Source organism: Eublepharis macularius, chromosome 3 (assembly GCF_028583425.1).
Source record: "Eublepharis macularius isolate TG4126 chromosome 3, MPM_Emac_v1.0, whole genome shotgun sequence".
NCBI lineage: Eukaryota > Metazoa > Chordata > Lepidosauria > Squamata > Eublepharidae > Eublepharis > Eublepharis macularius.
In genome coordinates, this window is record NC_072792.1 from 136,530,462 (window position 1) to 136,674,640 (window position 144,179).

Genomic DNA, 144,179 nt, shown 5'->3' on the forward strand with positions numbered 1-144,179 from the left:
AATGCCCCCAGGCTGGTTGATGATTTTAGTGTGCTGATATCTCACATGATCTATCATTTCAACATGATTTTCTCATTTCAGGAGGTTAAAGGAAATGCTCTATCAACTTGACCAATACCTACATCAAAGAGTATTAAAAAAGTACTTCCCCAAGGAGTAGTTTTTTTTTCTGACATGGGAGAAATTCTACTTGGCCCCATCTTGCTACTTACATGTGTTCCTTGCTCAGATTCTGGCTCTTTTTGACTCTTCCTCCCCATAACTTTTGGCTTTTTATAATCTTTTTAATTTTTCAGAAATAATCTGTCCATTTAAAACTTTATTCAGTACCTTTTCTCAGTTTTAAAAAAATAAACTTGAAACATTGCTTTATGTGGAGAGGAAGGAGGCAGAATGTTGCTCCTCCTGGAGCTATCTGCTGCCTTTGATACACTAGACCATGCCATCTTGTTGACGTGCCTGGAAGCAGAAGTAGGTATCAAGGGATGTGCCTTAGAGTGGTTTAAATCATTTCTCATGGAACAGACTCAAAGGGTAGCTGTTGGGGCCCAACTATCTGCAGAACAGGAATTAACTTGTGGGGTTCCATAGGGTGCAGTCTTATTCTCCATGTTATTCAACCTCTGTAAAAAGCCTTTAGGAGAACTCATTTGTAGCTATGGAATTAGATGCCATCAATATACAGATGACACCCAGCTCTATATCTCACTACCCAAATCACCATGGGATGCAGTAGAGATCTTAGGTTGCTGTTTGACAGCTGTGGTTAAATGGCTGAAGGATAAGAAATTGAAACTGAACCCAGACAAGACGGAAGTGATGCCAGTTGGGAAGGCAGAGATCTTGAAGGACATTGTACTCCCCACTTTCGATAGAGTTCGTCTGACTTTTGTAGACACAGTTAAGAGCCTAGGTGTTATACTGGATCCAGTGCTTCTGCTAAAAAGTCTTTCCACAAAGTCAACCTAGCGTGGAAGATGGCCCCTACCTCAACACGGCCAATCTGGCCAAGACTCAGCTACTGTAATGCACTGTACATTGGTCTCCTCTTTCAGTTAACTTGGAGATTCCAGAACACTGCAGCTCAGCTGCTATCGGGAGTAGAAATGAGCACAAATTGAAATATGAATCAAATTTCATGACAAATCAAGCCAATTCATGTATTGCGAAAATGTGTTTCGTGGGGCTGTTTTTCAGAAAATCAACGACATTTTGGGCTGATTTATTCGATTTGTGAATGCTTCATGATGCCAGACAGGCTGGCGCTGATCCATTGATTCCCTAGGCAACATAGGCCCGGAATGTCTACGGACCTTTTATTGCCGTGGAAACCCCAGTTGTAGCCCACATAACCTTGATAGGCAGTTCTCTCTGCCAACCTGAGGTCTCCCATTCTGTTCTATGTGAGCAATGAGCAGGGGGAAGATGGGCCTTCTGTAGCCATGGGAACACCAATCTCATCTTTCCAAACCCTATTAGGCAGGTCTGTCTGCCAACCAGAGAGCTCCTGTTCTGCTCTGTGTGAGTGTTTCTTATGTAAGGCACAACTCTGTGCCTCCTGCTTTCAGTTCCAGTAGACAGAGGGAGAGGGATGAGCTGTTGCTGGGATTTGGAGTGAGCGAGTGGATTTGTCTGGATTTGCTGCTGCTTCAAAAGAGACGGAAAAGCCTCTGTCTTATTTTCTGCTCTTATCCTTGCTGGGAAGGTTGTTGGATGAGGGTGCCTTTTTTCCTCCACTCCACCCCACGCTAGTCTCAGGGCATTGCCTGGCTCTAGGGCCTAGCTTGACTCCCTGAGAGTTTAGCATCTCTGGGTATGAAGGGGGCTGTTGTAGAGCCCCGGGATCTGACGAATCATGAACCTAACAAATCATTTCATGAAACGGGACAATTTTGTGAAAGTTTGTGGTTCGTAGTTCGTAGAATGCAACAAACCACGAAACTCAGGGTTCATTTTCCCCCCATTTTGTGCCCATCTCTGATCAGGAGCTAGGAGAACCATGAATATTACTTCAATTTTATAGTCACTCCATTGGCTTCCAATTAGTTACCAAGCCCAATTCAAGGTATTGGCTATCACCCACAAAGCTCTTCATGGTCTTGGTCCGTTATCTCTACAGGACCACCTCTCTCCCTATATTCCACCACAGCAACACCTGCTCATGGCAGGTGCCACCCTTCACATGGGCAAAATCAGTGACTGCCCATTCAAAGGCATTCTAAGTGGTGGCTCCCACTTTATGGAATGGTCTACCTGAAGAGGTTAGGAAAGCTCCCACTCTCCTGGTCTTCTGTAAATGATACAAAACTGAATTGTTCAAGAGGAATTTTTGATCAGGTGGAAGGGCTGTTCTGTAAGGAAGAGATCTCAAAAGATCCAGTAAAGGGGTAGAGGACCCATCAGTAAAGGGTTACCCCTTCCTTCCTCCCTCTCTCCCTCGCAAAATTGCATGTACTTATATCATTACATATATATTGTCTTTGATATTTATTGTACTGACTCACACTGTGTAATCTGCCTTAAGTCTCAGTGTAAAAGCCTGTAAATGAAGTAAATAAATAAATAATATAAGGGCCAGCCAATTGGCCCGTTGCATAGCCTAGTGGAATTGGGAAGAAGTAGTTGTTCTTGAGCTGAACTCATTTGGGAATTTTGTCCAAATGGGAGTAGTATGGATTTATAGTCACTTGTCATTCATACAAACATGTGGACCAACTGAGCATATCAATGCTGATGTGCACACATGAGAAATTTTACAAGGCCCTCCTTCCCCCTACCACTACAGTCAACATCACAGTCACGGCATCACTCAGGTGACAAACCGCAGCTATAGCCTCTTCATATTTAAAAGGATTACACTGTAATTGCTGTGCATATTTTTTAAAAATGTGATGCAGTGGCACTTAGAAAAATGGGACAACAGCAGGGAAAATATAAGATTGTGGTGGTGTGTAGTCTGTACAAATGCATGTTAGACATACGTCCTATGTGAATAAGCCTTTCAAACCTAACCGAGATTAATACAAAATAGGAAAGAGAAACCCTTCTGTGCTGAACCTCAGTCCTGTCCTGGCAGGGGTTGCTCAGGAATGTGTCCAAATGTGGATTTATGCTACCACACAAATACCACACATATATGATAATTCAAGAATTGTACAAGCATGGCCATTCATCTGCAGTGTTTAGGTTGCTCACTGTAGCTGCCCACCTGGTGAATAAGAGCCTAAGGGCTGACAGAGATTAGAAACTGATGAATGGTTGTGTTTGACGAAGGTAGCTCTTCACATTCCCCATACTGATCTGAGGGTTACATTTTCTGTGAGTCTTCAAAGCACCACAGAAAAGTCTGAGCCTTTCTGCTGTGTGGGGACAGCTGTCCCTAGCAAATGGGATGAAAATCTCTCTCTCTCTCTCTCTCTCTCTCTCTCCTTTTTTGAAGTGATCTCCCCCCTGTTTTCTGAAAGCACTGAAGTTCAATTTGAAATTTGTCTTCATTGCACACCATATCACTGTCTTTGTGGTGAGCTCTTTGTTACACTTTACTAATAACCTAGGAGATTCACGTTACATGGAACTTGTATATGTTATTGATGCCATTAATATTAACTATACCACAAAGGTAGTTTTTAAATTAAGCCAAAAGCATACTACATTCCAGTTTCCACATATGAATATATCTTGCCTCTCACATTGTATACTGATGTTTGAACAACAGCAAAAAGTGTAGCTGTGTCTGGGCATATGTGCAGGTGCAGTATTAATGTTCCTGAATTGTCCATCTGGCACCATTCAACAGTATTTCCATAAAATGGAAACTTCCAGTGTGCTATTCATTTTTGGCTGTTCCACCAGCATAGTAAATTTCCTTTAAAATGATTCTTTTCAGGAATTTAATGTTTGTGCAGCACTTTCATATCGCCGAGTGCTGTAAAAATACAGTTATTAAATACCGTTCAAAAGGTTCATCTACTGTAAAGAGGTTATTCTGTGCCAGCTGGTAGAAAAAAAGCATCCCAAAACTACACAGGAATCCCTGCCAGCAATAGGCTAAATCTTACATTACACATCCATACCTGGACAAAATTCTAATTTATTTCAATGGCAGTCTTGCTCAAATGCCTATTAATGGTTTTGGATTAATACAGTGCTGTGTATAAGTGGTAGTCACTCCAAATCCATTTCCGAGGCCTAGCGTTTCCCCCCTTCCCTCAGAAAGGGATAGTAAACAGAAAGGCCCATGCCAGTGGTCTTGCCAACTCACCCTTTCTACAGGATTCTTTCAGTTGCACTTTAGTCACTCCTGTGTGGGTCTCCCCTCCATTTTCTGCCTTTTTGATATGAAATTGGCAAAGAGAAGAGGAAAGAATATTTCAAAACTGGACACAAGATAGTAAGGTTTATGTGCTATGACGGAGAGCTGCAGCTGTAGGGGTAATAAAGATACATATATATGAGTGAGTTGTCCTGCAAAGACAGACTCTTTGAGGATCAAGGGCTTCCCACATGTTTGAGGAACCAGGGCTTCAGGACCAGTTCCAAATTTGGGGGACACCTAACCAGGATGCCCTCTGACGTACCCCTATTAAACATGCCACCATCCTCCTGCATACAAACAAACTTCACCTGTCTTCTAGAGGAAGAATAATTCTGACACTGCTTTAAGCAATATTCCAGGAGCCTCTAGAATAATCTCCAATTTTCTGAGGAAGGAGTGTCAGGGAGGAAGCAGAGTGCAGCTCTTTCATGCCTTTTAGATCCATCGGCCCTCACAGGGCTCAAGAGTGTGAGAGAATCATAGCTGGAGTTGCCAACCTCCAGGTGGGATCCAGAGTTCTCCTGGAGTTACAATTGATCTCCAGACTAAAGAGATCAGTTCCCGTGCAGGAAATGGCAGCTTTGGAGGATGGTAGAGTCTAGAAGTGGAAGTCCTATAGTGTCATACCTCTGCTGAGTTTCCTCCCCAAACTCTGCCTTCCCCAGGCACTGTCCCCAAATCTCCAGGAATTTCCTAAGACAGAGTAGGGAACCCTAGACATGTCTATACTCCATCATCCAAGTGTCTCTGCCAGCAGAAATTGGAAGTTTCACCAGTCCTTGAGGTGAGGCTAACTGGAGCAATCTTCCATTTCCTGCTTAAAGAAGCATAGGATGGCAAATGAAAGAGAGGCTGGAAGTAGGATAGAGCAACAACATGCACACCCAGATGCTGCCACCCAGGATAGGTGTGAGCTGCTGTTTCTTGCCACTGGCATACTCACTTTCCTGGCAGGTGGCAGCAGCTAGGAGCAACCCTTGCTGCTTCTGCCTCCCCAATTCCCCCCTGGGAAGCACTACTCTGTTTATTGACAAGTGATTAAGTGAGTAGCAGGTGTTAAGGAGCAGCAGCTGTTGCTCACTTGGAATGCCCTCTTGCCCTTGGAGATTGAGAAGGGAGAAAAGGGTATAGAGAGAGATGCCAGGAGGGGGCAGGCATTCATGAACAGAACATTCATGAACAGAAGTGTTGCCAAGTAGGCCCCCTCCCCTGCTTTAAAGCCTGCTATGAACTGTGTTAAAGTTTCCTGCATTACTGTTTCACTGCTGCACCAAAGACTGCCCTGCATGTGTGTGTTCTGGTACACGTGTCAGTTTCCTGCCTGCGTGTTAATTACCTTGCTGCCGCAATAGACTGTGTAGTTTACTGACTCCATGTTTGGGTAACTGCACAAAGGACTCTCTTTCTGGGCAGCCCTGCCCTGACCTGTATCTGGACTTCCTAGTGTGCGTTTGGACTGTGTTACAAGTGTGCCCCGTGCCTGCATTGCCATCTGCCACGGACCGTGCCTGTTCCCTGCTTTGGACTGTGTTTTACGTGCTGTTCCCCCTGCCTCCATGGAAGCCTGCCTCATATGGGCCCAAGCCGCTGCTAGCAGCCGGGCGCCTGCCGGGGAAACCTCCAGCGAGCCTGGCTAGGCGCTCCCTGGTCAGTTCCCGCCTGGAGCCTCCCGCGAGCCGGTCGCCAAGCTTGCCCTTGCTACCGGGCAGCCTGCTATCCAGCCCCTGCTATGCCCAGCCGGCATCCATGTTCCTAGGCAGCCAGAAGACCCTGGGAAGAAGACTGCTTTGGGAAGCCATTTCGGCGAAGTGGGCACACCACGTCCGCAGCGAGAGCACCTCGCCCCGCTCTGCATATCTTAGGAGCCGCCCAGGAGAAGGAACTAAGTGCCGACCATCCCAAGCACTTAGAGAATGCATCTCAAAGAAACCTCCGCATTCCAGAGCTGATGACATCAGGACAAGCCCTGTCCGCTGGAACATCCTTTCAGCCCACTTGGATTTCCCCCTCCCTCTTTTGTCCCCTCTTCCTGAGGTGTCACTTATCACAATCTGATTACTAAAGTGGCCCATCCAAGCCATTCAGTAACCCATTAGAACCTTTGTTTTAATCTGTGAGAACCACCAAGTACAGCACCAGCCCCAGGGTACGTTTTGGGGTATTTAAGCTGGTCTCCCAGACCACTCGGTGCTTAGGCCATTCCTATCCAGACTTCCTTGCTGTCCGTCTGTGGTCCCAGTGCTGGCATTGGGCCACCCTCGCTGCTGTGTCTCTGCTTCGCTCCAGGATAAGTGAGTATTCCCCCTATCATCGTTGGGAACCAGCTAATGCGAACGTCTCTGTATTTCATACTCTGTATTTCCTAGATCTTGTGTGTTTCTTGTATGATTGTGCAAGTTAGGCTTACGCCACACTGAATACACGTGTTTGGAACCTATTTGTTGTCTGCCTCTTTTTCACTAGAGTGTCTGGGATCGGGACCTCCGTATACATAGGTTATGATCTGCGCTTAATTTTAAGTTACAGACTGCTACAGCTAATTCCCCATTATAATAAAGAGCAGTTCTGGTAACAGTTTACTGGTGGAGAATGCGGGCATAACCCAGTTCGTGTGAATGCACGTGAGTCGACACGCGTGTCTTCAGCGAACTGACTTAGAGGAAAATTTTCCAGACCTCTGTGTAAAGAGCGCAATTTAGCTTAGGGAATTAAAAGTGTGAGTGTGTGTGGCTCTAGTGAGCATTTCTATCTTGTGGGTTGGCTTTTCCCCATTTCCTCCTTCAGCCAGCTTTGGACTACTTGCCTTTTGTGGTGCACCGCGAGGCCCTCCAGCCGTTATAACCGGTGTACTGTGGGTGAGGACCTCTGAACTGGTGAAGTTCCTGGCCACTTTCCGGGCCGCCTAAACGCGTCTATGTGGGTGGGATCCCAGAAGTAGGCTCTATATATATACATCCTGAAGCAGCACATATAAAATTCTCTTCCGCCCTCCCCCGTCTCTCCTAAGTCCGTCCAAACCCCCGTTCCTGCCAGCACTTAGACTTCAATCCCCGCTCCGGAGAAAACGTGAAGGGATCGTTAGTCTGTTCGTTTTAGTTTAGCTTTGGGAATCTAAAGCCAGGTTCCTGAAGCCCCGCGGCAGCCGGCCGCACCGTGCTTAAGAGTTTTAAGATAGACTCTTGGGCGCACCTCGCTTGAGAGTTTTAAGGAAGACTCTTGGGCGCACCTTGCTTGAGAGTTAATTGAACTCTTGAGCGCTTTTCCGCTTGGGAGTACAGTAGTTTTACTCCTGGGCCCTTTTGCTTGGGGACTTGCAGAGGCAGTCCTTGAGCGCATCCAGTCTTTTGGTCTTGGCTTGGAGACAGTTTAACCATTTGTCTCTGAGCACGAGGCCTGGGGACTTTTTGAGTTTAGTTCTTGGGCAGAGAGCTTGAGAGCATTTGTAGCTTCTGAGCAGAGGCTTAGGAGACCCCTTAATTGCAGTTTCTGAGCAGAGGCTTGGGAACACTTTCTGGTTTTCTGAGCGCATAGGCTTGGGAGACCCCCTGAGCTTTGGTTTTCCGAGTATAGGCTTGGGAGACCCCTGAGCTTTGGCTTCTGAGCAGAGGCTTGGGAGCACTGAGCGTTTTTGTTCTTGGGCTTAGAGAAGCTTGAGAGCACCGTCTGTGCCAGTAAACTTTTCCTGGTCCCATGGCTTGTAGGCAAGCTTGAAACGGGAATAGGAATTTTCCTTCTTCCCCGGTGGAGAAGAGCAGAGTGTAGGAACCTTAAAAATACCCTTGTGAACCTAAAAGTAGGACCTTAAAACCCCCTGGTAAAAAAAACCCTTGAGGACCTGAGGGAAGGATAAACCTCCCAAAAGGAACATAGAAAGGAAGAAGTTGTTAAAACCCCTGAGCAGCTTTAATTGCCCCACCCCTGGTGTCGCTGATCCACTCTTTAACCGTCCCGAGATCAGCCCTAAACGAAAGAAAAAATGTACCGGGCAAACCCCACCGTGCCCCGCCTGGAGAAGTGGCTAGTTAAGAAGGGAGATTGCCCCTGGGAAGCCGGTTCCTTCAAGGGACCCGACCCACTCCAGATAGTTAGAAGTGCCTTCCAAGATTTTTGTGACAAGGAGAAACCTAGATCGAGCAAAAAGGACAGATATGGAGCCTGGGCACTTTTCACTGCCCTACAGGACAGCGTGTCCCTCATTAGTAAGTTGCACACAGCGCAGGAGGAGTTAGAGGAAAGGTCAGAGCGAGAGCAGGACGCCTTGCGTCTAGAAATCCAGACTCTCAGGACCAAGCTAACCGAACAGGAAAAAGAGTACGAGAGAAGAGCAGTTGAGTGGCGCGCCGAACGCGTTAATTTCATATTAGAGAAGCAAGGACTAACCACTGCCCTCCAGGACGCTCAGCACAAGGCTGAAGCAGCCACCGCTCGTGCCGATATAGCTGAGCACGCACTAACTGAGGGACAAGAGGAGATTACTAAGCTCACCCATGCCGCCCGGTTCATGGCGGACCACAACCAGTCTAAAACCGCAGCCGCGGACCATTCAGCTTGTAAGAGGGAGCTAGAGGCCCTGAAGCGACATTTGGGGATGCAACAGGCCGTAATTTCCGCCGTGCACCCCTCAGCCCTCTTGGCCCTCCCAGAAGACAGTAAGGATAGCTGGGCATCTCAGTCGCCCCAGCCCGAGGAAGCCCCACAGCCCCTCCACCCAATAGCCACTAAAGAAATAGTATCCATGGACGAGGATGGCAGAAAGACAGACCAGGTCGTTAAGGAAACCCGCAATTGGAGGCCCGACGAGCTCCAAGCCATAGCAGATCGCATGGGACCCCTAAACCGAGACACGGCTATCCAGTGGTTCACCCACGTAACCACCTCTCAGCCCTCCGCTAGTGGTTCCGATGTAGCCCAACTGGCCCGCCACTGCGCCAGCCCCGAAATAGTCACAGCCCTTACTGCCTACGTTTCTAATCGAAAGTTAGCCACCCGCAGTCAGTATGGGTCCATCAAAGAACTGTGCGCATTCCTATGGCCCACCAAAAGCTTGAAAGCCCTGTATATTGCAGAGTCCCAAAAGCCCGGAGAGGACCCAGAGGCATATCTAGCTAGGAAGCAGCTTCTCGCTGAGCTAGCAGACGAAGTGGACTTAGATGCCAGCGATGTACCCGACTTTGACGAGTTAGAGTTCAGGAGGGCAGTTATAGATGGACTCAACAGCACCACTCGCCTAGCCCTGGCAGGAGTAGAGCCCGGGAGCATCTCATGGGTAGACCTGGAAGCTCGCATCAGGAGCATTGCTGGCCTGTTGCGAGAAACCGGCGCCATTCGCCATGTGAAGTCCCCGGCCTCTCGTAGAAAGGAGAGCGAGCCGATAAGTGCAGTCACTTACGCCAATCATGGCCCCCACTCTCAGTACCGACCGCAGGGACGCAGCTCGTACTCGGAGGCAAGGGGAGGAATCCTGAGGGGAAGGAGCAGCAGTTTCAACCGGGGAAGAGGACCAAGGGACTACCGCCCGGGAGTCTCCTTTGCGCCCACCCCGAGTTACGGCTCCTCCTCCCAGCAGGGACCCCACGAGCCCCGATCACAGGATGCGCCCCTAGCCCCTTCCCATTCTCGAGCATCGCACCCGTACAACCATCAGGTCTACCCGCCTCCAGATCAGTCTAATGCTTGGGGAGCATCACAGGGCGACCACGAGGGCCCAGTCCAGGGACCCCCTCCGTTGGGAACTTTGGATGCGCCTCAAAAACATTGGAGCGAACATGGAACTATTCGATGGAAAGCCCACGTCCGTTCTAATGAAGGCGATCATGGAGTGGGAAGACCAGCAGCAGCCCCCAGTACCCCCGTCGGCGCCCCCTTTGCCGCCAGACCCTCCCTTCTCAAGTCCCCCGATAGCTGCGGTCCGGGAACGCCCGAGCCCCAATAACCCCTTCAGAGGGAGCTCCACGTCTACCGACCAGTGTGCAGGATCAGAATAGGGTTGCCCCGAGTCCCAGTCTCCTTCCGTGGGCATAGTTGCCAAACTAAAGCCGGACACATGGGGGAGACCGACAGTAAAGGCAGGGATCGGGACTCCCAGGGAAAAGAAGAAGCCTGCCACCCTCCTCATAGATACCGGAGCTTCACTTAATATACTCCGGCCCACCTTAGTCACAAAGGGAACTCAGACCCCCACCACCATGCAGCTCGCCGGTTTCGGAGGCGGCATGCAGGAATCCCAGGTCTGGCAGGATATCCCCCTCTCCGTTGGGAACCTGGCCACCCGGATTTCGGCATGCGCAAACCGGGGAGAAGATGATGGACTTTTGGGCATGCCATTCTTCCGAGCCGAGGGACTGACCATTGACCTAGCGAATGGACTCCTGTGGCGCATCCCAGGAGGCCCAGACTTTGTCAATGCAGTCCATCGATGTGCAGCCCTTAAGGCCCCCCTTCCTCTCGCCCCCATCACAGGAGACCCCTGGGTTCAGGACTTTCCCGAAGTGTGGGTGACAGACAAGGCCGAGTGTGGGATAGTGAAGGGCGCCTGCGTCCTGATTGAAGGAAAGGACCCCCCTCCCCAAAGGCAGTATAAGTACCCAGCGGAAGCTGAGGCAGGGATAGCCAAGACTATAGAAGGACTCCTTGAGTGGGACGTCATACTCCCGATGCAGTCCATCTGCAACGCCCCATTGTGGCCAGTTCTAAAAGCAGATGGAGTGACCTGGAGAATGACGGTCGACTTCCGTGCCCTGAATGCCACCACCCCTCCAGTTGCCCCGGTTGTGGCCAAGTACAACGAGATCCTGACGGCCATTGCCGCTGGGTCCCAGTTCTACTCGGTCATAGACCTGGCCAACGCTTTCCACTCCATCCGGTTGCATGAGTCTTGCTGGTACAAGTTCGCGTTCACCTTCCGCGGCCAGCAATACGCATTCAAGCGGACACCCCAGGGATTCCACTCCAGCCCCAGTATTTGTCATGCCCATGTAGTTCAGATGTGGGAACACCTCCAACCCTCCTCGAGGCCCCACGTACTGAGCTACGTGGATGACATTTTAGTCCACGCCCCTACGGAAGAATTAGCCCGCCAAATCACCAGGGAAGTCCTGGAACTCCTCCGCGAGACTGGGTTCAAGGCAAGCAGGGAAAAGGCCCAATTGGTTCAGACCAGCGTCAAGTACCTGGGTCTGACCCTGGGACCCGAGGGTCGCACCCCGGATGCCCAGCGAATGGAGGTCATTTCCAAGCTGCCTGCACCCACCGATGTCCCCTCCCTCAGAGCCCTTCTAGGAACTTTTAACTTTTCCCGAGACTTCATCGAGTCCTTTGCAGACAAGGCTCGCCCCCTTTATGCTCTCCTCAAGAAGAACACTCCCTGGGAGTGGGGACCGGATCAACAGACAGCCTTAGCCGAGCTGAAGCGCAGCCTGGCCGCAGCCCCGGCCCTAGCCCATCCAGATGTTACCCAGCCATTCTTTATTCAGCTAGCCGTGTCAGACAAGAGCATAGGAGCCACGCTCACCCAGCAGCAAGCGGGAACCGCTAGAGTAGTAGCCTATGCCTCTCGCAACCTAACTGCAGTAGAGACCAAGTTCAGCCCATGCGAGAAGACGTGCCTTGCTCTAGTTTGGAGTCTGACCCATTGGGAATTTATCATAGGAGGCTCACGCACAATAGTTCAAACCACTCACACGCCCCTCAAATATATTCTGTCTGGCAAGATACAAGATGGACAAGTCTCAAACGCCCGCATAGCACAATGGACCCTGGCCCTGGTCAACCGCGGAGTAGAGTTTAAAAAGGAAACCACTGAGCCACCAGCTCCCTATGGCCTATTAGTAACCGGGACCGAGCACGAGTGCCCCCTGGACCCGCCACCGCAGGTTGTTTGGCCAGTCACTTGGGGAGTCCCGCTAGAGGAAGCCCGACTGAACGGCTTCACATGCTGGTTCTGCGACGGCTCCTCCTTTCACGTTGGAGGCTCCCCTCGGACAGGCTACGGCGCCGTGCGAGTGAGCGACGCATGCACTCTAAAGGGTCCAGCCCGCCCCCATTCCAGCCAAGCGGCTGAGGTGCAAGCGCTTCTGGCAGTGCTTGAGTTTGAGCCCCCAGAAAGCCCACTTGCCATTTACACAGACTCGGATTGGACGGCCAAAGCCGCCACGGTCTGGCTACCGGTATGGCAGAATCAGGGGTGGAGAGCTAGTGATGGGAAACCCGTAGCCCACCTGCAGCTATGGCAGCAAGTAGCCGCGCTCCTTCAGTCCCGCACAGGCCCAACACAGGTTACCCATGTTAAAGGGCATCAAAAGACAAACTCAGAGACCGCTTATTGGAATGACCAGGCAGACCTCGCAGCCAAGGCAGCCGCCACAGAAAATGCTCCCTTACCGGAACCAGCCACCGATTGTCCTCTCCACCCTGTCACCACCCGAGCACAAGCCCGCAGCCAGGCTCAGGGAATCGCAGGAACACTAGACCTAGCACAACTGCAGATATCTGACCCAGAAGTAGCTGACCTCCTAGCCGCAGGAAGAGATCAGACAGGAAGACTAATGATCCGAGAAGAGGAAGGCATAGTTTGGGCAGTAGATGCAGCCGGTGAACGCCACTGGGTAGTGCCATTGGAAGTTAGGGCCGACTTAATTCAGTTTGTCCACGAGCAGGGACACCGAGGCAAGGACCTGACTCTGGAAAGGGTAAAAGAGGTTGGATGGTGGCCTGGCATGCGCACCGAAGTAGCGCAATGGGTAGACAACTGTCTGTCCTGCGCCATGGTCAATGCAGACCCCACCGGACCTAGAGCTCCCCTCCAGCATCAGAGAATTGACGGACCCTGGGCTCGCATACAGATTGACTTCATCGGCCCCCTTCCCCCCACTCCTCGCGGCAATCGCTACTGTCTCACTGTCATAGACCCCTTTAGCAAATGGGTCGAAGCGTTTCCTTGTAAGCGCAACAATGCAGCCACCACAGCCAAACTACTGTTCAACAATGTTTTTTCGAGATGGGGCATTGTGAGAGTCATGGACTCTGATTTAGGCTCACACTTCATCGGAGAAGTCACACAGGAGCTTTGCAAGGCGCTAGGCATCCAGCAACGCTTCCACATAGCCGGCCACCCTCAAGCTTCAGGCGCCATAGAAAGAACCAACCGGACCCTCAAGGAGGCTCTCCGCAAGATGGTTTGCTCCTCCGGGAGAGACTGGGATGAAAAACTCCCCATAATCCTAATGGCCATCAGAGGCACCACCGCAGTTCATGGGCTCACACCCCATATGGTAATGACAGGGCGAAGAATGCAGCTCCCGGAGGCCTTCTGGCTAGATACGCAGCTCCCTTCTGATATGCAGCCCGTAGTGATTAATGACGCTTGGGTCCAGGACCTGCTCTCATCCATACACGCCGTCCACATGCAAGTGGCCCAGAAGTTGGGCACAGCTCAGAAAGATATGGACCGCAAACTAGGATGGGTCAGGAACCCCAGGCAGTGGAAGGAAGGACAGCTCGTTCTGTACAGGAAGTTCTCGCAAAAGGCGCATTCACTAGCAGCCAAATGGCAAGGCCCAGTCCCCATCACGAAAAGAGTCTCTCCAGCCGTCTATCAGGTAGCTATCCAGAGGAAGACGGGAGGCACTTGGCTAAAATACTTTCACGCCTCTCAATTAAAGGAATGGAAAGGGAAGCCGCTCCAAACCGCCCCTCCTGTGTATGACCCTGGGGGAGCCGCCACCAGCCCAGCCCCCCTCTGCCCAGTGATTCGCCAGATATCCCTCCACCCTGGGCCAGAGATACCCTGTGTCCCCTTAGACCAGACCTTTGTAGCCTTAGTATAAAAGAAACAGTAGGATATGTAGAAATAGGTGTGAATGTCAAGAGTTTTTCCAATTCTATTCTTTAACTTCATTAGGCGGGCCCCACAGTTGGGACCCTTGGGGAAGACACGGCAACCAAAGCCAAATAGGACCACCACCGAAAGTGATTCTTAATTGGATTGTTCGGGAAAAAATTGCACAGGCAAAAGAGATTTGCTGTGTGTGAAAGTGTTTGGAGAGGCTTTAGCCCAAAAGTGAATGCAGTCTTCCAACGTTGAAACCACCAAAAAAGGTGATTTCTTTGTTTGAAAACATTTCACCCGCCGTGCTGGTGAAGATCCCGCATCTACGTAGATTCGGGGTCTCACCTGCCAGACCCACGCTTTCGCATGATGGTCGGCTTTGGCTTTGAGGGCCGTGCCTCCCCTGGAAAAGGACCCCCAGATCGCCCAACATCCCTCTTTTACTAATGTTCATATTCGTCATGGTGAGTTGCTATACGGCGCCACCATCTAGTACGCTTTAGTGCAAAGGTAAAAGACCCGCCAGTATTTTGTAAATATGTTACCTCTGGAATGTGTTATTGGGGTGCGTTCGCCACGCACAAGGGGCAGCGTGCCTCATTTACATAGCCAGGATCCCCCGCGCCAAGATGACCCCCGAATAACCCAGACCCAGTGGCGCCGGCAGATCTCGGCCGTCTTCGCCGCTTTTCGATAAACGCTGCTGAGCGCCCTCGGCTCCACTTCGGCCCTTTCCGCCAGCAGCCGCTCGCCCCACGTACTAATATCTTTTCCCTTGCCCGTACCGTATAAGGGAAAAGAAGGGGGGGAGACATATTGAAGATATAATGAAGCCCTGCCAGGCACCCCAAGTAAGGGCAACCTAAAAGTACCCCAGACCCGTATGCTTCTTGCTCCGTGTGTTTTTCTTTTTGCTCAGTGCATTTTTCTTCTTGCTCAGTGTATTTTTCTTCTTTTTGCCCGATGTATCTTTTTTTTTTAACCAGAAAACGGGGCCTCCCGAGGGAGTCCCTCCAAAAATTGGTTGTCCTGCAAATATATGACGAAGGCCTATTTTTGGAAAATTAAAGCGAGGGCCCCCGTCTGCAGCAACCCTTATAGTTAATGGAAACCGCTCTCTAGTTTTTTTTCCTTTTAAAACGGCAAGGCCAGGCCGAGCCGGACCGATAGCTCTCAGCCCGCAAAATAAGAGCAGCCCGCCACCGAGCAAGGGGCACCTGAAGGCCACATAGTCTAGGCACCCAGGGACCCCTGGGGCGAGTTTGCATAATCCCGCCTAACGCACAGCCGACCCTTGCTCGACGTAAAGACGTCCCCCCTGAAATATACATGCTATAGGAAGAAGCCCCCGCACAGGAGTTCCCCAGAGCAACAAGCTGGAAGGCTCGCTTAGTGCTCCGGGACTTCTCGTTCGAGCCCCACCTAATAGACAGTGCTGGCAGAAAAACGCTCTCCCTTTTCTTTTTCCCTGCTTCACTTCATTTATTTTGCTGCAACAAACTCAGGGAACCTGTACTTATACCCGCAGGTCTCCCCAGGATATTTTCACTACAGAAAGGAAAAGAAGGCCAGGAGATGAGGCACCTGGCTACTCTGTGTTTGCTCGTGCTGGCAGGCACCCTAATAGAGGGACGCCCGTCCAAATTAATGCCCTACCCCCACTGGAGATGTATCAACACCCTAGCAGGAAATGAAATGATGGTCTGCAAAGTTGTGCAGCAGAGTAATATGACCACCCCCACGGATCGCACTAACTTCCGCAGTTGCGAAGAGCAGTGGATCCGACCCCCTGAGCTTGTTATTTTATGTGTGGGAGTCAAAATTCTGTCCCAAGAATTAGTATGTTACTCGCCTACTGATACAGTTTCACCACTTGCTCCGATTCCTTGTATGTTCCTTCCCCGTATCAGGCCAGCCCCCACCGCAGTCCCGGTGGTAGACAAATATACCACCCCTGCCAACTTCGAAACCTCGCCGTTTGTCACTGAGGCTTTCGGACCATACTGTGAAGTTATTCTAGTGTCGGCCGCAGTATGGAAGACAGGAGACCCCTTTAGAATGACCATCCTACTAGGCACCACTACCACTGAATTTGCATCAGTCACTATCACGCCCCCTTCAGGCGCAGTTCTCTCCTTTGCTATAGAGCGCTGGGAGAACTTGACCTGGATCGTAAAGGAGGAAGACCTAGCCAAACATGGCCCACCCGATTGGATACTGGTTCAACAGACGCCCAAATGCCAAACCAAGCCCCTAGTAGGGAAATTTCACCGGCTTGGGCTGCTCTTTGTAAATTTGACTCATGAACCAGGCAATTATTCCCTGCTGATCCGGACCCAGGAGACCCACACCATCCAAATTGACCCTTTGATTGCTAGCAATGAACAATTAAGCCAAGGCGGCACGCATATAGTGGGCTCCCATGTTTTGAAAACTGACATTCGAGAGAGAGTTCTAGTCCGCCCGCAAATGTCTTTAAAAGAGATCCGCATAGACTTAGCTGAGCTAAATATAACCCAGAGGCTGCCGCAGTGCGCTCCCTATCTGGAGGCCGGTAGCAAGGGTTGGAATGCATGGCTACAACTGTGGATCGATCCCTCCCCCCCTCTCTCGCGTGCCAGACGAAGCATTGCCGACTGGACTGCTCCTGCAGCCGGAGGCTTAGCAATCATGGATTCGGTCAACATAGAGACTCTCACTAATAAGTTTGCCCATGTCACGACTAGCATCTCCGACTTAGGTAAACCGGTGGTGCAGTCCCTAAATTCCATTTCAAATGGGCAACACGAGATCAGCTCCATTTTAGTTAACTGGGAGAGTCAAATTGAAAGAGATTTTTCTCTGCTGCTCAAAGGAACACAGTCTTTTGAACGCAACGTGTCAATAGCCATGGCATGTATGCAAGCCCAACAATTAAACCAGGCTGTGGCCATGGGGCTAATTCGGCAAGCCACGGACGGGCACTTGCCCCTGGAAATTAAAAGATTGATTATGCCCAAATTGTCACCCCTTGAACTGGAGCTTGAGTCCTGGTGGTCTCTCGTAAATTCCTCATTCTCGCCGACCACCCAGGAGCTTAAATTATTTTTATTAACGGCCAGTGCGCACGAGTCATTCCACGTGTATCCAGTCGTGCCTCTGGGACTCCAAGTCAGCGATACCGAAGTCCTCTACGCCCGCCACCCCGACCATTGGGCCCGCTTCACCCCGACCGGATGGCAGCTCGTCAGCCTCCAAGGGTGCCAGCATCGAGACCAGACCGGCTTCATTTGCCAAGACCAAGCCTTTGCACCGCATCACCCCTGTGTAGCCCCGCAAGTCGACGCCCTCAATGAATGCTCTTTCGAGGTCGTCCAGGAGAACAGCTCCGCTGTGGTCTACCTTGGGAAAGGATGTGCCTGCGTGCGAACGGCCTGCGACTTTGTGATCCTGAACTTGTTCCAGCTCAAGCCCGTGATCCCGGGAGTCAACCGCTGCTTCTGCAACCTGTCTTCGGTGGCAGCCTGCGACTTCACCTACACGGTACCGGTCTGGACCCAAGAAGAGATCCTGGTGGCACCCTCCATCTATCGACATGTGAAGCCCATCTCCCTTGGCATCGGTCTGGAGCTAATCCACGAGCTCATGGCCCACCCGCAGCTCCACCGCACCCTCCAGAGCATCCAGAGGGACGGGGACACTACTGCTTTGGTTGTGTCCCACAACGGAAAGGAGATTTTGGATCTTGCCCAGCGGATTAAGACCACCGGCGAGCATTCGTGGTGGGAGACCCTCTTTGGCTGGAGCCCCACTGCCACTGGGATTTACAATTTGGCTTTGCACCCGATCGTCGTCATTTTGGCCTTTCAAGTTTTGTTGTGTGCCTCACTGCTTTACCTGGGCTGTTGGAGCCGCCGACAGCTCCAGCAACTCCAGCTGTCTTACCGCCTGGATCACTATAACCCCGACCTTCTTCTGCCTTAAGGGTTGTTCTTGGCGCCCTCCTTTAGCCCTTGTTTTGTTGCTTGTGTGATTACGAACTATGCTTGTGCATTTGTGTGTAAGAACTCTGCACCGGCCCCATGGACGCTTTGCTGCCGAACACCGCTCCGAGGTCCTCTTGTGGACTAGGGGGGGACATATTTCTCTGCCTCCCAGCCCACGGCCCGCCTACGATCGACCACCAGCAGCGCCACCTCCATGAGGACTAGAACTGTGTGTCTGAAGCCCTTCTCGCCGCTCGCCGACCCTGCTCTGCGGATTGACGCAGACAGCAAGGGGGGGGTGGAAGTGTGTTTTGGAACACATGGACCAAGTTTGCTTGTTCCTGTATATATACAACCCAGTCTAGCAGCTATACTGCGGACTGAGCCGTCTGTGATCTTTGTAACTCTATTGTTTTATGAATTCCTTTGCATTGCTTTCATGAATTTTGCTCCCATGAATTTAGCCCCGAACTAGTCCCTCCCTCTATTTGCTGCAAGTGCGCCCATGATCTTCCCATGAACTGGGACCCTTTTATCACCCCCTATTAACTTTATCCCTATGAATTTGATTTTAACCTTTTGAATTGCCTTTTTAACCTGACTCCCTCCGCCGAGGTAATTCTAGCCTATTTATCATTTTATGAATTGGGTTCTATCCGGGGCTTCTCCTGAGCAGTCTCTTTTAAAGGTTATTTTATTCCTGATTTTAGACTCTATGAATTTGGTTTTAATCTGGCTGCATGAGTTAGCCTTTTAATAGCGAAGTTTATTTTTCTGCCCCCATGAGCCCTTCCGCCGCTTACCCTCATGAATTATTTCCTCGCACTTGCTTTTATCATTGCTGCTTTTATCTATGAGTTGGTTTTAACTTCCTGGTTTATTGCTTTTAATCATATATATCTATGTATTTATGATTTTAACCATCTATGAATTGCTCCACCCTCTATGAATTGGTCTATGCCTCACTTGCACTTTTCACCTTATATGAGTTGTTCCCTCACCTATGAGCTTTGTTTTAACCTCCTATGAAATAGCCTGCTTTTATTCTTACATTCATGAATTGTATCCATGAATTGCCTTTGCTTTTAATCCTATGCCTATGAATTAATCCATGTATATGAATTGCTCCTGGTTTTTAGTGCTTTTAACCCATCATGAATTACGTATGAAGTATTCCCATGTATGAATTGATCAATGTACACAAATATGAATTATTGCTATTTATATGCATGAATTGCTCATTGCTGCCTATATCACTATGAATTGCTATTACTTATGAATTATTGCTATTTATTCTGACGGTTGCACTTAGCACACCCCCTGGTGTGAACCCAGAGACCTGCAGCCCATTGGCTGATCTAAATTGCACTTATTCGGTTAGGTGGTTCTCCAAACTAAATTTTTGAGTGACGCCTCCCCCTCCTTCCCTTCCCACTCCTTCCTCGCTCGAAGCTCAACCACCGGACATTGCCGACCACCTCGCCTTTGAAGTCAAGTTCGGGGACCGCCGTGCCTGACGTCCCGGAGTCCCCGAGGGGGGGAATTGTTGCCAAGTAGGCCCCCTCCCCTGCTTTAAAGCCTGCTATGAACTGTGTTAAAGTTTCCTGCATTACTGTTTCACTGCTGCACCAAAGACTGCCCTGCATGTGTGTGTTCTGGTACACGTGTCAGTTTCCTGCCTGCGTGTTAATTACCTTGCTGCCGCAATAGACTGTGTAGTTTACTGACTCCATGTTTGGGTAACTGCACAAAGGACTCTCTTTCTGGGCAGCCCTGCCCTGACCTGTATCTGGACTTCCTAGTGTGCGTTTGGACTGTGTTACAAGTGTGCCCCGTGCCTGCATTGCCATCTGCCACGGACCGTGCCTGTTCCCTGCTTTGGACTGTGTTTTACGTGCTGTTCCCCCTGCCTCCATGGAAGCCTGCCTCATATGGGCCCAAGCCGCTGCTAGCAGCCGGGCGCCTGCCGGGGAAACCTCCAGCGAGCCTGGCTAGGCGCTCCCTGGTCAGTTCCCGCCTGGAGCCTCCCGCGAGCCGGTCGCCAAGCTTGCCCTTGCTACCGGGCAGCCTGCTATCCAGCCCCTGCTATGCCCAGCCGGCATCCATGTTCCTAGGCAGCCAGAAGACCCTGGGAAGAAGACTGCTTTGGGAAGCCATTTCGGCGAAGCGGGCACACCACGTCCGCAGCGAGAGCACCTCGCCCCGCTCTGCATATCTTAGGAGCCGCCCAGGAGAAGGAACTAAGTGCCGACCATCCCAAGCACTTAGAGAATGCATCTCAAAGAAACCTCCGCATTCCAGAGCTGATGACATCAGGACAAGCCCTGTCCGCTGGAACATCCTTTCAGCCCACTTGGATTTCCCCCTCCCTCTTTTGTCCCCTCTTCCTGAGGTGTCACTTATCACAATCTGATTACTAAAGTGGCCCATCCAAGCCATTCAGTAACCCATTAGAACCTTTGTTTTAATCTGTGAGAACCACCAAGTACAGCACCAGCCCCAGGGTACGTTTTGGGGTATTTAAGCTGGTCTCCCAGACCACTCGGTGCTTAGGCCATTCCTATCCAGACTTCCTTGCTGTCCGTCTGTGGTCCCAGTGCTGGCATTGAGCCACCCTCGCTGCTGTGTCTCTGCTTCGCTCCAGGATAAGTGAGTATTCCCCCTATCATCGTTGGGAACCAGCTAATGCGAACGTCTCTGTATTTCATACTCTGTATTTCCTAGATCTTGTGTGTTTCTTGTATGATTGTGCAAGTTAGGCTTACGCCACACTGAATACACGTGTTTGGAACCTATTTGTTGTCTGCCTCTTTTTCACTAGAGTGTCTGGGATCGGGACCTCCGTATACATAGGTTATGATCTGCGCTTAATTTTAAGTTACAGACTGCTACAGCTAATTCCCCATTATAATAAAGAGCAGTTCTGGTAACAGAAGATGCAGGCAGTGGCCACTTTTGGGGTGAGGTAAATTATGTGGGGATGGTTTGCTGCTGAGCCTTTGAGCCAAGCTACAAGTGACGCCTTACACAGGTTGGACACTTGTCAGCTTACTGCAAGTTTTGATGGGACATGTAGGCGTCCTGGTTTTATAGCTTGGCTCTCCATTACAGCTGCAAGACCAGGATGCCTACATTTCCCATCAAAACTTGAGGGAAGCTGACAAGTGTCCAACCTGTGTCAGGCATCACTTGTAGCTTAGCTCTTTGACATCTGCCCAACAGGGCCAGATGGGTTGGATTCATTAACAGAGCCAGTACATTTTTTTGGAAGTTTAAGGTCGTGTTTTGGCCCTTTGCTGTTCTCTACTTCTCTGCCCTGAGAGTTCACAGCCATTTTCTGTTTCTGTATAATACTTTTCTTTCCTGTTAGTTAATTCAGTGTTGCAAAGTATTTCACAGGTACAGATCACAGAAGCTCTTCCTGCTCTGCTTTCTGACCACTTCCCTGGTTCTTCAGCACCACTAAATCACATTACTTGTTCTTTTTCCAAAATCACCTTTCCTGCCACTCTGGATTGGGAGCGGGGGGAGGGGGAGGGACTGATCTCAGTTTGTCTGTTCCACGGAGTAGTTTTCCCTTGCACCCTCAGTTACATGACACAGCTCAATCCAATTACTGAAAAAGGCCCAAATCGGCAGAGATTCAGCTCTTCTCTGTCTCCTTCCCTAACATGAACAATGAAGCTGCTCTTTATGGAGTCAGATGATTGCTATTATTATCCTCACAACAAAAAACCGTATGAGGTAGGTGGGGCTGAGAGAGCTCCTAGAAGCTGTGACTGACCCAAGGTCACCCAACTGGCTTCAAGTGGAGGAGTGGGAAATCAAACCCGGTTCTCCATATTAGAGTCCCGTGCTCTTAACCACTACACCAAACTGGCTCTCTGATGCCAGAGACTGAACCTGGGGCCTTCCACATATAAAGCATATGCTCTGCCAGTGGACTACAGCCCATGAAATGCTGAATAGACTTGGAATGAGTGCTTTAGTCATACATGAATGCTGCAGTGATTTTAAAAGCAATAAAGGCATAGAAGGCCTTCACGTATGTCTTCCTCCATCTTACATCATAGGCTGCATTCTCTGGTCTGTGGCCCCGTACCTGGAAAGGCCTGGACACTAATGCCACTCCACCAACATCTGTTACAGCATGCCAGCATACAACTGAACTATCAGCACAGTGACTGATCACATCAATAATAAGAATTAACAGACCCTTGTCCACCAATTGAATTTACACGTCTTTCTGTTAAAAAAATTGCGACTGACATGTAACTTTTTTGGCTCACACAGGAGCTTAAGTGACTATTGCTTAATTTCAGATATTCAAATAAACTTATAACAACACAAAATAAGTCTCTCATCTAAATTAAAATATTATCTACAAGACAACATGGTCCTCTACCCCAGTTCACAAATGATATTTAGATATTGCAATAGACATTATATATTACTATTGTGTATTCCTATTGCGAGTGAGCTAACGACGATCCTGCTGGATTTATTGTCTTTTAGGATTTTGGGTATCTTTGGTAATCATAGTTTATCAGCTAACTAAGCAGGACTCATCACAGTAAATTCTCACAGGCATATTTAGCCAGAATCACCAGGCACAGTCTCAGCATTTAACCTATCAATCCTTCTAGATAATCAGCGCTATGCTTCTATGATTTCTTCCTAATCAGTGGTTAATTGTTTTCAATGCATACCATAAGTTTTCCTCTAGATAAAAATGCACATATGGCAGACAATGGTGCCATTGCTCATCTGATTTTCTTGGCCGTGCAAAAACAAAAGCCACACAAACAGGCTTCTGTTTGCCAGCATTGGTCAAGTTAACGCTGGGCGCCACTCACTGGTGCCTTTCACCCAGTACTGAAATACAGCTGTTGGCCAAAGATCAGGATTGTCTTTTATTTAAAGCTGGCTTGCCAGAAGTACAGTAGCTGAGCTATCTGTTGAATGACATGGATTCAGTTCCAGAATAATATATCATTCTGTTTTCACTATCACTATTATATCCTACTATTTTTCAAATGGAATTATGTTATAGCAACAGTGATACCCTTCTAAAAAAGAGAGGGACAGGGCAAGAACCTCACAGAGAACCTTGTCCTTTTACTTGAAACCCACTTTTCCTAATCCCAAGTGTTTACAGGCTCAGAGGAAAGAGGTAAGACATTCTGCACATGCTCAGAGGCGCTTTCCTTATTATCACTACTTCGTTTATTCTAGAATTCAGGCATTCTAAATTGGTTCTGGGATCTGGGTTTTAGTGAGTTCCATGTCCAGGGAGTACACATGGTGTACACAGTTTGGTTTAAAACCAGTGTGATGCAGTTTCAGATTTAGACTGAAGTCCAGATTGTGTGTTCCTGCCTAGCCCTGATGCTTACTTGGTGGCCTTTCAGACAAGTTCCAGCTCCTCTCTCATCTTCCTGATGGGGTTGTTACAAGAATGAAATGTAAATTCCATCCTAAGTTGTTGACAGGGAATAATAATAATAAGTATGTTTATATACTGCTCTTCTAGACAGATTAGTGGCAACTCAAGAGTGGTGAACATAGTGTTGTTATTATCCCCATAATACAACTGGGGAGCTGGGGCTGAGAGGAGTGCCTGACCCAAGGCCACCTGCTAAGCTCATGGCAGTAGAGGGATTGAACCAGCATAGTACCATTTAAACCACTGTGCTACAGCAGCTCCCAAGAGAAGGACCCAAGGAGAAGGACATGTTGGTCTTGATCTCAAGGGACAAAAATTCACAGCTTGGTGAAGTGATTCGAGACTTTCACATCCAGAGCTAGAACACAGAAAGCACTACAGCATACACTGGGCAGGTGGCTCCAAAACTTTACTCCATTCATTAGACGTTCCAGCAGGGGAGTCCAGATGGGAAAGCATTCTGAAGGTTAAATTTGGTAATGTTTCCAGTACAGACGTAAATAAAACAAACTCACCAGATGTTATATTTGGCTGCAGAGCAAGTCCTCAAATGCCAGTCCCCACCTCCATTTTCTTTAGAGATTAAGAATCTGTCCATTCTTAGATGTTTCTTTCCATTGGGTGGGAAAGTGTCGTTCTTTTGCTCAGCATGTCATCACTCCTTTTCTTCAGACCTGTGCTACTGCTAACTTCAGTCCATCACTAGTGCATGAGGAGCGCAGAGCTGTGACCTCCATCCCGTGATGCAGAGCTGCATCACCATCCCGTCGGCAAATGGCTCAAAAGCATTAGAACCCCTCTTCTTGGGACTGGTGTTTGTCTATACCGGAGGTCACAGCTCCGCCCTCCTCATGCTCGAGTGATGGACTCTGTTTACAAAATTAGTTCATGAAAATTACAAACTGTATTGGATGACTTTGTATTGTGTGGCTTGCGGATATTTGTAAAATTTGAATATTTATTCTGTATTTATTAGCACATTATTTATTAACACTATTGCACTCTGGCACTTTAATATATATAAAAAGTGTAAATTATTGCCTTGACCAATGTGGAGGCTGACAACTAGGGTTGCCAGCTCCAAGTTGGGAAATTCCTGGAGATCTGGTGGGTGAAACCTGGAGAAACCTGGAGAACGTGGGGTTTGGGGCGGGAAAGGACCTTGGCATAGCATAATTCCATAGAGTCCACCCCCCAAAGTAGCCATTTTCTCCAGGTGAACTGATCTCTGCAGCCTGGAGACCAGTTGTAATTCCAGGAGCTCTCCAGCCACTACCTGGAGGCTGGCAACCCTACTGGCAACCCTACTTACATTGCAGTGCTATGCAAGGTTACTGCAGTATAATACCATTGAAATCAGCCTTCTTATGCATGAAATTCCTTAGTATTCGAGCTTCCTTTACATCTCCAGCCATGTGTCCTTCCAGCCGTTGAAAGTCAAGCTGCTTTTATGTCGCACTGCTCAAACTCAAAAATGCAAACTCCTTTTAACCCAAGGTTTTTTTATCTCTCTTGTCCCCCAGTGCTGGAAACCCAACTGCAGGGAACAGAGAAGGCAGAGAAAATCTCTTCAAACCAGACCAGATGTTGAAGATCTGTGATCTTTCCTCTTTCTTTAAACTTCAATAAATGGGGGATGAGGTAGAGATTTGAATTGCCACAACAGTGCCAGGGCAGGGGACTTTTTCCTGAACTAACCACTCCCTTTTCCTCCCTGGAGGGAAGACCTCCACTCAAAACAACTGCCTCCTCCTCTTAAAGGGGGTTTGGAGAAGGAGGGGAGAAAGATTGTGTGTGTTTGGGGGTGTGGGGAACAGAACAATCTGAATGCTAGGAAGAAAAAGCTGCAGGGCCGATTCAGCAAAAGCCAAACACAAATGGATGTAATTCTTGTTTGCTTTAATGGCAACTGTGTATATCTCCAAGAAGATTTTGAGTATAAAAGGGAGAAAGCAGGAATGGCAATAAGTGCGGGTGAGAAAAATGAAGGGGTTAGGTTAGGACGGAGACTATGAGACTTCAGACAGAGAGATACACAGGAGTAAAAGGCATAATTAAATGATTGAGGGGGAAGGGAGCTTGGGGAGCTAAAAACCCTGTAATAACTGTGCTTTTCACACAGCTCTTTCAGTCCTGCTTTCTGAATAGCTGGAAATGTTCCAGTTGTTATGAAGAGGGATGTTACATATCTGCTGCAATCACAAAGAGCCTGTTAAGAGAATTGTTGGCTGATACAAACCATAGCTTTTTTGCAGTGTCTACAAGCTGGGATAACACTGCCATTGTTTGCTTAATCCTTGCCTTTTCCCTACAAGAAACAGGGAGACAATATCCCTGCAGCCGCCCTTCTAACAGCAGTGTTCTTCTCTCCTTCCCTCAAGGCATAGATAGCTTTCAGGCCAGGTTCTGCTGCTGAACTGAAGCCCTTACAGCTCTGTATCCACTCTTCAGCAGAAAACAAAAAAGAAAACAAAAAGATAACAATTAGGGGAGGAAAGCAGCATTCCCATGAAGAGGTTTCATCTCACAGGTGTTTACGTGTGCAGCGGACCAGGCATAGTACAGGCAATGGTTGTTGTGGATTTTCCGGGCTGTATTGCCGTGGTCTTGGCATTGTAGTTCCTGACGTTTCGCCAGCAGCTGTGACTGGCATCTTCAGAGGTGTAGCACCAAAAGACAGAGATCTCTCAGTGTCAAGCTGTGGAGGAGATGTGCTTTTTGCCATATATCAAAGGAACCACGGATCAGATGGGAAAGCTTATGAAAAAGCACAACCTACAAACTGTATTCCGACCCACCAGAAAAATACAACAGATGCTACGATCAGCAAAAGACAGTAGAGACCCTCTCACCTCTGCAGGAGTATACCGCATACCCTGCAGCTGTGGACAAGTTTACATCGGGACCACACAGCGCAGCATCCAGATAAGAATAAAAGAACATGAAAGACACTGCAGACTTGGACAACCTGAAAAATCAGCAGTGGCTGAACATAGCCTAACTCAAACAGGGCACGGTATCTTATTCCAGGACACCAAAATATTGGACAACACGTCCAACTACTTTGTCAGATTGCACAGGGAAGCCATTGAAATTCACAAGCATAAGCAAAACTTCAACAGGAAAGAAGAGACTTTAAGAATGAATAGAGCATGGTTTCCAGTTCTGAAAAACACCAAGCTAACAAAAGACGCTACAACCCACAATAGCCCTGCAGAGAAGATTAGCATATCAAGCACCAATCCATATGCAAAAGAACCTTCTCAGGATACAGTGAAGCATTAGCACTCCATTAGCATTCCACACCCTGGGAAACCCTTACAGGATGACATAATCCAACCCACCTTTCTGAGTAGATATAAATCACCTGCAAACATCTCCTCCACAGTTTGACACTGAGAGATCCCTGTCTTTCGGTGCTACACCTCTGAAGATGCCAGTCACAGCTGCTGGCGAAACGTCAGGAACTACAATGCTAAGACCACGGCAATACAGCCTGGAAAATCCACAACCACCATCGTTCTCCGGTCATGAAAGCCTTCGACAATATATCATAGTACAGGCAGTTTCAAGCTACTGATGACATTTCATTGAAATCTGCACCCTAAGATGATTCATTCCATGTGGACAAATGATGTCGCTCTCATTTTCCTTTGATGATCACTTGGCCTGCTTGAATTGTTATAGCTAGCAAGAGGAAGAGCTCTTTGGAAAGTGGTTTGTAGCATCAGGCTCAACTGTTTTTATGGCATGTGGCCTCAGGCTAAGCCATTGTCTTTATGCCTTAATAGCCTGACTTCCCCTCCAATTTAACCAGGTAATTCTAAATAATTCCCTCCTGAAAGAGGGAATTATTTGCATTAGTGATGGACCAAATTGTCCCCACTCTCAATTTGTTCTTTGGTTGTGCGTTTACACTCTATGCACTCGGGGGGGGGGCATGCTTTCTTTTATTATTTATTGCTTTTATTGCTTTTATCTCTCCTGGTTCATTATGTTGTACACATGTACTGGTGGGGCGTTGCACATGTGCATCGGCAGTGTATGTCCATGCAAATGAACACATTTCCCGTTATAGGCCAGGCACTGCTCACATATTGTGTTTATAGCCGTGGATAAGCCCAACTGAATGAATGCAGGCAGGCAGCAGTCATTTCAAAACTGAGCTGCAGTGTGTTGCAAATTTATGTTTCCTTCATACATTCTGCTGTAAAAGCATTTCATTTCTCTAAAAGTGCAATTTGTCTCAGTAAAGCTCGCTCTTTATCTTGATTTAGTACTTCAAATGAAAGGAAGTTGTGGGAAGAAAGAAAAGGTAAATCTACAATCAGCTTCCAAAAGCATGTTTTCTCCTTAAAAGTCCCACTCATTTGAGTAGGGCTTAGTTCCAGGCAAATCAATGTGCATAATATTGCAGTTTCTTGCAAATGGATCTAAACTATGCATGTTTATTCATTAAAAAGTCCCAATGATTACAATGGGGCTTATACCTAGGCAAATGTGCATTGAATTGCGGCCTCCTGCAGCCATCCCAAATCATTTTCTTTCCGCACCCCCCCAACCATCATGGATCTCCAAAGATGCATCTGTTTTGGTCCATAGTGCAATGAACACTCCCCCAAAGGGAAACTGAACCCTTTCCAGTGCAAATCTGGAAAGTGATAATGGGTCTTAGGCTGAAAAGGAATGGTTCTTTAGGCAGTTTTGAAAGACATAGTAGAAGAGGCAAATATTTGACCTGTAGCTATCAAAATCCACACTATTTATTTATTATTTATGTCATTTATAGTCCACCTTTCTCACTGAGACTCAAAACAGATTACACAGTACAAGCTTAGTATAATCAGTATCAAGTACATTTCCATACAGTGTCAAGGACATTTCCATAAACAATGCCATAGGGTAAATAGATACAAGTTTAAAAAGACATAGTGTTAGCAAGAATCCAATACAAAGTAGAAGAAAATACTGGAACAGAACATAATCACTTCTAGGATTGACGTTAGACAACATAAAGCACAGGTGGTACATATTTAAAGCAACAGATAATAAGTAAGGCAACATAGTGGTGAAGTCTATGGTCCCTAACTCATTAGTGAAGCATCTGAGACCCCATCCCTACAATACAGCCCTCCTATTCGAGTCAAAAGCCTTTTTGAATAATTCAGTTTTGCATCGTTTGCAGAAAGCCAGGAGCGTGGGGGCTCTCCTGACCTCCTCAGGCAGGCCGTTCCACAGAGTAGGGGCCGCCAGAGAGAAAGCCCATGTACGGGCTGCTGTTGATTTCACCCATGTGCAGCCTGGCACACCCTGTTCAGATGAGTGAAGCTGCCGTAGAGGAACATAGGGAGGGAGGCGGTCCTGCAGGTATGCCGGACCAAGGCCATGAAGAGCTTTGCATGGAATAACCAATACCTTGAACTGAGCACTGAGGATTTAGAAAGGGCAGATAAGGGAGGCTAGGTGTTTAGCATGTAAGCACAAGTCTTGTGGTTTCTGGGTCAATATCTGGCATCTCTAGTAAAAGGGCAGTAGTCTGTAAAAGAGCCACTCTCAGTAAACCATTCTGGGCTGGATGGACCCATCAGCTCAATATAGGCATCAAAAATGAACCAGAGATTACTCATGATGAGCACAAAACTCTTTGTCTGGCTTGCATTCTCCCTTGCTCTCCCTCCATTGCCCCAGTACTATGAGACTGAAGACAAAAGACTTTAACTCCATTTGTCACGACAGCCTTAACAAATTGAGAATTCTTTCTTTCTTTCTTTTACTGGAATCCTTCACCATTATTTAATCCTCATTAAAGACTTGTACTGTTCAGGTCCTTAGAAAACAAGCATGCAATTTGAGTATAATCCTTTACTGTATAGGCAACCAATGTAAGGAACAAAGAACAAGCAAAATATGGTTACAGTTGTCTAAACCAGTAAAGTAAGCAATTCTGATGCCACACGGGGCACAAGTTGCAAGTGGCAGGAAAGCACTGTAGGAAGTTCACAGAAGAGGGAGTTAACAAGTAGTAATAAGGATACTTTGCCCAAGGATCCTACTTGGCACTGGGGATTTGATAACTCCCCTTGTACACAGAGACACATTGTGCTTCTGCTTCCCTCAGGGCTTCCTCCCATTCTCTTTCCTTCTCTCCCCAACCCCATGACAGATATTTCACAAGAACACACAATCTCTTCTAAATGCAGAGTTTAGTAGTTAACAGCATTTCTCCCTACCCCAAGGGCCTTATAGTCATATGTCTCATAGCATGAGTCTCACAGTCTGTCTAGAGTTTGGATGCACCAAAAAAGGGAAAAGTTTTAATAAGTATTTTACATGCATCTTTGAGGTACTATGATCTAGCGTGTATTGGACTAAAATACAAACAATATTTATGCATTAGAAATTCATCATTCTTCTTTTGAACATAATTTAGGTTGAAATAAAATTGAAGGCAGAGGTTTACATGGACCAGCCACTGTTTTAAGATGCCAGAATAAAATGGCTTCAGAAAGCACAGTCATCCACACACAAAGAGTTCCAGTTAATAAATGTTGTGACTGAGGGCCAAATTACACAACATATGTAGTATTTTTCTGCATATAAAAGGTATAAAATGATGATAAACCATTGAAATACAGAATGAAAAGACAGGCAAATAGGAAATTTCTTGAAGAGCACAGCACAGTTTAATTATTTATAAGTTGTAGGTATTTTTCCATACTCTTTGAAATGGGAATTTTTTCAGCACCACAAGTGCAATGCAATCCAATAATACACCAAGACTCAGGACAGACATAATGATATCATGTTTTTATTTCACTAACTTTGGTTACCTTAACCATATGTTTATCATAAGAGCCAGTTTGGTGTAGTGGTTCAGAGCTCAGGCCTCTAATCTGGAGATCCGGGTTTGATTCCCCACTCCTCCACTTGAAGCCAGCTGGGTGACCTTGGGCTAGTCAGGGCTCTCTGGAGCTCTCTCAGCCTCATCCACCTCACAGGGTGTTTTGTTGTGGGTATAATAGTAGCATACTTTGTAAACCACTCTGAGTGGGTGTTAAGTCATCCTGAAGGGCGGTATATAAATACAATGTTGTTGTTATTATTGTTATTGTTAATTCAAACCACTCTACTAATGATTGTTAGTTACAGTTTGTTAAAGCAGAACCTAAACCATAAGCTGAGGTTGGTTTATTGACAGTGCCGGATCTAGGGTTGCCAGCACCCGGGGCAACCCTCGGCTGGCCACCTTGCGCGTGCGTGCGCGCGCACGCGTGCGCACACACTTTGGTGATGTCATCACGCAGGGCGGAATGGAGGCAGCGTGCGGGGCTGGGAAGCCGCCCGCGCCATTCGCCTCCCCGCAGGCGAATGGCGCAGGCGGCCTCGCAGCCCCCCCCTCGCTGCTTTCGCCTGCTCCGCAGGACAGGCGGCAGATGGCTTGCCAGGCATCCCCTGCCCTGCGGGGCAGGCAAAAGGCAGTGCGGCCCACCGCGCTGCTTTTGCCTGCCCCGCAGGACAGGGGGCAGCCGGCTTGCCACGCACTCCTTCTCTGCAGGGCAGGCAAAAGCAGCGTAGGGGGCTGCGAGGCCACCCACGCCATTCGCCTGCCCCGCAGGACAGGGGACGGACGGCCACCCCATCCTGCAGGGTAGGCGAATGGCGCGGGCGGCCCCACAGCCCCCCCGTGCTGCCTTTTGCCTGCCCTGCAGGACAGGGGGTGCACGGCAAGCCAGCCACCCCTTGTCCTGCGGGGCAGGCAAAAGGCAGCGCAGGGGGCTGTGAGGCTGCCCGCGCTGCTACCTGCGCCCTCTGGCAGCTGGCAGCTGCTCCCGGCGCCCCCTTCCTGGTGGCGCCGGGGGCAGGCTACCCCCCCTGCCCCCTCGATCCGGCTATGTTTATTGACCACAGTTAATTTAACTACAGTGCCGTACAGATGCAGACATCCTACGCTTAATCTTGGCTTATTCCCTGGCAACACTCTCAGGTATTCCCCACCTATAGAGAAAACAGGCCATAACCAAGATAATTAAATCTACGTTGGTTAAAATAAATCAGGATTTGAATCATCCCATGCAAGCAGAATTCTGGTTTCAAAAATTAACCATAGTTAAATAAATAGTTAAAATAAGATTTTTGCCTTATGTCTGAACCAATCCAATAAGTATGTTTCTAAAACTAGAAAAGAAAAGTGTTCTTAGACATGGTAAAACTGCTCAGCCAGCCAAATGCAAAGTCTGTTTCAGTTTTCAGCTGTTGAATCAGGATTAGAGATTTTCAAGAAAATTTGCAAAGTGAAATTGTGCAGGCTGATATGCCTAAAAATGCAAATCCCCTCTACAGACATGATCATCCTGTTGTATCATTTGGAAGATACTCAAGGAAACAAGTAAACTGTTCATTATTAGGGAAAAAAAGGCCTGTTTGTTCTTTCATTTCCTATTATACTAACACACAAAATCCAAAATGGCTTAAATGTCTATCAAAACAATTCAGTTTTTTCCCTAAATAAAATTTGACCCCACCGATTAAACATTTAGACAGCTATTGACTAAGCTACAAGTTATGCTGATTAAAGAATGCATGCCTAGTATTAAGATGTAACCCAAAGCATTGCTAGCTTCATAAGAGTAAGGCACTGTATGGTTTGTAGGCTAAATAATGAAGTCACGTGTGTGTACGCACACACGTGTGTGTATTCTGGTACTTTAAGTTCACTTTAAGTTGTTCCACATGGCATCTGTTAGTATGTGAGGAGGCACTGCCTAAAGTGCAGCAAGTTACCATGGGTGCTAGATAATTTTGTTTATATTCCATAAACACCTTCCCCTTTCTGCAGTTCTACAGATAAAATTGCCCAATCAGCTTGGGAACAACTCATGATGCAGTGACAGAAAACACAGAGTGGCCCAAGCCACCTCCTTATAGCACTCAAAATTCTATTCTAATGGGAAATGCAGGAAATCCAGTGTGGTGTAATGGGTGGAGTATCAAACTAGGACCTGGGAAACTCCAGCTTTGGATCCTCAAACTGCAATGGAAGCTCCCTGGATAAAGTTGGCCTTGGGCCAGCCATTCTCTCTCAGCCTATCCAAGCTCATGGTGTTATTATGAGGATCAAAATGTAGGAGGGGAGAAAAGCATATGCACCACTCTGAGCTCCTTGGAGGAAGTGTGGAATTAAAATGTATTAAACAAACAAAAATAAACAAATGGTTAATAATATCTGATTAGCTGGGATAATGCATTTGTAAGCGTTAATGAGAAAGTGTAATTCACTTTCATCCACAACATCAGCTAATTTGGTTACATTAGTCAAGTGGAAATACACACAGTACATTGTTGCTGAGTTTGGAAGATGAGAAAATAAGGGACAGAAGGACTCATAAGGAAGTTATGAAACTATTTCGGCTGTTGTTCTAATACACATGGCAAAGAAAGTATATGAGCACATGCAATTCACTAAACAGTCTGGTTGTATTAGTAAAAGAACGTTTTTGTTTGACTAAGGAGTTAATTTTGCTTGTCAGTCAACTCTAATTGGTATTTACTACAACTTATAAACTGGCTTGAGAATTCTGGGACAGATTTAAGAGGGGGGTTGCAAGACAAAGCTACATATTAATTTCACAAAATGCCCCCCCCCCAATCTATTTCAAGAATGATAATCTGCAAAAGGCATGCAAATGACAACAAGACCAGTTGGCAGGATGTGGTTTATTTTTTGTTGTTGTTTTCTTAATCAGTGTGAGAAATCGAACCACTGAAAGCTGTTTGAAGCTAAGAGGGAAGTTCTTATGATAAAAAAAGTAGGAGGAAGACACAATCTTTTTTGGAAATCAGATCTGGCTTCTAGTTAAGTGAACCAAATTTTACTATGATATTAAAAAGTACCTACAGTGAAATAATTAGCATTTTAGATAGTTCCTTTTAAAGTAAAACTTGAGTTAGGGACAGTTCATATAATGAAACGTGTATTGGGAACATAAGTTGACAGTGCAATCCTGAACAGAGTAAAGAGTTGTAATTCCATTGAGGTCAATGGGCTTAGAAGGATATAATCCTGTTTATAAAATACAGAGCCAATGGTGTCCATCTTTCAGATGAGGTCTATAACATCTGTCTCCACCTCAGGTTCCCCAAGGGTGGTTTTTCAAGAGCAAACAGGCTGCCCTTGCACACCAAGGGAGATCACTGCCAATTTCCGCTGACTACTCCTAAACTCAGAGATTGAGAAAATAAAGTCTCCAGCCACTGAATTCCTCAAAAACAGTTAACTGGTAGCTGACCAAGGTGCTGGATTCAGATTGAAGCCTCAAAACCCAATAATACCACACAATGTTAAAAAGTAGACATGGGCACGAGAAGCGTTACGAACGGAAAAACCCCATGAACACCCCATTCGTCTGTTCGCGAACAAGCCGTTTGTGAGGCTCCATTCTAAACGAACAAGTGGTCGTTGCAAGCCTCGTTTGTTGCCTTTGTCAGCCGTTTGTCAAACCAGACAGTCTGGGGCCTTTCAATCAATTCCCCTGGCAACGGCAGGGACTGAACTCTGTCTGAACTCCTTCTGGCTTTCCTTCTGGCTTTAACCATTCAAAGTGTTTCCAGCAGAGAGTCCCGTTTTTCTCACTCTGAAGAGAAAATGACAACAAAAGGGGAGACCCATGCATCATGACTTTCCCGGGGTGCAATCTCTCTGAAAATTGGGGGGGGCGGGTCTTCAGAGGACAGTGAGGGCTATGTCCCCTGCAAATTTGGTAGGTATTGGACATTTGGAAGGTCAGCTCGTAACCCCTCAAAGTAGCTTCCACCAGAGAGTCCTGTTTTTGCCACTGTGAAGAGAAAATTACAACAAAGGGGAGGACCCCTGGATCAGGCCTTTCCCAGGGTGCAATCTCTCTGAAACTTGGGGAGTCTTTGGAGGACAGTGAGGACTATGTTCCCTGCAAATTTGGTGGGTATTGGACATTGGGAAGGTCAGTTTGTAACCCCTCAAAGTAGCTGCCTTCCAACAGGCAGTTCCGTTTTTGCCACTGTGAACAGAAAATGACAGCAAAGGGGGAGACCCATGCGTCATGCCTTTCCCAGGGTACAATCTCTCTGAAACTTGGGGAGTCTTTGGAGGACAGTGAGGGCTATGTCCCCTGCAAATTTGGTGGGTATTGGACATTGGGAAGGTCAGTTTGTAACCCCTCAAAGTAGCTTCCACTAGAGAATCCCGTTTTTGCCACTGTGAAGGGAAAATGACAACAAAGGGAAGGACCCCTGGATCAGGCCTTTCCCGGGGTGCAATCTCTCTGAAACTTGGGGGATCTTTGGAGGACAGTGAGGACTAGGTTCCCTGCAAATTTGGTGGGTATTGGACATTGGTGGGAAGGTCAGTTTGTAACCCCTCAAAGTAGCTGCCTTCCAACAGGCAGTTCCATTTTTGCCACTGTGAAGAGAAAATGACAGCAAAGGGGGGGCACATGGATCATGCCTTTTCTGGGGTGCAATCTCTCTGAAACTTGGGAGGTCTTCGGAGGACAGTGAGGACTATGTCTCCTGCAAATTTGGTGGGTATTGGACATTGGGAAGGTCAGTTTGTGGGGTGTTTAAAGGGCCCTTCCCCTTTCATGTGGCAGGAAAGAGCCCTTTAAGCTATCAGCTGGCAGCTGATAGTTTAAAGAGATCTTTAAGGGGCCACAAACAATGAACAACAAACACGTTTGTGAACAGGGTCATGTTTGTTACTGTTCGTTGTTCATGGATGGCAACAAACAATGAACAGCTTGTTCATTTTTTTTCCGTTCGTGCCCATGTCTAGTAAACAGTCATATATTTATTAAGAATTGTATGTAAAGATTATATATATAGAAAATGTGCAAGGACAGGTGGATTAAAACAATGAAGACTACTTAAACTAAACCTCCTAAATTCCTTAGCAAGATCCTCTGCCTACTGAATTAGATGTTACCTTGCAAAAGTCAAGCCACAAAATTCCAAACAGAACAGAATACCAAAAGCCAACTCTCTATCTGAAGTAGGGTTGCCAGGTACCTATACCCTCCTGGTAGGAGGAGGGGTGGTACTTCCTAAGAAGATCTTCCTTGCATGCGTGTGCTCCCGGCGCTGATGCACTAACATCGCTTCCAGAAATGAAGTCATCATGTTGGCCTCTTTGGAGACAAAATCAGCTGCAAGCCCAGCGCAGGAGCACTTTGTGGCTGGTGCAATGATGTGACTTCTGGAAGTGACATTGTTGCATCTGCTGGGAGCACATGCATTGTGCCACTATCTGGGGTATCAGGCAGCCTGAAACCTCCTGACATTCACCAATGACTGGCAGATAAGCAGGAAAACCACTGAGAAATTGCCTGCCACCAGCGGGCACCTGGGATTCCAAATCTAAAGGCTAATCCAAGAACAAGATGGCCAAGGGTCAGCAACCTGTCTGACTGTTGGTCTAAGAACAAAGAATCATACTAGAAACTCCATTTTATACCATATCGGCCCAGCGATCTGGGCAGCAATCAGGGCCTTGCTAAGACATGTGAGCGTGACTCTCCACAGCTGAGCTATGCACATTTGTCAGAGCAATTTTCCCTAGCCTGGACTCTGATAGCTTAATGAGATGGAATGCAGGGGATAAATCTCTCCCCCCCCCCCCAGCTCTTGGCCTTGATGCTTCTATGATCTAAATTGCATCCATGTTTGGAAAACATATCCAGGGTTCTCTCTCTGGGAACTGCTTTACATTGATTTTCTCCAGGTTTCCCAAAATCCTCTTCTAGGCCTAACCAGGCATGCTTGCCTTAGCAAGGTTGGACAGGAAGCAGGCTTGGTTCTCCATAATAGCTTCTTGGCTTACAGAAGCCATTAAAGGCAGATGGAGTGGTGGAGTGGACAAATAGCAAGCTGACCTTACCTTGTATACATGTACCAGTGTGGGAAAATATTGCTTGAGTGGTACATGTACAGCTTAGGTGAACACATTGAGGCATCATTATTGAGGGTGAAGAGGTATTCCTCAGACCAGAAGCCTGGTGCCTTGGTGCCTTCATGGTCTTGGACAGGACTCCCTTCAGGGTGCTATTTTCTTTGACTCATAGATCTCTCAGCTAGAGGGATAGTACATAGCACTCCTCTTTTGAGTATTAAAGAAGACTAGCAAGGAGGAGCATGAGCTATGCCCATGTGATAGCTCAGGGCCTGGAGCCAGAGTGTCCTCACTCATAAGTTCAGGGATGCACAAAAACAAGGAGACCTGACTCTTCCACATCCCACCAATTGCCCACACTGCAACTAGATTTGGAAATGGATTATGGTCTGTAAGCACTGCAGATCCCCTTGAGTGATGAAAATAAAGCTGTCCATTTTTGATTATCCCAGCTCATGGAGTCTCCTTATTCTGCATGTGTGGGAAACTAAATGTATGTGTTTGGAACATAAATTGGCTCCATAATTCCAAAGGGTTATTTCCATAATCAATAGGTGGCATATGGGATTGGCCATTTTAATATGTATTATACATAGAATACTCCTAACCTGTTCTGAATTTCAATGCACCTTAGCCTGTAGCAAAGTAGTCATACTCATCCTATGCTAAATTCAGGCCTAAATAACTTACAGTGTGTCACTGCAAATATAAAGGTTGATATCCTCTGCAGCGCTAAACCAAAATCCAATCTAAAGTGAGTCCAATGTGTGATGGTGGCACTCACAAAACTTTCTGGCATGGACTGATATAGCTGCTTGTTGACATGTACTTACAGTTGTGCAAGTAGACCTTTAATAGAAATTACCTCTGATGGTTCCCAGTCCAGCAAAGATAGGTACCTGGATGCTGCTTCTGCATGCAGATCTTCTTTCATGGCTCAGGGCAATAGGATGTGGACTTGTTAAAAAAAATTGTGCGTGTAACTGACCTGGATAGCCCAGGGAAACCTGATCTGGGCAGATCTCAGCAGGGTCGACCTTGGTTAGTAATTGGATGGGAGACCTCTACGGAAGAGCAGGGATCCTATGCAGAGAAAGGCAATGACAAACCAGTTCTGTTCGTTTCTTGCCTTGAAGACCACAGCAGGGGTTCCAACAACTTGTCTCCAATTTGACAGCACTCTCCACGACTATACCCCAAAATAAAATATATACCTAATATCATCAGATTATAATGTTAAAATCAAGACATTTTTCATGGATTAGAGAAGACAGATGTTCCAATGTTTTGGTCAGTGGCAATAGTGGTGTTATCATATCATTCTGTTTTAATTACTGTTGAACAAGAGTTCTCAAAGTTTGTGATGAATGGAACAACACTGAACCAAGATGGAACAAAGTTACTAAGGCATAAAAACAATTCAGCAGGCAGCTCTTGTGCATACAAACAGAAATACAAGAGAAATGAGGAATCACAAAAAAAATTCATAATTAATCTGTATGTGTTGAAATAAACATGGCTAGGAATGCATGGCTCCAGGAAACAGTCTCCCTGTATTTGTTAAACAAAGATTTTTTTAAAAATCCAAAGCCCTTAATTGTACTCCCTAATAATAATTTACTTCAGGAGCAGGATAAGCAAAGTAAAAAATGTTCCATAGCATGCTTTAAAGAGAGTGATGGTGAGGAAGCAAATTGCAAAAGCTTACCAAAAAGAAGAAAAAGTTGACCCATTGACACCTCACCCATCAATCAGCACTAATGAGAAGCCAGCCAAGTGAAGCTGCCTGAAACTGTTTTGTCCAGTATCAAGGGCAACCTTCACCCTGGGAATTTAACGTACAAGAAATAAGATGGTACACAATATTCTGATGGGAATTTCTACAAGGTTTTCAGGGTCCCATGCTCACCATCTGGTTTTCTGTTGGTGGTGCATAAACACCACCAACAGAAAACAAACATATATACACACTTTTAATTTAACAACCAAGGTTTTGGGGACTGCTTACTCTTCTAGTCCTCAATGAGAATGATGCCTGGACTTAGGGTACCACTTGGTCCTAGCCTATTAAGGAATTATAGGCTTGAAGGAACTATAAAGTACATTTGATGACAATAACTAAGAAACAGGTTTGTTGCAGTTGTATGTGTAACTTGGTTGTTTCTTTGTTTTTCGTTTCTCCAGGCCTCTCTGTATTATAGTAATGTAGTTACTGGAGGGCTGCGGCTTCCACCTTAGAAACCAACAAGATTTTCAGAGTGTAAGCTTTTTAAAGTCAGAGCTCCCTTCTTCAGACACCAAAAAGCAAGTTTCTTGTTTGACTAATTCAGACAAATCGCCCTCCCTTTAACAGACTTACTAAAAACAAAAGGGAAAGGGGAGCAAGGGGGAAAAGCCTAGTGCTAAATTAGATTGGACAGCGGAGAGCCAGGAAGCTTTTGAAAACATGGAACAGAAGATGGCTTTTAATTTTTAACTCTTTTTAACAGTAACAGCATCAAACACTGTTTTCAAAATACCTAAAGCCCCTAATAGACTTCCTACCTAACTAGCATACCTCCTAACCATTCTCGTACCAACATCCAACAATATCTCAACTCTATCAGTTGGCCCACAGTTAAACCGCCAAACTCCTTTTTTTCTTTTCAGCATTCCAATCCACTATTTAATAATAATTGGCTGAGGCTCCTGGAGGATGGATCTTGAAACTGTCTGTCATAGGGAGCTGTTGACATTTCCATATTCTTTCCATGAGGAAAGAATTACTCCATGAGGACTACTATAGAAGTAGTGTCATGATGTCCTTTGTTGCCTTTGTTGAACAGCAGAACTATCTTCATGCAAATCACAGATGCTGGAAGATGAACTGCTCCTAGATTTAAGATGAGGAAGTATCAACATGAAGTTGCTATAGTACTGTTGAAACTATGACCATACACTGTTGTTCTGTTGCTATGCTACTATGTATGCTTTAAAAAAATGCATCCTTCTCTCTGCCAAAGTCTTTCAAGGTGGTTTGATCAACACCATCAACAACAAAGCATTCCATTAAAATATTATAAAACAGTAAAAAGTAATTAAAACATTAAGTAGTGACAATCGTGTTTAAAGCAACAGCTCAGAAAGTATATAATAACTCCTCTGAATAAGAAAAAAATCACTCAAAAGATTGAGAGGAAAGAATTATTTAACCTGATGTCATAAGCTGAGGGGGCTAGGTATTTGGTGGATAACTGTAGTAACAAAATTCCATAGTTGAGGTGCCACTACAGAAAAGACCCTGTCTCTGACCATTGCAGAAAGATAGCTGTTTTGCCAAGGGGCAATGGCTCTTTTATATTTGAGGACAGTAAACACACAAGTGCTGAGGGAAAATAGATTTACTGATCCCCTCTGACAATTTACAGAAAGGAACAAGCACAGAACAGAAAATATCCTTATGCTCCTGTACTGGTTCTGTGAATCCCAAGAAATGACAACAGGTGGACCCCTGGTTCTAGCCAGTTGCACAGCACTGCTTCTGCAGTTCATCCTGATCTGAGGTTCTCTAGTAAAGGAATCCTCTGAGACTTATATAGAAGCTGTATGTTTACACCTGTGTGCTTGTTTTCCCCTAATTCGCCTTGGAATGGAGTGATGTATTCAAGGCCTACTGATAAGCAGTAAGTGGCAGGCATCCAATATGAAGAGTGCTGCGTGCTGTCCTCTCTAAGACCCCCATACCATGGTTGTTGTGGGTTTTCCGGGCTGTATTGCCGTGGTCTTGGCATTGTAGTTCCTGACGTTTCGCCAGCAGCTGTGGCTGGCATCTTCAGAGGTGTAGCACCAAAAGACAGAGATCTCTCAGTGTCACAGTGTGGAAAAGATGTAGGTCATTTGTATCTACTCAGGAGGGGTGGGGTTGAGCTGAGTCATCCTGTAAGAGTTTCCCAGGGTGTGGAATGCTAATGGCGGGAGGCTTCACTGTATCCTGAGGAGGTTCTTTTGCATATGGATTGGTACTTGATGTGCTAATCTTCTCTGCAGGGCTATTGTCAGGGATAGAATGTTTTGTTAGCCTGGTGTTTTTCAGAACTGGCAACCATGCTCGGTTCATTCTTAAGGTTTCTTCTTTCCTGTTGAAGTTTTGCTTATGCTTGTGAATTTCAATGGCTTCCCTGTGCAGTCTGACAAAGTAGTTGGAAGTGTTGTCCAGTATTTTGGTGTCCTGGAATAAGATACTGTGCCCTGTTTGAGTTAGGCTATGTTCAGCCACTGCTGATTTTTCAGGTTGTCCAAGTCTGCAGTGAAAGACACTGCAGACTTGGACAACCTGAAAAATCAGCAGTGGCTGAACATAGCCTAACTCAAACAGGGCACAGTATCTTATTCCAGGACACCAAAATACTGGACAACACTTCCAACTACTTTGTCAGACTGCACAGGGAAGCCATTGAAATTCACAAGCATAAGCAAAACTTCAACAGGAAAGAAGAAACCTTAAGAATGAACCGAGCATGGTTGCCAGTTCTGAAAAACACCAGGCTAACAAAACATTCTATCCCTGACAATAGCCCTGCAGAGAAGATTAGCACATCAAGTACCAATCCATATGCAAAAGAACCTCCTCAGGATACAGTGAAGCCTCCCGCCATTAGCATTCCACACCCTGGGAAACTCTTACAGGATGACTCAGCTCAACCCCACCCCTCCTGAGTAGATACAAATGACCTACATCTTTTCCACACTGTGACACTGAAAGATCTCTGTCTTTTGGTGCTACACCTCTGAAGATGCCAGCCACAGCTGCTGGCGAAACGTCAGGAACTACAATGCCAAGACCACGGCAATACAGCCCGGAAAACCCACAACAACCATCGTTCTCCGGCCGTGAAAGCCTTCGACAATACACCCCCATACCACTTGCATAAATTTAACTCATCAACCTTCCACTCTGAAATGCAGTAGCAGGAAACTGTGATTAGATATGTTATATATTAAGGTGAAAAACATGTTTTTAAAGAGAAAAACGTGTTGCCAAAACAGTGAAGAACATTCTGGTCTGACCTGCAGGGCAATCTGGGCACAAAATGGAGGAACTGCGGCACACCAAGTCTGATGCCTTGAGCTCACAATGTACCACTACAGGAGCTGTGTTAGTCTGTTGTAGCCAAGTAAAACAACATTCCGGAGGTACCTTAGTCTGAACCTTAGTTGTTAGTCTTTAAGGTGCTGCTGGGATTTTGTTTTATTCTGACTCTTATAACCACGCACCTCGCCCCTGCAGGTGGGGACGCACAGGAAGGGGCTCTGTGGATTATCTTAACTGATGGGCAGAATCATATTGGAACAAGCAGTTCTTTATATAGATCTCTTCCAGACCATTTAGGGATGTAACGGTGGTAACTAGCCCCTTGAATTGTTCCTAGAAGCAAATAAGCAGCGAATGCAATTATTTTTAAACAGTGGAGGCACTTTCCTAGCAGCTAGGTCTCATCAGTAATCTCGCTGCAGCATTTTTCTCCCACTGAAGCTTCCAAACAGTCTCCAAGTTATATTGTAGTACCCCAATCTGGATGTGCTCAGTGCATGGATAATTAGCCAGGCCCTGGCTTTCTTGTAATGGCTGCACTTGGTGGGCCAGCAAAACTTGGCCAAACGTGCTATGAACACAGAAGCATTCACTTGCAATTACAGCTTTAATAGGACCCCCCCCCCCACATTGCAAACCTGTACTTTTTGGGGCATGAAAACCGATCCAGCACTGCTCCTTCACTATCAGAGCAATCCTAATCACACAATCCTACTCAGATCTATTCAGTAGGACTTACTCCCAGAAAAGTGTTGTTAAGACCGTGCTGTCTATCTAGTTGGCAGTATTGTCTACCAACAGTCTCTCACTCTGGTTTGAATAGATGTTTCATTTTGTAGCCCTCTTCCAGTCCCTTACCACTTCCACATGTCAGTTTAAATAATCCACTGCCTTACTTGCTTCATCCCCTAAGAAGCATTAACTATTCTCTGGACCATTCCAAAATGTCCATTCTGGTGAAGATATAGATCTGGTAGCCTCTCCAAACAGTCCACATTCCTAAACTGAAACTCATTCAGACAGTGGTGTCTGTTTCATGCTTTGTTAATATTCTGATACTGCACTGATTGGTCAGATTCATGGTGTCCATGTTCTGATGAACACTTTAACGAAATGATTACCAAGGGTGAGATGAGTGCTGGTTGCAGTTGATCTGTCTTAAAGAAAAAAAAATGTTCCCCATGAGGTTTAATGGGCTGTAGGGCCAGGGAGGGGCCTGTAGGAGTTTTGGTAGGGGATGCCCTTCTTCCTGGACTACAGCTCCCAGCTGCCCCGGGCCAAAAAAGTGCGGGAAAAATAAGGGGAGGAGCAACCTCCACAGAAATACCCAGCCCATCCTGAGGAAAGAGTTAGTCACCTTCTTGGTTGAAGAAGGAGAGGCTCCTGTTGCTGGGTGAAACCCGGGTGCCTAGGCCCTAAATGTGGAGGGCCTGGGAGGCAGCAGAAAGGAAAGAAAGGGTGAACCTTCCCTGAGACCACCACCCCTTAAGGTAGAGTAGGGAACAGTGTGGTAGGGAAAGCAGATGCCCTAGGGGTTCTGAAAAGGGGGGCCTACCCCTGTGTGTTGAGCGGTCACCTGCTTTGTATATAGTGCTCTGTATATAGTTATTAAATTACACTTTTTAATGTAAAGGACCTTGTGGTGCTCTGACTACATAACCTCCCCCACTTGGCACGCTACAAGAAGGGAGGGAGCCCGGGAGAAACTGATATGGCTAGACCTTGGTGGGTTGCCAATTCTCCAGGGCCCAACCAAAGATTAGGTAATTCATTTCCCAGTAAGGAAATTCAGCCAGAGGGGTCTCACTGCCCCTCTGTCAGGCGGTGTACAAATCAGTGAGTGGTGGCAGCGACGGAGAGTGTGAGCCACGCCCACCAGGGACGGTGGGAGGCAGATAGCAAGGCTAGCAGGCCATTGACGGTGGCTCAGTTGCCCAGACTGAGAGCCAGCGCCCGTTCCGCTACAAATACATTGATTTAACAAATAAAATGCCTAACAAATCACAGCAAATCTTCTTAGACTGTTCTGAGATTGTTTTATCAGAGGCCAGATGGAAAATCTTTATCAGAACTTGAGAACTAGAGCAGCTCTGCCAGACAGATTTGTATTTATGCAAATGAGACAGAGACTGAAGGTCTTGGAGCTTCATGCCCAACATGCACAACCCTGTGGCCCTGTGGTACCAGGACGAGCGATACAGGATCTTCAGTCTGTCTTCAATAATAGGTATACATTCTTGAACTAAGGATTCTACTTCATAAAACATGTGGTGAAGATTATTTTTGCCCAACAGATATGGCCACATCTTTCCAACCACTGAATCTTTGTTAACATTGCATTAAGAAATCTGACAGAGGTCAGCATGCCCAGCCTATAGATACTACATCATATACCAGGCAGGGTGGATTTGATTTAAATCAAACTGATTTAAATCACGATTTAAATCACTAGTCAGTAAGGCTTGATTTAAATCATAGTTTTCTACATAAAGACTAATTCTTGCTGGTATAACTTTAATATGCAAGTAGATGAAGATTTTTAGAATAACAACTTTTCATATTAGTTTTACAGTTGTATAAAATATTGATTTTAATACTATTAGAAACACATTATAGTTAATTTATTGTGAGATGAATTATCCCCAGTTTAGGTTAATCATTCATATTTGGACAACTTTTCTGTTGTACTTTATTGGAAGGAGAAAAATAATCATTACCTTAATAATAACAATTTAAATAGTTTTATTTATTCAGCTGAAACAATAACATTACAGCATATGTTATTTGCTTAAACAAACATCCATGTTTGTTAACTAATTTGGCTAAACAAAATATATATATTTTAAGAAACTTAGACTGTCAGCCCAGCCTACACATGAAAAACTTAAATACTGTCCTCTGTAGCTCACTCGTCATCTTCATCTTCTTCTTTGTTCATAATCTGGAAAAGAAAAACAAGCTTTCCTGCTTTATCGGGTCCCAAACGATTTCTCAGTTTAGAATGAATGAGTCCAAAAGAAGATAATATTCTTTCAACGCCTACAGAAGAAGCTACTGCTGTTAAAAGTGAAATCATTACTTGAACAGTCTCTAAATACAAGTGCTTAAGTGACTTCCACCAGTTCACTGGTGTGACTTTCTTTAAAATATCTTCAGCAAACATATATTTCTTGAATGGTTCCCTCTTAGCTCTGAAGTTTACTATAGTTGGCATTACAGATGGATGATTGCTGGATACCCATGTCATAGCTAACTCCTCTTCCTCAGCACTTAAGTTTTGACCCTGGTACTGGATATTGACAATATTTGCCAAAAAATGAGCTGGAGACAGTGCTTGTCCCATTCGTTTTTTTAATGCTTGTAATTTAATTCTGTCCATGTGTAGTTCTGTTTTTAAGTGTTCACTCAGTTCCTTCCAAATTTCAACAGCATCAGCAATAAAACAGCTATTTTTCTGTATTTTGTTTAAAGCTTCAGAGATGGGTTTCAGGATGCTCAGCATATGTTCAACATTTCTCTTAAGCCCAATGTTGAGGATTTTGGCCGTGACAGTGCCATCTATTTTATCTCGATTTTGTTCACAAACTGTCATCAGAATAGGCCAGTTCTTGATATACTGCTCAAAACAGTCCACCACAGAGTTCCATCTAACATCTTGTGGGAGCGTTAGCTTGGTTCCACCCATCCTTTTCAGAGCTGCTGCAGCAAAATGATTGTTACGGAAGTATTTAGCAATTTCAACAACATTAGTCTTTATTTCTGGAACACTTAAGTCTTTGGCTAAGAGGTGCAGCAAATGAGCACTGCAACCATATGTTATTAGCTTTGTATTCCCTTCCTGCTCTTCTAAATTTCTTCTCATCTTGGATACATTTGCAGCATTGTCTGTGACCAAACTGCATACTAGACATTTGAATTTTTGTTCACATGTTATTATAGCTTTTACTGCCACTTCTTGTAAGTATTCTGCTGTGTGTGCATTTCCTAACGTATCAGTTGTTTGTGCAAGGAAGACTTTCCCTTCTTCTGTTGTTATACAAGCACATACAACAGGATCATTGTGGACATTACTCCACCCATCAATACTTAGGTTAACAATTCTACCCTCCAGAGCTGTTGCACATTGCTCCATTTCTCTGTCATACACTTTATCCAGCAGTTTCCCTGCAACATCTGCTCTGCAGGGTGGACTGTATCCTGGTCTCAGTGACTGAACCATATTAATGAAATGTGGGTTCTCAGTCAGACGGAAAGAAGAGTTTGTTGCATAAACAAACTGGGCAATTTTTTCATCAATTAACTCTTTTTCTAATTTGCTAGTTTTTATCACAAACTTATCTATGGTGGTTCCAGGAGGGAAGGGTTTTTTCTTTCTTTTAGGTGATATACTGTGGGTGTCTGATGATGATGCAAATGAAGCACTATCCGGGATGGATAACTCTGAAACTGTAGAACAGGAGGATGGTGAACTTGAAGGCGGATAGTTTCCAGAATCCTTAATGTTGACGATGAATTCCCCTAAACAAAAAAGTCAATGCTGTTATTTTATTGTTTATACAATTTCTGCTTATTGTACAGCACTGCCCCAAAAGGAATATTTGCTTTTCTTCATAACTGTACCAAATGACAGTAACATGCAGTAATAATAAGAAATATAATTTTGCTCAAACATGACAGTTCAAGGCAGTCTTTAGAAATATGATTCAATAAAAATGTTTACCAACCTGAAGATCCTGCCTGTTCAAATGTGTTTCTTTGGTCATCTTCATCACAGCACTTCTCATGATGTTGCCTCATTCGGGCCACCAGGCCTTGCATTTCTTTGTTGCAGTGTTTGCATTTTGCACGCATGCCCGCCTTACCGATAGGTTAGGAACTTCATTAAAGTATTCCCAAACTGGGTCTCTTTTACGGCCTGCTGCCATTATAGGTTTTTTCCTCCAAGGAAAGAATGTGATAAACCTCAGGTCATACACACAAAAGATCCAAAGACTTGTGCAGTATTGTGCTCAAAAAGTTTCACTTTCATTTTGTACTGCTTGCCCCTCCCTCCTCACACTTAGTTTCTTCTTGTGCAGATCTATTCCACTCCAAACAATCAGAAAAAGATTGTTTCTATTCACTGAACTTCTTGAAACTTAGCACTGAAGGGGTTGATTCTGTCTTCATAGGTTTGTAGAACAATAGGATTAAGGTCTTTTTCTCAACTCTGTTCATGTTATAACATTTTTGCTGTGAAGAAGAGGCATGTGATCTCTGCTGAGCTAACACAAATTCAGTTTTGAGTACTGCAAAACCAAGCATCTGTGATAATATCTTGTAGGCAGAGAAACTGCCCAATAATCTTATAAAAACCTCTGGAAGAGCATGACATTGTGAATGGATTAATGGAATTTATTTACCAAAAAAATTAAACATATACAGCCTTATTCTACATAATTAAAAACTAATCTTTATTTCATGATGGAATAAAAATCCAATTTAAATTTAAAAAATCCAGTTTAAATTAAAAAAATCCGATTTAAATAAAAAAAATCTGATTTTTTTGATTTTTTTTTTAAAAAATCATTGATTTTTATCCACCCTGATACCAGGTCAATCCCTGTTTTACCATGTACTGTTCTGGGGTAAAAAAACAGCACTCATAGACCTTATGGAATACTGGCATGGCAGGTAGTGTCTTGATGAATGAAAGAAGGATCCAGATTGAGGGACAAGTGGTAAGTGATTTCCCCTAACCTGACACATCCTGCTCTAACTGCGAAATTCCCCTTTGTTGTAATTGGATTACTCTAATTAGGGTACACATTGAATCCCATCATGTCACTCACACACACAGAACATACCCACTCTGCTTCAGTTGTTCACCCAGTATTCATCCCACCCAGTATTCACCCCAGACTTTTTCGTTTTGAGCACAGACTAATTGCAGCAGTCACTGGCCTCATCACAGGACAACAAACAATATACCAAACAACTTTAAAAAGAAAATGACCAAGCATGGTAAACCAGCATGACCAGACATTCCTTGCTCAGTTAAAGCCAGTATGTTTCTGGCAAGCTGGGGCTGAAAGCTCAGATTCAAGCAAGTGGGGGACAAGGCAAAGATCCATTCCTCAGTCTTGCATCTTCCATCTACAGTCTCTGAGACTGTGGGACGCCTGAGATATACAACTCTTCCCTGGAAATAGCTGTTGGGCTACCACAGGCATTAATAAATAGGGGTACAGCTGCTCCACCTCCACTTAGCCCCTTCAAACCCCCCTTGCTCAAAATGTTGTCTTCCTATACTCTTTCCAATAGCTAGTAAGCTGGGCCGGGGGAACAGAATGATGACAATCACTACTACTGTCAGTTAAGGCTGGTTAATTTGTCAGCTGTCTCTGACCAAAGAACTAGCACACAAGTTGTCTTTTGAGCCCTAAGAACTAAAGCATAAAGTGACCCAGGGCAACCAGTGCTTTGAACAACAGGCTAGCAGCATTCCCTCCCCTCCCTCTATATAAGTGCTTAATAATCTCTTTTGCATTATGAGGAACCCACACGTTTCCTCATAAAGTAGTTTTCTCCACTACCCAGGAAGAAACCCTTTTTAAAATTACTATCGTTATTTGTTCTTGTGTTTGAGCTCTCCTGAGAAGATGTGGTGTTCCTTGAGCCCTTTGCGAACTTGATTTCTTCAGTATATCCTGGAATCCAGAATAATAGCAGGTTCTTTAGATTTCCAAACAATGAGTGTTCCGGCTGAGGGATGGTAACACAGAGAGGTGCATGTTGGCTCTTGCCTCTCCAACCAAGCACCTCTCTTCCTGCTACAAGAGAGGAAAAGCAGAAATATGCTCTGGTTTCATGTCATGTATTATGTTGACAGTATTACGGCAGAAGGAGTAACAGTGGTGCTGTTTTGGTGTGGGCCTGTATAGACATGCAGGGTTTCATATTGTTTTTTTAAATTGTAGCCGCAGGATGCCAAGGTCTCCAGAAAAGGATGTTTTGCTGAAGGCAGAATCTACTAAGAAACTAATCCATACAGTCACTTACAAGTACATGCATGACTAGAGAAGGTTGTGTGGAGAAGAAACCAGCTGGGAGTGATTTCTGTGGGTGTAGGTGCCAACACTCATCAAGAAAAAAAACTAAGAGATTTTAATCAGCAAATCTCCCCTTAGCTCTACCTTGGCATGCATGAATTGACACGTAAACACACACACACACACCATCCACAGGCCCTTCCCCTCCATCTGTTTTACATGAACTCTGTATCCATAGCATTGGAATGCCTTGCTGCTATCTTTAATAGAGTCATTTGCTCAATATCTCTCTATAAAGCTAAGAACTTCTGTTTGTCTGGGTTATAAATGGTGAACAGTAAATGGCAGAGAGCCACAAAGGGCATTGTTTTGCAAAAATACTGGCTGTATTCACAGAGTGGTAGGTACTGAAACAGGGATTCTTCAAAAATAAACTTGTTTCATAATGTTCACACACTGTTTATATACAGAAATACCCATCCTATTCCCCATACCCATCATTCCATACTTAGCTAACATTCTCACAAATAAGCAGGTCAAGAGTAGAATGATAAGCCCTGGATGATGGGGCAAGAGCAGCATCTGTAATTTATGAGCTCTCAAAGATGTCATTGAAGGAAGAAATGTCTGAGACACAGTAATGCACAGCTGCCTTCTGATTGCCTTCCTTGGTGAGGCATTAGCAAAGCAGGAAGCTGGCAGCGGATGAGACCAGCAGGGCACCAGTCTCTTGCCAACCTTTCTTCAGCAGAATCTTGTCCAATTAAAATCATCTCAGACGACTGTGATCTGCTGGAGCACCGCTGCTGACCCCTCAGACTCATGCAATCATGCCTGCAGATAACAAATTACTTTGGTTCTTGGGAATCTCAGGTCAGAAACAAAAATGTGCCTTTAAAATTATTATCAAGATATTGTAAGCACCGCAGAGAAGAACTACTAACAGGAACCAAAACCATGTGTAAAAGGAATCCAGCACATTCTTTTTCTTAAAAACAGCAACAGCAACAAAAAAACCCAACTGCTCAGCAGTTCTTGGATTTCAACTTTGAAAGCCTTTCCAAGGAAATCTGGTAAGTATTCAGTTCATAGGAAGTAGTCTTACCTGGACAACTTCATTATTCTGTATTTTTAATACAGGAGCTAAAGCTTCCTTGCTTAACACAATACAATTTCACCAGTTGTCATTCATCAATTGCTAGAGTTTGTGAAGTCTCTCTCTTGCTGAAGGCTTGCCCTTAGGTACTTTTGTGATATGAAGGAATAAAACAGTGTGGCACAGTTTCCTTGACCGCATTCTTCTTGCACTACTTCTTTCATAGCCTTTCGCTTTAAAGAAGTTCCTTTCACACAGGATATGTTCAAAAAGGGAAATGTCCCATCTTCTTCCCTCCAAGCCTGGCTACAAGTTACACATACCTGGTGTAGTGTAGTGGTTAAGTAACTGGGCTGTGATGCAGCACTTCACTAGTTCAAATCTCACTACTGCCATGAGCTCAGCAGGTGGCCTTGGGTAAGCCACTCCTCTCAGCCCCAGCTCCCAGCTGTATTGTAAGGATCATTATACTGACTTTGTTCACTGCCCTTAGAGGGCACAAATCAGTCTAAAAAAGCAATATAAAAATGAACTGTTATTATTATCCATGTGAGACTAGCTATACTTTGCCTGTTGTAATCTCCTTTACCAACAAAGTACAGAAAATGAAAGGGGTGGAAATCTGGTACATTGCGCAGGAAAAGACCCTGGCTGCCTTCTTTCCATTGTTTATTGCTTTTATCTTTCATTTGTCAACAACATTTTGAGCGGAAGGACTGCGGAAATGTAATGATTAACCTGGCTGATACTAGATTCTCAGTTTGCTATTTACCAAACATGTGACCTTTGTAGTGATCTTCAGTCGCACAGAAAAGTCAGTCTTTTCTTCCTTTCACAAGGACATAGTTGAAATCAGGAAGTGATGTTACTGGTCTATTAGCACCTCATAAACTACTGTATGGCACAGACTCATGTAAAGGTAACATGGTTCCATATTAAGTTTACACTGTTTTGATTTCTGAATGTCTGCACACTCACTGCTCCAGCTCTTGTATTATCCCCTCCCACCGCCACTGTTTTAAAGCTGCATTTTTTTTGTGATGCATGGTGAGCATGGTTGAACTACAGTTGAACTCCACAAGCATAGTAAATGCAATCATGTCAGAATTGGGGTTGGCTTGGCTCATCTCTTGATAGCAGGGTGCAGATCTAGCACAAGGCACCAGGGACATATTAGTCTGCTTTACCAAAAAAGCTGAATCATAGGCACGCCAAGGAAAATATTTTTTTCTTTAGGGAAAATAATTGGCACAAACAAGGAATTGCAGCAGGAAAATACCTCATTAAATTAGTTCATCCTTTTGTGGGCTTTTAGAGTTACTGTCAAGTGTTTTGGTATGATAGTAGCTCTGTCTTCCATTCTCATCTTGTAATGAGGATAATCCTCTCCTAAAATTGTGATTTGCAGGTATGAAAGCACAAGCCCATTTGTGTGGAAGCACCTTTAAAAATTACAGCTGTCACACTGAACAGCAGCAGCCCTACTGGCAAGCACATTTGCTGTAGTTGGTACTGCAAGCAATCAAAGAAAGTTTAAGAAGGCCCTAACTAGAAATACCAAGATTGCAGATAGGTATCTGCACTCTCAAATTTATATTAATAGAAATGGTTTCCATTGCTTGTGCCAGATTTGGTACAGGTTTATAAGACGGCCACTAATTTCTCTAGTATAAATTTGTAGCACAGCTGTCTTGCTAAGCAACAATCCGTTTTGAGAGGCACCATCAGGAGCTGGTTGTGTGTATGTGCTTCTGAAGCTTGTAGCAAAAGGTGGGTGTGCTAGGCAGCAGGGAGTGGGTGTGCTTTGAGAGCTGCCTTGGCAGCAAAAATATGAGTGGGTGTGTTGCAGCTGCAGCTCTTTGGACTCAGCCACACGAAGGTAGCTTGTACTGTTATCCAACATAGATTGCACACTGTGTTACTGCACATAAGTCCAATGTCACCACAAACATCCAGCCTGTGCCCCCTTACTAGGCAATCATTATCTCAGGGACTGAATGGAGAATTTTCTCCCTTGTATTGCTCAATTCCTTTTCAGCTTTCCTCTGTTTCTGCTGGCTATAAATGAGTGCTTTCTGACTCCCACTGCCAAAAGGAGACTGGTTGTGTAGTGACAGTCCTCCCCCTTGCAAAGCCTTCCCATTCCAATGCCTGCCCTTTTCACAGCCAGCTGGATGGAATTGCTGTAGGGAACCATGACCACTGAAAGACGTCTGAGAGCTTCATGACTTCCCAGGCAGAAAACGTAATTAATCTAGGGTCAAGGGGCAAAAAGGCATTCACTGATGAGAGTGGGGATAGTAATAATCTCCTACCTGGCCCAGACTTAACATTTCTTAACTGCAGTTGCAAATGTTGTCACTTACACAGATACTTTGTGCTCTTATATTACTGAGGTTCCATGTAGCTATCCTTTTGCTTGTTCTCTTATATTCCCCACCCCCATTGCATTGTTATTCCTTCCAGCTAACATTCCATGCCATTAATTTTGACATATAACCAAATCTTTATGGAACAGCATCAACTTCATCTTCATGGCTGCAATTACCAACCTGCACAGGAAGAGAATTGGGACTAAAAGAGTAAGGGAAAGTGCAGCTGCATGGAGTGTGCGCAAATTGGCCAACTGTAGAAGTCTGTTCTACTATGGTGCATGTGTTAAGGCTGCAGCCTAAACTTGCAATTTCCATTTGTGTGGCAGGTGGAGTGGACAGAAGAATGTGAGAATCTTACTCAGATGAAATGGGGCTTACTCCCAGGAAAGTGTCCCTACAAGTTCACTGTCAGTATCCAAACTGAAGAGTTTTTAATTTTAGAATCTTTTTTTTTTAAACCTTCATAATTTTATTAAAATGCAACAGATTTTCAACAAACTAGTTTTGGCAAGACTGGACTATTTGTATATAGTAGTTTTGAGTATTGATCACAAGTATATGAACTTTTACGATCAAAATGATTTTCAAAAAATTCTACAACACATTTTATACCATATTTTCCTGAAATCTGGCCATATATTGGCTCTCCAGGTTGATTCCTGATGTTAAATTTCAGACTGGTAGGACAAATTGCCTTGAGTGTATAGCTACACAGAATTTTCTGAATTTGTTAGAATAATGAAAAATTAACATGACTGAACTATACAGCCACACAGCTCTATAATCATTCTCAGGACTTCACGTAATACTTCATTAAAGGCAACTTCCTGAACTTTGTACTATAAATATAACAGATTCTTGTATTTATTTGAGTATTATTTGATTATAATGCAGAACTATCAGATGTTGGAGTGCTGTTTTCTTGAAATCATCAGTTATGGAGCCCAAGTACTTTTCCAAAATGGAAGTCTGAGTGGCACGTAAAATACATTCACACTAAGCTGCTAAGTGGAACATGCCAGCACTTTAAAGGGACAATTCACATAACCATCTTAGTCATAGCATCTGTGAGAAAATGGCAGCTCTTGTTAATTTCTTACTATTTCTTCCACTGAGAAGTCAATTGGTTCATTGTGGGTGGAATTCAGTCTGTGAAACACATGTACATTATTAGTTCAGCATGGCCTGAAGCAGCTAAAAGTCTGTGTGATCTAGGTTTTCTCTGAGTTGCCACATACTAAGACAGTATTGTGAGTGAATTAGCTGGAATATGAAGCATGTGTGTCAGCCATTTAACTCAGAAGTAAAATTGTTATAATCACTTGGAACAGAAAGTACTGAAGCATGTTTGCATAACTATGCAAGCCTGGTCTGGATAACATGTGCTCTGGATAACATTCTAGAAACATTGCATATATTTTAGGTAAATCTAAATCTGCATAGATCTAAAAATACAAGAAACACATTTTCTCATCTTAGATTTCAAAGGGCTTATACATGGCAGTTTGCACAAGTCTTTATTGGATTTACACCGGCAACTTCTGGTCCAATCAATTTCTCTTTGAAATAAAATTGTATAGGATTTAAAAGGATTACATGACTCAGTTTAGGATAGAATCATACAAAAATGTATTGCTGATAGATCTTATCTGCTGCAGTCATACCAAAACGATCGTATCTACTCTGGTACTGCTGCTGATGCTTCTAGAAGTTGTTCCACTTTTTTTCCAGAGTAGTGCTTAAAGCTAAAAACTGCAAAACCAGTTGGACTGGAATCCAAATAAGAACACAAAAAGCAGTTTGTCCACATGTAGTTTTATTAGCCCACTAGTTCATACATTTGTCCTTTAAATTTATTATATATTGAAGCTAGCCTCAGAGCGTCTTCTAGTAAAAACATGTCCAGTGCTATGTGCTCTTACCTTCCAAGGGGTTACTAGAGCCTTCTTTGTAGTGGCATCTCTACAGCAAAATGCTTTCCCCACAGCTATTCACATGGCTGAGTTTTAGGTGCAAAGCGGAAACATTTTTGTTCACACATTGGTGGGCTAGTGTCACATTCTTTAACATTTTTAGCCTCCTGTTCCTCTTATTTAACATGTAATATTTTAAACTAGCTTGCCTTGTACGTGGTGATTATGTACAGCCATTATTTTGCAAAATTAAAAGGTTATTGATAACTTTTGGTAGTATATTTATTATTACTTATAATCTGAATATTTATTTTTAGCTACCTTGGGAACCTTTTAGGTTGGGTGGTAGGATGTATACTTTAAAGACAAATTAAAAAGAGCAAAAGTCTAATAGCACCTATAAGACTAACAAAATTTGTGGTAGGGTATGAGCTTCCATGAGTCACAAATAAGTAAAATAAAAAGGGAGATTCTCCATGTGATAGGAGCAGGCCTTTTAGGAGACATGAGGAAATTGCTCCAGTCAGCACACATGGAGGGACCACCCCCATCCAAAATATAGTTCAGTGTCTGAAATGATCAGATTGATTCTTCAAGGCAGTAAAACTGGTCAGTTAAAACTCCAAGTTCAAGAGTTATTCCATTTTTTTGTCTTCCTAGCACATTATATATACTGGGTCACTTTTGTCAATGGACAATGATTCTGTTACTTGACCTGCAAATGTAATCAACATATGGCCCATTAAGTCATTGACTTACTTCTACCCTGGCTCATGGCCTGGCTAGAAGGTGACTGAACCAACTTCCCAGTCTCTACCAAGAAGCAATAATGAACACACCTTAGAAACAAAAATGTCAGTGGCATTAGATTTTCTCAGAGTGCAATCCTGTTTATAGTTACCCCAGATTGCACTGAATCAATGGTTTTAGAAGGGTATAAGCCTGCTTAGGATGGCATTATAAAGCTACTAAATTTAGTAGTCAGCAAAGTACGTAGGCCACAAGGCAAATTACTGTGGCCTATATATCAGTCTGCAGCGAGACCCCATCATGACACAGAGCAGTAACAGAAAAGCCCTAGTAATATGACAGATTTTGTATTTAATTTAATTTACTAACTAATTTAAAACGTTTCTAGGCCACCTTTCCACTCAGCTGTGGTCCCTAAGGCAGGGAACATCAAAACATTAAAACATTTCTATTTTAAAATAACATTTAAACTGAAATATATAATTCAATAAATACCTATAAACACTAAAACCAGGGAGGGCCAATAAGTTCCTGATGGTGCATGCGTGTGCACGTGCACACACACTAGTGGAAAACAACAATACATGGAGATCCAAAGTTTTGGTGCCACAACTGAGAAGTCCTTTCTCAGGTTGCCACCCATCCAGCCTCAGATGGGAGGGGAAACTGAAGCAGGACTTCTGAAGATGACCAGAGTGGATGGGTAGGATCATATGGGAAAGATTGTCCTTCAGATATGCTGCCCCCAAGCCATGTAGGACTTTGGACTGCCCTACTTTGTTGATATGACCTTTCCTCACAGTGGAAGTTTTCCTTGGGCAACAGATCAAGCAGACCTCTCAAGAAGCCCTTGTTGTACCCATTGAACTCCTAGACCTGTGTTGCTGCAGTAGCTGGTACGTGGTCTTTTGTTCTATAGATGTTGTGCAGCAATAAACTCCATCCATCGCTTTCCCTCTTTTGACTAAATCTGCCCATTTCTAATTATGAAGGATAATGAACTTTCTCCAAACTGTTACAACTGATTAAAAATGTCAGTCAACAAGGCTGTTGGGAACTTCTAAGGGAAACGGGTTTTGGTAATCTCTTATCTAAATTTACTGCACAGAAAAAGAGAACAATATAACTTGCAAAATTACCCAAATTGGGGAAAAGTGGGCAATACATATACTGCAACTTATCATAAAAGACACAGAACAGCATGCAGGCTTTCAAGTTCCACAAAATTTTGCCTCAAGGCAGCACAATAAAAAAAGAGATGAAAGGGAAAATGGCAGGATTTGGGATCACTGTAAAATAATGTCTCATCTGGCATCAAGGTAAGCCAGTAAAGAATGCATTGCCTTTATATGTAAACCTGGTATTTGCTTATATTTAGTTAATGAAGCATCAACAAGGATTTGCCTTGTCCCTTTGCCCTTTGCCTTTCCATTTTAAGATATACATTGTTACAATCATGGTGATGTTGTAATATAGATTTTTTGGAAAATATAATATGCATATCCAGATGTTTTCCCCCAAGAAAAAAAACATATTAATACAGGATGCAGTAAGAAGAAAAAGGGTGAAGGGCTCAAATGAACATTCTGTTCCTGGGCCTGGATGGGAGCAAGTCCAAGCATCCTTCACATTACTGGAGCCGAATGGAGTCTCTAGCATGGGGAAGAAGTCTGGCAGTCCCGCTCTGCCTGTGTGTGGCACCCAGCCCAGTCTTCTCTAGCGTATTGAAGACGGTGTTTCTGTGTTATAAAAATGTAACTAATCTTTCAAAGCCATGAAAGTGAATTAAAACATTACCCTGATGTCAGATCCTCCAAATCAATCTGGATTTGACGTCTCCAGAAAGATATGCATTAACTTTACTTCAATAATTTCAAAAGCACAATTTATTAAAACTTTATGAAAGATGACAGCACACGGCATCAAGCAGAGCGAAGGGAGACAGATCTGAGGAGCGCTGTATAAGCTGTGAAAGGAAGGACGGCTCTGTTGTTTCCGTCCAACTTCTGCGCAGTATTAAACGGCACAGAGCCGGACGACGGAAGGGCGTCGAAGCGACACAGGCGGTCTTATTTTGATTTCTATACAATTCTTGCAATCCGTACTGCCCCTTTATTTATGGTCACAACATCCTCACGCAGCAAGTTAGACTCAGACCGTGCTTCGCTCGAAGCTACCCAAACCTCCTTGAGAAGACACAAATGATGGTGATGGTGATGATAGTTTCCTTCAAACTCAGCGCTCCGACCCCTGCACTACTCCCCCCCCCCCGCCCCAAGACACAACAGGTGAAGAGAGATGCCCGACGGCGCAAACTCTCTGGCGTTTGCCCGCCGCGAAAGGTCTCCTTGGGCGCTGCGGTCCTCGCGCCCTTCTTCTTCCCCTCTCCCCCGGAGGAGAGGCAGCGCGCGCCCCGACTGCGATCTCTCCGGCGAAGCTCCACAGTCCCACGGTCCGAGCAGGGTCCGGTACGCAGTAGCCACCCAACCGAACGGTGCCGTAGTTCCTCGGCCCTCTCGACTAACTGCCGCCGCTCCCTCCTCCTCCCTCTCGAAGCCCGCAGCAGCGACCGCCGCCGTTGCCCGGAGCGGCTTTGCGGAGGCCTTCGTCCGCCCACGCCCTCCCCTCCCGTGGCGTAGAGCGAAAGCGAAAGCCGGGTGTGGCCCCGCCCCGCTCGCTGCGGCTGGAGGGAGCAGCAGTGGAAGCTCGTTGTCAGGCTGCGGGTTGGGCGGCTCCGGTTCCGCGCTCCGGCTCCGCTGCCCCCACCCCGCCGTCCTTCGGAGTGCGAGGCTCAGCGCGGCGGAGAGCGGCTCCCCCACCCCCGGCTCGGACATGCGGGCGCTGAGAGTCTGGTGGGTGCTGCTGGGCACCTTGGGCGTCGGTGAGTTCGTGCCTCCCCCTCCCCCTCCCGCCCTCGCAGCGGTCGCCCTCCGAGGTCGCCCTAACCCCCTCCCCAGTCCCTCCCGGCGCCTCTCCGCCAGTCCAAACGCGAGCGGATTGTTGTGAGGAGACCTGGCAGGCGCGATTGACAGCCCAGGACGTCTCCCTCCCTCCCCGCCGCCCGCCACCCCGTAGCTAGAGGCCTTCTGAGGTCTCGGGGTGCCCTGCTTGGGGCCTGAGCGGCCATCTGGGGTCGAGGCAGTTCGAAACACGCAGAGGGGGAAAGCCCCGAAGCGGCGACAGCGCCGCCTGCCCTAGCGAGCCGGAGGGCTGCTCGTCCCACCAAAGTGCGCAATGACGGGCGGACTGCCTGGTGCTGCTCCCCTCCCCATCCCTTCGAGCAAACCCATTTTAGGCAGGCGGCGGGTGATGCGCGCTGGGATTGGCTTCCTCTCCGATGCCTGATGCTTTCCATAAGCTTCGCTTCGGCATCCCTGCTGTTGTGAGTTTACAGTGGCAGAAGTGACAGCAGGCTTGTGTGGGACTGGGAGGTGAGGATTTGGCTCTGGCAGCGCCATGCCTGGAGACACACGGGAGGCGTTTTCGGTATAGGGCTTGGCTCTTCCTCGCTCACATGCTCCTGCTTGCCTTGTGAAGCCGTGTGATGGCTGGTGGTTGGTTTTATAGCAAACTTGCCTCTTCTCAGCTAATGGTTACTGGTGGTGGCTGTTTCCCGTTCAAGAACCCACCTAAACAATTATGATAGTGTGTAATTCATCTGTTTGGCTGTTGTTGGGTGGTCAGTGTGTGTGTTTTACTTTGGGACACGTGTTCCCAGCAACTTATGATCTCAATGCTGCTAGAACAAAGTGGGAGCGGCATCCCACTTAGAAAAAAGGCAGCTTTCTTCTGGGACTTTTCCATGCCAGCAGACAGGCTTGAATAATCCACATTGGTCTTGCAAGCGGTCTCCAGTGATGGGGTGGGATCATATAGTGCATTCAAGCCCTGGTATGTGACAAATGGAAGGGGGGGGACATCTTCAAATTGTGTCACTGCGTTAGAGATAATGTTCTTTACTATGTGTTTATTGTGTTGTTACTGCCACAAAATGCTCTGTATTTTATTTATTTAATAGACTTATAAGACCTGTGTGAGGTTGCTAAAAAAAGATAAATTATAAAAATGTAAAATCATTGAAACTATCATCCGTTAAAACCAGCCAATACAGCCAGAAGCATTAAACGTGGCAGCCTAAATTGTCCTCATAATATCTTTAGGTTGAAAGCAGATTGTAAAAGCCTGGGTTAAAAATAAATGTTTTGGCCTGATGCTTAAAAAGAGAGTAGGTTAGGCAACAGGTGAGCCTCAAGAGGGCATGCCATACCGGTGAGGTACTGCTACTAAACAAGCTCTCTGGTTGCCACCACCCTGCAGGTGAGGGCCCGGTAAGCTGGAGTTGTGAAGATGATCTTATAAGTATGTGGCAAAAATAACAGTACAATTTTATGCAGGATAGTCTAAAGCTGTTACTTTTGTTAGGAGTAATTCTGTATAGGGTTGCATTGTAACTATGGTATCTGCTAAGCAGATATGAGCTAAAAATATGAGCTAGGATCGACAGGATTCTATTGATCAAGTAGTAGTTTTTAGGAGCTTTCAGTACTGTTAATTGAATTGTACATTTTCACATCAATAGAGAGAAGTTTAGGGATAGGAAAGTGGAAAGAGGAAAGATAGTTGGTTTGAAAATTATTTTGTCTTGGGGAATTAAAACATTAGGGGACTAGGCAAGGGCCTGGGTTAGTGTACTAGAAATCAGGGGCTCAATTGTTCATTGTTGCTTTTAAGGGGCTCTTAGAGCACTCTATCCTACAAAGCCCAGGAAGTACAAATAAGCTAATAAATGCTGTGAACTTTAACCCTCTAAAATGTAAATATTTTTAAAATAGGATAGCTTATATTGGCTGATTTCACTAAGCAGGGAATGTTAAAAAATTATTTGTTTAGATCTCACCTCACTGGCATACTGAAGATGGCTTAACAATATTTGCTCAAAGCAGTTTTAATTTACTTTTAAATTTTGGAATAGTTATTTCCTGTCTTTTTGCTGAATACACTGAACAGCAATGTGGTTAACGACAATCAAAAAGCCACAAAAGCTATTGCAACAAATCAATGCAAGCTGATACACAAACATAAGAATTGCAAATAACCTGAATAGCTGGCTTTGGCCTCTCTTTCTGCTATTGCTACTTGATGTTCTTCAGAGGCAAATCCACTGAGGGGATAATAAATACAGTCTTCAGTCCGAGGTTTTCACTGTATCAGCACACAGAAAAACAAGTCATAAAGTATCATTCTTCAATGGGTCCTGCAGGGCTGGGGATGGAATAGTCCTCCGTAGACAGTTAAAAAAAATTCTAAACTTGGAAGTATAGCTTTCCTTTACTCACAGATTTAAATAAAGATAATTAGTAACATTTCTCTTTCTTTTTCCAGGTTCTGCTCAGTTGCTGTTTCAAAACTTCACAAGTGTTGTAGTAGACCATTGTAATTCAAGTGTCATCTTACCTTGCATAATAACTAACCTATTAAAAAACAGGACTCGAGATATGTTTGTAAAGTGGAAACTTGGCGGAAGCTATTTTTTTGCTTTTAGTGGATATGAACAACCACCGTTAACTGTCAAAAACAGCACTTTTCAGTCTGCAGAACTTGCGTGTTTGCCAAAGCTCACCATGGGCATTGCTTCACTCTCTCTATCAAAGGAAGAGGCAATTCCAGGAAACTACAGCTGTGAAGTAACAGAATCAAATCGAGAAGGAGTAACTACATTTGAACTTAAACATGTAAAAGGTAAGTTATTGGTCTCATTCTTCTGTATTAAATACTGGGACTGCTGCTTTTAAAGTGTACTCCATAAATGATTTTGAGTCAAGGGCCACAAATTTTGTCTTGATTCAGTACCCAGTAATAATTTGCACTTTTCCATTAACTCTTACTGTTCTCATGAATGTAGCGGAGAATTTAGTGGGGAGCCTCAGTACATCATAAGTGTCTTTGCTTCCTCCTGATTCAAATCTCAGCATGATACAAAAAAACCTGTTCCCACCTGCTCTGCCTCCACATGGAGATTCCCACCCCCCCGCCACTATGGCTTCAAAAACGGAGGGCTTTTTTGGGAAGCATCCTGATAACGTTGTGCTCATATTATGTTTTAAAGTTTACCCCTGCTTTGTGTGGAAGCGCATTTGACTGACTCAGTGAAAAGCGTAGGGTTTATATTGGAACCAGCGCTGCCACTAAAGAAACAAGTAAATGCAGCAGCAAAAAAGGCCTTCTTCCAACGGACTAGCCTGGACCATGGCCCCCTACCTCGACATTGCTAATCTGGCCACCTGGATTCATGCCATGGTAACAGCGAGACTTGTCTACTGTAATTTACTCTACGTAGGTCTCCCCTCAGAGTCAACTCGGATACTCCAGTTGGTGTAAAAACACTGTGGCTTATTTACTTCCAGGAGCTAGGCAGAGCATGCGTATCACTCTCATTCTGCAGTCACTCCTTTGGCTACCCTTCAGTTACTGGGCTCAATTCAAGGTCATGACTATTACATGCAAAGCCCTCCATGGCCTAGGCCCCTCATATTTGCAAAACTGCCTATGTACCACCATGACAGCTTCACTCATCTGAACAGAGCCTTCTGCAGATACGACTGTGTAGTTGGGCTAAATAACGGCAGCCAGTACACATGCTTTCTCTGTGGTAGCCCCACTTTGTGAAATGGCCTGCCTGAGGAAGTCAGGAAAGCTCCCAGTCTCCTGGCTTTCCACAAACTATGTAAGACTGAATTATTAAGGAGGGCTTTCTACCCAGATTATAGGGGCCTGTCATAAAAAATAGCTCGAAGAGATACTTGGTAAGGGACAGGGACTATAGACTATGATATTGAGTACTGTCTGCTGATGTAGATATGCTCCTACTGGGTAGTTCAATGTTGCTAAAGGTACCACAATAATTACCTACACTTTAATTAAGAAAAAATTCATCTATGTGTTTGGCTTTATGCTAGTTTTCTGCTACCATATCGTATTCTGTCTGTTCATTGGATGTCCTAACTATTGACTATATTGTATTTTTGCTCTATGTATGTCCTAGCTATTGATTATATTGTATTCACTTACAGTATGTTATCTGCCTTGGATCTCAATGAGCTAGGCGACCTATAAATAAAAACAGTAATAATGACCATAATAATTTTTCTGGCTTGCAGTGTTTCCAAACACATCCCCCCTATTATTCCACCATCAGATGCTCAGTAATTATCTTTATACTAGAGAAGGGCACAAACCACCCAAAAAATGAACTTTGAGATTCGTGGTTTGTCCGTTTGACGACCCACAAACCACAAACTCCCCATTTTCACAAACCTGTTCGTTCGATTTGTGGTTTGTTAGATTCCGGCCCCTAGAATGGCCCCGTTCATATTTAGAAATGCCATTCTCGCACAGAGTCTTCAGAAGGTTCTCCTCCAGCCATCTTCCAAGTTTTGCGAAGGTCACAATATGCATCTTCAAGTTATAAACCCCCAAAGCTGGCACCACCTACCAATGGCTCCTTTGACTGCATTGCAGCACCCAACAGTTACTGGACTAATGGACCCCCAGGCATAGGTTCTATTGGCAGCTGCCCCCTCCTCGTGGGCCAGGGAGGTGGTCAACAGAAAGGACCACCCCCTTCATTCTCCTGGGGTTCCATGGCCCTAGGGGTGGCCCACACCACCCCCCTTGTGCTCAAGGGTCAGCTACCACACCGGACATGTGTTTTTGGTTGGCAGTCGCCCTCCTCATGGGCCAAGGAGGTGGTCTATGGACAAGACTGCCCCCTTGTTCCCCTGGGGTTCCACGACCCCGGGGATGGCCCGCACCTCCCTGCTCCCAAGGGGCGGCCACCACACCGGATGTGTTTGGTTCGTAGCCACCCCTCCTTGCGGGCTAGGGAGGCGGTCTATGGGCAGGACCACCTCCTCATTCCCCACACCACCCCCCTTGCACCGAAGGGGCAGACACCATGCCCGGCCTGTGGGTTCTGTCGGTGGCCGGCTTCTCCTCACTGGGCGGAAAGGCGGTCTATGGATAGGATGGCCCCTCGTTCCCTTGGTGTTCCATGGCCCTGGGGGTGGTTTGCGCCCCCCTTGTGCCCAAGGGGCGACCACCATACCAGATGTGTGTGGTTGGTGGCCACATCATCCTCGCGGGCTGGGGAGGCGGTCTGTGGACAGGACCGCCCCCTCATTCCCCAGGGGTTCCACGGCCCCAGGAGTGGCCTGCAATACCTCCCCTTGTGCCCAAGGGGCGCCCTCTACACCAGATGTGTGTGTTTGGTTGGCAGATGCTCCCTCCTCGCGGGACAGTGAGGCAGTCTACAGACAGAACCACCCAACTTGTTCCCTGCACCTCCCCCCTTGCACCCAAGGGGCAGCCACGACGCCTGACCCATGGGTTCTGTCAGTGACTGCCCCCCTACTCACAGGCAGGGGTGGTGTTCCATGAACAGGATCACCCCCCTCATTCCCCTGGGGTTTCACGGCCCTGGGGGTGGCCGACATCCCTCCTCGCACCCACAAAATGAGCCACCCAAATGAGGCAGTGGGGCATTCCAGCAAACTGAGGCCCGCACTTTGCGTTGAGGAGCACAGGCTACCAACAGATGGATGCAGCAACAAGGACTGAGGCCCTCCCTCAGGCCGGGGAGGGAGAGACCAAGTTGCCCCTAAAGAGACACCATAGCAGCTGGCATCACATTCAGAACTGATGCCCGCCCATTGTGTTGAGGAGCAGTGGCTGCCGCCAACCAAACACACCCATCGGCAGTGGCGGCGGTGGCAGATGCCCTCCCCCTGGTCAGGGAGGGAGAGACTAAGGCCCCCCGCATGGAGACAGCAGGGCAGTCTAGCAAACTGATGCCATTACTTTGTGGGGTGGTAGTATCTGCCGCAGCACATGATAGAAACAGCGAGGCCCCCACTGAGAGGAGTGGAGGCTGCTGCTGACGAAACACACTCATTGGCTGTGGCGGCGGCAGAGGATACCTTCTCCTGGTCAGGGAGGGAGAGACCTGTTCCCCCCCGAATGGGAAAGCAGAGCAACACAGCGATAGGTGCCTGCCCCTCATGTCGAGGAGTGGAGGCTGCTGCTGACTAAACACACCCATCAGCTTTGGAGGCAGCGGAAGATGCCCTCCCCCGGGTCAGGGAGGGGGAGACCAAGTCGACCCGTAACAGGAAAACAGAGCAGTGCAGCGACACGTGCCCGCCCTTGCGTCGAGGAGCAGAGGCAGCCTGAAACACTCTCTGGATGGACACAGTGGAGCCGGCAGATGCCCTCCCCAGAGGGACGGTGTGCACAAAATGAGCCACCCAAATGAGGCAGTGGGGCAGTCAGGCGAACTGAGACTCGCCCTTCGTGTCGAGGAGCGGAGGCTGCCGCCGACCAAACATACCCGTCAGCCGTGGAGGCAGTGGAGGATGCCCTCCCCTGGGTTAGGGAGGGGGCGACCAAGTGCACCTGTAACGGGAAAGCAGAGCAACGCAGCAACGCATGCCCACCCTTGTGTTGTGGAGCAGTGGCATCCTGAAACACTCTTCAGATGGACACAGTGGAGCCGGGATATGCCCTCCCCAGAGGGATGGAGTGCACAAAATGAGCCACCTGAATGAGGCAGTGGGGCAGTCTGACGAACTGAGGCCCTCCCTTCACGTTGAGGAGCGGTAGTTGCCGCCGACCAAACACACCTGTTGGTGGCGGCGGCGGATGCCCTCTCCCTGGTCAGGGAGGAAGAGACCCATTCCCCCTGGAATAGGAGCTGGGAGATACCCCTATGCCTTCCCAGGTGGGACATGGTGCACAAAACAAGTTCCCCGAAGGAGACAGCAGGCATTGCAGCTGAGTTGATGCCCGCCCCTCCATTGAGGAGCAGAAGCTGCTGTCGACAGAACCCACCGGCCACATTTTGCGACGCCAGCAGAGGATGTCCTCTGCCGGGGTAGGGAAAGGAGAGGCTAATTCCCCCCAGAATGAGAAAGCAGGGCAACACAGCGGATTGGTGCCAGTATTGTAAGGGGGCCCTGTAACCTCCCGCAGCACACAGTAGAGACCTACCGATGGACCTTCACTGAGGAGTGGGGGCTGCCAACAAAACACACCGATTGGCCATGGTGTTGACATTGATCAGTATGTACATTGGTGTCATAATATATATATATATATATATATATATATATATATATATATATATATATATATATATATATATATATATACACACACACTTCTCAATTGGCATGGTAAGGGTTAATAGGCATAGGTTTAGGCACATGGTACAATCTTCATCAGTATATCGGTAAGGGGTAATACATAGGTATAGGCACAAAGTTCACTCTTCATTGGAATATCGGTAAGGGGTAATACCAAACTGGCTGTGCCAGGAAGGCCTAGCAAGGCCTTAGAAGCCTGTTAGCAGTGGGAGTAGGCCTGACCTCCTTGTAAATAAATCCTTTTGTTTGTTGTTACTCTGCTGGGTCCTCATGCCTGTTTATTGGCCAAGCTATGTTGGTCAGAAGGGTTGGGAGGGTACTCTAGGCCTTCCCAAGGGACCCCACCTGAGGTATGACACGTGGTTATAGAAACATGGTACAGTCTTCATCGGTATATTGGTATAGGCACAAAATTCACTCTTCATTGGTATATTGGTAAGGGATAATATGTGGTTATAGGAATATGGTACAGTCTTCATCGGTATATCGGTAAGGTATAATACGTAGGTGTAGGCACAAAGTTCACTCTTCATTGGTATATCGATAAGGGGTAATATGTAGATATAGACACAAAGTTCACTCTTTATCGTTATATCGGTACTGGGTAAAATGTAGGTATAGCTATAGATATAGTAGGTTCAGATAGGTTTAGGGATAACATATTACATATCACATATTACCTATTACATAATACAAAGTAAATGTTACACAATGACATCACCCACCAGCTGGTCGTGGTTGTGGCTGAGGATGCCCTCCCCTGGCTCAGGGGGAATGAACAGGTCCCCCGGAAGGGGACAGCACAGTAACGCAGCAATAGGTGCTCGCTCCTCGTGTAGAGGATCGGAGGCCACCAGAAATGCCCTCCAGCTGGACAGGGTGGCACTGGTGGGGGCCCTGCACACCTTCCCACAAGGGACAGCGTGCTCAAAGCTGGATGGGGATGGGGATGGGGATGGGGACAGCTGGGCAGCCCACCATTCTCATGCCCACCACTCACGTTGAGGAGAGGAAGCACCTTGCAGAACCCGCTAGTCGGACGTGGTATTCAAATTAATATCATGTGGAATCAGACATGGTCGTGGTATTGAATGGCTATTGATGCCATTACTTGGGTAAGCGGCAGGTATAGATGGTGATGCCTGCCCCTCATGCTGAGGAGCGGGGTGTGGGTTGGCACAGTTCAGTGGAACCCACTGTCCGGACATGGTGGTGCTGGTGGGTGCCGCTCACACCCTCACAGGAGGAACAGGTTGCACAAAATAAGACCTCTGGGCACCGATCATCTGCAAAACCCACCAGCCAGACATGGTGGCAAGGATTGGTGCCTTCCCAAGGGCCGGGGATGGGGAGATCAAGCGCCTCCCCCCCAAAGAGACAATGCAGGGCAACATGGCTGAATTATTACCTGCTCCTCTCATTGAGGATAGGAGGCTGCTGCCAACAGAACCCACTGGCCAGACATGGCAGTGGTGGAGGATGCCCTCCCCCGTCTTGGGGAGGGAGAAACAAAGCCCCCCCCCGAAGGGGACAGCAGGGCATCATATCACATTAAAGACATAACAATGTATGCGGAACCAGCCACACCAAACAATCGATTATACCGTTACCTTCCCTGATCCATGACACCAAATGTAGGCCCAAAGGTGCCTGTGCAATAGAGAAACAGTGGCCATCTTTGGACCCCACCTCTTCCAATGCGTTTGGCATGACGGGGCAGAAGGGTCCCCCTCCACAAATGCTATGTTCACCAGCAGAGCCCACTGGATAGATGTGGGGGCCGTGAGCGAAGCCTGCCACCCGCGAGGCCATGGGAAAGAGGTAGAAAATCCCCCACCCTTTTACTTGCCTGTAGATCTTCTCTACTGTTACAGACAGACCGATATGTCTTTCCACCACAAGGACATGTGGGTGGCCCAGAGCCTGATGGTGGATGTCTTCACTTTTAGTGCAGCAGGACTCAAACCCACACACCCCTTCCCATTCTGGACAGGCGCTTTAAGTAAGAAGCTCCCATTTAGAAAATTACACAATTCTGGTTTCTTCACCTCGAGATGGAAAACAGGTCTAGAAAAGATACAGAAAAGGACAATTAAAATAATGAATACCAACTGCTTTATGAAAAAGGAGTCTTAAAATGGTAGTGAGTAGGAGTGTGCAATCTGAGATTTGGGGGGAAAGCTGGAGTTTTGCAGATCCAGCTAAATCCGGCTTTCTTGAATGAAATCGGAGAATCCCAGATCCAGACCCTTGGATAAATCTGGGAAACATGGCTTCAGTCTCTAGCTGGCTCCTTTGTGGACGTCTGCTTTTTTTCCAAGAGGGAAGGGAGGGAGAGTGAGGCAGGGAGTGTGGAGTAATTGGCCAATCTGTGCAGGAGCTCTCCTTGTCTGCCTGAATTCTGTGAGTGACACTGGTTCAGTTGGCCTAAGTTGCAACAGTGTCCTTTGCTTCAGTTTGGTTTGAGTGGAATTCTCTGTTTTGACATCATTCTCTGGTTTGATGTTGGTCCCCTTGAATCACTTTGGTTCTGGGGGATTCTACCCATTCTGTTGCTTCAGTTTGGTTCTGTTGGGCTTCCTCTTGCTTTTGGCAGTCGGCCTTTGGCCACCCTGTGTGTGTTTCTGTCTGAGAGCTTGCTTGGAAATGTATTCTCCATAGGAAACAGTGGAGAGTGACTGGGGTCACCTTGCTTAGAGCCCATAGAATTGGGTCCAATCTTCCTGAAATTTGGGTGGGTTTTAGAGGACAGTCAGGAGTAGATTTCCTGCAGGTTTGGTGGAGTTTGCTTGAAAAATGCCCAACCCCGCCCCCAACCCCGGATATCCTCCAGATAGTTATACCCATAGGGGATAATGGAGAGTGGCTGGGGGCACTTTCCTCGTGGCCATATAATTGGATGCTGGGATCTAATCTTCCTGAAACTAGAAGACAGTCAGGAGTAGGTTCCCTGTCAATTTGGTAGCATTTGCTTGAAAAATCCCGCCCCGCCCCCGTCCCTGAGATAACTCCCAGATAGTTTTCCTTGCAGGGAATAATGGCCAAATAAATATGGGGTTCTCTGATCTGTCTTAACTAGATGAGAGAATCTTTCCTGGATTTAAAGAATCTTGGATTTTTGGGGGGATCCCTGAAACCCATATCCAGATTTCCTGGATTTTTGGGGTGCACACACCTAGTAGCAAAAGCTCCTGTGGAGTGCAGGGCATTAATCACATAGAAAAATTAGCTACATGATCAGAGGAGATGTCTAGATCTATAAATGGTCTGACTTGGAGCCAAGGAAACTTCACTGAGACTGTAGGAGACTTTTCTGTCCAAATAATATACTTTTACTTACTACAAAATTCACGTTTTCTATTTTAATTTATATTTTTCCTGCCTTTCAATTGGAAAAAGCTAAAAAGATGTGGTGCAGCTATTTGCAGCTGTCTCTCTCTTAAATTTCACTTATAGAAACTAAAGGCATAGTTCTAAATTCCATTAGTATGCCAAATAGTACAATTTTATATTTTAAATAGACTATACAGTATGTATTTTATGTTGTTAAAATAGTAAATATGTTTAGGTTTGATAAGAACATATTGCATTTATTTCATTCTTTCCCCCATTTTTTTTTCTCGAGGGGAAAATGTTTTCCCCCCCATAGCTTCAAAATTGTGCATCTCTGTTAAAGAGGTTTGACTGTGTAAGCTTTCCCCTTCTCCCCACACTTTCTTCATCATTTTTCCCCTGTTGCCATTGGGAGATATTAGTCAATAAAAATGACTTCAATGGCAGGACTATTCTTTCTACCTGTTGAGGTAATTGTTACTATACACAGAACTGAAGTTGTAGATTTTGTTATAACGGCATGTCAGATCCTGATTCCACGAATTGCATAACACAGCATGGTGGTAGTTCGTAATTGTATTCATTTTGAACCATACTTGGACTCCAGAGAAGGTGCGTCTTGAAATGCAGTATAAAACTGGTTGATTTCAGTAATACAGCCTTGATTTTGGTTTTACAGAGGACAGAAGCAGCTATTGTACAATGTTGGTAAAAGGTCATTGCGGTCTAGGAGGATAATAAACTAGAGAGTGATAAACGAAGGCTCAGGCTACATACTATGTTTTGTAATGAGTAGGGTTTGGATTGCCCCTAATAATTCCACCTTCTGGTGGCTGGTTCATCTGGGGAAAATGGTGTGGCTGCAAAACAGAAGGCCTCTTCCCCCCCATGCCAGGGCCCCAGTATTAACTGGGCCCCTGTGCATCTTTCAAATACCATTCTCCCAAGGGGCTGAATGAATTTATTAATTGTTTTAATTGTATTTTTCTTTCTTTGAGTGCACCCATTAGGGACTCGGGACCCTTGACCTCTCTCATTATTCATTAGGGATAGCAACCACATACGTTGCAGTACCTTTCATGATGATTTATACCTTGAGTGATTTACAGCCGGTGTTTCTCTTGTGCACCTCCACTTCTTTCCCCTTCCCTTTGTAAACTGGGTTATAAGTAGTGTTTTATGATGCTTATGAACTATATGCATCTGAGAAAGTGAGGTCAGACTCACAGAAATTTATTCTGGAATAAATTTTAATCTGTGAAGTGCTGCTAGACTTCTGTTTTATTTAGGTGATTTGGTTTGCATCTTTTGGCTGACATGTGGATGATGGATAGCAGCCCCTGTTCAAAGTGCCTTGGGCTAAAATAATATGTTTATCCTATTTTGATTACTGAACTGTGTTGGAGCAAATATTAGGTAGTGGAGTCTTATTGCTGAAGATGGTAAATTGGCCTCATACAAGGCACCCTGCCGAGTTCAGTGCATCTGGTGTGGTAGTGTTCCATCATGTCTGGTTTATTTATAATGGCATAAACTAGGCATGCTTTAAGCCAGGAACCATCACAGACAGCTTACCCTTTTCTGTATACCATGATAGGCTATAATTATAACTCTGTCTACTACACCCTTGAGGCTCTTCATTATAAGAGTCAGACCTCAACTTTATTCTGTCTGCTCTGTCCCAGAGACTGAACTTAATTATGATAGGTATGCTTTTTCAAACAAAGCTGATTGGATGTTGCTGCAATGTTCAAATCAGCCCAGGCTTTTGCATGGGATTAGTTATACCAGGGGCCAGGCAGCCCTCTGTCTGTTGCAAAGGGGGCATACAGTCATTTGAATTCAATACATAAGCAAATTTATTCATCTATAATTTTAAATGTGAGTGTGTGCGAAGAAGAAGTAGCTTCCCAAAATATTGAATAGGTTCTGTTCCTTCAAAACCACTTGAAGAATCATTATTGTGGCATTTGCCAAAGTACTATGGAGGAGATGCTCCAGTACAGGGAACACTTCTGGCTATTAGTACAAATATTGCTATGGGAAGTATCCTTGTACTCATTAGTGAATTATCTTGAGAAGAATTACTACCGCCTGTGGATGCTGCTGCTTACTAGCCAGTACTGTGAACTGACCAACAAGTGTTGGGAACAGCTTGACACATGGATTGCTTTGGATTATCTCACAGTCTTATATGTTGAACAGGAACTGCGGGTAAGATGTGAGTCCAGAAGCACCTTACAGAACAACAAGCATAAGCTTTCAAGAGTCAAGCTCCCTTCGAGATCTTGACTCTTGAAAGATTATACCTTGAAAATCTTGTTGGTCTTCAAGGTGCTACTGGAATGGAATCTTGCTCTTCTACTACAGACCAATATGTCTACCCACCTGAAACTGTCTTCAGAGGAACTTTAGGTAGATATTGTAATGTAACTGAACTTCTTATCAAGAACAGTACTAGCCACATTGATGTCTGTTTGCAATGACAACTAAAATACTGCTTGAGAGCATTTCTGGGAAGGAAAAACAACAGTTGGTTGGTATTTGTGAAATACATAGGCTGTTTTTAATATAATATGTATAATCTTTAGGCTCATATAAGAAATGCTAGCTTTTGTAGATTGAAATAACTTTTATTATTTAGTGTGCCCATCCTTGCTAATGCTTTTTTGGGCTATTGTGTGCATTTGTGGATAGCAAAGTGTACTTTTCTCAGAATGTTTGCGCTGTGAAGATTAGTGTGATGACTTTAGGATACTGTAGAATACACTCGTGTTCAAGGCCTTAGTATTGAAAATTATTGAATACCTAGTCTGGTCTACTTTGGAGGACTGTTTACCCATTTCACTCAAAACATTTCATTAACTACTGAATTGCAGAGATTAACTGTTGGTATTTGTGGAAAGTTATTCCAGTCAAAACCTATTGAAATCATTGGGCTTAGACTGCAGCAACTTTGCAAAGAATTGCACTGTAAGAAGTTTTAGGAGATCTATTTTGCTGGATTTTTATTATGATTTTATGAATATTTTATTGCTGCACTATATTTTATTTTTAATATATATTTTTTATTTTCTAAACAATAAAAAGGGTACAAAACAAAAATGGAACAGGAATACAAATTATACTAAAGGAAGATTAAGGCACCCATTACAGATTGTTTAGAATACAATAACCATATATCATTTAGATATATTTATTTTATTTATTTTATTTATTTATTTATTCAATTTATATACCGCCCATCCCAGGGGCTCTGGGCGGTGAACAGTTAAAATTGATAAAAACAAAAACTAAAATCAATATACAAATAATAAAACAAATGAACAAGGTGCAGTGGTGGGGAGAACCTTCCCCACCCCAAAGGTGGGAGGCCGACATGGCACCGCCCCCTTCAACCACCGAATGCCTGGCGGAACAGCTCTGTCTTACAGGCCCGGCGGAACGATAATATGTCCCGCTGGGCCCGGGTTTCCATTGACAGAGCGTTCCACCAGGCTGGGGCCAGGACTGAAAAAGCCCTGGCCCTGGTTGAAGCGAGGCGGGCTTCCTTAGGGCCGGGGACCACAAGTAAATATTTATTCGCTGATCGGAGCGATCTCCGGGGAACGTACAGGGAGAGGCGGTCCCGAAGATATGCCGGTCCCAACCCACTCAGGGCTTTAAAGGTAAGAACCAACACTTTGAACCTGATTCGGAATTCAACTGGAAGCCAGTGCAGCTGGCGCAGGACAGGTGTGATGTGTGACTGGTAAGGTATACCAGTCAGGACCCGTGCCGCCGCATTCTGGACCAGTTGTAGTTTCCGGATCAGGCCCAGGGGTAGCCCAGCGTAGAGTGAGTTACAGTAATCTAGCCTGGAGGTGACCGTTGCATGGATCACTGTAGCCAGGTCCTGGGGCGTCAGGTAGGGGGCAAGTTGCCTGATCTGACGAAGATGGAAAAATGCAGACTTGGCAACCGCCGTGACCTGGGCCTCCATCGATAGGGAGGCATCCAGGAACACACCCAGACTCTTTACCACTGCCATCCAGGGCAGGGAGCTGGATCCCAACATCTGGCAGCCCCCGTCCCAGCTGCAGGACCTCCGTCTTCACTGGGTTCAATTTCAGCCTGCTCTGTTTCAACCATGCCGTCACAGCCTCCAAAGCTCTGGCCAGATTGTCTGGGGCCGTGTCTGGCCGGCCGTCCATCAACAGAAAAAGTTGGGTGTCATCCGCGTATTGATGACAACCCAGCCCAAACCTCCGCACCAACTGGGCGAGGGGGCGCATATAGATGTTAAATAACATTGGGGAGAGTATCGCCCCTTGGGGAACCCCGCACACCAAAGGGTGACGGGCCGATAGATCTCCCCCGAGCGCCACCCTCTGTCCCCGACCTTGGAGAAAGGAGACCAGCCACTGTAAGACTGTCCCCCTAATCCCCACGTCGGCAAGGCGGCTGGCCAACAAATCATAGTCAACCGTGTCAGACGCTGCTGTGAGATCAAGTAACACAAGCAGCGCTGACCCGCCTCGATCCAGATGCCTGCGAAGGTCGTCTGTGAGGGCAACCAAGGCTGTCTCCGTCCCATGGCCAGGACGGAAGCCAGACTGGAATGGGTCCAGGACTAGAGCATCATTCAGGAATTCCTGCAGTTGTACCGCCACCACCCGCTCAATCACCTTGCCCAGGAACGGGAGGTTCGACACTGGGCGGTAACTGGACGGGTCGGTAGGGTCCAAAGATGGTTTTTTCAGGAGGGGCCGCACTACCGCCTCCTTTAACACTCCTGGAAAAACCCCAGAGCTCAGGGAGATGTTAACAATGGCCTCCAGATGGTCCCGTAGCCCCTCCGAGCTGGCCTTCACCAGCCAGGATGAGCAGGGGTCCAGAGGACAGGTGGTTGGCCTCATCCCCTGCAGGATCCTGTCAACATCGTCCTGAGAGAGCAGCCTGAAATGGTCTAATACGGACCCAGAAGACGGCCAAGGGGTCTCCAGTTCCCTTACTGTATCAACAGTGGGTGGCAGGCCACGGCGAAGGGACAAGATTTTACCCGCAAAATAGCTCGCAAAAGCCTCGCAGCCAATAGTTGAATTAAGAATTTGGTGGTCTCCCTGAGAGAGGGAGACCAAGGACCGAACTGTTTGAAATAATTGAGCCGGGCGTGAGCTAGCGGATGCAATGGAAGCAGCAAAGAAATCCCTCTTTGCTGCTTTCACTGCCACCTCATAGGCTTTCATAAACGTCCTATAAGATGTTCTTGCCTCTTCGTCGCGCCCCCCGCCTCCACACTCGCTCTAGTCGTCTCAGAGACCGCTTCATCTGGCGAAGCTCCTCGGTAAACCAAGGAGCTACCCGTTTGCGGGCTCGGAGAGGACGGCAGGGGGCAATAGCGTCGATGGCTTTGGAAAGACGGCCATGCCAATCATCCACCAGCTCATCTAACGTACTGCCAGGGGGCATCGGATCCCGCAGAGCCGCCTGGAAACCAATTGGATCCATAAGCCTCCGCGGGCGAGCGTAAATCCGCTCACCGCCCACCCGGGAAAGGAGCGGCATGCTCAGACGAGCCTTCAGAACAAAGTGATCTGACCATGGCACTGCATCATAGGCATCCAGGACCACCATCATCCCTGCCCCAAAAATCAAATCCAGCGTGTGACCTGCTAGATGCGTGGGAGCCGAAACAAACTGGGAGAGTCCTAGGGCCGCCATGGAGGACACCAGGTCAATGGCCTGCATGGAGGCATCGTCGTCAGCATGGACGTTGAAATCCCCGAGAACCAAAAGTTTCGGGAATTCCAAGGCCCAGCTGGCCACCGCCTCCAAGAGACCAGACAGGGAAGATGCAGGTGCAGTAGGCGGTCGGTACACCACGCATATTGCCAACCTCTCCTCGGCGTCCAACACTAGGCCCACACAATCAATGCCAGTAATTTTTGGGGTGGGGAGTGGTCTGAAGGAGAAAGACTCCCGAATGAGCAAAGCCACGCCTCCCCCCCGACCACTTGTCCGGGACTGGTGGAGGACCGTATAACCTGGGGGGGCTAGTTCTTTCAAAGCGACCGTCTCGCCCTCCCTCACCCATGTCTCGGTCACGCAAGCCAGGTCCACATTCAATGCTGCAAGATAATCTTGCAGCGTTTTGGTCTTATTATTTATGGACCTGGCATTGCACAGCGCCAGTGTCGGAGAGTGGTTTAATATCCTAGCCCCACAACAGGTATGTCTTGGGATGGGACGCAGATTGGAAGGGCACCGAGCCCTACCATGTCTCAATGCCCTTCCCTTCCATAATCTGCTCCCACCACCATACCTCCCGCGTCCCCGGATCACTGGGATCCCCGACCCTAAGCCGGCCTCCTCACCAATGAACATAGTGCTAACCCACCACCCTCACAAAATCAACAGCCCACCAACTATCACAGACTAAGCTATCAAACATACACAAAACCCCAATACCCTACCAAATTAACAACATAGACTACAGTAACTAACACACGTAGTATAAAAACAATAAACAGTAACAAGGCGAGCAGTCCCCTAGCAGCAGTCTTATAGGCTGGAGCAACAAGGGGCGGGGCCGGGCAGATGGAAAGCCCAGCCCTTGATGGAAGCAGCTCCCTTGGCAGCAGCGGCAGCAGCAGTGCAGGCTACAACAACCTTTGTAGGCTGGAGCAAGAAGGGGCGGGGCCGGGCAGATGGAAAGCCCAGCCCTTGATGGAAGCAGCTCCCTTGGCAGCAGCAGCAGCAGCAGTGCAGGCTACAACAACCTTTGTAGGCTGGAGCAACAAGGGTGGCGGGGCTGGGCAGATGGAAAGCCCAGCCCTTGATGGAAGCAGCTCCCTTGGCAGCAGCAGCAGCAGCAGTGCAGGCTACAACAACCTTTGTAGGCTGGAGCAACAAGGGGCGGGGCCGGGCAGATGGAAAGCCCAGCCCTTGATGGAAGCAGCTCCCTTGGCAGCAGCGGCAGCAGCAGTGCAGGCTACAACAACCTTTGTAGGCTGGAGCAGCAAGGGGCGGGGCCGGGCAGATGGAAAGCCCAGCCCTTGATGGAAGCAGCTCCCTTGGCGGCAGCAGCAGCAGCAGCAGTGCAGGCTACAACAACCTTTGTAGGCTGGAGCAACAAGGGGCGGGGCCGGGCAGATGGAAAGCCCAGCCCTTGATGGAAGCAGCTCCCTTGGCAGCAGCAGTAGCAGCAGTGCAGGCTGCAACAACCTTTGTAGGCTGGAGCAACAAGGGGCGGGGCCGGGCAGATGGAAAGCCCAGCCCTTGATGGAAGCAGCTCCCTTGGCAGCAGCAGCAGCAGCAGTGCAGGCTACAACAACCTTTGTAGGCTGGAGCAAGAAGGGGCGGGGCCGGGCAGATGGAAAGCCCAGCCCTTGATGGAAGCAGCTCCCTTGGCAGCAGCAGCAGCAGCAGTGCAGGCTACAACAACCTTTGTAGGCTGGAGCTACAAGGGTGGCGGGGCTGGGCAGATGGAAAGCCCAGCCCTTGATGGAAGCAGCTCCCTTGGCAGCAGCAGCAGCAGCAGTGCAGGCTACAACAACCTTTGTAGGCTGGAGCAACAAGGGGCGGGGCCGGGCAGATGGAAAGCCCAGCCCTTGATGGAAGCAGCTCCCTTGGCAGCAGCGGCAGCAGCAGTGCAGGCTACAACAACCTTTGTAGGCTGGAGCAAGAAGGGGCGGGGCCGGGCAGATGGAAAGCCCAGCCCTTGATGGAAGCAGCTCCCTTGGCAGCAGCGGCAGCAGCAGTGCAGGCTACAACAACCTTTGTAGGCTGGAGCAACAAGGGGCGGGGCTGGGCAGATGGAAAGCCCAGCCCTTGATGGAAGCAGCTCCCTTGGCAGCAGCGGCAGCAGCAGTGCAGGCTACAACAACCTTTGTAGGCTGGAGCAACAAGGGGCGGGGCCGGGCAGATGGAAAGCCCAGCCCTTGATGGAAGCAGCTCCCTTGGCAGCAGCAGCAGCAGCAGTACAGGCTACAACAACCTTTGTAGGCTGGAGCAAGAAGGGGCGGGGCCGGGCAGATGGAAAGCCCAGCCCTTGATGGAAGCAGCTCCCTTGGCAGCAGCAGCAGCAGCAGTGCAGGCTACAACAACCTTTGTAGGCTGGAGCAACAAGGGGCGGGGCCGGGCAGATGGAAAGCCCAGCCCTTGATGGAAGCAGCTCCCTTGGCAGCAGCAGCAGCAGCAGTACAGGCTACAACAACCTTTGTAGGCTGGAGCAAGAAGGGGCGGGGCCGGGCAGATGGAAAGCCCAGCCCTTGATGGAAGCAGCTCCCTTGGCGGCAGCAGCAGCAGCAGTACAGGCTACAACAACCTTTGTAGGCTGGAGCAAGAAGGGGCGGGGCCGGGCAGATGGAAAGCACAGCCCTTGATGGAAGCAGCTCCCTTGGCAGCAGCAGCACTATATTTTACACTATATTTTAGACCTGTTGTAAGCTAGGAACCTATTTGGTTGAGGGGTGGGCTAAAAATTGGGCCAGTTGTTGAACAGCTTCCTGATGTCCACTATCCTGAAAGATACTTGTAAAATAGGCCAGGCCTACACAGGTTGCAAGCTGAGGAGCAGGACCAGAGTGCCCGGATGATTATGGTAATCAGAGAGAGGTGTGGGTGTATAGATAGTCAAGATGGACCGCTTCTGAAATAGAAATGGCATGAACTGGAAAAAAACCAAACTGTGCGGTTTGTGGTTCGTCACATTTCACGAACCACAAACTTTCATGAACCTGCCCTGGTTCATGAACCGGTTCATTTGGTTCATGAAAACATCACATCCAGGTCAGCAAAAACATCACTTCCGGCTCAGCAGAAGGTCTACAGGAAGTCCATCCCCTGTTGCCTAGGAAACTGATTGATCAGCACCAGGCTGTCTGCAGTGACAAACCAAAAAACGAACCAAATGAACCAGCCTAAAGTTCGCGGTGGTTCGTCAGAAATAGGCTCTGATGAACTGCCAGTTTTCAAACCACGAAGCAGCCCAGTTTGTCACAAACTTTGGTTTGTATTTCGGTTTGTGCCCATCTCTGTTCTGAAGCTTCTCATCAGCAAACCATCATTTTTGCAAGTTCAAGATTTGTAGTTTTATAGTGAACTGGTGGTAAAGAAGGGCACTTAAATTGATGAAGAATATTATGTTGCTTTTTAGAAACTTAACATGAAATGGAAATTGTTGACAATGAAATAGATATAGTGCAGCTTGTTAATATTGCAAGGGAGGAGATAGGATTGCAGGAGCTATAGGATGAGCTATTAGTTAACGAGGATGGAAAATAGGGTTGCAAGAAACCATCAATAGTAATTGAGACTTTGGAGGTTGTTGGAAATGCAGGAATTATAAGAAGGAAACTATTTAAATAGCTGGGAAGTTGTATTTGGACAATTTAGATAACTATAGAACTAGACTATACTTAAATTCCTATAATACTGCTCTATTTTAAAAGCAAAATGAATATCAATTCCTGAAAGTAAATACTTGTTCTCAGAACTGCCTTCTCTGGATCTGAAACCAAATACAGCTCTTTAATGTCTTTGTAAAAGCTACTTATGTTCACAAAGGAAACATGACCCCACCTCCTGGTAAGAAAGAAAATAGCAGTGTGATATATAGGCCACCTCTAAAACCATATTAACGGATTCCATTTTGAGAATGATTAAACAAGTGGTAGTATCTCAGAATTCTAACATTTTTGTAATAAATTCTAGCTATAAGGTATCAAGCCATGAGCTCTGAGGCATTTATATACAAAGGTTTTCCTAGATGTCTGTAGTTCAGTGACTCATAATCTAGACTGATCCTTTGGGGCCAGGTGATAGTCTGTTGAGTTTTGCAGCTCCAGCCATTCCTGTTGTTTGTACAAAAGAACTGATTTAAAATGGCAACACACTGAATGAGCCATGCAGGTGGGCTGGCCAGTGATTGGGTGGCCCAGAGAGTGAGCAAAAGGGTGGGGGGAGAAGGATGAGATTCTCCCCATGAGACATGTGGGTCCTCCACTTGTAATAATATAGTAGTGACCACAGGGAACACCAGAGGAGTGAGTAGAGCTCTTAGAAGAACTCTCATGTTGAGTTTTCTCTATTTTCATTAGACTTCTGTACATTGTTCTTGACATAAATGTCAATAATTGAATTTATCAGGATTTGTTCTAAAGTATGTATTATAGACCCTACTCCCCTACATTGATTTTTATCTTTACTTAGAGAGCTTTTGTATTCACTGAGAAGTTCTAATATTAATGTGAGATTGTGATGCACTTAAATCACAATTGTGGTAATATAGATTCTTTAACTATTTGGGATTGGTAATAAGCCATTAAAGTGAAGCTTATTCAGTTTATCATTGTGGTCAATATATCAATACACTATTAACAATGAATTAATTAACTTTATAGTAGGTTCCAATTCAATAATTTGTAATTTAAGACGTAGGGTTAAAAGAATTTAAGAAAAAAGTGTATCTTCCAAATATGGTAAATGTAGTGCAACCTTTACTTGTGATTCTAAACATCAAGAGCTTGTTGGTTTTTACTTTTTTTGATAATAGTATAGCAATTTGGCACTTATATTCACTTTAAAGCAGTTTAAAATATATATTTATATATTTATGCATGTGCACATGTTTAGTAACTGTACATGGAGAATAATGGTGGTTGGAATATAAAGCCCTTGATTATAGTCTGTTCTTTTTATGTTCTATGTAAAAGACTTATTCAATGACAAAATGAAAGTAGGAAGCAATCTTGTAATGTTGAATTTGTCCTGTCCCCCTGAGAATAAGAGACAGTTATTTGTAATATAAGATACTGGGTATAGAAAGACATCTACGAATGGAGCAAACCCTGTGTCATTCTGTAATGGGACTACAGAACAACCCGAATTTGGGCTGTGAGCTACTTACTTTCAGTTCTGATCACCCAAGTTTGCCTAGGAGTTCAGACAATGAATATACTGAAGGAGGTACATGATGATTTTTGAGCTTAAAGTTTGTAGTCATTAACGAAGCCACCATTTTACAAACTCCTCTAATGTTATGTGTTGTATTTCTGCAGTGATGTAACATTTTGTAATTGTTACATTTGTTTTAATTTTAGGACCCTGGTTTAAACCAGTGGATAATGTTCTCATAATTATCACCATGGTACTGGCTACTATTTTTTATTGGGCCCAGTTAGGTGTTGTTGGTAAGTACTAAGTTCCTTTTCAAAAGTTAAAATGTTGTTAAAATAAAATTCTTTGCATGCATGAAGCAAAGGTGTAATGGAAAAAGGAAAGTATTGCTTAAAATAATTCATTATGTCTGCTATTGGGTAAAGAAAATTAATGTTTAGAAATAATAGAGTTACAGATAGCTAACATTTCCCATTCTTGGAAAAATAACACCGAATAAAAAGTGACATTGTAACCCTGTTGCCATTTCTTATGACTTCTAAGAATGATAATTAATACCCTCTGTGATATCTTCAGTAGATGGGATCTTGAACTTGTGTGAAACTACAAATTGAAGAACTTAGTAATACAAATAACTTTAATAGCGATATTCTTTACTTATTGAATAAAAGCATTTCTTCCTTTTTATAGAAATATATTATCTCTTCTAGAGCACCAGAAATTCTGCATCGTCTTTTGTTCCTGATCAAAATATAATTGCCAGCAGCAAAACATTTTTGTGGTCCCAGTAGATGAGTCAGAGGCAACACATCTCCCATTCTTTTTTATTTTAGAGAATTTTAAAGGATCGGTTTGTTCAGTTATGCTCAGTTAAGGGGAACAGAGATTTGGGTGTGAACAGCTGTGACATGTGGAAGAGCTTTTCTAGCTGGCACTCCCAAGTTATGGTACTCACTCTTTCAAGAAGTGTGATCGGCCTTATCTTTACAGGATTTCTGGCATAAGGTGAAGATGTTTAGTTTAGAGGAGATTTACAAAGCAATCCTAAGAAGAGTTCCGCCAGTCTAAGCCCATTGATTTCAATGGAGTAACTCTTCTTAGACTGGAGTAACTCTTCTTAGGATTGCACTATTAAAATGCAGTTCTTATGTGCCTAAGGTTTTTCACAGTAATGGTTTTATGATGTGCTATTGTTAGCTATCTTGAGTGCTTCTTGTGCAATGGAAAGGCCAGACATAAATTAGTTAAACTAATGATAACATTACAATGATTGTATAGTCATGTCACTATAGATGCAATTTGAATTGAAAAATATTAAAGAAAAGCAGTGATCCATTCTTTTTTTCCATTTTCCATTTAAATTAAAGTTCCAATCATCTTCTCCCCACTCCTTTCCCCTATACCACTACATTTCATTGACTCCCGCTCCCCCATTTCTCACAGAAGGAATTCCTTTTCCTGAAACGTATACCCCTCACAACAGGTTTCTATCTCTCAGGGCCCATTTCTCCCTTCCCTTGTTTCTCTCATATAAACTCATTCCAAAATAAGCTCTTTGTCTTTAATAAGCACATGACAGAAATGCAACATATAGTTTCATTATTTGAGATTCTTTGGTAGGAACAAGTTCAAAGCTTCTGCCAGGAATAATGTGTGAATTCTAGAAGATGGAGAGAGAACATATTGCAGCGGCTGAAATGGCTACCATCTTTTGGTATCATTTCCAAGCATCTACCAGTAAAATAGCTGAAAGAGTGGGGGCTGAAGTTTCAGAGCCAATCCGGATGTGGGGAGCACATGTGAGAACTTGGTAGATGGTGGTAATAAGAATCTTATTTAGTACTGAGTCATTTGTCTCCATTTTGTGATATTCATCAGCATATGAATGAGCTGAGTGTTTTTTTTTAATAAAATTTTTATTGGTGAGTGAAAAACAAGAGAAAAGAATTTTCCAAATTTAACGCATATAATCCCATTTTTCCCCTTACTCTATCCCCCACCCTTTCCCTCCCCCCTCCCTATTGACTTCCAACAGCTTTCCAACCCTTAACCCTTCTTATTATTTAAATCTATTTCATTTATATTTTCCTACCACCTATAAATCATAATATCTCTTACTCTAAGCACTATCTTATTCTTTTACATAAACTCTATCAAACATACTATCAATATAGTATATATCATATCAATATAGCATAACACTATAGTATAGTATATAGCAGGGATCTCAATGTCTCTTACTTTAAGCATATTCTATTTCTTTTCTTTTAGACATATATTCCATCAAACATACTATCAATATAGTATATATTATAAAACATATATTGTATGCTATGCCACCAATGTAGCACAGCACACAACACAATATAACCCAACCACATAATATATTATAATATAAAGTCTGATCCACTAACCCATTATTTTATATTATATATTATATACCTCATTGATATATCTGTTTAACCATTCTCGTTATCCCATATATTCAATGTAAAATTCACTTAAATGTTATATTAGCTTAGATTATAATTACATTCCCCCTAACTGGTAAGATCCCTTCTCTCTTCCCATTACAACATTGTTCTTTAAAAATTTTCAAACTGCCACAGTTCTCCTTTTACCAATTTTTTTTTCCAAAAATTGTTTCAATTTCCCCCAATCAACAATATATTGTCCTAGGTCAAGATCTTTAAGTTTCCTTGTCATTTTGTCCATTTCCGCCATGTACAGCAATTTGTAAATTCAGTCTTCTGCAGTTGGTATTTCTTGTGTCTTCCATTTCTGCGCATACAAAAGTCTTGCCGCTACAGTAATGTAAAATAACAATGTTCTATACTGCATTGGAACTGCCTCCATTCCCAAGTTCAGTAGCAACAATTCTGGGTTCTTATTTATTTGTATTTGTAAATGAGCTGAGTGTATTTGTATTTGTAAAATGAGCTGAGTTACAAAGTTTAATAGACAAGATTTATTCTTAAAAAATTCATTTTCCCTGGTTGTCTAGTATAAGCACTTGAAAACTCCAAACGTTATTTATAAGTTTCACTCCTGGACCAGTTCCTTCGTACTAGTCAGTGTAAACTTTGAAAGAATTTATAATGCAAAACATGGATCTTCAAAGTCAACTAATCTCTTTAGACATCACTTTATACACAGTATATATTATTCATCTAAAAACAATCCTATTGTTCTACAGAATACTTATATTTGTATGATGTAATGTTTCTTGGAGATGCTAACATAGTGCCTCTGAGGGTCAACCTAAATGAGATGCCAGGCACGGGTTCATTCCAGTGGCCAGTGATGCAATTGTACCTGGGAACTGTAGTGTTAAGACAGAGCCACACAGGCTTGATGGAGCACAGGAGGGACCACTACCAATGCTTGGCCAGCTCTCCCCCCCAACCCTGCACTTCAGCTGCCTGCCTGGCTCCCTCCCTCCTTCCCACTGGCAGTGCAGTGGTGGCTGCATGCCTGGGGCAGTGGGCCGTCCTGAGCTGCTGTCGCTGCCTTCCTCCTATCTTTACACCCTCTAGGAGGGAGGTGGACAAGCATCTGGAGTGTGGGGAAAGAGAGGGAACCTACTGAGTAGAGGTGGTGGCAGCTATGCAGAGGGCTATGAGGGATTCCCTCCCATCCTCCAGCGATCCCACGCAGGTCTGTCTTTGAAAACTACAGCTTGACCCTCAGTGTTATTTCATGGCATGCTGATTCTATAAATATTCAGTATGATTACAAAGCCTCTTCCTGAGCATTTCCAGGTTATTGTTGTGCTGCAGAGGTAAATAAGAAGTAACTGCATTGGTATAATAGAAAACATTACTATAGTAAGAAGAAATTCCTGTGGCCTGTTCAAGCTTTTAAATGTTGCTCTTTAGAATTGTACATACAAGATTTCATTCTCTTTCATGCAAAAAAAAATCACACAGTGCCTTTTCTACTTCATGCTTCTGCCACAATGAAAATTTTAGAACAGAAATGTACCTGACAGTTAGTTAGCAGTGCCTAGGGCAGAACAGAACACAGCTGGTGATAGTGAGCTTAAATTTTTTCTAACTTCCTCTCTTTGGAAGACTCCCAAACTGCTATGTAGACCTGTGAACTATCAGTCTTTGAAATGAGCCACTTCTGTAGTGATGTTAATTTAACTGAATTTTTAAAGGACAAACTTGTTCAGTTGAAGTGGAACGAAGAATTTAGGGTCTGAGATCCTTTTTGTACATGAATCTGATGGAAGGTGAATTGAACTCTATGTAGAGTACTTACAATTTGAAATAGAATAATAAAAATGCCTGAAATAAGTGTCTAACATAAAAGTGCATAAAAAGGAATCCTTAGAATTTTTTTGCTGGTAAAAGCCAGTATTGCATAGCAGATCGTAACACAAAAGATTGCTGGAATGTAGTGAGCCCGAACAGGTCTTGAGCCAGCATGTCAGAAGTTTAGGCTCTATCAGACAAAACAAACAAAGCATAATTTGTTTTTGAGGTGAAGGGGCCTCAAATCTGTGATCTTTTATATCCTCATCCACCCTCCCTCATACAAGAAGCTGCAGTTGAAAACTTTCCAGATAAAATTGCACCACTGGCCACTGGAATAAACTCGTGCCTGGCCTCCCCCCACTTTCAATGGAGTTCATTTGACCCTTGCAGACTCAGTTAAGAGGCTAGGGGTTATATTGGATCCAGCGCTACTACTAGACAATCAAGACAGCTGCAAAAAATGCTTACCACAATCTCACTGTAGCCTGGAAAATGGCTTCTTATCTCGACACAGCCGACCTGGCCACCTGGATCCATGCTAATGGGAACATTAAAACTTCACTACTGCAATGCATTATACATATAAATATAATAAATTAAATTAAATTAAATTAATCTAAGTTAACTAGGAGGCTCCAATTAGTGCAAAATGCTGCGGCTCAACTATTATCAGGAGCGAGCAGGAACTTGAACATCACTCCCATCTTACCGTCATTCCATTGGCTACCTGTCAGTTACCATGCACAGTTCAAGGTATTGGTTATTACATACTCTTCATGGCCTTGGTCTAGCATACCTATGGGACCACCTCCCTCCCTATGTCCCACCATGGCAGCTTCACTCATCTGAACAGGGTCTCTTGCAGGTGCCAGCCCGTACACGGGCTTTCTCTGTGGTAGCCCCTACCCTATGGAACGGCCTGCCTGAGGAGGTGAGGAGAGCCCCCACCCTCCTGGTTTTCTGCAAACAATGCAAAACTGAGTTACTCAAAAGGCCTTTTTCTCAGCTATGAGTGTGGTATTATAGGAAAGGAGTCCCAGATGTTTCGCTAATGAGTTAGGAACCATAGATTTCACCATTATGTTGCCTTACATATTATCTGCTGCTTTAAATATGTACTCCTATATACTACCTGTGCTTCATGTTGTTTAATGTGAGTCCTAGAATTGATTATGTTCTGTTTCCGCAATTCTTCAGCCCCATATTGGATCCTTGCTAATACTATGTCTTTGTAAACGTGTATTCATTTACCCTGTGACATTGTTTATGGAAATGATCTTGACACTGTATTCATTTACCCTATGACATTGTTTATGGAAATGTTCTTGACACTCTATGGAAATGCCTGCCCTTGTCCTTGCCACTGATTGTACTAATCCCACACTACGTACTCCACCTTGAGTCTCAGTGAGAAAGGCAGAATATAATGACATAAATAAATAATAAATAAATCTTGTTCAGCTTGACCCTCAGGGTTTAGAAAGTGTGTTCAGTTTGTTGTGATATCCACATTTAAAATTTGCCTTAACAAACCCTTTATTTCCCTATAACTGGGATTCTAAACAAAGAGTAGACAAAGTCCCAAGTTTGTTAAGGTGCCTGAATTTGGATGTCACAACAACTTGGAGTTAGAAATGTTCAACATTTCTTGAAGCTTTTCTTCCCGAAGGCATAATTTAAAATCTGTATATTTATTTTTAAGTTTCTGATTTTTATTGTTTTTAATTTCTCTCATTTTTGTTTAAGCAACAAAATACGATATCTCATTCCTTAAGAAGATCAGCTTAATTATTGCAGGACTAATAGTCACAGTTGCTGCTGTGATTGGCTGTATTCTTTTAATTCAAGGTAAGTGTCAAAATAACTAATACAGCTAGACATGATGGTTCCTGAAATAGCATTTTAGCCCATAGTTTGTAGTTTATGTATTATTTTATAATAAAGGAAGAAGGTTCAATATTGTATGGTCAGAAAGTAAAGTTCTTGTATTCAGTAAATGTGGGAAATGAGAAGGTGCTACCTTTAACATAAGAGGACACATGGGGAATGAACTTTGCAAGACTGATGTCTGTTTCCAGTTTCTCCAGTAGTAAAACTGTTACACGAAAGTGCCCTTCTGCCCTTACCCAGATTCTTCAGAGCAAAAAGGAGACAGGCAAGTGCTTCTTTCAATGATTGTATTGAATATTGCAATATGGGTACCCAGCTTTCAAAGGAGCCATGAAGACCAAAGAACATAAAGCTTACAAGCAGTTTTAAAGACATTTTTTTTCAGTACAAAAGGAACTACCTGCAGATTAATTTGCAATTGGTCATTACATACATCTGATCTCTACAGTTCTTTCAATTGGCAGCTTCTCAGTTCTCTAACTAGTCTCGCGATCAATGTAACCTTTTCATTCCCCTTATTTGGTCGCTACCTATTGCCGACTCTGAATTTCTCACTTCTTGCTGACTTCCAAACTTTAGAATCAAAAGTTATAGATATAGGGAGTGAATGTGCTCTTCTTGTATCTATTTCTTCCTTCTCATGAGACAATAGCCTAAAGAATGTGTGGCCTTATCTAAGTTCCCTAGGCAACTGAGAAAAGAGGAACATTTTCGGCCAGTTATGCTGTTCTGAAGCAACTTTCAGCAAAGATGGAACAGTGAAAGAGAGAAAAGGGGCGGGGGTTGCAAGCACTATTAATTCATTCTAAGAATATGTATATGAAAGTATGAAAGATGATAAACCCTTATCATAAAAGGAATATTACAAATCTTAACTCTACAAAACTAAGGCAAGAAGTATCATTTAAACCTGACCTAGATTTGTGTGCAGAATTTGGCAGACCTCCACTTGGGCAACTGTAGACCCTTTGTAGAAAGGCTCAGTCATTGCCCTTGGGTAGCAATAAACTCTTCTCTTTGCGTGGTTGTAGTTTTTACTGTTTTGAAAGAGGTCATTGTGATCCTATTCATGAAGAAGGCATCCATGGACCCTAATTTCCTATATAACTACTACCAACATTTCATTCTTGGATAATGTTGTTGGTCAAAGCCACTTGAAGACTGAATGGTCAGGATGTTGTGGAGGCAGTTGCACTCCCTCTAAAGGAACAGATACATAAGCTTGGAAATAAGCCTAGATCCTGGGCAATGGTTGAAACCTCAGATCTCCGTGCCACGGCCGCAGTGATCCATGCTCTGATCACATCCTAGTTAGATTATTGTAATGTGCTGGATGTAGGGTTGTGTTTGAAAGCTGTCAAGAAACTTCAGTTGGTCCAAGATGTGGAGGTCAGATGATTGTCAGGGGCAAGATACAGAAACCCTGTCATCTCAGATGCAGAAACATTTGCAGTGGCTGCCAGGAAGTTTCTAGGAGAAATTCAGAAGGCTAGTTCTTGCTTTTGAGGCCCTAAATGGCTTTGGGCCAGGGTACTAGAAGTACTGCCTCCTTCTGTACTGTCCTACCTAAGATCATCTTTCCAAACAACACCTTCAGAGGTAAGGTAGGTGATGGTTTCTTATTGGTGGCACTTTTGCTTTTGGAACTCCCTTCTCTCGGAGGCTTCCCTGGCACCTACCTCACACTCCTTTCAACACTAGTCCAAAACATGTATTGTTACTAACTGGGGATACATCGATTTTGGCTGTTTTTGTGGTTGGATTTTAGCCTGTGAACTATCATGTTTATGCTGTTTTTTATGCTGTTTATATCCTGGTTTGTTTTTCATGGTTTGTTTATTATTGATTACGTTTATGCTGTTGGTTTTGTCATTTTATTGTTTTGCCAGTAGTTTTCTGGAGAGGTGGCATATAAATTTACTAAATAACTACAATGAAAGGTGATTTTTCAAGCCCCATTTAAGATTATGCAGTTCTTCTGCTCAGTTCTCCAACTTAGCAGCCTTAAAGAACACCAAGTTTTGTACAGTGCATTTAAATTGTTTTTACTTTGATCTACAGTTTTTTTTAAAAAAAATGCACTATGATTCTTTGACAGTCTTTTTTTTTTTGCCACTGAACATAACTTAATGTAGTTGTGCCTTATGCTCAGATGGGGAATTGCAAGGGAACAGCTGTATTTGCCATTCATACTGCTAGCAAAGAGAACACCAACCTTGGGGCATAGAGGCCCCAAGAACAGCCCTCCATTTTACATCATCAGTTGCCCACAGTTGCAGGAGGTACAGAAAGACTAATCTGCATTGATGCAACTTGATTTTTTGTTAGTTACCTTGAACATATTAGTGGAATTAAAGATAACTCTAGAGGGAAAGGTGGAATAAAAATCAGCAATTAAGAAGGAGTTGCTCTTGTGCAAGATAAAACATCACATTAAGCCTGTATTTCTTGTCTCCCCCCACCCAATGCTGAACAACAGTTTTAATAGCCATGTAAGGAAGAGTCCACCAGGGATTCAGAGAACCTCCTGGTTTTGCTGTTCTCCTGGATTGCAAGGCTGATTTGGTCAAGCATCTGACAGGTCTAATGAGGAGAAATTTCTTTAAAAAAAACTTTTTTCAGTCTAAAAATATCAGGCAGTTAATACAGGTAAGTGTGGAGAGTGTTATGAAGGATCACTGACTGTACAATCTCAAACCTATTGACTTCAGTGGTCTTAGAAGGATGTAACTCTGTTTAGGATTGCACTGTGAGAAGCAAATTTAAGTGTTATATCGTGGCAGGTTGTGAATTTGGTGATGTTCCCTTATTGAACTGTTTTCCCTTATTGAACTGTTTAGTATTTTCCCCCTGATCCCTTTAGGCTGAAAAGCCTCTGTAGTAGTTTTAGTTTCATTTTCCCTTCATGTTGTGGGTTGTTTGTTCTCTACCAAGCAGAGGCCAGGGAAGGTCCTGCTTTTGTTAAAACTTTCAAACCTTTAGACATGGTGTGCTGATGGAATTATTACACTGGCAACGCGGATAAAACTACAGTGACCATGGCGATGTATGGTGTGATGCTGGAGTTTGATGGAGTCAGTGACTGGTCTGAGTATGTGGAGAGGCTAGAACACTATTTTCTGGCAAACAAGATTGAAGATGCAGTCCAGCAGTGATCTATCTTTTTGACTGTTTGTGGGCAGTTGCTGGCCCCTCAAAAGCCATGTGAGAAAACTTTAAAAGAATTATGCAGTTTGGTACAGCAGCATGTAAGCCCACAGCCTTCACCAGTGGTACAGTCCCTTCGGTTCCATAGTCACCAACAGAATCCTGGTGAAACAATAGCTGACTTTGTGGCAGAACTGCGTCTTCTGGCAGAATTCTGTGAGTTTGGAGATGCCCTTGACCGCATGCAACGTGATTGTCTTGTGGCAGGAGTACGTGATCAGACCATACAACTACGCCTCTTAGAGAAAAAAGACCTTGGTTTTAAGGCAGCAGTGGACATTGCTTTGGCCATGGAAATGGCAGCCCACCGAGCCCAGGAGTTACAGAAGGATGGAAAGGCGGATACAGCCAGCCTGCATCAAGTGGCTGCACACAGCTCCAAACTTTTGCCAAAATCACGGCTTCACTTCCCAGCTAGGGGCCAGCACCAGGAAGTTTCTACTCGAAACACTACAGAGCGCTGTTTCCGTTGTGGTGCCCTACATAACCCTGACCATTGTAAGTTTCGGGACACAATTTGCTGGCACTGCCATTGCAGAGGGCATTAGGCACATTGCTGCACCACTCAGCTGCGGCCCCATAGCCTACCAAGGCGACGAGTTTTCAACAGAGTTTTCAACAGAGGACTGCCAACCTTGTGGAACTATGCCAAGAGGAAAGTGAGGAAGACAGTGATGGAATTTATGCTGTGTATACCTTGGGGGCTGGTCGCTCACCACCAATACGGGTCCAAATAACCATTGCAGGTCATACTCTGGACATGGAAGTGGACATTGGGGCAGCATTCTCCATAATTGGGCAGGATGCCTTTGCTAGCTTATGGGTGCCAGCCACTCCACCACCTTTACAACCAGCGGTAGTGAGGCTCCAAACATATGCAGGAGAGGCTATTCCACTGGCTGGCAAGGTACTTCTGCCAGTGATGTACAAGGGACAGCATAAGGATTTGTTTTTGTGGGTGGTGCAAGGTAGAGGCCCAACTTTGATGGGACAGAATTGGCTTCAGGAACTGGAACTGGATTGGCAGAATATTTTTTTGCTTCGGTCACTTTCACTGGAGGATGAGTTGGAGCAGGCTAAAGACATTTTTACTCCAGAGCTGGGAACCCTGACTGGGATGACAGCAAAGAATCATTTGGATCCAAATGCACAGCCTCATTTTTTCAGGCCCTGCTCTGTGCCATGTGCTTTGCGTAGTAAGGTGGACATAGAACTCCAACGTCTACAGAAGGAAGGTATCCTGGAACCTGTCCAGTTTTCTCACTGGGCCACCCCAATTGTGCCAGTGGTTAAGGCAGATGGATCTGTGAGAATTTGTGGGGATTATAAAGTCACTGTCAACAAAGTTGCTAGGCTGGATCCCTATCCACTACCTCGCATTGAAGATTTATTTGCATCCTTGGCTGGGGGGACTGTGTTTTCCAAGTTTGATCTCAGTCATGCTTATCAGCAGCTACTTCTCGATGATGAATCCAAAGAACTGCTAACGATCAACACTCATCGAGGGCTATTTAGGTACACTCGCCTCCCTTTCGGCGTTTCCTCTGCTCCTGGGATTTTTCAAAGGGCCATGGAGGGAGTGTTACAGGGGATTCCCAATGTTTTGGTTTATTTGGATGATATACTGATCTCTGGGGTAGATCAGGAAGCCTATTTAGATATGCTGCACATAGTGTTGCAAAGGCTCAGAAATGTGGGACTTAAACTATATAGAAGTAAATGGTCTTTTATGGTCTCCTCTGTACAGTACTTGGGACATATTATTGATGCAGAAGGCCTCCACCCAGTCAATGATAAAGTACAGGCCATTCCAGAGGCCCCCAAACCAACATCTGTTTCAGAGCTGAAAGCATTTTTGGGCCTTTTAAACTATTATCATAGATTTTTGCCCAACTTGTCCACAGTATTGGCCCCGTTGCATGAGTTGTTAAAGAAGAATGTTCCATGGAAGCGGGCAAGGGCTCAAGATATAGCATTTCAAATGTCAAAGACTTTGTTACAATCCTCCAGAGTTCTAACACATTTTGACCCTAGATTACCCGTTGTGTTTGCTTTTGATGCCTCCCAGTATGGGGGGGGGGCAGTTTTGTCCCATGTATACCCAGATGGCACAGAGAGACCGATTGTATTTGCATCCCGCACCATGTCTCCAGCAGAAAAAAATTATTCTCAGCTTGACAAAGAGGCTTTAGGAGTGATTTTTGGAGTCAAAAAGTTCCACCACTATTTGTATGGCCAGGCGTTCACCATCCATACAGAGCATTAACCATTACTCACACTTTTGGGTGAACACAAACAAATCCCTGCCATGGCCTCCAGCAGGATGCAGCAGTGGGTTCTAACCATATCAGGCTACCAGTATGAGATTCAATTTCGGCAGGGTGGACAACATTCTAATTCTGATGCATGCAGTAGGCTTCCCTTACCTGATTTCCCAGCACTGGTACCAGACCCAGGAGATCTGATCCTTATTGTGATTTGCTCAGTGGCATGCCTGTGATGGCAGAGCGTGTCAGCCATGAAACCCGTAGAGATGTGCAGTTGGCACTTACTGTGGATTGGGTGCAGCATGGGTGGCCTACCCACGTCCAGGAGGAGTTCTTGCAGCCATTTTTTCAAAGACAATTGGAACTAGGATTTCATGCTGGATGCCTCATGTGGGGGAGCAGAGTGGTAGTTCCCCATAAACTTAGAGGACAAGTTTTGAACCAACTTCATGACACACACCCTGGTATTTCCAGGATGAAAGGAGTGGCCCGTGGGTTGGTTTGGTGGCCCAGCCTGGATTGGGACATTGAGCATTTTCTGCGATCCTATGCTCAGTGTCTGGACAGTTGTCCGGCGCCCCCAGCTGCACTGATCCACCCTTGGGAATGGCCAACTCAACCCAGGGCTAGACTACATGTTGACTTTGCAGGCCCAATTAGGGGCAAAATGCTGATGGTAGTGGTGGATGCCCATACGAAATGGTTGGAGGTACGAGTAATATCTTCCATCACGGCTGAGGCCACAGTGGGACAGCTGAGACAAATATTTGTCACTTTTGGCTTGCCGGAAATCTTGGTCACTGACAATGCCTCAACTTTCACAGGGGCCACATTCAGGGAGTTTATGGAACGCAATGGCATTTGGCATATCCGCGCTGCCCCCTATCATCCTTCTTCTAATGGGTTGGCAGAACGGGCAGTGCAGTCAGTGAAATTGGGATTACAACGCATGGGGCAGCTACCTTTAGAAACTCAGCTAGCCAGATTCCTCTTGCGGTACCGAGTAACTCCCCACACCACAACTGGGGTCTCCCCTGCAGAGCTTATGTTTGGTTAGTCCCTCCGCTCACATTTAGATTTTTTGCGGCCAACAGTAGGTACTAAAGTGCGTGAGGGCCAAGCGGCTATGCATCATGGACGGCCCCCTCAACCTCTTCCCTGTGCTTTTCAGCTGGGGGACCATGTCTGGGTATTGGCTTTTGGGAGTGGGAGATGATGGGAGTCAGGAGTGATAAGGGGGCAAACAGGGCCAGTATCTTTTCAGGTAGAGTTGTCTTCAGGACAGATAATTAAAAGACACCTGGATCAGATCCACAGGATGTCATCACAGCATCAGGAACACCAGGGGATGGCAGTAGCAATGCAGGATGGGCCAACACTGAGGGGTGGTGGGGAGGTCTCAGATGTAACAGGGGAAGGGGACAATTCCACCACAGGGGATTATCAACAATCACCAGCAGTTCCAGAAGAGCCTCAAACATCAGGAGTGACTGAGGCTCAGCCCCTCCAAAGTGATAGAGGTCAAGAACTGCCACAGACTAACTCTGAGATGACTGGCCCCAGGAGGTCCAGGAGATTATGAAGAAAACCAGATAGATTAACATTCTAGATTGAATCTTAAAGGAAGAGGGGTGTTATATCGTGGCAAGTTGTGAATTTGGTGATGTTCCCATTTTGAACTGTTTTCCCTTATTGAACTGTTTAGTATTTTTCCCCTGATCCTTTTAGGCCAAAAAGCCTGTGTAGTAGTTTTAGTTTCATTTTCCCTTCATGCTGTGGGCTGTTCTCTACCAAGCAGAGGCCAGGGAAAGCCACCTTTAGACATGGTGTGCTGATGGAATTATTACATTAAGTATAATGTTTTTTATCTTTAGTCAATAATAACAACAACAACCTATTTATATACCGCCCTTCAGGACAACTTAATGCCCACTCAGAGTGGTTTACAAAGTATGCCATTATTATCCCCACAGCAAAACACCCTGTGAGGTGGGTGGGGCTGAGAGAGCTCCAGAGAGCTAGCCCAAGATCACCCAGCTGGCTTCAAGTGGAGGAGTGGGGAATCAAACCTGGCTCTCCAGATTAGAGTCCTGCACTCTTAACCATTACACCAAACTGGCACCAAACTGTCACAGATACTTATCACTAGCAACACAGTATTCAAATCATTGACATCATTTAATGTTATGTACGAGAAGCAATTGGTTTTGTGTTCTGTCTTGGCAAATGTTCACTCTTGCTTTATTTCTTTGCTTGTAAAGTTTCTCTTTAAAGTGACAAAAGACATAAACCCAGTGGAAAAAAATAGCACAGTACCTGTCCCGGTGGCCTGCAGTATGCAATAGGATGAGGGCATCTGGAATAGAAATCCAGTATTAAATTTAAGTTGTACAGAAAAAAGCATTCGTGACACAAACTTAGATGATTAGGGGGCCCCTAATAATTATCTCAGAAATCTTCGTATCTTCTATTTTCCTTCTGGTAATCTTAGCTTTCTCTAGAGTTCTATTCTTGCATAAATATTTAACAGAAAAAATGTTTTTTATTTTGTGGTGATTTCCACCCTAAGCTGCATTTAAATAGGTTGGCTTTATAATTAGCTTCTTATTTTATAGTTTTGGACTCTGAAGTAATGTTCTTGTGATGGATCCACTCCTCAATTCCTTTGCGTCTCCTGAGTCCTTCTAGTATTAATTTTGTTTCCCTACTCAGAAGTAGCAGTTAATAGTGTGAATCGTAAGAATACAGTGGATAAAGCAGGGGTCCCTAGTGTGATGCCCATGGATATCATTCCTAGCACCTGCAAAACGTTTTTAGAAAGTGGTTGCGATCAGTTGAGGGTCTTCCCCAGCATGGCTTCTGATTGGCCATTGGAGATCTGATTGGCTGTGCAAATTAAAATAAGGTTTTAGCAGCAACTACCACCACAGTGTTGGTTTTATTCTCTCACTCCTCTTTCATTGAGTAGTTGTAAAATTGCCCCTCTTCTCTCCAGCACTTGGGCCTCCTTTGTGTGGTTGGCTCTGCCTCCTGCAGCAGCCATTTTGTGCTTGGCGCCATCTCCTATGGTAGCCATTTTGTCAGTGGTGCCCTTAGGCTAAAATAGGTTGGGAATTCCTGGGATACTGTATCTAATTGACTGGACTATACAGGTTTCAATGGGTTATTTATTTTTCTATACAGTAGCTTACATTGTATTAGGATAGGATGAAGGATAATGCTTTTGTATAAGATCTAGTTTGGGTGACCAGAAAGCTTGCAATAATGTTGATATATGCTTATGCTTCATGGCAGCTGTTTTTGTATTTTAACTGATTTCCTACAGATGGATTTGCAACATCAAATCAAACCGGGCTTGGCTTAATTGTACTTCCTGCTGTCATTTTAGTGCCCCTTCTCTATATTCTCTTAGACTCAGGTAAGAATCTGTTAACTTTCTACCTCCTAAACTTCTATTGATTTAATGTGGTTAGTGGAAAGATGGGAGGGATTTGTAGTAATGGTGTTATTAAGTACAATTCTGGTCCTAGGCTCTGTCCCAGGAAACTTCATTGGATTACAGGTGGAAATAGGAAAGCCTTAATCTTCAGAGATGCAGCTTGTCTCAGGGTTATGTCATTGCACTATGCACTCTGTACAGAGAGATTTTGCTTTCAACTTTGCCACTCACTGAAGTGTGGCTTTGCTGTTTGTTTTTATGGCTTCTGAGCAGTCCCACATTGGGACTGTGCATGTGAAGGCCAGCTGTGGAAAAAGTTTCCAGAGCTTTGTAGAAAGCTAGGAGTGCCCCTCCTTCCCGTGACTCTTTCCCACCAAAACCATCAGATGAACAGAAGAAGGGGCACTATTCCTTCAGTTCTCTTTTTGCTGCTGCAAAGAGATAATCTTCACTATTGTTCTCCTTTTTTTCACCTCACCATATGCTTGAGACTGAGGAGACTTATTTCTCTTAAAAGATTTTTTTATCATTGATAGTCAGAATAAAACTACATTTAAAGAAGAAAAGTTTCTGTTTTCCTTTTGTCATTGCTCAAGAGGGCCTCTTCAAGACTGCACAAGTGGTTGGGACTCAAACACTAAACTGGATTTCCAAAGAGATTCCAAATAAGGATATTTTTTGTGCCTCCCTGGTGCTTCTTTTCTCAGTGTGCAGCACTTCCACCTATGGAATGAGGACATTCTGGGTTCTAACATATATCTCCCCATTCATAAGGTTTCATAGTGTTACTGTGTTCAATGCCCTGGCCAGGATTCCATACCAGGAGTTGGTTTTCAGTCCTCGTGTCTCACAACACCATCATTTCTATTAGTCATTTAGGCTCCAAGAGGGACCTGGCAGTTCCTCACACAACCCTTCCTTTGGAAGCTGGTAGAGAGTATCACACTCCTTTACCTATCTACCACTACTGTCTCCACCAGAATGCTGTTTTTCTTTGCTACATTCTTGCATGCACTTTGGTAGGGACACTTGTTAGAGACTCCCTGCTTCTTTATAAACACTCTGGGTGAATGGCAATGTGAAACACTAAGCATCTGTTGGGAAGGCTGATCTCCATATTCTCTGAGAGCTTTACACCCACCTCCTTCAGTCTTTAAGCTTGTCAGTTTGGTACTACAACAAAGCCGCAAAAATGAAAACAAGGTTGCACTTACCTGTAACTTTTGTTCACCAAGTGGTCTCCTGTAGAGCCGCATATCCCTCTCTCCTTCTCCCACTGTGAACTCTTGGGAACCTTAGTTTCTGAAGGTCTTTGTCAGCGGCATGGAGAGAACTGAAGGAATAGCACCCCTCCTCCTGGGCATTTGATGGTTTTGACAGGAAAACACCAAGGAGAGGAGGGGCACTCCTAGCCCTCTAGAAAGCTCTAGAAAGCTCTCCATGGCGGGCCTGCATGTATACAGTCCCAATGTGTACCTCCACAGAAGACAACTTGAAGAAAAACAGCGACAGGTAAGTTCAACCCTCTTTTACTTCCCATTATCAGAGACAGGAAACAAAATTAGGCAGACCATTTGACATCTAACCCAGTAAGCCTGTATCTAGCCTCCTTAACATTGATTTAAGCAGGCAGGCCCTAAATTGCTGAAAATTGGTTGGTTCATTGGTGCTATTAATTGATAGATCCCATTGCCATATTTAATACATTTTATCTGTTGTGGTGCAGTGTTCTATTAGAAGGCCTAGCACTAAGAGGTAGGGGTGTACACTCCAAAAAGATTTGGGTTTCCCGCTTCAGGTTTACCCGAAGCATGGAAAAAATTCGGGAAAATTTAGGGTATTTAAACCTCTTCAGGATTATTAGGGAAGATTCGGCCATTGTTTCCAATGGGAAATGCCGCTCCTGGCTGTCCAGGGGCCTGGGGGACATTTTCTTCCCTAATGATCCCACATTTGCAGGGGGCCCTCTCTTAACCCTCTCTCAAGGCCCCCCAAGTTTCAGGGAAATTGAATTTCGAGGGGGGGAGTTATGGGCCCCCAAGGAAGGTACTTTTATCCACCACCACTCTCTACTGTTCCCTATGGGGAAAATTGGAGGGGGGTTCCTAGGTGGTTAGGAGTGGCATTTTGCAAGCAAAATGCATCAAATTTTCAGGGAACCTACTCCTCTCTGTTCTCTCAAGACCTCCCAATTTTCATGGTATTTGGACTTTGGGGGACCCAAACATTTTTCTTAGTGTGATTCTCTTGTGTGAAGGTTGGTCCTCATAGGGAACAATGGAGATTGGTGGTCGATAGGGGCACCTTCTTTGGGGGTGGCCCCTGAAGTCCAATCTCCCTGAAACTTGGGGGAGTCTTGAGAGGACAGGTAAGAGTAGGACCCCTGCAAATCTGATGCATTTTGCTTGCAAAATGCTACCCCCAGTTGTCTAGAAAGCCCCACTAGCAGCAAAAACATTGTTTCCTATTGGCATTCCTTAGGAACAGCAAAGGAAAGACTGCTTCTGCACTTCTCAAAGATTACCAAAGTGTTCCAAACTGCTTTGGTAAGCTTTGCTTTTGCATTCCTGAATCGCTTCAGCAATACTGAGGCTTATTTGGGAATGCCAAAACATCCCAAATCGGGAACCTAAAGTGCACATCCCTACTAAGAGTGTTTTTTTGTCGGTTCTGATTGGTTTTGCTTGTTGGTGTGTGTTATCCCATTTAGGAAATACTGATGTTGCATTTCCATGGGTTTAAATTACATTACAAAATATCTTTATTATTTAGGCCTGTCTTTCATTGAAATGCATGTTTTGGTTTTGGTATTCTGTTTTTTAAACATAAAATAATATTTTTTCCAGTTTTTGAGAAACCACCATGCTTTGCAGTTATGTTGCTTGTTTTGAAAGCTCTTGGATATGTAATTGCTGTGATTGGATTTGCTATGTCTGTGTCAGGTAAGCAGTGTATTTACTTTATGGTATTAATATTGTTTTGCATTTTTTTCAAACATTTATTTTTTAAGATTTTTTTGCATGCACAAAAGTCCTACAAAGTAGCTCCTCTCCTCTATGAAATTCCCAAGAATTTGTGAAATCCACAAAGGAGTTGGTAGAACAGAATCTATGAGCGTTCTCCTATTGCTGTTTTATCTTGTGAACGAATAATGGCCTGAAGGTGTTAATACATTTTCATTAGCATGGCTGTTCTATGCATTGCTGCATCTTGCAAGCAGAACCTAAAAAGGATGGCTTTAAATTATTAACTTTGGCAACATTGTGTATCCTGGAGCATCACCCAAAGCCACTACTGACCTTTTTGGTCATTATTTTAATTTGTGCTCAGAAGCTTAGTGTACATGCCATGCATGCAGGAATATATACCTATAAACAGTTTCTGATATTGCTATAGAAGATAGACATGCATTTATTTGTTCATTTGGATGCATGCTTTACTCTAATAGTGCTTCAACAAGAGGATTTATGTGTTAAATTAATAACCATTAATTTAATAAAAGCTAGAAACAGGAGACAAAAACTGAAAAACCTTTACTGTTAATAAAATTCAGAGAAATACCTGGACATTTTAAAAAGGTTATTGTTTAAGGATGGCTGACTTGAAATAATGATGGCATATTCTACATTTATATTCTTTGCTCGTTTGATGATGTTTTTGGATGTTATATATTGTAAAGTTCATACCTAGGTTTTGTGTAGAAAAATATATATCTGTAGCCTTAGAAGCAACAAAAAAAAAGCTTTTTTCTTTAGGAAAAGAAGTAAAATGTATCACATAAAGAAAGCTATTTAGAAACTTAACTCATTAATGATCAGAGCGAATGTTGTTGTGGGTTTTCCGGGCTGTATTGCCGTGGTCTTGCCATTGTAGTTCCTGACGTTTCGCCAGCAGCTGTGGCTGGCATCTTCAGAGGTGTACACCTCTGAAGATGCCAGCCACAGCTGCTGGCTAAACGTCAGGAACTACAATGCCAAGACCACGGCAATACAGCCCGGAAAACCCACAACAACCATCGTTCTCCGGCCGTGAAAGCCTTCGACAATACATAGATCAGAGCGAAATTTTATAAACTGGTTTTAAGTGCACTGACACAATTATTATCTCATTCCATTACATCTAAAACTACATCTAGTGCGTGGCAAGTAAAAGAGCTCACAAGCACTGACCTATTTGCTGTGCATACTGTATTATGCATGCTTAATACTAGATATAGCTAATACAAGGTGGCAGTCTTCTGTGGTCCCACAGATCTCTTTGCTAAAAGAAGAGCAAAAGAAAAACTGAGTGAGTGTAGTAGTATCCCAGATATGGTTGTATTTCCAGTAAGATCACTTAAATGAAGTTAGTATGAGTGTTATCTGGATCAGATTCATTGCTGAGACCTTGAAATTTTTGTTATTTTGTTTTATGATGGCTCCTGTTTAGCATAAGCCTATCTATAGTAAATAACAGTTCTCAGCAGAGATTTACTGTCCTTGGTTTAGGAGACTACTTGAGTATGAGGGCAGTTCTTCACTGTCCCTTTCCCTGCCCACCTCATTCTAAAAAAATCAGAAGATCTCTGCTGTTTTTGAATAACTTTAACTATGTCTACTCTCATAGATAAAAGTGGTGCTTCTGCTTCTGTCTTTTATCAAGAACTTCATTATCTCTAATAATAATGTTATTTAATTACATTAAGGAGATTACTTTAGGCATTTGTGGTACAAGTTTTAACTTAAAGTAAATGAATTATTGAAACATATGTGAACATGTATTTACAAACCTCTTTTCCTAGCTGATTTTGGATCCATAGCTTCTAAAGTAATAAGCATGAGGTCATGCTCATGCACTTGACCAGGAATACTAATGGGATATGCATGTGTGTGTTAGTTAGAGCAAGACTTGGGACTTTCTGTAGCAGTGATCATGCACGTAGGCACACAATTCATTGGTATAGGGCATTGCTTTCTTGTTTTGCATTACGAAACTACTTCACACAGTATGTTTGTGTCTGCTACTCTTAATATGCAAGGAAGCATATCCTTGCCTTTTTTTATCGTGTCACACAAATATAGACGCTGCAAATGTCTTCCCACAAAGTCTTCATGGTGATAGCCTTTATATTCTCTATTACCATATATAACAGGCTATTAGTCATGTAATAAACTTACAAATACATCTCTGGTTAAGGAACACTTTGTAGTTCTCATAAGAAGAAGGGTTTCTAGAATACAAACCATGTTGATGCTTAAAGCCAACCGCATGTATTGTTTTTTCCCCCACTGCAGTGCAACGGGTTTTCTGCTTCTCATTCCTGAAATGTTCACTCATCTATGTGATGACTCTCTTAGATGTTCAGTGCCAAGTAGGGCTGTGCACGGGTGGGTAGATTCGGTATTCCCGAAGCAGGAAACCGATTCGGAATACCCCCAAATCTGAAGTGGCAAGCTGCTTTGGATTCAGCAGCTTGCCACTGGGGAGATCCCTCCAACCCCCACCCACTTACCTGGGTTATCAGCTGCGCGGCGTTGGCGGCAGCAGCACAAGCCTGCGTGGCCTGGAGCCAGCCGGCTCCTCTGCCACCGTGCCGCTGCCCGAGCCTGCGGGGTGGTGGGGAAGGCCGGAGCCACCTCCTCTGGCCCTTCCTGCCCCTCAAATGGCCGTGATATGCTGGCGCTGTGGCGGCCATTTGAGGGGCAGGAAAGGCTTTCTCCGCCTCCTCCGGCCCTTCCTGCCCCTCAAATGGCCGCCACGGTGCTGGCACGCCGCAGCCATTTGAAGGGAAGGAAGGGCCGGAGGAAGTGGCTCCGGCCTTCCCACCACCCCGCAGGCTCGGGCGGCTGTGCAGCAGTGGCAGAGGAGCCGGCCTGGAGCCACTGCAAAGTAGGTGGCTGGGGAGGTGGGGGGGTTAATGTTTAAAGGGCCCCACCGCTGCTTGCAAGCAGCGGTGGGGCCCTTTAAACAAGCCTCGAAGCTTTCCAAAGCATTTCTGAATGCTTCAGAAAGCTTTGCTTCGGCACTCCAAAGCAGGGCCAGCATGCTGGCCCCGCTTCAGGAAATACCGAAGCATTCTGAATCGGGTTGCTTCAGGTAACTTTACCCGAAGCAAAACCCGAAGCGCACAGATCTAGTGCCAAGTGTTCAAAAAGCAGATGCCATCCTTTGTGTTTGGTGAAATATCTGCCGAATATCTTGGGTATATCAAAAGCCTGGTATATGCAGGACCCTGCATCATAGTGCCATACCAGATGTCATTTTTCTTCCCACTTATTCTAATCCACAAACATCCTTGATAAAGATATTCATGCTTGTAACACTACCATAGCCTAAACAACAGCACACAATCCCCATATGTCAGTGCTGGTAGTTCAGGTAACTGTTTTGGTAATAATTATTCATCCATGTGGATAAACACTAGGAACAAGTTTAGTTTAAGGTTTACTCCGTCAGTCTCTGTTTCATCATAGCAGAGTTGGAATCATATTCATAAGCAGATACGCAGTGATTCAAAGAGCAGTTGCTGCTGCTTTGTATATATTTAATTGTTTCTAGAATCTTGTAAATCTTTACCTAATCTAACCTGTTATGTCTGTTTAACATCTCAAGCTGAAACTGACTCATTGTACAGTAGAGATAAGCAAGCGTAGCTTCAAGGTGCATCATCCAATGCTAGTCTGGAAAAATAAAAATTTCAGGAAAATCTGTCAACCAGTTAGCCAGCTATACTTTTAAAAAATGAGACAGAGGAATTTTACATCCACAAATGCTAACCTAAATACTATGTTTGTTTTTCAACAGCATGCCCCCCACAACAGGCTCCTGTCATGGTTGCAGGCTTAGCAATTATTGATCTTGTAGCAGTAATTGCCTTAGTTTACGTGATTATTATTGGTAAGTCCTTTCTTTGTTTAAAGTAATTTCCATAAAGTCTGGTATGTGTTAAAGGCTCATATGGGAACAACATTTTCTGTTGACTCCAACAAGTATATTTCTTAGAAATATTTGATTTGAACTTTATAAGCAAATTAAATACATAAATGGGATTTTGATCTTTCTCATGTAGGATTCTATTGCATGGTCAAAATTCCTCTGATGCAATTTGCATAATAAGCATGCAAACAAAAACAGTTTTATTGAAAGTAGTGTCTGTGACCTATAAAGCACAACAGTGTAATCATGATAACAGTATGATTATATAGTATTGTATGTTCATAGACCACAGCGGTTTGTTTTAGCTGAATTAATAATTGTATTACATATTGAAAACATTGGCTACAATACAGACATTGAAGCTTTTGATTCTACACACACACACCCCACCATGGGATGGAAGGCTGCCATTCAGAGATAAACAGTCAGGTCTTTCTGAGTATGCATTTGAGAGAACCCAAAGGAACTATTCAGTACACAGAACAGCTTTTAATCCATGAGCAACTCATGTAATGAAAATAAGGTTGAAAAATGACAAACAATAGAGAATCAGAGAAATAAAAAGGAAAGAGAAGAGTATGTAAATATATTTTAATTAGCCAGAAGTATTTTAAGTGTTTTACTTACGAGTCTTCCTTTTTGACCCATAATTGACTGTGTATGGGATACAAGCACTGAAAATAAATTAATAATAGAGTGTAGCAAAACATTAGCATTTGTAAAACACAGAAAACCATAAATATAATATAAAAATTGGACAGTGAGAGAAATTGGTACAAAACTTGTGTAAATAAACAAAAATGCTAGTTATATTGAGCTCGATTTACTTCAGCATGTGTTATTTAATCTAACCTGAAGTATGATGACAGATCAGATGTATTGATTTCTATGGATTAGTTGATGGCCCTGGCTGTAAAATAGGGCATCATTAATTGTCTTTTAGCTCATTGGGTTTTCAGTGGGGCCTAATCATATATAGGGTTGGATCCAGAATAATTTTTTCCACCAATGGAAAGGGTGGAATAATTGCCCTCAATTCCCCCATTCTGCTCAGACCCTTAATTTGTGTCTAATGCTGTTCGGGAGGGCCCCTGCCCCACAGGAGCAGCAGTTCTGGGAGATCATTGGGCGAGGAATAATCTGTTCCACTGACGGAACTGCCTTGCCTGAGCAGAAAATTAAGTTTGAATCCAAGCTTTATAGTTCAGTTCTCAGCCAGATTACTTGTTGGTATGTCTACATATGATGCAACCCTTTCTATGGATTATGTCCTTTCTGAACCTTCCTCTAGCTATTGATGTACATAGCAGAGAATACTTGGAATTCTTAGACATTCAAAAGCCTGCAGAGTTCTTTTAAATAACTAGAATTCTCCAGTAAAAGATGACATAGTCGTTTGAAGTGGCTTATTCAGAGGACAGGCAGCAGCTCTTTCCAGTCAGGGGTTGGTTCCAGTACCTGGTCCCAGAGCTCAATTTAACTGAAAATGCAGGCAGCTGTTCCATATTCTTAGTTGAGTGTCTCTGAAAAGAAAAATATTAATGTGCCATTATTTTTCAATTTAATTTTATTAATGAAATTATTTTATTAGTAAGTGCTGAACTGCAGTCATTAAATTTGGTGTGCTTAGTATTTATTTCATACATTAAGAAAATATGTGTACTTTTCTTGTAATCCTAGGTTCCAACTTTAAAGATCATCAACCTCCAAGGGTAAGCTTAAAATTAATGCATTTGGGGTGAGTAGATGGCTCAGGGGACTGGTAATGTGATACTGAGCTTTTCACAACTAGTTGGAACCAGGTTGGTAACATGGCAAGAAGACTTGATCAGGACTTGTCTTGTCATATATTCAACTCTATAATAAGTCTTTCTAGCAACATCTTTTCTAATCTCCTTTCATATACAGAGGTCTCTGATTTACTTACTCTCTAAATCAATAATGGAAGCATTTTTTAAAAAAAAGAACAATTGTTCATATATATAACTAATGTATGAAATTTTTGAACCCTGAAATGTCAGTAGATTTGTCCATATTCTGCTTTAAAAAAAATATTTGAAAAAGAAAATAGAAATAACAATAGAAAGTGCACAGAACCTTATACAAAATATATTAAGTTACAATGGAAAGAATATATAGAATATATAATAATAGATTAAAGCTGCATAGGAGATATAAGTAAGATATATATTCTGCTCTGTAAAAGAGTAAAAGAGTTGCTGTATGTTTTAATCTTAGTGTAGGTATACTTGAGCGCATTTAAGGGCCACAGCAGCTTACATTTTGCAAGGAAAACGTTTGCTTTGCAGGAAGCATCAGGGAGTTTAGAAGTCATGATTTAGCAGTGCACACTAGCTTTAACCATATGTAATTGTGGGGAATTGTAAATAACTGGTCCAAACTACATGAGACGACTTACGCGAATTTGTTTGAGTGTTTAGAAGTAACGTGTGCTCCAATGTACCCCTGATGCCTTTTCCCCAAGCTGAGCACATGTCCTGTAGCTTCACTACATGCAAGTGTCCTGTAACTTTGTGTAGCTGCATTTGTGAGTGTCCATGGACATAATCAATGAGTCACCAGTGTAGAGCATCGATTTTGGTCGGCTTGGGCGGAGATGAGGGATGGTATCCCATGATGCACCTTCTCCTTCCGCATTCAGCCATTGTTTCCAATGGAAAATGCGATTCAGGGCTTTTGAGGAGCTGGGGGGGGGGGCGGCATTTTTGGACTGAATTGTACCAAATTTTCTGGAGACGTACTCCTAACTATCTTCTACTGACTCCCCATGTTTTATGAAGACTGGACTTTGGGGGGGGGATTTTATGGCCTCTCCAAAGAAAGTGTCCACAGCTACTGACAATCTCCATTATTCCCTATGGGCAAAACTATTGGGTGTGTGTGTGTGGCATTCGCAAACAAACTCTACAAAATTTACAGGGCACATACTCCTGACTGTCCTCTAACAACTCCCCTAGGTTTCATGCAGATTGTACTTCGGGGGACCATTTTATGCCCCCCCCCCAAAGAAGGTGCCCCCAGCTACCTCCAATCTCCATTATTCCCTATGGAGAAAACTACAGAAGGTATCTACAGAAGCTATCTAGGGGAGCAATCTAGGGGGCTAGGATGGCATTTTGCAAGCAAAATCCACCAAATCCATCTAGTCCTAATTGTCCTCTAAGCCCCCCCCCCCGCCATGTTTCAGGGAGATTAGACCCTGGAGGGGCCATGATCCATACGTTTCTGTAGTGGTAGTCATTTTTTCCTCACAATATAAACGAATGGAGAGTGACTGGTCAGCCTGCTCAGGGGGTGCTGGGTTTTTAGAGGGGTTTTGCATTTTGCAAAAGAAATCTATCGAATTTTCAGTGGACGTACCCCCTGACTGTCCTCTAGAGACCCCCACACACACAAGTTTCAAAGATTGGGTTTCAGGGAGCCATTTTATGGTCCCCCAAAGAAGGTGCCCCCAGCCACCCCATTTTTTCTATTGTGAGAAAAAACTGACTCCCAACTGCAGAAACTCATAGATCATGACTGCCTTGACCACAGGCAAACTCCCAATTACAATCTCCACACCATACAGCCCAACAAAACCAAACTGAAGCCTTCCCCCCTCCAAAACCCCAGCACCCCCTGATCAGGCTGACCAGCCAGTCTACGTTAGTTTCTATTTTGGGGGGAAATTACTCCCACTGCAGATACATGGATCATAGCCCTCCCTCCCACAGTCCAATCTCACTGAAACTTGAAGGATCTTTAGAGGACAGTTAGGACTAGGTCCCCTACAAATTCTGTGGATTTTCCTTGCAAAATACCATCCCAGCACCCTAGATAGTTCCCCTAGTTTTATCCCATAGGGAATAATGGAGATTGGAGGTGGCTGAGGGCACCTCCTTTTGGGAGCCATAAAATGGTCCCCCAAAGTTCAATCTTCATGAAAGCTGGAGTTGTTAGAGGACAGTTAGGAGTAGGTCCCCAGAAAATTTGGTACAATTAGGTCCCAAAATGCCCCCCAGGCCCCCAGAAATCCCCAAATCGTGTTTCCCTTTGGAAACTGGGCAAATTTTGCCGAATTTTGCTCTGTACTGCCAAGGAAGATTTGAGCATGCGTAAAGCGAAGGTGCATCATGGAATACCATCCCTTGTCTCAGAGGAACAAAGAGGAAACCTGTGGCAGTCCGTCCATGGGATCCACTGCCATGTGGCTGAAGTGTGCAAGTGAACAGGAAAGTAATGGAGGAAACACGTGTAAGTGCAATCACATGCTTTCAACATGTAATTCGTCTTGTGTAGTTCAGCTCTTTGAGGGGTGTGCTTGAGGACATTTAAGGGTCGTTAATAGCAATTAATACTTTGAAAGCCTGAGCAAAAGTTGGGGTAAAAATTGGATCCTATGCAGTGCCAGTGGAAGAAATGGGGAGGGGAATTTTTTCGTCTTTCTGTTCCCCCCGCAGCCTCCCTTAAGTGCCAAAATAGCTATAAGTGTTGAGGTTTCTTTGTGAACTAAAACACATGCAAAATGGACAGCTGCAGGAGGAGGAAGTGGTAAAAATCACCCTTGCTACCTCCTGTGACAGCAGAGCATCTGCAGGTTTCTTGCTGTAGTCGAAAGGGGGCATAAGATCCAGCCCTTAATGGGCAATAGATTCACACTTTCAGTAACTAATTATAATAACTAACCAAAAAAAAGGTGGAATAACCGTTTTGGTACAACCTTGCAAGCTAAAAACCAGAACAAAATATTGAGACATTACACTATGGGTTGTAGCCTGTGGAATATGTTAGGTTACAAAGGAGGACCAGCATTCCCAGAATCTAAACCATCGTATGTTCCTTCCCCATATGCTCCTTCCCAAAACAAATTTCTTTCTCTCCTTCAAAGCTTGCTTGAACTATAGTGCAATATTAGGTCTTCGTTTGTGTTAATTAGATTGCTTTCTAATTAAGGTTTGCAAACCCATCTCAAACTTTGATTTCAAACTGATTACAAGAGCAAATCTAGTTAGTGTTGGTGCAACTATGGTTAGTGCTGGTATAAACATAATGCTACATCATTGGTTTCTTCACAGCATATGAAGAGCCACATTTGCAATGGCCATCAGCCAAAAGAACCAAATAACTGCTCTATATACCACCAAACACACACATAGCTAATATTAAATATATACATATATCAATGACTCTGATTCTCACTGTGGCCCTATCTGTAGATACTTAAATCTGGAGACTGGAGCCATGAACAGACAAGGCCGGTCTTGCTACAAACCTGAAGACACAAGTTTGAAGAAAAATCTGAAATCATAGATATGCATTGGAGGTTACCCCCCCCCCCCCAATAATAGGAAGCAGTGCCTGAGGCTTTAAGAATCGAATGTCCTCTGTGGCAGTTGATAGACTGTCACAGCAATACTGCCAGACTTTCAGCCTTGGTTTCTGTCAGCAAAAGGTGTGTGGAGGGGGCAGGGCCCTTTCCACGGCTATTTTGGCCTTTGAGAGAGAACTAATTGGGGCCAAGCCCACCAGCAACCACCAGTCAAATTGCTATCAACTGACTTGCATGACTCGCCCAGGCCTAACAACAGCCACCTCACAGAAGCCAGCATAGTGTAGTGGTTAGAGTTTTAGGCTAGGATCTCGGAGACCTAGGATTAAATTCCCATTCTGCCATGGAAACTCACTGAGTGAACTTGGGGGCAGTTTCACATTCTTACCCTAACCTACCTCATAGGGTTGTTGTGAGGATAAATGGAGGAGAGGAGAATGCTATAAGCTGCTTTAGGTCCCCAGTGTGAAAAAATGTGGGGTATAAATGAATAAATAAATAAATACAGCTGAAGTAGGGGGCAGAGAAAAAATTGGTTGGTGGGTGAGTGAGTGAGAAGGGGAAAAGGAAGCATGGAAGGAGGAGGATACTGGGGTTGCCAGGAGGAGGGAAAGAGGAAATACTGTTGGGGAAGGGGATACAGGGCAAAGTGAGGTGCCCCTGCAAGTCCTTGTGGGTTCCCAACTGTGCAACTGGGACTGACCTAGTGGCTGGCCCTGGCAGCTGGAACAACACATGAGTTGTTTTCAGAGGTAGGAAAGGAGAGACAGAGGGCAGATAAAGATGAGTTGGCTGGTAGATGTTAAGGAGAGATGGAAGCAGAAAAAGGGGGGAGGCTATAGGGGTTTTTAGAGAAAGAAGAAATTGTGGGGAAGGGAAATTCTTTACAGGCCCCCCACTTGTGACATTTTTAATTACCAGATAACCTCTTGAGTATGTAGGGTTGTCTGATCCCACCATTGTAGAATCTTAGCCAATTCTTCTGTATTTGGAGTGAGGTGAAAGGCTTCCTTTTCTGCCTTCTCATTCTCTCTTCAGCATGAGGCACAGCAACTCAGGGAAAAGGATGAGATTGCCAAGGCTCTTGGAAGAAAACAAGCTGGTCATGGAGAAAGGAGAATAAAACCACCACCACCCCACTGTGGCCAGCTCGCTGTGTACCTGAGTGGCTACTGTGGTGGTGGTTGCACTCTTTTCTATGTGGCCAGCTTGCTTTCCTCTTGACAGCCACTCAGGTGCTGGGAGGAGAGTGCAAAGGGCTGCACAATTGGGTAGGAGGTTGTTGGAAAGGTTGGGCCCTTCCATACCTGGCATGAGTCATGCAACTCAGGGAGGCTTGAAGCTTACCTGTCCTCCTTTCCCTGAACTGATGTTTGTTTCAAGGTGGGACTGACATGCCAGTGATAAGCCCTACTGGACAATGGCCTTGCACTTTTCTGGAACATATGGCAAGTGCCACATGGGGAATAGTAATCAGAAGAGCCACAAGTGGTATGTCAAAGATCCACATCGCTCCTTTTCTGCTTGAGAGTTCCAGAGAGTTGTTTCTGCATATCTCTCACAACTGTTGGTAACGTGAACATAGACATTCCAGTTTTAAAACATTGAATAATCCTTCTTGGCTATATAAAATAATTTTTGGTTTTACATAAAAAGTAGAGATTTTAAAAAGTGAATATGTGCTTTGACAAAATACATTTTGATGGTATATATCCTGATCCTTTAATTCAGTAAGTGGTAAACTCTACCACCACTTGCACAAAGAATGTTGCTTCAAGTTTTACTTCTTTGTAAGATTTACTTGTTAATATAGATAGTTGAATCAGACAATAACACCATTTTTAAATGCTTGGATCACCATATAAAATGTTTAGATTCACCTTACATGTGAAATACTTCTCTGTTAATGTATACTGGGTTCATGATGTTCCTTGGTATTGTAGCTGATCTCTGTCACATTATACACATAATGAAATCAGAATTGTAGTAGCAGTTGGAAGCCAAGGTTTGAAACTGAAAGAAACCTTTTAAAATCAGTTTGAGTGGTCAGCTCCATGATTGCCTTCAGTGTGGTTAAGTGCTATTTGATGGCAGATTGTGTGTTTTTCCTTGGAATTAAGATTATAATAACATGCAGCAAAATAGAAAGGAATTTAGGTTGAGTTTTAAAAGGTGGTTCTTCTATACTCTTGGTATGAATATTAAATATTTTGATTTAAAAAAAAAACAAGATTGGAGTTGAGGTGGGCTCTTTTAGCTTCTACAAAAGCTTCCTGCTTTTAGGAGGTTTGTTACCAGATAGGCTTGCATATATTTTCAGTCATTCATTATAGATATGAAGCCATAAAAGGATGCTGTTTTTTTCATGCTGGTCTTTACTTTGTGTATGCAGTCAAATTGCCAAGCAGAGCTGTTGTCATTGAAGTGCTTTCTGAGGAGACAGGCATGTCATCATTAGCAGCCTTGGGGAAAAAAATCCTGTTACTAATAGACATGGGCACGAATCAAAATATGAAGCAAATTTTGTCATGAAATGGGCCATTCTGTGTGTCACAAAACAGCATTTTGTGGGGCTGTGGTTACCACGAAATTATCACAAAATTCATGACTTTTTGGCCTATTTCGTTAGCTTTGTGAATGATTCGTAATTGCAGACAGGCTGGCACCAATCCATTGATTCCTTAGGCAACAATGAGGCTAGACCTTTTGTTGCCATTGGAAACCCCAATCATAGCCCACTTACCCTTGATTGGCAGCTCTTCTAGCCATCTGGAGAGCTTCCATTCTGCACTATACAGCCAGGAGCTGGGGGTCAATCCCCTAGGCAACCAAGGAGGTAGGCCTTCTGTAGCCATGGGCACACCAATCTCACCCCTTCAAACCCCGTTAGACAGGTCTGTCAGCCAACCACAGACCTCCTGTTCTGATCTATGTCAGCATTTTGCTAGGATTGGAGTGGGAGCGTGTGTGGAAGGATTTGGGATTGTGCTTTTGGCTGCTGCTGCTGCTGCTGCTTTAAAGAGACTGTAAGAAGCCTCTTATTTCCAGCTCTTGGCCTTGCTGTGGGAAGGTCTTTGGGTGAGGGTGCTTTTTTTCTTCCACCCCATCCCTCACTCTGTCTTCCCGGCCCAGTTCCACCATGGCCGGTCCTTTGTCCTCCTCTGATCCAGGACTCTGGCAGCACTTCCCTTCCCACCCTTCCCGATCAACTTATTGCAAACTGGAAGGGTGGGTGGAGGAGAGCCTGCTGAAGTCTCCCTGCGAGTTTGGCATCTCTGGGTATGAAGGGGGCTGTTGAAATGCCCGAGGTTCTGATGAATCATGAAGCTAACGAATCATTTTGGCAAACGTGTCAATTTCATAGTTTCATGATTCGCAATTTGTGGATCACAACGAAACACGAAACTCTTGTTTAAGGCTTTTTCCGTTTCGTGCCCATGTCTAGTTACTAATCTGTTACACTAATGTTATTAACCATCTGTTACTTCTTGTATTTGTTTTGTAGAATCACTATTTACTGTATATGTCAATTAGAGTTATTTAATTTTGAAGATCCAAACTAGACAAAAGGCTATATATATATATATACACACACACATATTTTAAATATTTTACAGAAAGCTGTAGAAGAACCACTAAATGGTAGGTAATTGTTGAAATTTTGTACACTTTTTCAGAGACTTGGATTTGGTTTCTGAAGCAGACCAGTGTGACTCACTGTTGATCCTGCTTAAACTCAATTTTTTAAAAAATTGAAATGATCCATGGTGTTGAATGACTGGGTGTTTATTGATCTCTTACTGGTAGTTTTTGGGCATTTGGAGATGGTTTGTTATGATTTTAGGGTATCAGCTGCATAGTGCTTTTTATAAATTGCTTGGCCAAATGCAAAATGATGTTACTTGTATAATACAGATATTGAGACTTTGAAACTTTCTTCTGCATGAGGTCTAAATGTTGAAAGTTTTTGTCTGCATGAGATGCATGAATTCTTGGCTTGGGTTACCTAAACAATTCTTTTTGTAACACATTTGGATCTCTTAGTTTTTCATTTGACCTAGCTGGTCTTGGGAAAAACATTCCACTGACAATGATATAAAATGAAAACGATTGTTGGTTATGCTTGGATTGGGGAGAGGCATCAATAATGACCCCCTAATTACTTCCATGGTACTAAATGAAATCCTGGCATGCTAGAAAGTAATCGTAAGAGTCTACTCTAACATTATGGCAACTAAACTTTTTTTAATTGTTTGCTTACCTAACTACTAACCTTTACTTGGTTTTTCAAAGATGCAAAAGGAGTGATGTTAGAATGATGGTGAGTGCTTATATTTATCAATCCGATTTTTCATTAGGTGTGTTAGTTTTTTTCTTAATTGTTTATAAATGGGGAGTTCATGATAACAGCATAATACTTATACAGTTCACATCCTTTTGAGACAAAAGCTTGTTTGTTTCATCATAAAATTGGACTTGTAGTCAGATTTACTGATACAGATTGCAACAGTTCCTTTGCTTGGAATGATGATATACCAGAATTTCATACATGAGTGTCATGCTAAATTTTTATTGCTGCTACTAAGCCTTTGCAGATCAATTTGCTGTGGCTAATGTCTGTTGTACTCTGGCAACACAGGATGCCCAGCAGCACAAAATGCACACAGACAAACATACCAAGTGGATAGGATATGTGCTATGTCTGCCTGTTTCAAAGCCACAGATAACATAAGAGAGCAATTCCTTCCTCTGGGTTTCTCGGTACACAAAGAGGAATGAGTTTTCGACCACTGAGAAGCTTTCACTGAATATTCTCTTGTTAAATTTCACTGGATCTGTCAAGTAGGCCATCAATATACCCATATAAATATAATACATTTTTGGTTTATACTAATTTTATTGTGCTTCTAAAAGATGTATATCACTTTGAGTGCCTTAAGACAGAGAATGCAAATTATAAATGAAATAATATATCACACATCACATAATACAAAAAAATACTGATTTTCTTATTATTCTACTAAAAGAATAGTGGAAATTGGAAAATAGTTAACTAATCAGATGTACTTCATTCTTTAATGATTTGTTATTCATCTAATTCTTCATTAACTTTTGTTACGCTAAATTCATTATGAAAGTTCTAGATTAATTGTTCCTAGACTGCAATCTAACTAGCTAGTAATTAGATTTTAGTAATTCAGGGAATTCATCAATATGATAATTGTCAATAGTTCATCAACTTGTTCTGTAGTGAACTTCCTATACTAGATTCTGTTGGAAAATAATTGAAATCTGTTAATCTAAATTTGCAGCCTGCTCATAATGGAGCAAAAGTATAAATACTGTGTGAGAGATCCACAGAAACATGTGCTGACTTTCACCTGAACTTTGGTCCCCTTTCCCATTCAGGGTAGCTTCTTGTATTCTCTGAAAAACTTTTCTTGCAAGTTAGTGGATCTTCTGGAAGATGCAATGTGAAGGTTTCAGTCAGAAGCTGAAAATGGGAAAATCTCAGGGCACATGTGAAAGGGCTTCAGGTAGAGTTAGGGCCAGTATGCCTACTGTTTCCTCAAAAGAGAGTTAGTATCTGGTTCTTTATGCACTGGCTTGTTCCATTGCTTCTATGACAACCCAGCCTAGAGAGCCAGTGCCTTTGGGCAGTATTTTTTGGCATGTTATCACACTTATACCTCACCCTTCCTCCAAATAGTCCATTATAGTTTAGGTTATCTAATTTTATCCTTGCAACAATCATGTGGGGCAAGTTAGGATGAAAGATGGTAATTAAAGATCTCAGTATGTTTTATGAAAGCTTTACTGGGCAATACTGCAAGGCATAGGTTTTTACTTACCTGTCAGGCATTGGAAAGATGTGCCATTGTGGCATAGTAATAATCTGTGTAGATTTGAGTGTTGACTACAGAGCCAAAGGACAACTTTTCACACATCCCAATGAAATGGAAGCTTTAGAGTAATCATACTTGGTCTATTTATAAAGATTGTCAGTTGGAGGAGTTTTCCTGCTTTATTATCTTAGTGTTGCACAATACAGTTCTATGAAATACAGGTTAATGACTAGCCAGATTTTCAGGTATTTTAAACCAGCAGCTGAAATTTAGTTGCAATACACTGCTAATGTTGGTTTTTCTGGGCTTCAAATCTAACGCAGCTCATTAAACTCATGAACCATATGAAAATACAGCATTTAAAAAAAATTTAGTCAGTTGGAATATATTGATGTTAAATGAAAAGAACTACTGGTCAGTGTGGTAAATGGTGTTATGTACAATTAAAATCAAACAGAAGAACTAACAGAAGCTGGACTGTTCTTAGAATCGTAGAATCATAGAGTTGGAAGGGGCCATACAGACCATCTAGTCCAACCCCCTGCCAAGTGCAGGATCAGCCTAAAGCATCTCTGACAAATATTCATCCAGCCTCTTCTTGAAAACTGTCAGTGAAGGGGAGCTCACCACCTCCCTAAGCAGCTGATTCCACTTTTGAACTACTCTGACCGTGAAAAAGTTCTTCCTAATATCCAGCCAGTACCTCTGTGCATGTAATTTAAGCCCATTGTTTTGGGTCCTACCCTCTGCTGCCAACTGGAACAGCTCCCTGCCCTCCTCCAAATGACAGCCTTTCAAATACTTAAAGAGAGAAATCATGCCCCCCCTCAATCTCCTCTTCTCCAAACTAAACATTCCCAAGGCCCTCAGCCTTTCCTCGTAGGGCTCAGTCTCCAGACCCCTGATCATCCTCGTCGCTCTCCTCTGCTCCCTCTCGATTTTGTCCACATCCTTTTTGAATTGAGGCCTCCAGAACTGCATACAGTACTCCAGGTGCGGCCTGACCAAGGCAGTATAGAGATGGGCTATGACCTCCTGCGATTTTGACACTATGGCCCCTTCCTTAGCAGTAATTTAGTGCAACCTATTCCTTATTTTAAGAATGGAAAAAAATGGTATTTAAGCATCTATAAAAAATTTAAATAGATTTTTGTTTGTATTTTTAATGAGGCAGAGAGATGATCTCACGTCTAAAGTGAGTTGTTTTAATTATGCATGTAAATAACATACATAATTTTCTGAAAGGTTTGGGGGCTAGTATGGTTATGACCATCATTTAGACAGATCTTGTGCTGTACAGATACCATCAGAAAACTTCTGTCCATACTATTGCCATCTCAAGTCACTGATGTTTGTCATCAGTTTGGGAAGCATAAACATAATTTACTAGAATAATTTTAGATGATTTTGAAAGAAGCAATGCAGATAGAAGAGTGTGATTCTAACTAGTGGTTTTGTTTTAATCTTCTAGCACCTGACGCGAGTTAATTGAATCTGATATGGACATGGAAACAAGCAGAGAAAGACTTTTGTTCATACACCGTGGCCTTGAAGATGCACTACTCAAAGAAGAGAAAATCAGGAAATTTGTTGTTTTGCATGTGTGGAAAAGTGCTGTAATGATTTACATGATGTAATTTTATAGTCACAGCAGCTGTAGTAAAGTTCAAAAGAGAAGTGACTGTTGTATGCACATGAGGCTTTATCGTTTAGGGGGTGGATGAGGGTAAGAATACACTTCTTATCCACTGTTACAGTTCTCTTTCGTGCTGCACTTCTCAGAATGGTGTTGACTGCCACTTTGCATAAAGACCAAAACTTCTTCATAAGGGACCACTTTCGGATATCACAATGTTGCAAGTTAGCTGCCTTCTGCTCTTGGCCAAATTTTGTGTCAGTTATACTATTCCTCGTACAGACTGTCATTTCCAGCCTCAAATTGCAAAAAAAATTGCATAGCAGAAGTGCCAGAGGGATGGGGAAGGATTTCCTGTGGACTGTTTGCTCTGTTGTTTCTCCCCAAATATCTGTCCAGGGCCAGCTTATTTCCTGCTCCACTTTATAATGCCTCACTAATGTTTTCAGGTAATCTGAAAATTGGCCAATGTCAGCCTTCTGTTTAGCAAAGGTCAAGCTAAGCAAGCATTTGTATGTCTGAAAGAACCTTAATTTCATGGGCCAGACTTCTGTGGGACCATTTACGTAAATCTTTGTACTGCATGATAAATAAAATGCTAGTATTTTCTCTTTGATTTTACTCCCTGTTCTTTAAAAACCAATCCAGATCCAACCTACCTTTTTACGTTTTTATGACAAATGCAGAAATAGCATTAGAATAAGAGAACTCTTTATATGAGGTGTGTTCATACCTGTATGGTATGAATAAGAATGGATGTAACACAGGGTGAATAAATACTGTTCCTAGTATAACATTTTTACAAATCTATGGTATTTAGCCTTTTCTAAGAGAGATCTTTCCAGTTCTTTCAGATGATCACATTAGTCCCTATTCACCCACTTGCTGTTAGTATTCCTGCTGTATATATTGTAGTTCTGTGTGCGCTTTGGTGATCAGTATTTTAGTCTAAGTAACTTCTCTCTTTCCTATTGTTTTAATTAAAATACACTTCACAACTAAGGGCCAAGTTAGTGTAATGCTAATTTTCATAAAGCTGAGAATCATCCAGTAAGTATTCTGCTAATTAAAACATCTTTCATCCCTTCAGTTTGTAGTTACCAGAAATACATAACATGGAATCAAGAGCTGCTGTCTGTCAGACCATTGGCTGGCCAACCTCCCAAATTAGTGACAGTACTAAAATTGAACTGAATTCTCTGTGATCTTGCCTTTTTGTTATTTACATGTGAACTATATAATTCCTGTGCTTGCCTGGTTCTTATGGATGTTGTAATATTTTGCATAGAGTCTCTTCTGCACATGTTCCACTTCCTGCAAAAAAGCCTTGTCTGCTCCCCTGCTACTTTCAGAGTGAGAGTTCAAACACTGTACCTTTTGCAGGAACAACTGAATTCTCTGAGCCAACCTGTTTTATTTTTTTTTAACCATAGCCTATAGGAATCTCCCTTTTGTAAATATGGGTCAGTTTCATGGGATGTGATTCTTTTTTTGAGAGCTTTTCAGGGCAGACTTGACAGTCTGGATTTTTCCCATCAGTACTGGGGAAAATTGTGCGTTTCAGTAGTCAGTTATAGCCAGGGCTTTTTTTCAGTACCTCTTAAAAATACCCACGTGACTGGTGGGTAGTGGGGCCCAAACTGGCCAGGATCGGGTTGCTGCTGGGTGGGGGAGTACTTTCCCATGTGGACAATTTGGGCACAATCCAGGCTGTTTCAGGCCTGTTTTGGCCCAATTCAGGTCCGAAATGGCCAGGATCAGGCTGCTGCCAGGCAGGGGAATGCTCTCCCAGCAGCAGTGATGCATTCCAGGCTGATTTGGGCCCTCCGTGAAGCGCGGGAGTGCTCTCGGGGCTCCATGGCCTTTGTGATGACATCACTTCTAGTGATGTCCCAGGAGCACTTCCAGTGCGGTCCCAGGAGCATGCGTACGTGCAAAGCGTGCACATATGGTACCTAGTGAGTTCCATCACCTCTTTTCACAGAAAAAAGGTGGTGGAACTAATCTATAAAGGTTTTTTTGTTATTTTAAAGCAGCTAGCCAGTTGTTGTCCGTTCCCTTCCCCATAAGTGTGTCATTAAAAATAATAAAATGGCTGGTTTTGTAGGGTTTCTTTTGTATCTAAATGGCTTGGACTGCAGGTGCAAAAGACAACTCTTCATCCACCACATGGTTATAACTGAACCAAGGTTCCAGGGCAGAGTGGGGATTTTATTCTTGTATGATGCTCTCACCACTACACCACTCTGGGTCCCACTCTTAACAGTGCAATTCTAAGCAGAGTCTCTCCAGTCTAAGCTAGATATGAACATGAACAGCATTATGAACAAAAAACAACAAACAGCCTAATCTGCTGTTCTCGAACAAGCTGTTCATGAGGCCCCATCCTAAACGAACAGGTGGTCCTTGCAAACCTCGGCAGCCCATCGGCAATCCAGACAGTCTGGCACCTGCTGCAATCAATCCCCTAGGCAACCGGAGGAAAGGAGGGACTGAACTCTGTCTGAAGTCCTTCTGGCTTTCCTTCTGGCTTTAACCCTTCAAGGTACTTCCAGCAGAGAGTCCTGTTTTTGCCTCTGTGAAGAGAAAATGACAGCCAACTGAGAGACCCATGGATCATGCCTTTCCCGGGGTGCAATCTCTCTGAAACTTGGAGGGTCTTCAGAGGACAGTGAGGACTATGTCCCCTGCAAATTTTGTGGGTATTGGGCATTGAGAAGGTCAGTTTGTGGGGTGTTTAAAGGGCCCTGCCCCTTGCATGTGGCAGGAAAGGGCCCTTTAAACTATCAGCTGGCAGGCAGCAGGGGGGAATCCCCCCTGCTGCCTGCCAGCTGATAGTTTAAAGGGATCTTTAAAGGGCCAGGTAAGTGGGTTTGAGGGGAGGAGGGCTAAGTGGGGGGGTTGGGGGGGGGTCTGGCCCCCATGAACAACGAACATGTCCAGGAACAGTTCATGTTCGTCCTTGTTCGTTGTTCATGGATGGCACCGAACGATGAACAGGGTGTTCAGGGTTTTTTTTCCGTTCGTGCCTATGTATAGTCTAAACCCATTGATTTTAATGAGCTTAGACGAGTAATTCTGGTTAGGATTGCACTGTACACATACTAGATTTAAGGCCTGAGAATACTGCTACTGATACTTTACTCAATTATTTTTAGACTGGATAGAATAGGTAATGGCTCATATTTCTGCTATATGTTCAAAATTATTACTGACCGCTGGGGTATGGTGCAGTTCAGTCCTCTAAAAATAACAGAACAAGGTAGGAGTGGGTAAGTTGAAAGCTTAATTCATGAATCTACTTGAAAATATGAGATTCATAATTTTGGCCCTTTTAGTAAGCATTCTTTAGTTTGTATGAATGGCAGGGGTAAGTGATAATCTTGTACGTTGGTATCAGTATTTCAGAATGTTGAGATCTTGGGTATTTCTGCCATTTATGTGTGTGTTGCTGAGATTAGGCTCACCACAATCCTGAATAAAAGAAAAATTCAGTGGGTCATATGAATTGGTAACCAGTCAGAGTTCCATAGCATTGTAGTAAATCTGGTTCTTTGCCCGTGCATCACATTTCTGGTATATGCAGAAGATTCTGGAAGATGAGGATTCAGCTGCTTCCTGAGATGACTGTATGAAATTCAAATCCATTTATTCTGTTTGCCTTGCAGAGTTACACAATTTTGTTTAAAATTTTATATTAAGGAAAGATGCAAGAAAAAAAATGTATATCCTGAATGGTGAAGCAAAGTTCTTTTATATAAGCAGAATATTACCAAGACTTACACAAAGTCTTGAATTTTGCACGTGTCCTTCAGAGATAGTTACAGTATATAAAAGGGCTCTGCTAAAGATTTCCTGTTGGTGCCATTAAAAGTAGGTCTAGTTTTCTTAAAAGTTGCCATTTATTTTCCCTTATGTTTTAATAAACCAAAGTGGTTATGGTTGTGTTAATCATCTTGTGAATTCAGTTTCTGTATAGATATAAAGCCAAATTTCTCATTATTTGAACATTTGAAAAATCTTCCTTTCTTAACCTAAATAGTGTTTTTATTTATTGAATATAGCTTTGTAAATAGAACTATAATTCAAATAAAACTGTTTTAAATTTTTTGTGCTTCTGCTCGAGTCAGCACAGCTCCTAACAATAATTTCAAGGTTCGCTAGACTGCTTTTCCATCACAGTAACCCTGTAAGTTGTAAATTGCTACACAATTCCATTTTGACAATGTGCATAGTAATACCCACTTTTTTCACTGAAAATGTAAAGCCATTAAAACAGAAAAGGTTAGAAGTACAATGTTTTTGGTTAGTGTTTTGAGTTTTCAGTGCTGGTCTAAATTACTATATAACATTAAATGGTTTAAAAAAAACAATTGATGCATAAAAATAAAAGTTAAATCATTACAATCTGAGGACTTACAAGCATCAATGAAAATATGATGGAAATGGACTTACCAATTGTAAAATGTGCTGCACTCCTCACAACTGGAGTCTCTTACTGTGTACTTAAAACTAGACACAGGCACGATCCAAAAAAAAATTCCAATCTAGCCGTTCTTGGATCTGGGCTGCTGCCGAACGCAGGTTCCCGGTTCTAACCGATTAAGTCTCGTTTCCGGTCGGGAATCGGGGAGGCCAGCGCCCAGAGCAACCGTAGTCAGGCTGTTGCGCACGCGCATGTGCGCGCTCCGAGTCCTGAGTCACCCCTGCCCACACAGCAAGCCGGCTGTCCTGGTGTGCTGCGGAGCTGGCAGCAGCGCGAGTGGCTTGGAGGCTGCCCGCGCCGTTCACCTGCCCCGCAAGACAAGGGGCGGCCGGCTTGTCCGCACGCCCCTTGTCCTGGGGAAAGGCGAACGGCGCAGGCAGCCTCCCAGCCTCCCATGCTGCCTTTTGCCTTTCCCCAGGACAAGGGGTGGCTGGCTTGCCTATGCGCCCCTTGTCCTGGTGAAAGACGAACGGCGCAGGTGGCCTCTCGGCCTCCCGCACTGCCTTTTGCCTTTCCTTTGTGCCCACCCCCTTCCCCCTCCCTCCCCTGGGTTGCTGCTCTGTGTTTGGAAGGAAGAAAGCTGGGCTTCCATTCGTGTTTTGAGGGCGACAGAAGGAGGGCAAACACAGCTCATTTCCTGACTCTGTTGCCCCGGGAATAAATTACTAGTGCCAGAGTGTCTGCAATTCTGAACAGAAACTGACCCATCCGATCAAGTCCTGAACTAGCAAACACCCAACGGCTGGATCGGTTGCCATGGACAGAACCGATTAGCTGAGTCACGATGGCGAAAACGCCAAAATGGGGGGGTTGGAATCGTAATTCAGATCGTGCCCATCTCTACTTAAAACTGTTGAAATATAGTTAATGTTCTTCATTCAAGCCACATACAGCATAGCATATTCGGTTTTAAAAAATATTTTTAAATAAGAAAATTCAGCAACGTAAAGGTATAAAGGAAAAGAATGTACAGATTTCCATCAGATACTTGTGGATTAATTCTGTAGAAAACACTTGAAAAGTATCAACAAGGTATCACACAAAATCACTAGATTGAACTTTTAAAAGATGTTTGGTCTCCTGTGGAGATGAAATCAGAGAACTGCAGCATTCAAAGGCAAAATGTAGGATCGCAGGTGAAGTATTAGTGACTAGATATTTATAATACCGGTTTCCAAATCCAGCGCAGAGTTCAGTATCAGTTCCACCTTGTTTCAGACCACTTACTGTTAGACATTTACAAGAGGGGGGGCCTGCAAGGACTTGCAGAGAACATCTCATGTTTCCTTCCAGCCCCATGCCCTCTTTCCCTTCACTGCCTCCCATAGCCTCTCTCCTTTTCCTGTTTCCTTTACTGCCTATGTCCCCCTGTCTTCATCATTCCGCCTTCCACCCAGGCAGCCTCTCCCCTTTGGCCCAGTTGCATGGTGAGGAATCTGCAAGGACTTGCAGTGTGTACTTCACTTTCCCATGTATCCTCTTCCCCATCCCATTTCTTCTTTCCCTCCTCCTGGCAGCCCCCATATGTCACTATGTCCCTTTCCCGATGTCTTTTTTTTACTTCAAACACAGTAAACAACTTACCTTTTTTCGGTCCCCACCTTCAGCTATATTTACTACTTTATTTATATACTGTTCTCTACAGTGGGCACCCGAAGCAGCTTACATCATGGTTCTTGCCTCTATTCTCACAACAATCCTGAGAGGTAGGTTAGGCTGAGAGTGTGTGACTGGATCCAAGCCTTAGTGAGCTTTCACAACAGAGTGGAACTTGGGTCTCACACACTACTCTGAAAACTCTTAACACTACACTGGCTTTGCTTGGAGGGTGGGTCTGCAGTGGCAAGCAGCCAGGCCTAGGTGAGTCATGCAAGTCATGTGGTATCAAGTCATGTAGTGGTTATTTCTGGGCCTAGTCCCAGTGAATCCTTCAAAGGCCAAAAAAGCCATGCCCCTCTTGAGATAAAAATACACCTCCCCTCTAAGTTTGCTAATCTCCCTGTGGGGCCTGGCTTTCCTGTGTGGCTGGCAGGCTGATGGGTCAGCTGTGGAACTGTGTTCTGAGGTAAAAATTAGGTCAAGAAAACTGCAGACAGTTGGAGAAAGACAGTACAAGACTCTTGAAAAGGGATTTTTTAATAAAAGTCAGTATGGCGGCTGAGTTTTTAAATGTTCATGGGGAGATAGTGCACAACCTTTCTAGGGGCCATTTCAATGCGAACCTCTCACATGAACCTGCTGAAGTGCCCACCAAATCACCCTTCCTCAGTCCAACTCCACTTCACACCTCTTGCAGCCATCACCTTTTACTGCCCTCAAGAAGCCTCCTGGCAGATGTTGTGCAAGATATACCAATGCTAAAAGGAAGAAGCAACTTAGAGATGCGGCAAAGAAATAAGCACATCGTACTCCTGCGGTGCACTGAGCAGCAGTGGCCAAGTACCAGCAAGTCTCACGTCCAAGGGAAAGGTGACCATTCCTGCAGGCCTGGGCACATTAGAGATGACCCTAGAAGACCTAACAGCCACGATATACCCTGATATCATCACGATCATGGAGAAGTCCATGGACGAGCTGTGCAAGCATGCCATTCTGACCCCTAAGAATGACAAGGCTGCCATCTTTAATGAAACACAACTCCCTCGAAGGGGCAGAAATGGAGTACAGATCTGTGGTACAAATGGATGATGATGTCCATTACCCTGTGGAGTTCCTCAATACGCTCAACGCTCCTGGCTTCCTAGCCCACAAGCTTCTCCTCAAATGGGGGGCTCCAAAGTGTGCGGAAACCACCAATGAGGTCTACAAAGAGTTCCTTCAATAGAAAAAAAGGTTGTACGTATTCTTCACTTTATTTATTGCACTACACTCTTTTCCTTTTAAAATTCTCTTCAATAAATGTTACATTTTGAAATTCACTTCATCAGTTTTAGGCATCAACATGCTCCGTTTTATTCAAACACTTTTGTGAGGTGCAAGTACTATGCTATTATACTGCAAAACCAACTTTAAAAAAACCCACACACCAAAAAATGTTACATAGCCATAAGTATTATAATGGGATTTAAAGTAGTTAAATACTGTAGCAAACCATGGGCCTCAAGCTAGTTAGTATATAAAATTACCATGCTACATGGGGAAAATCTAAGGGATGCAAATGACATGCATTCTTAACAGTACAGAAAATTCTTAATTTTAATGAATTGTTCCAGCCAAGTAGCATCTGTATTGTAAAAAAGCTTTGCTGAAACTAGCATTTTTTTCCTCTAGTGACATGTGACAAGATATTAAAGCTTAAACATACTTATTATTCATAAAAACTTAGCTTGGCCTGCTTACAACCCTTTTATCAGTTTTTTTCCTACATTGTTTTAAGCTTGTATGTTTTATGCCACATTCCTTTGCATTCTAACTACTGGTTAATAGTTCCATGTTCAAATATCTGCTTTTATTTTTGTCTTTTTGTCCATTTGTTGACAAAGTTATCCAATATGAATATGTTACATTTGTGTTGAAACAGCTGCACTGGTTGCCAAAGTGTTTCTGAGCTCTGTTTAAAGCATGAGTTCCCAGAGTGGCACCTGTGGGTACCATGGCGGCTTCTAAATGTTTTTAGAAAGTGGATGGAGCAGCTCAGCAGGGCTTCTGAAATGTAGCTTTGGCAACATCTGCCATCACAGCCCAAATGTAATGTTGTACTGCTAAATACTTTGGATTTTATTTCTGCTTGTTAATGTGGGGCTTTAAAATATTTGTTACTGTAGGGTTTAAATGCAGGCCTCTGAGGAAAGAACGAAGGGGATTGATGAGTAAATGAAGTCTGCTTTGATTGGAAGCTATAATCTAGGGGGTGGATTGAGCTGCAGTTTTTAGTCAGAGCTGAGGGAAGAGATTTACAGTCAGTATGACTATCTCTGAGAGGATGCTGGCTAAATCAGACAAACTGTAGAAGCCTGAGAGACTAATTCTAAGACAAGCAAATAATGTGAGAGACTAGGTCAGTCTGCATTTATTTGAGAGAGAAATTATTCTATCTCGATCAGGCAAGCTGCGTGTGAACTAGGCTTAGCACTTCCCTACCGGGAACAAGGGAATCTCCACCTGTCACCTCCAACCCACGCCCCTGGCTGGGGGGGGGGGGGAGTTATGCATGTGCTCTCTCATCCCACTGAACTGGCTTCAGTGCACCTAAAATTTCCTCCCTTGTACTGGAAAATGTCCTTTTCCAGCATAAAGGAAGAACCGTGGGGCATGCTGAAGCCAAAAATTCCCATTTGGAAGCTTCAGCAGAAATACCAGGCATGCTGAAGCCTCCAAATGGGTGATTTTTGGCTTTTGCGTGCACCACAACTCATCTTGCTGGAAAATGTCATTTTCCAGCACAAGGAAGGAAATTCTGGGTGCACTTAAGCCAGTTCAGCAGGACGGGGAGGGGGGCAGGAGAACATGGGTAAAATGCACTCACAGGAGGTATGTACCCCATTATCTTTATCTCCATCTATGACAAAGTGACAGATTTACAGGATCACAGGACTGTTGTCAATGTAGTTTATCTGGATTTCAGTAAAGCGTTTGACAAGTTTCCTCCTGATGTTCTGATGGGTAAACTGGAGAACTCTATAATGGTTCAATGGATAGGGAGCTGGCTGGATAACTGCATCCAAAGAGTATTATCAGTGGCATCATGTCTCATTGGGTGTCCAGGAGAGTGCCACAGGGCTCAGTTCTGGGCCCAGTGCTTTTCAATATTTTTATAAATGATTAGGGTGTGAAGGGATTACTCATTAAACTTGCAAGAAATCTAAGCATTAGTCACACTCAGAGTCAAGGTCCAGTCAGAGTCTACCCTTTAAAGAAGGTGCAGAAGGAAACAAGGTGGTCCGTGTTCGTCCTAGGACCCCATCTCCCCACTTGCACTCCCCTGAGTGCTCCTTGTCAGAGGGTGAGCTCTGACAAGTGGAAATTCCTCAGCCTCTGCCTCAGGAGATCAGTGACTGGAGACCAGTGCAGAGGCAGAATCCTTCATCTGAGAGGAACTGGCCCCTGTTAGGGAACTGAGAATAGGTCAGAGTTGAAGAGATTCATTGAGACACTGCTCAGCGGCTCCATTACAGTGTAGCCACCAAGAATCCAACCATCAACAATCATCGGAACAAAGTCCCTCATACACAGAACAACACCATTATGCTTGCTGCGTTCCTCCTCCCTATCATTGCCATTGGCCAGGAGGTCTGTCCGGGTTCAATATATTGGATTTGAATCCATCGACATCCTTGAGAAGGGCTTGGCTGCCACCTCCATTGCCTGTGCAGCTTCAGACACAATATAAATCTGAGGAGGAAGATGAACTTGTACCTGCTGCTTCAGAGGTTGGTTCCAAGATGGCATTGGATCTGTCGCTGGCTGAGAATGTTGCTCCCTCAGCTGGGTCACCTTATGAGGACCTGAAGCTGTACGCAGAACAATTGGCATGAATGGCCAAGGCTTTGGAGCTGAATATATCTTTTTCTACTCCTTAGGCCTCAGGCAAGCTCCCAAGCAGGTTGTATAGTGACACTCTGTTGTCAGTCACATTCTGTATTGTAGAGGGTTTGGATGAGGTGATTCTCAAGTCCTGGGAAAGACTGACTGATTTACCTGCAAGTTCAAAGAAGGTTGAACTAATGTATAAAATTAAGCAGGACACATGGCCTTCTTTGTTCAAACATCCTCCACCTTCTTGTTTGCTGTCCTGTACCTCAACGATGTGTATTTTCATGTGGCCATCAGAAAGGATCACAGAAAATACCTCTGTTTTAAGTTTAAAAACAAAGTGTTCCAATATACAGTACTGCCCTTTGGTCTATCTACTGCTCCCAGGATTTTCATTAAATGGGTAGCATCTGGTTGTATGCTATTATTGTGTGGTCTATGACTGTAATAAAGATTGACTGGGTAGCACCTGTAGTAGCACACCTAAGAGTACAGGGTTGCTATATTTTTCTGTATCCTGATGACTGGATCATTTCAGCCCCCACTAGGACACAGAGTGCAAGGGTAGAGATTGTATAATGTTGGCTTTTATTGGGCTTGTTGAATATCTTCATTTGAACATAGTTCTGAGGGCTTTATTTGGGCTTGGATTTTATTTTGTCATATTTTTAGATCCAGAGGAGTTAGCCTTGTTAGTCTGTAGTAGCAAAACAGAAAAGAGTCCAGTAGTGTCAGGTCTGATATAAGTTCCTTGTGTGTTCTAACCAGAGAGACTCCATTTTAATCCTGTCAGTGTTTTAAGCTCTTCTTTTGCAGGTGACAAGCAGGCCAGTACCAGTTATCTCAAAGAAAAGGAATGTTTTGACTACAGTCTTTCCAGCCCTGGGAAAGTTTCACTCTCTCAGCTTCAAGCCGTTTGTTTTGAGAACTGTGGGGGGAGGATGGGATTTGCTGGGCTATGCTATTCTGTACCTTAACCTTTACCTCCATTCGTAACAATACCCATGTACCAGCCAAGATATTGCATCTTGGCCAGTGGACTATAATGGTTGTTTATATTCAGTAAAATCTTCTGAAACCAATGGACTCATGTCTAATTGCAAGAGATAGTCTGGATTGCAACTTTTAATAAGCCACAGTCTGACAAGTAGCACCTTTAAGACTAACCAAATTTACTGTAGCATAAGCTTTCGAGAAATGATGGCTCCCAGACTCATCTGGGAGTTCGAGTTGCGTGTGATGCAGGGGAGGCAAATGGGGAGATGGCATAGTGGCTGCCATGTTGTGGAGGGGTGGGGAGTGACCAGGAACCAGGTGAGCATGCCCAGGCACATCTGATGTGGGCCCCTGGTCTGAGAAGCTGGCCCACGCCCCTTGGCACTTGGCTCATGGTGGCAGGGAAGGAGGACACACCAGGGCCGAGCAGATGGGATATGTGAGCCGTGCAGGGACAGCTAGGTGGCCCGCAAGCTACCGCGGCCACAGTTCTCTTCGTCAGATGCAACATGATAAAGAGAGCTGTGATTCTCAAAAGCTTATGCTACAGTAAAGTTGACATATTTTTAGAGTATTTGACTGTACTGTTGTAAGCTGCCTTGAGTCTATTACTTTGGTGAAAGGCTGGCAGATTTAACCTTTTGTAATTTATGTATCTGCTGGCATTACATTAAACCTTGATTGGAACTGGTAGGTCACTTACATTATTTATCTCATTTGTAATTTGTAATATTCAGGGCATTCTGGGTGGCATGTTGGATTATCATATTCTATCTATTTACACAGAGAGAGTTCAACTGCCATGAGGTCACCCAGTGAGTTTCCTGGACAAATGAGAACTGATCACAGATCTCTTTGGTCCAACATTCTATACAACACTCACACTTATGAGTGCCCTCAGCTCAGCAGGTGGCCTTGGGTCAGCTACTCCTCTCAGCCCCAACTCCCCAGCTGTATTGTGGAAACAGTGACTTTGTTTACTGCCCTGAGTGGGGTACTAATCTGTCTAGAAAAACAGTATGTAAGTGCAGCTATTATTATCATATGGATTCAAATACGATGATTTCATGTATTGCAGCGGGACACACAGATAAACCAGAGTGTCTCTATAGTTGAGAGATCCTTATAGCATGAAACATATAAAGCTTAAATTAAAAAAAAAAACCTATTCCATACATCGGTAGGAGGGATAAGATACAGTATAATCCTTATCTTATAGTTTAAAAAATATTTGGGCTTAAATAACTAATAAAGTGAGCACAGACACAAATATACAGTTTACCTAAATAATGGAGACCTGCAATTTTGTTTTACTGAGTTAAAAATGGGGAGGGGGGGTCATTTAGAAGGTAAATTGAAATGACCCACTAAGTTCTTAGATCATTTCAAAGAATCCCATACTGGCTGACACCTCAACAAGGGCCTCCAAGAATGATTTTAAAAGATGTGTAGTTCATTTTCAAAGAAAAATAATACAAAGATACTTGCTTCATCAGAATTTGTTTTTAATGACTGGATCCCATCCAACGGGAGTAATGCCACTATCAGTTGTGCTCTTTGTTATTTTCCTGAAGAAAAAGTTATCTGTGAAAAAAAATCAAGGTAATAGTATAAAGTTTTTTATATATATCTAGAAGGGGCGTTGCCTTCAAAATGTATACTTTTAAATGCAATTGTGGTTTGTGTATACTAACCCAGCTCATCTACTACTGCTTTTTAGGGGCTTATTGGAATGATAGCCAAGGTACTTAATTAGTGAAAGTAAAAAAAAGCCACCTTATTGTAACAATTAGAAATATAGAAGAGCAGAGAACATTTGTCAGTTAACAAAAATTTACAGCATTTTACCTAAGGGCAGCCCTAAATTGAACAAAGCCTTTGTTCTTTCCCTGGTTCGATTTAATGTTCTTTTGAATTCACTGGAAGGCATACATCTAATATGAAACAACAGAATTTGGCTTTTAATGAGCCAGATGAATACCTTTCCCTGTTATGAGATAAAGAGTGCAAGACATTATTAGTTGCAATCACAAGAGCAGGCTGGCATATGTCAGTGTTGTGCATTACATCAGAAACAGTAAATCAATAGTTTAGAAACCTGTAAATTCAGCTGCCAATACACTTTGTTTAGTTGGTCTTTCCTTTTTAGATGACAGTGTTGTACTGAGGATAATGGACTGACCTAAGATCCAAGTTGCGTCTATTGATGTTTTGTCATTTTCTGCTGTTCAGCAGAACCCTAACCAGAGAATCCAGTACTAAGGAGAAATATAAATCTCCAGCTTGGGCATCAAAAGTACATCTCCCCCATTTTTAATGAGGTAATGGTGGTATTTGTTGCCTTCCTGCCTTCTAAAACTTCTCATGTGATAGGGAATGGGGTATTTTTACTTAGTTCTTAGAAAAGATGTAATACTAGTACATGCTGAGAAATTCATCATCAGCATATGCCATTAATTTTAGTTGAGGATTGACAAAGGTGAACAATGTTCTTTGTGGACACACACTTGAATGTCCCTAAATGACAGGTTCATACAGAAGAATATTAAAATTATCAGGGTACTTCCAACCTGACTTAGCTGAAATTTGATACACTTAGTCCAAAACATCCAATTACTAGAGAAATCTGAAAATAGAACATTTGTACTTCTTCCTAAAAAAAAATATATCCATCTTAATACAATTGTCATCTAGAAAGATAAAATTTAGCACATCTGTATTCCAAGACATTGTGATTTCAAGGAAATCTAAAAACTGGAGTATTTGTTAATTTATTTCATAAGATAGGACTCTTAAAGTATAATAAACTGAAAATATTATGAACACATAGCCCTGCCAATGCTGATTACCATAGAGGTCTAAAAATGAGGTATCCTTATATCTAGCAATGAAGCCAAGCTAAGCCAAATATTGGATGGAATGTGAGAGGTATATTACCCTTTGCATGAGCTTTGCAGATATTTCTAGTAGGACCAGTTATGTGTACATATCCTTGATAATAATGGTATATACTTACCACATGCTCTTAAGTTTTTCAGTATTATAAGAAAAATTATATAAATGGTAACATTTCTGCCATTCTTTGTGACATTTCACTTTATATGGGTATAACTCCTTGCTTCCTTAGATTTTTTTAAAAAATCAACAAAATTTATATCCCGCCTTTCTTCCCTCACAAGGGCCACCAAGGAGGCTATCAATTTAAAAAATGCATAATAAAATCACATTTCAAAGACATTAAAATCAACAAAAAACTAACATGACATTAAAACAAAACCATAGCTAAAGCAAAAGGGAATGCCAAACCATAGCTAAAACCCAAGGGAATGCCAAGGGAATGCCAAATGAAACAAAAAAGCACACGGGAATGCCAAACCATAGCTAAAGCACAAGGGAATGCCAAATGAAACAAAAAAGTCTTCACCCACTGCTGGAAGATGGCAACAGAAGGGGATAGACAAATCTCCCTAGGGAAAGAGTTCAGAGTTTTAGTGACAAGGCTGAGGAGGCCCTCTTCCAGGTTCATATTCACCTAGGTTTGATATTCACCAAATATCAAAAGGTAGGAGGACCTGAAGCAGAGCCACCAAAGATGACTATAGCGGTTGTGTAGGTTCATAAGGGAGCAGGTGGTCCTTCAGGTGTGTTGGTCCCAAACGATATAGGGTACTAAAGGTCAATGCTATCATCTTGAAACAAATTGGGAGCCAGTGTAGATGGGCCAAGACTAGAGTATTACATCCCCTATTACCTACTCTAGTCAACATTAAACATGGGCACGAATGTGGGGGGGAAAACCCCATGCTGTTTGTGGTTTGTTGCCGTCCACAAACAAGGAACAACGAACATTGATGAACATAATGCTGTCATGAACATGTTTGTTGTTCGTTGTTCATGGAGGCCTACAGACCCCAACCAACCCCACCCCCAAAATACCCCCACTTAGCCCCCCTCCCCTCTAATCCACTTACCTAGCCCTTTAAAGATCCCTTTAAACTATCAGCTGGCAGGCGGGGGGGGGGCTGTCCTGCCATTTGCAAGACGCAAGGCCCTTTAAACAACCCCAGCCACCACCACCACCACCCCACCCCAGCGCTGCTGGGCTTCTTCTGCCAGCTGCGAGCAGTGCAGGGAGATTTTCCCTGTCCTGCTTGCACCCGGCAGGGCTGACGTCCCGGGGCTTTTCCTGCCTCGTGTGAGCAAGGCATGGAGAATCTCCCTGTCTCACTGGCATCTAGCAGGGCCAGTGCCCGGGGAATGCTCCTGCCCCGTGCAAGCGAGGTGGGGAGAATCTCCCTGTCCCACTGGCAGCTGGAAGGGACGGCGCCCCTGGGCTGCTCCTGCCCCATGAGAGCGAGGCAGGGAGAATCTCCCTGTCTTGATGGCACCTGGCAGGGCCGGCGCCCTGGGCTGCTCCTGCCCCGTGTGAGTGAGGCACAGATAATCTCCCTGTCTCACTGGAACCCAGAAGGGCCGGTGCCCCGGGACTGCTCCTGCTCCATGCGAATGAGGCAGGGAGAATCGCCCTGTTCTGCTGGCCCCCGCAAAGGCCAGCGCCCCTGAGCTGCTCCTGCCCCATGCAAGTGAGGCATGGAGAATCTCCCTGTTGCGCTGGCACCCGGCAGGGCCGGCACCCCTGAACTGCTCCTGTCCCGTGCGAGCGAGGCAGGGAGAATCTCCCTGTGTCACTGGCACCCGGCAGGGCCGGGGCCCTGGGGCTGCTCCTGCCCCATGTGAACGAGGCAGGGAGAATCTCCCTGTCCTGTTTGCACCCTGCAGGGCCGATGCCCTGGGGCTGCTCCTGCCCTGTGCGAGTGAGGCAGGGAGAATCTCCCTGTGTTGCCGGCCCCCCGGCAGGGCCAGCACCCCGGGGCTGCTCCTGCCCCATGCGAGTGAAGCAGGGAGAATCTCCCTGTTTTGCTGGCACCTGCGAGGGCTGGCACTCCTGAGCTGTTCCTCTCCCATGTGAGCAAGGCAGGGAGAATCTCCCTGTGTCACTGGCACCCGGCAGGGCTGGCGCCACGGGGTTGCTCCTGCCCTGTGCAAGTGAGGCAGGGAGAATCTCCCTGTGTTGCCGGCCCCCCCGGCAGGGCCGGTACCCCAGGGCTGCTTCTGCCCCGTGCGAGCGAAGCAGGGAGAATCTCCCTGTCTCACTGGCACCCAGCAGGGCTGCTGCTCCAGGGCTGTTCCTGCCCCATGCGAGCGAGGCCGGGAGAATCTCCCTGTCTTGCTGGCACCTGGCTGGGCCGGCGCTCTGGGGCTGCTCCCTCTTGCATCGGGCAGAAGAAGCCATGCAGAACCATCTCTCCCGGTGCTAAGAGGGGCAGGGAGATTCTCGCCAACTCTCTCGCACCAGGAGAGGGGCAGCTGGCAATCAGCCGCTTATAGGGGAAGCCCCTGACAAGCAGCTGATTCAGAGGTTTAAATGAGCAGCGACACGGAAACGGGCATTTAAACTCCTCTTTGATTCCAGTTGTCCAGGGCAACAACAGGAGTTGAGACAATCCCTGCCTGAATTGCCATGGAAATTGATTGCAGGTGCCAGACTGTCTGGCTTGACGAAGAGCAACGAACAGCAAGGAAGGAGGCTTCCAACGACCACCTGTTTGTTTGGAATGGGGCGCCATGAACAACCTGTTTGTGAACAGCCGAACAGGCTGTTCACAAGCTTTTTTGCGTTCGTAATGCTGTTCATGCCCATGTCTAGTCAACATCCTTGTGGCAGCATTCTACATCAATTTCCCTTGTGGCTGCATTTTACACAAACATTTCCCAAGGGCAGCCCTATGTAGAGTGCATTGCAGTAATCTAAATATAACCAGGGCATTCAACACAATGGCCAGATTTTTTCTGCCCAAAAATGACCACAGCTGGATAACCAGTCACAGCTGGCAAAAGGCCACAGCTGCCACCTGCTTATCCAGCAGCAAGCCTGGGTCCAAGAGCACTCCCAGACTATGGACTCAAGGAGAGTACAACACCATCCAACTCCAAGACCAAAGGGATGAACAACAGTTCCCCAGCACCAGCTTCTGAAACCTAACCTTCAGGAAATGCTTTCCAGTCCCATCCTGGAAACGTGGCCCAGAAGGATTACGGTACTGAAAACTGCTGTGCCTAGGAGAATCAATGCAGTCACGTTCCCTCTCTCCATCTCCTGTAACAGTAATATTTGCAATATTTATATTGAAAAACTAGACTTTGAGTATCTATGTATTAGGTTGTCCCATCCTGGTGAGCCTGTACCACCGTATGTTCTTGATTGGATCTTTCTAATTATTCTAACTATTCCCTCTTTGCATTAGTTTCTTTCTGTCATAAATTGATAGTGAAGTCAGTGTGACAGTTCATAAATATTTTTAACACTGTTACAAATTCTTGGAGTCACTGGGCTGGAACCCTGATCTCTAACAGCAGCTTCAGTGTAAGGAACCTTTTGCCAGCACATGACCCTCTTCAATTGGTGGAAGATCCTGTAGTGTCCCTTTTAGGGGTTGCGCACTTCAAAAATCACTTTCATTTCACAATTTCAGAAAGGACATGATTATTATTTTCACAAAAGTATTGATATTGTTATGTAAATTTATTACAGGAAAAAGTTTTGTGTTAGGAAATATCTGTTATCTACCTCATTATTTCCTATATGGAAATAAACTCAACTTTGTGGCGTTTCCAATTGCAACATCAGTAAAACTAGGCCAACCATGAGCAAAGCAGTGGTTTCTATATATTGGGGGACTGCCCAAATAAGGGGCGGGGGGAGATGTAAATTAAACAAATGGGGAAAAATCCAAAATACAAATGGAGGCATGTTCAAGATGTTCCAGGAAGCATAGAACAATGAGAGCAGAACCACAAGTGACAAAAGGCACAGATTGGACACTTGTCAGCTTCCCTCAAGTTTTGATGGGAAATGTAGGCAGCTTGGCGGAATGTTGGACAAGTGACAGTTGAAAAGTCCATTAGACAGCAGTCAGAGAGCCAAGCTGCGAGACCAGGATGCCTACATTTCCCATCAAAACTTGAGGGAAGCTGACAAGTGTCCAATCTGTGCCTTTTGTCACTTGTGGTTCTGCTCTGAGTATTAAAGAAAAGAATGAAAAAGGAAACAGGCTCATGCCCCTGTGAACTTACAAAATCATGGAAGAGGAAGCTTTCCAATAATTTATTCCCCCCCGCCGCCCCCAAGCCCTAACATGTTCTAGCTAAATTAAATTTTCTGATTTCCAGATTCATGGTCTCAACTAGCCCTTCTATAAATGGCAGTTTCCCTTCTTTCTGTACTCCAGTGATGGCAGGATTATGTGGACAGCTATCTCAGTTGGATTCTGAGAAATATTTCTAAAGCTGTTCTATAAAAAATGAAGCAGAGTTACAAAAGTGAACGGCAACGTAAGACAATGCCTATTTTGAAGGCATATGCCAATTTACTCTACTAAAAGCTTCTGCAACATTGAAACAATGATTTTCTCCACTTTATTTCACTGAATGTGTAATCTAAGTCAGAAAGATCTATTCTATCAAGTTCTTCTGTGAGCTTTTCTGTTGCATCTAACCAGGGTGGATTTGATTTAAATCAAACTGATTTAAATCACGATTTAAATCACTAGTCATTAAGGCTTGATTTAAATTATAGTTTTCTACATAAAGACTAATTCTTGCTGGTATGACTTTAATATGCAAGTAGATGCCTGCCTTACCGATAGGTAAAGGAACTTCATTAAAGTATTCCCAAACTGGGTCTCTTTTACGGCCTGCTGCCATTATAGGTTTTTTCCTCCAAGGAAAGAATGTGATAAACCTCAGGTCATACACACAAAAGATCCAAAGACTTGTGCAGTATCGTGCTCAAAAAGTTTCACTTTCATTTTGTACTGCTTGCCCCTCCCTCCTCACACTTAGTTTCTTCTTGTGCAGATCTATTCCACTCCAAACAATCAGAAAAAGATTGTTTCTATTCACTGAACTTCTTGAAACTTAGCACTGAAGGGGTTGATTCTGTCTTCATAGGTTTGTAGAACAATAGGATTAAGGTCTTTTTCTCAACTCTGTTCATGTTATAACATTTTTGCTGTGAAGAAGAGGCATGTGATCTCTGCTGAGCTGACACAAATTCAGTTTTGAGAACTGCAAAACCAAGCATCTGTGATAATATCTTGTAGGCAGAGAAACTGCCCAATAATCTTACAAAAACCTCTGGAAGAGCATGACATTGTGAATGGATTAATGGAATTTATTTACCCAAAAAATTAAACATATACAGCCTTATTCTACATAATTAAAAACTAATCTTTATTTCATGATGGAATAACCTTTGGATGGTAATATATTTTCCTCAAAAAGCATTTTATTTAAAAAAATCCAATTTAAATCAAAAAAATCCGATTTAAATAAAAAAAATCCAATTTAAATTTAAAAAATCCGATTTTTTTGATTTTTTTTAAAAAAATCATTGATTTTTATCCACCCTGCATCTAACCCATCAAGATTCCATTTTTATTTTCTTCTGAGTTGTTTACAGGCTGTTTGCATGTTTTATAGCAGACGTGCTGGTTGTGACCTAGCTAGTTCAAACCCAACCAACCAAATATCCATTATGGCCCATTAGTGCCTTTTCCTCTGCCCACTTGGAGCTGCAAAACCAAGTGGGTTGATGTGCGTCTGGCAGACCACCACCTGGCTGTTGTACAGGCCTGTGCAAGAACAATTTTGAGAGTTTTTGCCAATTTAAAATATAATATTTTAGAAAGAAACTTGTTACTTGAATATCTGAACTTTGCACTCTCCAGTCTCTGATAAAACATCAGAAGATCAAGCATTTGGATTTATTTGCTCATAATCTGCTCTTCTCCTCAGTTGGGAACTCTAAGTGGCGTAGAACGCTATTCTCCCCTCCTCCATTTGCTTACAACAACCACTCTTTAAGGTAGCCCAGGCTGAGAGTTTATGATGGGCTCAATGTCGTCCTGCAAGTTTCTATGACAGAAGTGAGGGTTCAAACTTGAGTCTCCCTGGATCGTAATCTGCTGGTCTATCCAGTATGCCATGCTGGCTCTCAAGAATCATCTGCCTTTGCTTTCAGTACCTCTGTATTAACTGTATAGTAAAGCATCTTGGGTTTATTCAGGGCCTTCCTTATTGTTTATTATTTCTTGAAATTCAGGTAATGCATGAGTGTGGATTATCAGTGGTAGATTTATCAGCAGCTGTTTTTATTATGGGGGTTTCAGGCAAAATATTGTAGCTAACATAGAGATTGCAGCAAGAAATTTGGTTATACTTCATCTTCCCCCTCCTTTCTGGATTATACATTCTATAATTAGCAATAATTAAATAGAGGGGAAAATATGCCTGTGTCAGTAATTCCTTTCATATGGTATTCCACTATATGCAGTTTCTTCAAGGAAATGGAATTATTTCCCTTTTTCCTTTTTCTTTTTATGCTCATATCTGATTCTCTAGCATTTGCTGTTTGTTTTCTTCATGCTAGTAATGCAAGTCTCACATATGTCATTAATGATCTCTACCTGATCAAGTATACAGAGCTTTGAAATCCAACAACTTTAACATTCCTTTTGTTCAGCACATTTCTGGGTTTTTTTAGACAGCTTAACAAAAGATTACAATATAGTTTTACATCTTCTTTTTACCTCTCTGCAAGGCATCCATAACCACAGGCTGGGCTACTATAATGTCACAGACTGCTCATGAACATTCTTAACTACTTGGGAGGACAAGAGTGGAATACTGACAAAACTGCAACTTCTGTGAACGAAATGAATTATTTTGGCTGGGATTGAAATACAAGGTCAAAGGAAAGGAGAGCTATGTGATGCATACAGGAAAGCTGAAGTCTGAGAATCTGAGTGGCAAGATACAGGCAGGAATGCTAAAGGATAGAAAAAACATAGATCTGAGATAAAGAAGTAGAGGGAGACACACAGTTAAAGAAAATCCAAGGATACTGAAGAGTTGGGAAAACTTCATACAAAATCTAGAATAGAAAGGATTCTACTGCATGTTACTGGTAGAATAGAGAAAGAAATACAGACTTGACTGTACTGTAATATGTCTGGATTGAGGAGCAGAGGGAATTGGGAAATATAAATTTCACATATTGATTTGATCTAGCAATCCAAATATTTGGCTGCTGTTTTCCAATTTATTATGCCATTGCTATAGTAACACCTTGTGTTACAAGCCTAAATTATGTCCCCAGGTGGCTTGCTACAAAAGTATAATGAAGTATATTTATATTAATTTTAAATTGAGAGCAATTAGTATGAAGAAAATAAGATTGATTGCTGGTATTGAGACGACAGCATTTTGTAAAAGAAAGAACATATTTTTAATCATATGTAAAAAAGCACTCAACAACACAGCAAATAGTAAGGAATTACTATTAAATGGAATGCTATTTAAATGTCATATTTGTTTCCGTTGTGTCTCAAACAGAGCTTGCAGGAAGACATAGCTCTTGTCTTCGAAGCATTTGCAATTCTGTCTAGAAATGCTTGCACAGAATTTAGAAGTATGTGATTCAGTGTAAGCAAACAAAAGACCTAAAGAAAGCATTGTTGGCCTGTGTAGACTACTCTAGGAAGGAAGGAAGTGGGCTGAGGCAATGTCTTGGGCCAGAGCAGCCTTGCTGCATCAGATCAGCAGTTGATCTAGTCCAGTGTCCTGTTTTCCACAGTGGTCAACCAGATGCCTCAGAAGGGCCACAAGCAGGACCACAGAAGCCAAAGCTCTTCCATCAACAGAATTACTCTTCTTCTTTTCAGCCTTTGAGCCTCTCCAGAAAGAACAAACGCTGCTACATTATTTCTCTATTTAGGCCTTGTCCACGCCCAACCAGTTTACAACATTCTTCTGTCCTCCATTTTGTCCTCCTAACAATTGTGTGAGATCTCTGTGTAATAGATATTTGTTTAGAAACACCCAGGAAGCTTCCATGACACAACTGGGATTTGAACTTTGATTTTCCAGATCCTAGTCTAACACTGTAGCTATGTTGACTCTCTCAACCATACTGATCTACTACCCCAGGTGGAAGAAGATAGGCAAAGCATACTACTTCCCACAGAGCATCTCTTACTGTCAGCAAAAAATATTGTCCATTGTTTTTATGCTTAATGCAAACTTTTTAATGACTTTCCCCATTTCCCTTTTCAGCTGTTTTTTCCTCAGTCTTCTATACATATAGTTTCCATTGCTGATCTGCCTTGGGACTCTACCCCTTTCCCTGTCTAATATTAGTCCGTCAATGCAGAGCTGCACAATCAGGAAAGTGTGACAAACACTCTCCAAACCAATATACTACCATGGAAAAAACGTGCTTTTTTTTGGAAGCTGATTCCGTTCATTTGCATTCTTGTAATAGCAGAAGAAAACATAGAAACCAAATTTCAAGAACTCTATTCCATATTACAAATGGCCAGCTAATCTGATTGCATGTGATTTGCAGTATGGGTATGCCTCTTTCAAGCGTACACAGGAGAGCTCTGCAGAACTGTATTGCACTTTTGCTTTTTGCAAGATCAGCAGGAGAGAGAGAACAAAGAAAGGATAAAAAGGAGTCAGGTAGAAGCGTTCAGATCAGACAAAGTGAGGCATCACACAAATGCACAGTCTGCTTCTAATGTAAATAGAAAAATAGCAAATACTGCCACTCTTCTACCTCCAGTGTCCAGACATGCTGAGTAGCTTCTATTTCCACATTTAAAAGGATACAGCTCTGCTTAGGAAAAGAATGCAACTTACTTCAGAAAATTAATAGGGAACTTTAAAGACTATCTGCGGAATCTATTTTTCAGAGGTAAAGCAACAGCTTGACTAAGCAACTTCAAACACAGCTAAGTTTTGTTCTCTTATACCTTGCTAATCCTGGGGTAATTTGAAGTTCATGTGAGTCTGACTTCCTTACTGTAGACGATAGACCAAAGTGTGTGACTAAAAATGAACAAGGACAGGCTCTGAATATACACAACACACAAGCATAGTTTAAGTATCAGCAAGATCTACCAGCTTTAGAAATAGAAAGGAAAAACGTATCAGAAGATAGAACATGTGAAATTCCTAGCTCACACATTGTCAAAAACAGTGGGAATCTTTATCATGCTGCAAATCCTTGTACAGTTGTACTTTAGTTGAAAAACAGGCTCACAAAAAAAGCAAATAACTTTTGAACAGCAATTCATGTGATACCCTTTTCTTTCTTGGGATCATTCTAGTGAACATTTCCCATATTTGGAAACACCAAAGCTGGAAGCCTGTTTTACATAGACTTTTATGGAAGTAATTATCTTTGATACCTTACAGCAGTTTTTGTTTGTTGCATTCCTGGACCTGTGACCACACATACAGGACAAACATGCTATATGCAACCCTCCCAACACACAGAGTTGTAATTTCTCCTGAAAGGTGTAACAGAATCTAGATTAATGTGTAGTTTGGTTCAGATGTGTGTTCCAAAATTGGAATATATATGTTGCCCATTTCAGAAGAAACTATGATTGTGTGTTTGGGGAGGATTGTTTGTAGCAAAAGATACAATTTTATCCCACCATGTTGCTCAACCTCAGTGAAAAGTCTTTAGGAGAAATAATTAGTAGCTATGGAATTGGATGTCATCCATATGCAGATGATATCCAGCTCTATATCTTACTATCCACATGCCCTGGTTATGCTGTAGAGGTACTGAGTCGCTGCTTGACAGCTGTTGTCAAATGGCTGGCTGAAAACGAATTGAAATTGAACCGAGACAAGACAGAAGTGATGCTGATTGGAAAAGCAGAGATTTTAAAGGACATTGTGCTTCCAACATTTGATGAGGTACAGTTGACCCTGGCTGACTCAGTGAAAAGCCTAGGATAATATTGGATCCAGCACTGCTAATAGAAAAGCAAGTAAATGCAGCAGTGAAAAAGGCCTTCTCTCAGCTTAGACTAGCCTGAATTCAAATACTTGAATTCAGAGACTGGAACTAATAACAGACAAGACAGATATTTCTACATACCTGAAAAATGTTCCAGGTTTGCAGAAAAATCTGAAATCTCTCTTTTTAAAGTTGGATTAAACTATCCCCCTCCCCAAATATAGACACAGTGTCTGCACCTTTAAGAAAGAAATGTTTCATTGGCCATTTTGACATTGCTAGGCAACCACAACAACACTGCTGGTCCTTAAATTTTAGCTTCTATCAGTAAAAGTCAGGGAGCACAGCACTTTCCAAGTCTCTTTTGTCCTCCCAGTCTACTCTGTTCCCTTTCCTCCAACCCTGGAGAGATGAGTTATCAGGCCCGGCCTGGCCAAAACCACCAGGAGATTCACAGCCATGTGACTCAAACATCTTACTCTTATCTGAAGAAGAAAGCTCATATCCTATCACAAATTTTGTTAGTCTTATAGGTGCTACTGGACTCTTGCTCTTTTCTACATCTTACTCTTAAATAGTGATTACCAGTTGGAGAATCACTACTATTCTGCAGCAGCCACCTCATGAAAGCCAGTTTGCTGTAGCAATAACAGTATTAGACTAATATCTGGAACTTGTCCCACATACAAATCCTCCCTCTGCTTTGAATGAGTGATATTGGGCCACAGAGTTGTTGAGATAATAAAGTGGAGGAGAGGAGAATGATATGAGTTGCTTTGTGTCCCCATTGGGTAGAAAGACAGGATATTAATGAATTAAATAAATAAATAAAGCTGAAGATTCTGGAGGCAGGGAAAGTTAGTGGGTGGGAAGGAGAGAAAGAAGCCAAGAAAGCAGAGAATATTGGGGCTGTCAGGAAGAGGTAAAGAGGAAATAATGTTGGGACAAGGAGGGGGGAGAATCTTTGTGGGTTCCCGCTTATCAATATACCTATTTCTTAACATGGCCAAATCTGTAAATTCAAAGACTAGGGGCATGAGCAGACAAGACAGAGCTTTTACAAACCTGAAAAAAGCACCAGGTTTGCACAACACTCAAAACAATCTAAACCCTCCATCCCAATATAATAGTAGAAGCTTTACCTTTAAGAAACAAATGCCCTCTGCAAACAGCCATTGTAGGGGGCTGCTAGGAAACTTTCAAGCCTTAAGTTTCTCTCAGAAAAAGGCAGGGGTAAAGGGCAGGGTCTTTTTCTCCCCCCCCCTCCTTTTTTTTAGCATAGTAATTTTTTTATTAATATATTTTATTAAAATTACATAACAAAACAACACAGTAACAATACAATAGCTATATACAATGAAAGAGGGGGAAGGGACAAGTAGATAGATTAAAACAAACCCAGCAGCTTATCCTGAACACAGTAGCTTCTTTCCAATATATCCTCTCAAGATAAACCAATTTATACACACTTTACTATGTCAAGTAACTTAGATCAGCAATAGCACCTTGGTGCTGAAGCAGATTTTCATTTGAAGCGAAAAATTCCAATATTGGAGACCATGTTAGAATATATTGGTTCCATCCCCCAATTGTGTTCCCCCCCCCCCCCCGCTTTGCACATGCTAACATGATTGTCACCAGGTCCTGATTTGCCTTCCAAGATGGAGGATCTGTCCATAAGTGCAATAGTACAGCTTCCGGAGTGAAGGCTAATTCTTAATCGGACATTATTTTAATTTGTTCATGAACATTGTTTACAAGCATATACATTTTCATACATATCATAAATTTGAATACATCTGTACCATTGGTGGTACAGATGAATTCAAATTTATGATATGTATGAAAATGTATATGCTTGTAAACAATTTTCATGAATGAATGTACTATTGAATATAACTTTGATTTGTTGATTTTGACCCAGGGGTTTGTATTGTAACTCTTTGGCTATTCCTTGGGCTTTGCCTGTTCTAACCCCCTCTTTTTGGATTATTTTAATTTGGGCAACTATCTTTTTCCAAAATGCAGAAATATGTCTGCAAGACCACCAACAATGCAGTTAGCATCCGAGGGCAGGGCCATTTTTGGTTTATTATCATCATCATATCATCATCATCATCATCATCATCATCATCACTACTACTACTACTACTACTACTACTTTAAGGGAGGACTCATAAGGGCCAGGCCTGGTAGCAATCACTGAACAACTTGATACCGAAGGGTTTGCCTGACTCACACAGACCTGGCTGCTTCCTACTATTCAACAACAGCCCTCCCACAAAGCCAGTATTGTGTATAATTTCATAGTAGGATCTGGGAGACCCAGGTTTGAATCCCCACTCTACCGTAGAAGCTCACTGGGTGACCTTGGGCCAGTTACTCATTCTCTGGACTGTGGGGCACAAAAAGCAGCATGTACACACTAGGAAATGATGTCACCGACTATGTAGGAACAATGAGGACGTGAACTGCAAGTGATTCTCTGCTCAACAAATAGATCACTTTAATGATCCAATCATGATCCTGGAAGATAAGTGTTGCCTTCTCCCATGATCAAGAAGACTTGGCATACAGCTGCACAGTTCCAAAATCTGCCTCAAGCCTGTAACATATATATTACAAATGTCACTTATTTACCAAGTCATGATGTAGCCATGGCTATATAGCACAAGCTGCTACTATTCGGCACAAAACTGCTCACCACAGTGTTTGGGAGACACTGAGGAAAAATAATGAGGCAATCTGATGAGAGGCTTGATTTGAAGTAAGCAGTTCAGTTTCAATGCAATCATGGCCATGTTGAAGTTCTCAGCCCCACCCCCCTGGTTTTAAACTAAGGAGAACAATCTATAAAACATGCAGAAGTGCCTATGTTTAAATGATTAACTCTGCTGTTAATTTCAAATTCAGATTTGTGGTTTAAGTTAATTTGTATGACAAGAACCAATGCCATCAAAATTTGATTGAGCTTGCATAACATACTGGTCAGGAATCAGGGTGCAAAAAACTCTGCAAGTTTTTGCCCCCCTTTCCCTTTTTGACCTCCTGTCCATGCCAGATCACCAATTGTCTCACTTACAAACAAGGTTTGTTCCAACCAGAATGAGTATGTGTTAACTTTTTATATAATTAATAGTTTTTTCTGTTGGTTTTTGTAGATTCGTTTTTATTGTGTATATCTGTTATATGGTTTTACACAAACAATTATGATGTTCAGTGCTGATTTATTGTAGAAAGTGAACATTTTAAGGAAAAAAATTCAGTACGAGAAAACAAAATGGTATGAAAATGAAGAACTATCTGTTCAACTCATAAAAGCAGGATGCAAAATCAAAATAGGTTTAAACGACTTTGCGAAGAAATTCAAAATCATTCCTAGCACGCCATATGACAGTGGGTTAGGGAACCCCATGCTCAAACTCCTTCACTTCAGGCAACTAGTTGTGTAGTTATTTGAATTTTCACCAATCAAACCTCAATTTAAAATGAGTATAAAAATAGCCACTTCTCTGAAAATCAATAACCATGATGAACAATGCAAGTTAAGCAAGCCATATCCCTCTCACAATCAGCAGTGCCATTAGATGACACAAACTTTTGTCTAATTTTTCATGCACTAAAAAAAAAAAGAAGTCTCTTTGTAATTTACATTTCTTTCTGGTTACTATTATATTGATTTGTTTTAAAAATGTACAACAGAAGTTGATTTCTCAGCCTCTTTGGTGTAAAACTCTAATAATGCCTTTGAAAATAATTTATTTTGTATTAAAGCATCTTTTTTATTAAATTTACTCAAGTACAATTTGTTGAAGTTGAATAATTCAGGAGTCAATCAATATTTCAAAAGCTCTAGAGATCATGTAAGGCTTGATTCAGTGGTGATAAGCTGAGAACAAATATTTATGGAGTATGTTCTTTAGCTGGTAAGGAGCTAATGTTTTTGAAATGAGTGGTAACAAGAGGCTAATGCTAAATGTTGGAAACTGTCTGCCTACTACTGAATTGACTGATGTCTGAGATTGGCTACTTCTTGCATCCTGATAGAACCTTAGCTTTAAGAGCTCTATTTTCCCAATACTTCCTGCTGTTTCTATCATAGCTGAAGCATCAAACCAGCATGTGAAAAAGAATTTTCTTTTTACTGTTGCTTCAGCTGAAGTGTCACTTTCTGCAAACTGCTGACCCAGGCAACAAGAATGTGCATTTTGATATTGGTTATTAACAAACAGAAGTTTGGAGTTTTAAATATATTTATAACTAACATGGTTTAACATTAAAGACTGTTGGAAATCTTTGCATCTGATATTTTTTCTGATTCTTTCCTATCTGCCATAGCATTCCCAGAGAGGGGTGAGAGTGGCCCTCAATTGAGACATTTCTCAAATTGCTCAGTTACTTACCCTGCCACCCAACAGGTTTGCACTACAGATCTATTCTTCTGAAGGTATTTGCTTGTTTATTTAGAAAATGTATATACTGCCCCTTCAGGCAGAGACCTGCTCAAGTTGGCTTACAACCCAATCAAATGCTTATACTTGCTCTCCTCCCATCTGGGTAACTGTTACCTTCCCCCTCCCCCTGAAATGCTAGTTCACTTCTACCATCTTTTCCCAATAATGTGTGTGCTGCAATCAGTAAGGCCAAGTCTACACAAAGTGTGTTCTCAGTTTTTATGTGACATATTGGTGCATTTGTAAAATGCATTTGGTTTGTTGAGTCATCTGTCTGCCCTGGCTTTGTGTTCAAATTCCAAAGACTGACTACTGTTCTTTGGGCCTGTGGTCCTCTTTCCACATACTGGCTTCAGATAAACCTTCTACGGCTTCCATTTTTTTTTTAAAAAAACATTTTTTTATTAAAATAAAACAAATATAACATACAAACTAACAAACAAACAGCTTACAGCTGAACAAGTGATAAAACTATTTTGATACAGGAAGAGAATTAAGAAGAAAGAAGCAAAGTTATGTAGTTCGACCAATCTTTAAGACTACAAAATGAAGCCTCCAGAATGGGTTATTGCTTGAAGTATTTTTGATTTGGGTTGGATATTATACCTATCAACGTATTCAAAGAAAGGTAGCCATTTTTCCATAAAATTAGAGCTTACAGGAAACTGTTCTGCTATATAAAGATCATTATGAGTTTTTTCCAGTATAAAATGATTCCAAACTTTTTCAAACCAAGAGTCTACAGAGGGTGCCTTTTCTTTTTTCCATTCTAACACTATCTCATTCTTTGCCACAACAAAAAGTATCGCAATCAGCTCTTTCCTGATCTTTGGGATAGCTAAGTCTTCCCATTGACTTAAAAAAATTATTTTTGGATCCAAAGGGACCCTGTACCGTGTAATTTCCCTAATTGCGTCAATGACTTCTTCCCAAATTTTTTTTATAAATGTCCATTCCCACCAACAATGGGCAAACGTGCCCATCTCTCCACATTTTTTCCAACAATGAGGGGATGCTGATGAAAAAATATGAGATAGTCTCTTCGGTGTAAGGTACCATCTATGGATGTTTCTATCTTGGTTTGAATAACATTTGATTTAAATATCTTCTTTAAATATCTGAGGACCATATCTTCTTCCATGTCACTATAGACTGATCTACATTGCAATCTTTGGCTCAGCTGGATTGACAGGGTATTTGTTTTTTATAATGTGTGTTCAATAAGATGGTGTGTAGTATAGAAATCATTCCTTTTTTCTGTGATGTGTATGAGTGTAAAACCTGTTCAAACTCAGTCAGGGAAGTTTTCACTATTGTTTTCAAATTTATTTGATCAGCCATATTTTTAATCTGCGGGTATCTAAACCAAAACAGTTTTTGATTTAATTTATTTTCTATTTCTGCTTTCCCCAACAGACCTGAATTTGAGGCTATATCAATTAGTCTTGTTATCTTGGCTCGTTGTAACATTGAACTAAATGATGGATCTTGGCCTGGGAGAAACTAGGATTGATTAATGAAAGAAGAAAATCTAGATTTTCCAGGAACGATTTTATCTTTATACTTATCCCATACCTGCAAGACTGATAATAAAAACATATAATTATTAATACTTTTGGGTCTATTTATTTGTTTATTCCATATTAAATCATTAAAAGAGAGTTTAGCCAACAAAGTATGGGAGAGGGTGACCCATTCTGAAGTATTAGTTACCGTTATGAGTGGTAATAAGTTTAGTAATCTTATTGCTGCTTGATATAAATTAAGATCTGGGTAGTTAAAACCACCATCTTCAGTTTTCCGTCTCAAAATAGAATATGAGATTCTTGGATGTCTATTTTGCCATAGAAATCTATTGAGCATAGTTTGCCATTGGGTAATTTGTGTTATGGAAATTGTCACTGGGATTGCCCGTAAAACAAAAAGAAATTTTGGTAATATAAATGCCTTTATCAAGTGGTATCTATCAAACCAGCTAAGTTT

At 43.8% G+C, this 144,179-nt stretch overlaps 1 protein-coding gene across 3 annotated transcripts; it reads left to right on the forward strand.

Annotated features, from left to right (window-relative positions):
* The first annotated feature begins 57,005 nt into the window (after positions 1–57,005).
* CD47 (CD47 molecule) lies at positions 57,006–118,019 on the forward strand. Of its 3 annotated transcripts, XM_054974842.1 has the most exons (11): positions 57,006–57,588; positions 60,090–60,446; positions 79,324–79,413; positions 85,129–85,230; positions 94,072–94,164; positions 97,032–97,127; positions 100,969–101,061; positions 102,781–102,812; positions 110,047–110,071; positions 110,723–110,750; positions 113,747–118,019. In XM_054974842.1, the coding sequence occupies exons 1-10, from the start codon at positions 57,006–57,008 to the stop codon at positions 110,746–110,748; spliced, it is 1,497 nt and encodes a 498-aa protein (XP_054830817.1). In that variant the 3' UTR covers positions 110,749–110,750; positions 113,747–118,019. The 3 variants fall into 3 exon arrangements, with proteins under 3 accessions (XP_054830817.1, XP_054830818.1, XP_054830819.1); XM_054974843.1 differs by lacking the exon at positions 110,723–110,750; XM_054974844.1 differs by lacking the exons at positions 110,047–110,071; positions 110,723–110,750.
* The last annotated feature ends 26,160 nt before the right edge of the window (positions 118,020–144,179 follow it).

What these genes read in the sequence shown, in the direction of transcription:
- CD47 (XM_054974842.1), top strand. Translation starts at nt 57,006, where the DNA reads ATGCCCGACGGCGCAAACTCTCTGGCGTTTGCCCGCCGCGAAAGGTCT. An exon ending in GCTGGGCACCTTGGGCGTCG is followed by an intron (nt 57,589 to 60,089) that starts GTGAGTTCGTGC and finishes TTCTTTTTCCAG; the next exon opens with GTTCTGCTCAGTTGCTGTTT. An exon ending in AAGATCATCAACCTCCAAGG is followed by an intron (nt 102,813 to 110,046) that starts GTAAGCTTAAAA and finishes AATATTTTACAG; the next exon opens with AAAGCTGTAGAAGAACCACT.